Raw genomic sequence first — 144,179 nt, 5'->3', positions numbered from 1 at the left:
AGGAAGATTTCACACAGAAGACAATATGGGTGGGATATTGAAAAGACTCATTGGCTTTTAATCAGGAATACTTAAAGAGTCAAGGGATTTTAGCATCAAAATGTATTTATTAACTCAATCACCTCACAAATATTTATTGATGCCAACTATTTTGTGCTTGCTTGGCACTGTTCTAGCAATGGGAATATAATGGTGAAGAGAAAGACAAACTCTCTTTCTTGTGGATCTTAAAATTTAGTTGGAGGAGACAGACAGTTATTAAATATCTGAAATGTCAGACAAGGATAAATATTATGAAGAATTAAAAGAGGGGTGAAAGGATAAAAAGTGGTGGTGATGATGGTGGCAAATCATGCTATTTTACATGAGGAATTTGGAAAGCCCAACCAGGATGAGATGACGTTTGAACAGATAGCTGAAGGAGTACCACAGTGAGCCATGTGGGTATCTGTGGGAAGAACATTCCAGGTGAAAGCCAACAGCCAAATCTAGTTTATCAACATTAGCAAGAATTACAGAGGGTGTGTGTGTTTAGTAACTTCATGGAATACTTTAATATCCCCACTTTACAGAGAAAAATATTTTGCCAAATCCTACAAAGAGCACCCCCCAGAGCTTCAGGGAACTTGGATGACTTCTGAAGGTCCCCATAATTATTTGGGGCTTAACATAATATTTCCCCCCACAATTGCTACAATTTGGTGCTAGTTGCTACTAGATATCTAGGTATCTGCACTACAGTGAGATTTTCTCCTAAAGCAATGGTTGTGAAACCTGATTGATTATCACATTTGTTCCCACGTTTGAAATGACACATTTAAGAACTGTAGCTACCAAGAACCCATCTTAGACATTCTGATTCATTAGGCCTGAAAAAGGACCTAGGTGTCAGCTCTCCCAGGTAGAATCTCTCTCACCTCTCCCAGATTTGAAAACCATTGTTGTTTAATAGTGCTTTCCACACTTCTGTGTGCATACAACTCATCCAGAGCTCTTGTAAAATGGAGATTATGATTCAAGTAGGATTTAAGCTAGAGATGCTCCATTTCTAACAAGCCAAAGTGGCTGGTCCCTGAATGACATTGAGTAGCAGGGTTCTACGCAGCATTGTCAGTAATGGAACCACAGTAGCTCATTGGGTTAAGGAGAATGAGGAACAATCTAACCCCAGTAGGGAGAAGGGCAAATTCATCCCTACCTCTGCTGTCTATCAAGCATCCACAGATATTCCTCAAAGCCCAGGCCTCTGTCTGCCGGGGGCTGCAGGATGGAGGGTTGCAGGGCTTATAGTCTTTAGAAAAGTTGAGAAAGATACATTGACTGATAATACAAGGAAAGAATATATAAAAGACAAAGAAGAGGATCATTATGGAAGACAATATGGGTAGGGTACTGAAAAGACTCATTAGCTTTTAATCAACATGAACAGCAGTGTTGGGGAGAAGGGAACATGTGAAGGTCTGACTGGGTTGGGAAGGTTGGGGGCCATGACATAGGCATTCCTCAGTCACCTTCCTCCTTCCTCTCTACCCAACCAATGTATCTCTGTGTTTTGAATTGAGGAAAATCCTACCTGGTCCATGAGATCTTCCTGTCTGCTTCCTTCATTGAACCATTCACTCTCAGTGCCTCTCATCAGGATCACCTTCTCCTTAATTTTTATCTGTTTTAGGTGAGTCATTTTAGTCTCTCTAGTGAAATTATAAACTGTATAAGGCTGTAGAACCCACAGGAATCAGTCTTGACAGTAGATGAGAACTCAGGAAATTCAATTCCCCTCGTAGGCTGTGCTTCTTTCTGCAGTGCTCTGCAAAGATAACCATGCAGTCCTGCCTGAATACTGCCAATTGTGGAAAGCCCATGTCTTTGTGAATGGCGCAGTTAAAAAGAATTTCACAGAATTGAAATCTCACCTTTTCAGCCATCACTTGACAGATAAGATGAAAATAATGATAAATAACCAATATATTTAAGTATTTAATTGTGCTGGACCCTGTTTTAAATTTGCATGTAGTTTATATCATTCAATCTTTATGATGATCCTATGAGGCATATATTATCATTAAATTCCCCGAAGAGTCAAGTAAATTGTCTGAGATCATACAAGTAGACAGTGGAGGAGCCAGGATACTAAGTGATCTGATTGTAGAGAATATATCGTCTGAACATGGTATAGATTCAACCTGCAAAATCAATATGTTCTGTCCTTTGTTTACATGAACAAAGTAAAGGCCTCTTAGAAGAAAATTGTGCCCAGGAAAATCTCCTCTTTACTAAAAAAAAAAAAAAAAAAAAAAAAAAAAAAAAAAAAGCTCTGTTGCACTTAAGTTGTGCCTCATGTGTTGGATACCAGACACTCCCTGAACGTGGTGGTACAGCCCGAGATGGTTCTGCAATCCCTATGACACCTACACCAGTTCTGGTGCTTCTAGTGAAGAGCAGTAGGGGGTGGAAAAATCCTTCATTTGCTACTTTGGTCTCCAAAAAAATAAATCCATGTTGAATTGGTTCTACACATTAGGGATGAGCTTCCAGTTGGCTACCTTCCAGTTCAGAAGTATCTAGGGGGTGACAGGGGGCTTCCCATCAAACTTGGAATCAAATCTCAACTTCTTATCACAGCTTACTCAGTCCCATGTAATCCAGCCAGGGTCCCAGTTCATTGGCCTAGACTGTCCCCTAACATTTGTGGGTAAATATTAAAATATATGCCAAATATTAAAAACTATAAACCAAGCTAATAAACTGTTAAACAAAATATGTTCTGGTCTCCCGCTTTGGGAAACATACCTTTCTAATGACAAAAGCAAAAGCTATGGTTTATGGATTTATATGACTGGAAGTCTGTAAAATATCTGAATTATCATTGCACATATCCAGGTGTTTAATAAAAATAAAAGATGAAGATGAAGATATTGCCAATGTTTTCGAAGACTAGTTTTTTTTCTAAAATATCTAATTATTAAGATTAAAAGGCAAATAGAAATTACAATGACTATCACAATTTTAAACAAAATTAGCAAAGCTGAAATTTATTTAATTTTTGAACATTTAAATATTCTAAAGTATTTTTGTAATATAAAATATACACACTTCTAGGATTCAGTGTCTCAGTATCATGCGTCACACCTGTTACATCTGGACCTGCATATATACAAACTTAGGAGAAATACGTATTGTTTAATATTGTGAAATGTTCCTCAGTTTCCATGTGTAACTGGCAAATATCACCTAAATTTCTGGATACCTTAAGAACCAGGAAATAGAATGGGGAGAGAAGAAAATGGATGATTGGTACTACTGAGAAACAACCTTTATTATGCGAGAATCAATTGTATTCATGTTTACTGAGAAAAAGGATTTGACAAGTTAATTAACTTGTCTTTTTTGTAAGCCAAAGTGGTTCCATGTTTCAGGCCCTCACTCACTGCATTCTGAATTTGTGTGTCAGCTCAGCAGATCTCAAGCCTTTGTGGGAAGACAGTTGCCTTTTGTTTGAAGGATAGAGAGCAAGGGATATGGAGAAAACAGTACTCTGGAACCTGGACAGAGTGGGTCATGAAAGTCACTGTTTAAAATTACAGGTTGTGCACCAGAGCCAGAGTGGATCACCAGCTTCTGTGTGATGGAGACATCCATCTGTTGGTCGTGCGTGTGTGTGCGTGTGTGTGACAGAGAGAGAGGGAGGGAGGGAGAAGGGGGGAGAGAGAGAGAGAGAAAGAGAGAGAGAGAAAGGAAGGAAGGAAGGAAGGAAGGAAGGAAGGAAGGAAGGAAGGAAGGAAGGAAGGAAGAAGGGAGGGAAGAAGGGAGGGAAGAAGGGAGGAAGAAGGGAGGGAGTTGGGTCTTTGTGAAGCAGAAGTTGAGGGCCGGGCTTGTGTTGCCTGATGTAAGGAGATAGTGCACCGGCCTTGACAGTATTCAAACACACCCAGCAACATCCTGCCTCCAGGCCTTGGTACTTCCTCATGAAATCTCTGCCCCTAGAACTTAGTATTACTTGCTCCCCACTTCATTCAGGTCTCTGCTGAAATGCCATCCCTTCAAGATGGCTACTCTATCTAAGATAGCACTCCTACTCCATCATTATCACCTCTCCTGCATTGCATTTCTTTGTACTTCTTATTAATAACCGAAAATACATCATATCTTTGTCTTCCTCACCGGTGTGTAAGTTATCTGAAGACAGGAGCTCTGCCTTTCTTGTTCACGGATATGTCCCCAGTACCTAGAGTAGTGGTGTCACATCTTGGATGTTCAGTAATATTCTGTATGAGTGTAGAAATTTGGAAGGATTGTACTTTATGGTGATGGTTTTTGGTAAGCACTGTCCTTTCCCCTCTGGGGTTGCCTGGGTTCCTAGGCAACAACTGGGACTGGGAACACTTCTTTCCCCCTGCAGGCTTCCTGGAAGCTTTGACTTTCCCCTTTGGTCTAATGAAGAACAAAGCAGGTGTGACACTGAGCAAATTAGCAGTACTTGTCTCATCCCTACCTGTGAAGCTGTGGACCTGCCTTTCAATTATAACAGTGCTTTCTCTATGGCAAAAAAGAACAGGGACACAATATTAACGAAGGCCAAGATGATCTTACTTCAACCAATTAACACTTTCCAAATGACAGGACTAGCTGTGAAGCAATGGTTTTTACATTCTAAGGAATAGATATATGAGGGTTTCATTTTCTTTCTCTGGAAGACAAGAGTCAAACTGGATGCTACATGCAAGGCCTCTGTAGAGGGTCTTTGCTCAGGAATCCAAACCATTGGTCTCTGATCACTTCATTGAATGACACACAGAAAATGTTAGAGAAGGCTAGAACTCTGCCTTTAAGAAGAAGTGAAGAGTGAAATGCTATTGTAGAAATACTTATAAAAATGTAGCTAAAGTCTATGGACTTATTTCCATATTGCAGCAATTGTCCCCAAATTACCCTACTCTTTTCTAGACAACATTTTTTTACATTTTTGTGCCACTTGGGACCCTGGGGATATTGCCTGGAAGTTGAGCAGAGGCAGGTACCCTATCAAACCTATCTGCCTGAGTGGCTAGTTGATTGCCAGGTGTCTGTAGACAATTTGTGTTTCTTTCTCCTTTTATTGTTTTCATTGTGATTTTTCAGTCTGAGTATGGATGGAAGATATTGTGTAAAGCTCAGCTGGGTAAAGCTTTACTGAAAATTTTTTTCCAAATGATTGCTTCATTGCATGTTTTTTAATTAAAAAAAATGTTAAGTACAGTTGACACTCAATGTTAACATTAGGTTCAGGTTTACAACTTAGTGATTGGACAAGTTTATACATTATGCTGGTTCACTGCAAATGTAGCTACTGTCTGTCCCCATACATCATTATTACAATATCATTGACTACACTCCTTATGCTGTGCCTTTTATTCCTGTGACTTACTTCCTAACTGAATGCTCATATCTCTAACTCCCCTTCACCCATTTTGCTCAACTCCCACCCACCTCTCCTCTGCAGCTATTAGTTTGTTCTCTGCATTTATAGGTCTGACTCTGCTTTTTGTCTGTTTATTCATTTGTGGGGTTTTTTTTAGATTCTACTTATTAGTGAAATCATATGGTATTTTGTCTCTCCCTGTCTGACTTCTTTCACTTAGCATAAACACTCTGGGTCTATCCATGTTTCAAGTGGCACAGTCTCCTTTTTTATGAGTGGATGATATACACACACATACACACACACACCTCACATCTTCCCATAGATAATGTCCTTACCCATTTATCTATTGATGGACACTCAGTTTACTTCCATATCTTGGCTATTGTAAATAATGCTGCAGTAAACATATGGGGCATATATCTTTTTGAATTAGTGTTTTTATTTTTCTTGGGTAAAAAGCCAGTAGTGGAGTTATTGAATCATATAGTATTTCTATTTTTAATTTTTTGAGAAACCTTCATACTATTTTCCACAGTGGTTGTAGCAATTTACATTCCCACCAACAGTGCACAAAGGTTCCTTTTCCTCCACATCCTCTCTGACACTTGTTATTTGCTATCTTTGTGAATTTAGCTATTCTTACAGGTATAAGGTGATATCTCATTGTGGTTTTGATTTGCATTTCCCTGATGATTAGTGATGCCGAGCATCTTTTCATGCTTTTCATACAAAGTTTGGAAAAATGTCTATTCATGTCTTCTGCCCATTTTTAAAATAATACTTTATTTTTTTGGTGTTTTATGAGTTCTTTATATATTTTGGATATTAATCACTTACTGGATATATCATTTGCAGGTATCTTCTCTCATTCATTTTTATTTTGTTGTTGTCCCAATAATTTATTTTTGCTTTTGTTTTCCTTGCCCCAGAATACCCATCTAGAAAAGTGTTGTTACATCTGATGTAAGAGAAATTATTGCCTATATTATCTTCTAGGAGTTTTATGGTTTCACATCTCACATTAGGTCTTTAATTTATTTTTGTGTATGGTGTTAGAGAGTCATCCACTTTATTTGCATGTAGCTGTCCAGGTTTCTTAGCACCATTTATTGAGGAGACTGTCTTCTGCCCTGTTATGTTCTTGCCTTCTTAATTGACCATATAATTAATTGACCATATAATTGTTGGTTTATTTCCAGGTTGTCTATTTTGTTCCATTGATCTATGTGTCTGTTTTTGTGCCAATACCTCATTGTCTTGATTATTGTGGTTTTGGACTGTATCTTGAAATCTGAGATTGTGATGGCTCTAGCTTTTTCTTTTGGGAAAGAAAGCAATCTTTCCCAAGATGGCTTAGTCTATTCAAGTATTTTGTGGTTCCATACAAAATTTAGGATTGTTTGTTCTAATTCTGTGAAAAATGCTCTTGGTATTTTAATAGGGATTGCACTAAATCTGTACTTTGCTTTAGGTAGTATAGAAAATATTCATGTATCAAAAAGGAAAGCAGGAAAAAGAAAACAAAGAACAACAGAAGAAAACAAAAAATGAATGACGGACTTACATCCTAACATATCAATAATTATATTAGATGTAAGTGGTATAAATGAACCAATTAAAACACAAAGTTTGGCAGAATGTATTTAAAAACTACCTAAAAATACACTACTACAACAATCTCACTTCAACCATAGTGATATAGGTAGGTTGAAAGTAGGAAAAACGACATAACATATAAAATTAATAAAATGAAAGCAGGAGTAGCTACTTTAATATCAGATAAAACAGACTTCAGACATCAGAGAGAGATATTATATAATGATAAAAGGGTTAATACATCAATAAGACCTAGAATTCTAAATATGTATACACAAAAAATCCCTGCAAAATATGTGAAATAAAACAGATACAGACTGTAAGAATTAAATATTATAGTTGAGAGTTCAACACTGCTTTCCCATCAATTGATAGAACAACTAGACAGAAAATCAGTGATATGGAAGAAATCAATACCATTAAACAATGGGACCTAATCAATGTTTGAACACTCCATCCCCAAACAGAAGAATACACATTCTATTTAAGTGCTCAGAGAACATAGACCAAGAGAGACTATATAGTAGGCCATAAAACAAACTTTAAAATCATTTTTTAAATATTTATTTATTTGAGAGAGAGTGTGTGAGTGAGTACAGGAGAAGGGCAGAGAAAGGGGGAGAGAGAGAATCCTAAGCAGACTGTGTACTCTCAGCAGATAGCCTGATGCAGGGCTCTATCCACGAACTGCAGATCATGACCTGAGCCAAAATCAAGAGTCAAACCCTTAATTGACTGATCCACCCAGGAGCCCCCAAACTTGATCAATTATTAAAGAATTGTAATCATGCAGATTATGTTCTCTAACTACAGTGGTATCAAGTTAGAGATCAGTAACAGAATGATAATAAGAAAATCTCCAAATTCTTGGAAAATAAACAACATACCTCTACATAATCCATGGGTCAATAGAAAACCTAAAAGGAATAAAAATATATTGAATTAATGAAAATGAAAATACAACATAAAAAATTTGAGGGACACAGCTAAAGTAGTGCTGAAAGAGAACTATATAGCACTGAGTGCTTATATCAGAAAAGAAGGGAAGTCTCAAATCAATAATCTAAGCTTTTGCCTCAAAACACTAGAAAGAGAAGAACAAAATAAGTGGAAAATGAGGAAAAGAAGAAAATAATAAAGATATGAACAAAAATCAGTGAAATTGAAAACAGGAAAGCAATAGGAAAAAAACACAGTGAAACAAAAAAAAATTGGTTTTTGAAAAAGAATCAATCAAATTGAAAAACAACTAGCAAAACTGACACCAAAAGTAAAGGGAGAGAAGATACAAATTTCTGAAATCAAGAATGAGACAGGGGACATCTATAGTGAAGCCTGTGGACACCAAAACGATGACAAGGAGATACTACGAATAACTACACACAACCTAGATGAAATCAACCAACATCTTGAAAAACACAAATTATCAGAGTTCACTCAATATTAAAGAAATTGAATCCACAATTAAAAATTGCCAAAAAAGACCTCCAGGCCCAAATGTTTAGAAGAGAAATAACACAATTCTATACAATCTCTTCAAAAAAAAAAAAAAAAAAAAAAAAAAACAACAACAGAAAAGGAGAGAATACTTACCAATTCATTTTATGAAGCTAATATTTACCTCCATGAAAGAAACAGAGACACTACAAAAAACGGAAACTACAGACCGGTATCTCTCATGAATATAGACTTAAAATCTTGAACAAAAATAAGCAGAGTTCAACATTGTGTAAAATGAAGTATACATCATAACCAAGTAGAGTTTATTCCAGAGATACAAGGCTGGCTCAATATTTGAAAAATCAACCAATTTTCAACCAATGTTGAAAAAATTCAAGAAGCCAATTTACAGAAAACCCTACAGCTAACATTATACTTAGTGGTAAAATACTGAATGGTTTCCCTTTAAAACTGGGGAGAATGTCCACTCTTATTATTCTCATCCATAGTATTAGAAGTTCTAGCCATGACAGTAAAGCAAGATAAATAAAAGATACATAGCATAGAGTAATAAATAAAACCGTTTCTATCTGCAGATGATATAGTCATTTTCATAGAAAATTCTAAGGAATCTCCAAAAAAAAAAAAAAAAAACAAAAACAAAACAAAACCCTATAGGTAGGGGTACCTGGGTGGCTCAGTTGGTTAAGCATCCGACTCTTGGTTTCAGCTCAGGTAGTGATCTCAGGGTTCATGGGTTCCAGGCCCACCTCAGGGTTCACACTGACAGCATAGAGCCTGCCTGAGATTCTCTTTCTTCCTCTCTCTGTCCCTCCCCTGTGTGTGTGTGTGTGTGTGTGTGTGTGTGTGTGTGTGTGTGTGTGCGCGCGCGCGCGCACGTGCTTCAAAAATAAATACATATTTAAAAAATGAAAACCCTACAGAACCACAAAGTAAATTCAGCAAAGTTCAAGAAAGAAGTTAAAAATACACAAAGTCAACCATATTTCAGTATACTAGCAATGAACACATGGATACAAATTGAAAATCTATCATTTAGAGTTGCTCAGAAACTTTAAACACTTAGATATGAACCTAATAAAAAATGTACAGAACTTGTGTGATGAAGACTATGAAATACTGATGAAAGATATCAGAGAAGATCCAAATAGATAGAGATTTTCATGGATTGGAAAATCCAACACTGTAAAGATGTCAGTTCTCCCCCAAACTGATAAAAAAAAATTACTATTTTTCTAGAGATAAGCAGTACTATTCTAAAATATATGTGGGAAAGAAAAGAAATTAGAATAGGTAGAATAATTTTGAAAATAAAAAGTGGGAAGATCAATTTCCAGGATTTCAAGAACATTATATAACTATAGTTATCAAGACTGTGTGATATTGGCAGAGGGCTAGACACAGCGATCAATGGACATAGAGTAAAGGAACCAGAAATATCCTTACACTAATATGCCTAATTGATTTTTGACAGAAGTGCAAAAGCAATTCAATACAGGAAAATAGATTTTTTTCAACGGTGGTGCTGGAGCAATTGGATATCCACAGGCAAAAAAAAAAAAAAAAAAAAAAAAAAAAGAACCTGATTCTAAGTCTCACATTTTATACAAAAATTAACTCAAGGTGGATCACAGACTTAAATGTAAAATGCAAAAATAAAATTTTTAAGAAGAAAATAAAAGAAAAACTTCAGGATCTAAGGCTAGGCAGAGACTTGGTATATTTGATACCAAAAGCATCAATGAATTTTACTTATTCAAAATTTAAAAAAACTTCTGGGAGCAACCCTTTTAAGAGGATGAAAAAACAAGCTTCACACTGGGATAAAATATTTGCAAACCACATATCTGGCAAAGAAACAGTATCTTCAATATATAAAGACTTCTCAAAATTTAACAGTAAAAAACAAAAATCCAGTTAGAAAATGGGCAAAAGATATGCATAGAGATTTCATTAAAAAGGATGTACAGTTGGAAAATAAACATACGAAAAGATGGTAAATATCATTAGCCATTAGGGAAATGCAAATTAAAACCATAATGAGATAGCACCACACATGTATCCAAATGGTTATAATAACCAATAGTGACAACATCAAATGCGGGTTAGCAAAGGAGAAACAGGACCACTAAGGCATTGCTGGTGGGATGTCAAATGGTAGTCACTTTTGAAAACAGTTTGGCCATTTCTCATAAAGCTAAACATGTAAGTAGCATATAACCTCAACTTAGCAATTAAACTCTTAGTCATTTATTCTAGAAAAGTGAAAACTTATATTCACACAGAAACCTGGATGTGAACGTCCAAACCAACTTAATTTGTAACTGGAAGTGATACATGTTCTTCAGTGAGTGAATGGTTAAACAAATTGTGGTATGTTGCCATGGAATATTACTCAGCAACAAAAGGAAATGAACCACTGATGCAGGCAACAACTTGGATGAATCCCAAAGGAATTATGCCAAGTGGAAAAGTCAATCCCCAAAAGTTTTATACTGCCATGATTCCATTTATATAACATTCTTGAAATTACAAAATTATAGAAATGGCGAACAGATCAGTGGTTGCTAGATATGAAGGAGTAGGGGTGAACAGAAGTGGGTGTGGCTATAAAAGGGCAGCACATAACATGAACAACTCAGGCAACAACAGATGTTGGCACGGATACGGAGAAAGAGGCTCTCTTTTGCACTGCTGGTGGGAATGCAAACTGGTGCAGCTACTCTGGAAAATGGTATGGAGGTTCCTCAAAAAATTAAAAATAGGCCTACCCTACAACCCAGCAATTGCACTACTGGTATTTATCCAAGGGATACAGGAGTGCTGTTTCAAAGGGGCACATGCACCCCAATGTCTGTAGCAGCACTATCAACAATAGCCAAAGTATGGAAAGAGCCCAAATGTCCATCAATGGGTGAATGGATAAAGAAGATGTGTTATATATATGCAATGGAGTATTACTTAGCAATCAGAAAGAATGAAATCTTGTCTTTTGCAACTACGTGGATGGAACTAGAGGGTATTATTCTAAGCGAAATTGGAGAAAGACAAATATATGACTTCACTCATGAGGACTTTAAGATACAAAACAGATGAAGATAAGAGAAGGGAATCAAAAATAATATAAAAACAGAGAGGGACAAAAACATAAGAGACTCTTAAATATGGAGAAAAAACAGAGAGTTACTGGAGTGGTTGTAGGAGGGGGATGGGCTAAATGGGTAAGGGGCGTTAAGGAATCTACTCCTGAAATCATTATTGCACTATATGCTAACTAACTTGGATGTAAATTTAAAAAATAAATAAAAATTAAAAAGAGCAGCACAAAGGATCCTTGTGGCAGTGGAAATGTTCCATATCTTGACTCTATTGATGTCAGCACCATGATTGTGATATAGTATTATAATTTATCAGTATGCTGGTATTGGGAGAATCATAGGATTTCTCTATAAATTGCGTGTGAATCTATAATTACTTCAAAATACAAAGAGTAACTTTTTAAAAACCCATGAAAGATTAAATGTCTGAAGTAATCAACAAAATTATTAAAAATAAAAGCAGTGATGTTTTACTAGAGATGAAATCATGCTGTGGCGCCACTGTAATTAAAGCAATATGATATTGACTTAAAAGACCAATGGAATCGAACAGAGAATCGAAAAATAAATTCTAGTGACTATGGGAAGTTAACATGCCAAAGGTGATATTTTCAATTTCAGGTTAGAAAAATAATTGACTTAATAAACAATGTTGACATAACTTGCTTTCCATCTGGAAGAAAATTAAAATTATACTCATCTCTCATTACATGTAAAAATAAATCCCAAAGATATTACAAATTTAAATATAAAACAAAAGGCAGTAAAAATTTTAGAAGAAAAATTAGGAGAGGATGGGGTAAACAGTATCTTTTGAAGCAAGACAGAACACTAGAAGCCTTAAGGGAAAAACATATGACTATGTAAACTTGGATTTTTAAACTTGGCCCAAAATACTATAACAAGTCAAAAGATGTGAAAGAAGTTGAAAAAAATATTTCAAGCAAATAGAACAGAAAATGATTAGTGTCCCTAATGTTAAAAGAATGCCCTTTTCCCTTTTTGCCTGATGTAAATCATCAGTGTATTTTAGTATCAGTATTCTTTTTCTTTTCTTTTTTACCAATTCGATGAGTTGGATATGATCTTACGTTTCTTTAATTTGCATTTTTCTAATGATCAGTGAGGTACTATATTTATTAGCTATTTGGAATTACCCTTCAGTGAATTGTTACTCTGTCCATTTTTCTACTATGTTGTATTTTTCAGTTTTAATCAGAGTAGTGTTAATATTATACATTGAAATTGAAGCATTATAATCTTAGAGTCTTATAATGTGGCAGCATCTTTTATAACTTAAAAATACATGTATACTTTAGTATCACTTCACCTAGAGGAAATTTTTTCTTTAGAAATAAATATGCCAGTTTGAAAAAGAACATTATAATATCATGTGTAATGACTAAATCAGAGATACCCTGAAAGTTCATTAAGAGCAAATTGGTTGAATGAATTGTGGTGCATCCATATCATTATGCAGCTATTGAAAAAAATGAGTTATATCCAAACTAGGTAACTTAGAAGGGTTTTCTTATGAGATGCAAATAAGGAAATACTATAGAATCTAAGGTTGTTTTTTTTTTTTTTACTATAAATTACCCCAAAGTTCAATACATGTACTTAAATATTCACTCATGATTTATAAGCATGGAAAGAAGTATATAAGACTATACACCAAAATGTGAGCTTTGATTCTTGATCAAGAGTGAGATAAGATATAGGGGTCTGTTTCTGCTTTTTGTTTGTTTATTCATTTGTTTTGTTTTTAGACTCCACATATAAGTGAAATCATTTGGTATTTTTCTTTCTTGGACTTATGTCACTTAGCATAATACTCCTAGGTCCATCCATGCTGTTGAAAATGGCAAGATCTCATCTTTTTTATGGCTGAATAATATTCCATTGTGTATCTTTATCCACACAATGAGTCTATCTGTTCATCTTTTGATGAACGCTTAGGTTGCTTTCATACCTTGGTTATTAAAAATAACACTGCAGTAAACCTAAGGGAGCACATATCTTTTCAAATTAATGTTTTAATTTTCTTCAAGTATATACCTAGTAGTGGCATTATTGAATCATATGGTATTTCTATTTTTAATTTTTTTAGAAACCTCCATACTCTTTTCCCCAGTGGCTGTACCAGTTTACATCCCTACCAGCAGTGCATGAGGGTTCCTTTTTCTCCACATCGTGGTCAACACTTTTTATCTGTTGTCTTTTTTATTTTAGCCTTTCTGACAGGTGTGAGGTAATATCTCATTGTGGTTCTGATTTGCATTTCCCTGATGATTGATGACATTAAGCATCTTTTCATGTGTCTGTTGGCCTGTATGTCTTCTTTGGGAAAAATGTCTATTCAGATCCTTTGTCCATTTTAAATCAGATTATTTGGGCTGTTTTGGTTTAGAGTTGTGTAAGTTCTTTTATATGTTTTAGTCAATAGCCCCTTATCATATATATCATTGCAAATTTTCTTCCATTCAGTAAGTTGACTTTTAGTTTTATTGCTGGCTTGCTGTGCAGAAGCTTTTTATTTTGATGTAGTCTCAATAGTTTTTTTCTTTTTTCTTTTTTTGATTTTGTTTCCCTTACTGAAGGAGACATATCTTGAAAAATGTTACTAAGGCCAATGTCAGTGAAATTACTGCCTATATTTTCTTCTAGGAATTTTATGGCTTCATGTCCCATATTTAAGTCTTTAATCCATTTCAGTATATTTTTGTGTATAGTGTAAGAAAGTGGTCCAGTTTCATTCTTTTGCATGTAGCTGTCCAGTTTTCCAGCACCATTTATTAAGGAAACTGTTTTTTCCCCTACTGTATGTTCTTGCCTCCTTTGTCATAGATTTATTGACCCTATAAGAGTGGGTTTATTTCTGGGTTCCCTATTCTGTTCTTTTGAACTCTGTTTTGTGTCAGTACCTTACTGTTTTGATTACTGTAGCTTTGTAATGTATCTTTAAATATGGGATTGTGATACCTTCATCTTTGTTCTTCATTCTCAAGATTGTCTTGGTAGTCAGGGTCTTTTGTGGTTCCATACAAATTATAGGATTGTTTGTTCTAGTTCTGTAAAAAATGATGTTGGTATTTTGATTGACTCTATAGATTGATTTGGGTTGTAGGGACATTTTAACAATATTAATTCTTCTAATCTTTAAGCGTGAAGTACTTTCCATTTGTGTTGTCTTCAGTTTCTTTCATCAGTGTTTTATAGTTTTCAGAGTATGGGTCTCTCATCTCCTTGGTTAACTTTACAACTGGGTATTTTATTCTTTTTGTGCAACAGTAAATGGAATTGTTTTTTTTTAATTTATCTTTCTACTATTGTGTTATTAGTATGCAGATACGTAACTGATTTCTGTATATTACTTTGTATCCTGCACTTTTACTGAATTTATTTATTACTTCTAATTGTTTTTGATGGAATCTTTAGGGTTTTCTGTGTCACCTATCACATCATCTGCAAGTAGTGACAGTTGTACTTTCCTTACCAATTTGGATGCCTTTATTTATTTTTCTTGTCTGATAGCTCTGGCCAGAACCTACAGTACTGTGTTGAATAAAAGTGGTGAAAGTGGATATCCTTGTCTTGTTTCTGATGTTAGAGGAAAGGCTCTGTTTTTTACCATTGAGTTTAGTGTTAGCTGTGAGTTTTTGATATATATGGCCTTGAGGTATATTCCCTCTAAACCAACCTTCTTGAGTTTTTATCATAAATAGATGTTGCATTTCATCAAATGCTTTCTCTGCATTTATTTGAGTGATTGTATGTTTTATGCTTGATTTTGTTAATGTGTTATATCACTTTTATTGATTTGTAAACGTTGAACAATGCTTGCATCCCTGGAATAAATCCCACTTGATTGTGGTGTCTGATCCTTTTTTTTACGTATTGTTGAATGTGGTTTGCTGATACTTTGTTGATATTTGCAGCTGTGTTCATCAGGGATACTGGACAATGGTTTTCCTTTTTGTAGTGTTTTCTCTGGTTTGAGTATCAGGGTAATGCTGGCCTCATAGAATGTATTTGGAAGCTTCCCTTCATCTAAATAGAAGGAGTTTTAATACAGGTTTCATTATAGCCAAGCAAATTATTCTAATTGTACAGGATAACTGTATGAGTTAGTAGAAAAGAGGGAGGAACCAGGAGAAAGAGAGGGACTGAGGATATATGAGTGAGACAGAGTGTGGCAACTCTGGTTTAGGCACATATCTATCAAAGAGCAAAACTATTATCAATACAAGGGAGAGAAACTGACTTTTGCAAGAATGAGCCTTACCTCCATTGAGACTGGAGCGAGAGTGAGTAAATGTGTGTAAGGCAGTAAAGCCAAGAGGAAATGGGGTGGGGGACTCTGTTTTTTAATATCTTTTGTTTTGCTGCAAGTGAAATCACAGCTGCGAAGAAAAAGTGCTTTTATGTTCATGATTGGTTGGTTTCTCATACTAATTTCTGGGAGATTATAAATAACAAATGTTTTACTATCATGTGTTGAATCTGCCTAGAGTCACTATCCATATATCATGCAAATATGTTATCAGTGACTCCACACACAGGTATTAGTACAATTCTTATTCATTATGTCACAATAAATGTTGAAAATATACCCCAGTTGCTTGTAGATGTCATTTACAGTTCTTGTCTTATTTGTTAAGGTACATACAAATTTGTGGCCATTTTAAATATAGATGAACAGGGACTTTTGGTTTACCCTATATACTAATTTGGAAAAGTAATCTAGGAAAAGATTTTCAAGCTAAAATAGTGCCCTTTAATTTAGCTTCTACAATGGAACTGTTAGGATATATTATGTTAGTTAATTCAAAAGCAGTAGTATATGATAAAATTGATGTGCTAAATACACATGGCTTTGAATACGTTTTCACCCTTGAAGGAAGCTTAGAGATGGTCTGGACCAATTCACCTCATTTTACAGCTGAAACCACTGAGGACTTGAGAACTAAGTGATGTACCTAAAGTCCTACAACTAGCTAGTGGACTAGAACCTAGGACTCCTGACTCCACAGGCAAGGCTTTGTGCTCTGTACTGAACTGTCTCACTCTAAAGTCAAAACAATCATATTTTAAGCATTTGATTGTATACCAAGTTTGGCCTACCATGACAGAAGATTTTTTTTTAAGTGCTCCACAGAATAACTTTGAAATGAGAGTAAAGCCCAGAAGGAGTGTAATCATGATGCCCAGAACTCATGATTGGTCATGTGATGACTTTATGTTCTCGGCCCCTTGGCCATGTTAAGGCTCAGCACAATTGTCCTGGAGACACAGGGATAGCAGAACTTGCTCAGAATAGAGAGGCATCTGTCTTCTGGAATGCTTACCAGGAGTTCTACAAATTATGCTCTGAACATGCTCAGTAATGGTTGTTTTTGTTTTGTTACTAAGGATTTCTTTTTCTTGATGAGGGGGTTGAAGGTAGAGAGAATTTTCTTTATTATGAAGTTAGTTCTGGAGCCACTGTTTGTTGTTTATAGTTTTTTGTTGTTATTTTTTTGTTTTTTTAAAAGAAAGAGGCAAACTTTATCTCTTGGGGCCAGACAATGAATGCTCTAGAAGAATAGGGGGGAGTCCTCACTTGAGCAGTGTGTAGCTCACACATGTAAAATATTCCCTCCTGTGCATGACCTATTTGATAGGCAGTGGTGAACAAGTAATTTCTAGGAATTGTAGGTGAGCATAGCTGTGGCCTTTGGCTGTAACCAAATAACTCTGGTCACTGAGCTAAGAAGAGATCATTTATTCATTCAATAACTGAGTAAATATTTATTAGGCATTGGTATATAGCAGGGGCCCAGTCCCATTGGCCAGTGTGGGATAGGGACTAAAGGTCTGTATAGGAATCATGGTCAGATATGTGGCTCACTTACTGTATGGGAAAGGCCCAGAACGGATCAAAGACAGATACCAGAACAGGCTTTAAATAGCCAGTTCTCTTCCACATGACACTTCTTGTTACAAGATTGTACTTGCCAGGATCTCACTTTCAGGGAATTAGAAAATTATCAGAAAGGATTTATTTTACACAAATTCCTCATCTCCAAAACATACCTGGAGAGTTCTCTTTAATAACCATTTCCTTTCCTATTAACATTATACCAATATTCACTTTTAACAACTTTCTTCTGTAAGATTTTTGGGTGTTTTGATTAGTTAGAATGGTTCTGCATTAATGCTGAGAAAAAAAAGTTTTTCTTTTAACTTAAAAAATGTTTTTTAATGTTAGTTTTTTTTCAGAGAGGGAGAGAGAGACACAGAGCACGAGCAGAGGAAGGGCAGAGAGAGAGGGAGACACAGAACCCGAAGCAGGCTCCAGGCTCTGAGCTGTCAGCACAGAGCCAGATGCGGGGCTTGAACCCATGAACTGTGAAATCATGATCTGAGCCGAAGTTGGATGCTCAGCCTAGTGAGCCACCCACCTGCCCCCTTTTTAACTTTAGTAGACATTATTTACTACATGCCAGCACAAGGCCAGTTGCTTTATACATTTCATTGCAAAGTAGGTATGATTTTCCATTTTACAGAGGAAACAGAGAAATTAAGGAATTTGTGTGGAGTATAATGGGTTTTATGGAGGCAGACTCTGGACTTCTTGCTCCAAAGTGCACACTCTTTCTCCTGCCCCAAGCCACCCAGGGTCCTCGGAACTGTCCTCTGAGTGCATGCCCCTGGTGGGGCAGTGGGGGCAGTGAGGTCTAAGTGCTTGCAAATATCTGTTACCCAGTGATAAGCAATGAAATCAGGCTCAAGTTGGGGGCATTGTCTTTTTATCTTAAAACCTACTTATGTTGCTGACTTTTTACTAGGTACTATTTGAGGTCCCAATTCATAATAGGACAGGGATAATAATAATAATAACAATAGCAATAATAATAGCCTCCCTTTATTTATCTTATTATGTACCAGGAATGGTTCCAAGTAATTCATTTAATTCTCAAAATGTTCCTATGAGGTAAAACTTTTCATTGCCCTTATAAATAAGAAAAATGAAGGTACAGAGGTGAGGCAACTTGCCATAAGTCACATAGCTAGGAAGTGCTAGGAGCCAGGATTCAAACCTGGCACAATGACGTCCATGTTCTTCTTAACCATACCAAATAGACTTCTCACCAAGGGAATGATGAGGTAGAGGAGATATCCAAGTGAACAGACAAGTGCAATATAGCATGGTGAGGGCCATGATGAGGCATACACAAGGCCCTGCTGAGTTCAGAGAAAAGCTGGGCCTCAGGACAAGCACAGTGAACTGCCTGGTAAAGAAGGCAGAGAATGAATCATGAGGCCTGAGAGTGACTTGTGCAAAGGCCAGACACAAGAGTGCATGCTGTGTTGGGCATCCACCCATGGTTAGTTCCTTGTGGCTGGAGACGGGGAGGAGAAGGAGACCAGGGAGGTGGAGACTGCTATTAGAGGCATAGAGTAGTATGTCGAGGAAGGTATTTTTCCACAGGGAAGCGACACAGTGGTTTCTACTGAGGGGGCAAGATTGGAGGAGCCAAGATAGTTTAGAAGTCAACCGCATTCATCCAGGTAAGAAAAAAAAGGAAGTTTGAGTCAAAACATTGTCCCTGGAGGTGGAGACAAGGAGGCAGAGTCAGGAGGTTTTTAGGAATATAAAGTGAGCTAGGCTTGGGAGACTAATGATGGGTGAAGTGATGGATTGGGAAGAGCCAGGTTGACTTTTACTTCCTGAAGGCTTGGAAGATACCGATGCTGTTCACCAACCGAGATGGGGAGGAGGGAGTTAACAGTGACAGCAACAACACAAGCCAGTCGTTGCTGAACATGCTGTGCTGTTCCACATTCTAAACACTTGATCTCTAGTAACAGCCCTGTGTTGTAGGCACTGTTATTATCCACGTAGATGAAGAAACAGAGGCACGGAGGGGTTAAATCATTTGTGTATGTGCAGCTGCTAAATGGTAGAGCCAGGATTTGAACTCAGGAAGATTAGCACCAGATTCTATCCTCTTGGTCACTGTACTATGTTGGGAGCAAGATGAGGTGAATTTGGGGCATCTCAAATGCGAGAAGCCTGCAGAGCCATCAGATGACCATTTCTGGCAGGGAGTTGGGCCCAAGGGCCTGGAGTTCAGGGTGAAGATCAGAATTCCTCTGCCAGCTCAAAGTAGTTACAGGGCACAGGGATTGTCTACAACTAGACAGCCTGGGGCAGGGACTCCATGTATGGTCATCTTTTGGGCTTCTGTCCTCAATAACGCAAACACATTGGAATCATGAACATTATGAACTGATTTTTAACCATACGCTTAATGGTGAGGGTTTGGAATTTTAGTAAGCACTGCTTGTAACCAGTGGGCATCCAATTTAGGGAAGAGATTGTGCTTATAAAAAATGACTCATCACCTTAGATTCTTTGGGGACTAAGGTGGTGGGATGATTAAATAGATAAAATACAGACAGGACTCTCACTTGTCACATGATTCTGGATACAGCGAAGAGATCGGCCCCGATATGGAAACAGGCCGGCAGAATTAGTGGGAAAAAGCTAGGCTCAAGGCGTAGGAAATAACCAAATTAAATGGACTGCTTGCAGGCACAAGTCTACTGTGGGCTAATTTGTTTCCTGCAAAAAGAAAAAAATAAACCCTCAACTCATTTTTGTCTTCTTAAATTTTAAACAGGCACCGCGTAATTGCACTTTCCTTCTCTAAGATTGTTGCTTGGGAAAGGGGGAAGGGAAGAGAAAGAGAGAAAAGGAGGAGAGAGAGAAAGGGGGAGAGGAGAGGGGAAGTGCCTTGGGCTCCATCTCCTTGCTTATCAGGGATGCTAATAACCTCCCACCTGCCAGTACAACCACGAGATGGGTATGTTTCATCTAAGCGTCTTCTCTTTGAAATATTAGTGCTTGCTCTTTTTCTGAGGAGAATTTCAACTTCAGTTTTCTTTCATCTCTGACTCTGCATGAGAAGCTATAGTTTAACGGCACTTAGTGGACCAATTGATTAAACACTGACCTCATTTGCAGGCTCAACCTAGACAGGATACAGAGAAAGCATGAAGCCTGTTTTGCCAGGTAACATGCTCATATTTCCTCTCTTTCTGCAGGACATTTGTCCATCCATCAGATATTTTGTGGAACGCTTATTACGTGCCAGGCACTGTGTTAGATGCTGGGAAGAACCACAGAGAATAAGAGTTCGCAACCCACTGAGAAGGAAAGGTCCACAGGCTGTAGCAGTGCAGTGTGATAAGTACTGCCAGGAGAGTGAGCATAGAGTGCCACGGATAGACCTATCAGGAGCATGAAACCAAGACTTGGAGTATCAGGGAAAGCGTTCCATATGCTAGAAGGGATGGGTATGGAAACTAAGCAGAGACCTGTAGGCTAACGGGAATTAGGTTGAGGAGCAAGAAAAAAGTTATAGGGCTCTAGGCTGTGGGAACAGCATGTGCGAAAGTCCTGAGGCTATAGAAGAACAAGCATATGGAGGACAGAAAGAGTTTAGTGTGACTAGACAGCATGAGTATGGGAGGAGGAAGGAGGCAGGATTATAAGAGACGTAAGGCTGGAGACGTAAACAGAGGGTTTTGGACAGCCAGTCCTATTACAAGTTTGTACCACAATTATAATATGAACCATTAAAATGTTTTGAACAGGGATTGACATGATCAGATTTACAGTATATAAATCTTGTACTGGCTGAAGCATGGGTAATGCCTTAGACTATGTTGCTGTAGTAAAACAATGTGAGAAGACGTTGGCCTGAACTAATACAGTGGCTTGGTAATAGATTGGTTTGAGAGGAGTTAGAAAGAGGGAGAAGCAAAGGGTCAAGGATGGAGCGGTGACACAGCCAGGCTGTGAAGGGTTCACTCTTTCCGCGACTGTGAGGGTGTCTGTAGGCCACACTTGTTTTGTTTGCTACTTATGGAGCTACAACTCTTAGAAAAACAGACTATATAATCACTTCATGTTTCCCATGCCCTCTTTCCATGCAACCATTAATTCACTGAGCAAATTCATTATATTTCGTGTATCCCCTTGAGGAGTTTGCAGACAATTAAATAATTTAGAAAACCATATCAAGTTACATCACCACGTTAGGATAGGAGCATGGAAAATCTAAAGGGTTTGCATCCTCAAAACCCAATCTGGCTTCCTCTCTCAGAAAGGGGAAAAAACCCTCACTGCTAACTCAAATTCACATATGTATGACAAAATCACAACCAACACATTGCTGATCTCTCTCATGAGTTCTACACCTGCATTCCCAATTGCTTTCTTTTTTTTTTTTAAGGTTATTTATTTACTTTGAGAGATAAAAAGTGCACATATGCATGTGCTCATAGGGGGAGGGGCAGAGAGAGAGAGGAAGAAAGAGAGAATCCCAAGCAGGGTCAGCACTCTCAGCACAGAGCCCGATGCAGTGCTCAGTCGCACAAACCATGAGATCATGACCTGAGCCGAAGTCGGACGCTTAACCAGCTGAGCCACCCAGGCGCCCTCCAATCAACATAACATCCTTCAGAAACATCAAACTTAGCATTTCCAAAAACAGCTTAAGAATCTTCCTTCTGTATTCCCTGGCATGGTGAGTAGTATCACCATCTCCTGATCATTCAAGCTAAAAACTTCAAAGACAACTGTGACCTCTCCTACTTCCTCATTGCACATTTGCAATCCAGCTGGTTACGAAGACTTGTCAAACAAAATGTCCCCATATCCTTGTCGCACTAGTACATACTGGCATAACTTTTTCCTTGACTAATCCACAGTCTCATAATGGTTTCTTGGACACTACTCCATTTTTCACATTCTCATCAGAGTACTTCCTCTGTAAGCAAATCAGACTGTCATGATTTGACTGAAAAACTTCTGAAGACTCTCCATACCCAAAGGATAAAATCAAAACTCCTTAACAAGGTCCTTCCCAGTAAAGCCCCAAATTGTATTTTTAGCCTCTCTCCTGGACTAGACTATTAGCTCCACCATGGCAGAGACTAGGCCTTATTCATCTTTGTAGACTTAAGGTCTAGTGTAGCACATGACATCATATTTGTTCAATAAATGTTTGCCAAAAGATTAAGGATATAAATGTGACACCTTCCCACTGTATTCACCTACTTCCTTTCAAGTTAAAATAGCGCATGCTGTGTTTGGCTATAGGCAGCATGACTGTGGCAGAATGAACTATGGCTTTCCTGGCTTCTAGCATCATCATCATCATCATCATCATCATCATCATCATCCCCAGAATTGCAGTGAACATCCAGTCATTGAGCTCTTACTGCCAGTGATGGATGATGTATAGAACAGGGAAAAAACATAGCTCACTTCCAGAGAGAAGGTGATCCTGGGCAGTGATAAATAAGGCTTGAAAAACAGTAATGAGCTTATAAGAATGATCATTTTTAGTCCACAAAAACTGAAGGTTTTGGTGCTAACGATCTCTGATGGAGCTTTGTTAACTGGCAACTAGGTAAGAGAAGGAAAATTGACATGGCCTCAAAGGCAAGCGGTGGAACTCCCCTACATTTAGTGGTATCCTTCAGAGCCTTTTTGGAGAAGCACACTTCTAGACAGGATGCTGATGACAAAAAGTTTGAAGGTTAAAGAAAATTTGTGTTTGAGGAAGAACAGATTATATATTACTTGTGTGTATCTGTGTATGAGTGTAAATGGAGGAAGGGTCAGTGAGAGAATTACCAAATTTCAGCATCCTTTTTATCCAATTATAAGAGATAGGTCTTTATTTTAGATATCTTGAAAAATAAATTTAAAGAAGGAAATAGTAGTAATCCCAATGTCAGGAATAATAAGCATTGCTGTTTAACATCATTAATTTTGAGCGTTTTATATGTTTATTAAATAGTCTAACATTACTGTTGATGACCACAATCTCTGTCGTGAAGTAGAAATAGTTTCAAGTGGGGGCCCCTGGGTGGCTCAGTTGTTTAAGCCTCCCACTTCAGCTCAGGTCATGATTTCACAGTGGTGAGCTCGAGTCCCATGTCAGGCTCCATGCTGGGTGTGGTGCCTGCTTAAAATTCTCTCTCTCCCTCTGCCCCTCCCCCACCCCCATGCATGTGTTTGCTTGCTCTCCCTCTTTCTCTCAAAAAAAAAAAAAAAAAAAAAAAGGTTTCCAGTCTTACTACCTTCTTGACCTTGGAAAGTTAGTTCAACTGTTGAAGCCTCCATTTTCTTTTCTCCAAATAAGGATAATAACCTGTAGCCAAAAGTTCATTTTGAAGGTTAAATGAAATAACATACATAAAGTGCTTAGCATGGTATGTATCACACATAGCAAGTGCACCACAAATATCAGGGACTATTTTCTCTAACAAAAGGGGTGTCATGCTGTGTGTGTGTGTGTGTGTAGTTGGGTGTCATGCTTTTTCTTCCTAATACTTCCTTTTTAATTCTTTCAAAATATTCTATCGTATGACTGTAGGGCAATTTATTTTACTACTGTGTGGTTAGGAAGGTAGTTTTCAGCTTTTAACTATTTATGAATAGCATTGCAAACAACTTTCCTTAGCTTAATCTCTACTGTATTAATCATGTATACATGATTATTTCCTTAGGATGAATTGCTAGAAGAGGAATCACTAGGTTAAAGGGCATGAATATTTGGAGATTCTTCATACCTGCTGCCAAACTGTCCCCCAGAGAAGCTGTACCAGTTCTCCCTCTGGCCTATATGAGAGATCTCATTTCTCACCCTCACATATATATACGTATACATATACATTTAAATCTTTCCAGTTTAGGGGCGCCTGGATGGCTCAGTCAGTTAAGCGCCAACTTTGGCTCAGGTCATGATCTCACGGTTCATGGGTTTGAGCCCCACGTTGGGCTCTGTGCTGACAGCTTAGAGTCTGGAGCCTGCTTCAGCTTCTGTGTCTCCTTCTCTCTCTGTCCCTCCCCCCCTCATGCTCTGTCTCTATCTCTCAAAAATAAAAAAAAATTAAATCTTTCCAGTTTAGTATGTCACTACCATCCCCCTTTTAATACTTAAGTATTATAGTACCATTTGAAGCCCAATAGCTCTGGAACATTTAATATTAATGTTGGTGGTTACATGAATGAGAAATGCCCCTTGTATAGTATGCTGAAGAAACTGGAATATCCTCCAGAAGACGAGATCAAAGGGGAAACTCCATTACTCTCTTCAAGGATATACAAGGTCTTTGTGAAAGACTTCCTTCCCATGTTGTGTGTGGTTTAACTATACAAGAGGAGCCAGCCTTCAACAAAAATAAGAGATACTTCTCTTGAATACAAGGCCAGAAGAGCAACTTTGAAAAACCTGAAACGTTGGAGGGCTCCTGCGGGAGATCATGGATCCCTGAAGTTCTGACAGCCAAGCACAGTTTCCTTTCTGCTCAGGTGGCTAGAGAACCCGCACCCAGTCTGCGATTCTTTGGTTCTTTGGGTGGGGTGTTGATTTTGTGACATTTTTGGAACTAGAAGGAGATGGTTTTATTCCAGTGTGCACATCAGGTGACATTTTGAAACAGATGAATTGAGCTCCTTTCAGAGCCATCTCTCCCTTTCCGAGTTCACACACGTGCAATGCAGTCCTGCCATCAGCTGTCTGTTTTGTTTTTGTTTTTTTATATATATATTTTAGTGTCAAATTGGCTTCCATACAACACCCAGTGCTCATCCCAAGTCAGCTATCTGTTTTGAAGCAGGTTACTAACTTGCAGTAACGTCCACAGTCTTTTAAAAATAAAACTTTCTGTATTGTTCTTTTCACGCTTCGGCAGAGTTTTATAGAAAGGGGTATTTACTGTTAAAAAGTATGTTTAATGGCGGAGTACATAATGAAGAAATAAATAAGGGCAAAAATGCTGTTTTTTCATTCCTGACCAGTCTACCCCAGCTCTTCCCCCTGGATTCTTTCACACAAAGAACACATTGTTATTGGAGCCATTACAGAGCTCCTCTGCTTTGCCAGGCTCTGCGGGGCTCGAGGGAAATGGCTATAGATTGCAGCGGAAAAGTCCATCAGACAGATCACATGTGACCCTACTGTTTCTCAGAAAGAATGCACTAGAACACTTCAGCTGAATAGACAGATTTTCCAAATGTTTTAAATCAGTTTTGAGACAAAAAGAGGAAGATGCTAAGAAATGGATTTGGCCTATACACATTTGACCATGCGGTGCCCATTTCTCTGGAATGCAGACATTAGGGGCTTTCATGTGGATGGGGGGACCTTAAGGGGCAAAAAAAAAAAAAAAACCCTCCCAGCCCACCACAACAATTAAGCAGCAATTGAAGAAAAGGAGGCAAGAAAAGATGGCCCTGTGTTAGTACAATAGCTCAGGGGCTTTTCATTTTGGGGCATAAAGACAGAACAGAGAATGTTGTTTTCTTTTTAAAGCCCTTTTAAAAATGGTAACTGCATCCTGCTCTTGTAGATGTATTACTTATGACATCCCAGTTTTCATCCGTTCATGATTTTACATTAGAGTTAAATCTCTGCAGCTTGAATCTCACGGCTGAGTTAGCCAGAGCCCATAAAATATTGAAACCTTTAGAGCAGCAGCCAGCCAGGTTGAGAGAAGTTCATGTCCAAAGCTGAGCTTTAGATTCTGAGACATCCCAATTGGAGTGTAGTACAGAAAAAAGCACTGATAAAATTTTCATAAAAATGAGCTAAGGATATTGCTAGCATGCTTCCCAGCATCTGTATGAAAACTTAATCTGAGCTAATGGAAAGGATATGAAAGCCTTTCTCAATTCAAACACAGTCAATGCATGATTCATAAATTATTGTCAGAGAAGTGATTCAGCTCCCAGATTTATTCTCTTTTGGGTAGAAGCAACCAGAGGAAAACTGGGTCTTTTTGACCTTTAATGCCAACAAATTTTACAGTAGAGCTGTCAATATAACCAAGTAAACTGGTCATTTCTCCAAACAGCAACAAAATACCCTCATATACCCAGTGCGAGCTAATATTAACTTGGCCCACTAGGTTACTGACAGCACATTCAGAGCAGCAAATCCCAAACATCTGAGCTTATCTGGTTACGTAGGACGGAATGGAATCTGTGTGGCCACGCCCACGTGGTCAACCGTAGTTTGGGTGAAATGTGGTTCCTAGGTGTTTCCTCACCTCCGGACTTTTTGAGTGGTGACACTGGACTCACATTACCCTATAAAGAAGGCATTATTACCATTAGCAGCTCAAATTTATAGATGGAGAAAAGGAGCTCAGGTTTGTGCATTGGATCTTAATAGAAAGGTATTATATAAAAATTATGCACATTGTTCAGATTAGTGAAATATGAGTTTAAGTAGGACAGTAGATGGAAACTTAAATACTCCTGTGTGTTGGGAGTCCTGTTAAAATGTCCTTTTAGTCTTGTATTTCTTCATTCATCAGGTATGTTTGTACCCTACCAAATGCTGAGCATTGTGGAACATGTGAAAATGAAAACACAGACTGTCTTTAATGAATTAAAAACCTTATGCAATAGAGCAGTAGAATTTCAGACTCAAAAAAGTTCTTAGAGATTATTTTGTCCAGTCATTCTCCTCTTTAGAGCTTTAGTCTTTTCTACAACATCCCTATCGAGTGGTCAACCTACCTAGGCTGTAAGATGCTTGGTAAGAATCCTTGCCCTTGTTTAACAGCCAATTACTTAAGTTAGAAACCTATAATCAGTTTTGGTTCCTGTCATACTCCTGCACTTGGGACCTTGTATTGCAACTTCTGTCTACCAGTGTTTATAAGAACTCTCCAGCCCTTCTGCTGTGGTGCCACAGCCTCTGTTCAGGCTTAATTATCTCTCACTAGGACTGTTTGAGATTCTGCAAGTTTCCCTGCTTGTGATCTCCTCTTCATCCAATTTACCCTGCTTTCTGTCAGTGTAGTTTCTTTCTAAGATCTGATCATGTCACCCATGTGTTTTTAAAAGCCTTTTTAGGCTCTTCATTTATTACAGAATTAATTCCAAACTCATTAGCATGCTATTCAAGGCCCTCACATGGGACTCTGATGTACCTTTTCCAGGCTCATCTCCATGCAACCCTAGAATAGTAGTTCTCACTCCTGGTTGCACATCAGGCCTACCTGCAGGTGGAGCTTTTAGCAAATTCCAAAACGTAGATCCAATCTGAGATCAACTGAGTGAGAATTTGGGGAAGCAGGACACAAACAGGTATATTTTTTGAAAATTCTCCAAGTAAGTGTGATGCATAGCCAGGGTTGAACTTACTGCTTTAGGAGTACTGGGTCATTTCTTCTTCTTCTTTTCTTTTAAATTTCTTTTCTTTTCTTTTTTTTTTTAAAGAGAGCGTGCATGTGTGTGAGCAGGGAGAGGCAGTGAGAGAGAGGGAGAGAATCCCAAGCAGGCTCCACACTGTCATCACAGAGCCTGATGTGGGGCTTAATCCCATTAACCATGAGATCATGACCTGAGCCAAAATCCAGAGTCAGACACTTAATCAACTGAACCATCCAGGCACCCCAATCATTTCCTCTTCTTTTAACAACCATGAACTTTCATGTTTCTGTGGTTTTGTTCAAGCTGTTACCAGGAACTGAAATCACAGTCATCTCATCTCAGTCTAGGACAAAGGCAAACATTTGTATTTAGAGTAGTCAGTATGCTGAGAGGACATTAAAGAATGGAAGAGGTTTCCCAGAGGAGAGACATCAGGGAAAACTGAGCATCACACCATATTCTAGGGACTGTTCTATGGGCTAGGGATACAGTGAACATGTTTGGACTGTAGAATGTAAGCTTCGTGAGAGTAGGAATATTCTCTGTCTTGTTTCATGTTGTACCTCTAGCCCATCAGACAATCCCCACGATACAGTAGGTGCTCACTAAATGTTTGTTAAAAGAGTGAATGTTAATTTGAGGTGCCTCTGAGATGTTCAAGTAATATAAGATACACAAGTATTGATGGCTTCTATTTTTGGCTATGTCATTAGCTTAGTCCAGCACTTGAGTTCACGAAGGTATTTTCTGAACTCCAGATCTGTCATTTAAAGTATGAGAGTTCTCCCAGGTTTCTGTTATTTGCAAACATGTCTATTAACAACCAGAAGGTTGTGTTTGCTTTTATTTTTGTGAGTGTGATCTGTGGAGATGCCCACATTGCTCCCAGATTCATCAGTCATTTATGAAGTGTGTTCTGTGTGCCCAATAACATAAATTTATTAAACGTGAGAGTTTAAGAGCAGTGTAATAGGTAGTCCTCCCCTCAAAGATCTTAGAGTCTAGTTGGAAACTAAATTGCTGTAAAACAAAATAACAGAAGGCAATCTACTAAGCTAATAAATATGTTATATGAGGTACAACTGGACATTTAATAATAAAATAGACAGGTGGCCCTCCCTGATAGGTGAAATGAAACGTTATTTTCCACACTTCTCAAGTATGAGTGGTCAGCGGCAAGCGCAATGTAATTCCCAAGGCAGAAAGCTACACCCAGGTGTTATCAGGTGCCCAAAAGAGGCCTGATGATCATATATTCTGGGGTTTTTCAGAGATACTTGTACAATTGGAATCATGTTTAGAATAGGTGATATCTGTAACTTCAAATTTAAAATCTCTGAAGTAATATTCTCAGACAGGAAGAATTACTTCAAATAATTAGGTCAACTTGCAGTCATCCTTGCTGAATCCCCTGCAGCAGCTGATAGAGGATAGATGGTCTGACCACCTCCCTTCATGCCAGCCCCTTCCCTGAGCCCCATACAGTGGGCCTGGGGGGCCTCAAGGGTGGGAAGGGCTCTGGGGCTATTGCCAGCTTCAGGGCAGTAAAGCCAGGACATCATATAAGTCACCTCTGATTTTGAGAGCCGTTTCTCTCCTTAAGGGATTGTCTTACATGCCAAGATGCATAGGATACATACTGTAGAAGCCAAGGGATGTAGAATACAAACCAGTGCGTTATTTAAATCACGCCTAGGGGAAGCAAGAAGGTTCTTCTAATTAGCTTTTCCAAAATCACTGTGTTAACAGTATGGGGATCAGAAAAATGGACTGAGGTATCCTTGTATACCTGTGTGTGGAACATTTCAAAACACTTATTGTAATTGCACAACATCAGTAGAGCTGCTGTTTCAAGGGCTGCTAGAGATAAAATTCTACCGTGTGGTTAAAATGTTGGTCTTTGTGCTGGAAGATTAAAGAGAACGGTCTCGTTTATTTCTCTTTGCTGTATGGAGCACATAATTGCATTAGCAGCATTACCAAACTCCTTAAAAGATCCCTTACTCAGGTTGATTTAAAAAAAGAAAAAAACCTAAAATCAGCTTCTCACCTGAAAAAATAAATACCTATGTAAAAGCCAGGGAAGCAGGCATATTTCCTCGTTCATGGTTTCCTTCTACTGTAGCAGCATCTGAGGCTATTTGGTCTCAGGGTGTCCGTCACCTATAGACTCAGGTTTTATGAGTGCTGACCTCATTTGCTTCCTTTGTTTTTAATTGCCCAAGCAGCAGTGAAAAAGGAGGCGAAGAATACCATTACAGCTCACCAAGTTAACATACATAAATGGCCCTGTTATATGGGGAGGCTGTAATAAGTCATGTGACAGAAAGCAAAGGCAGCCCAGCGTGCAAAGGGAGCAATTTTCTGCCCCGCAAACAGCACTTCAGGTGCTGTCGTTCATCTTTCTGTGACTTGCTCTGTCAAAGTCCGCCCAGAGCAGAGGTGTTCAGGGACCCAACAGGCCATAAGTGTCCAGCTGAAAAACCTGGGAGATATCCCCAGGCCCTAGGAGTTCACTTTTTCGGTTGCACTGATTTACTTCAGAATGCTCCTTCAGGGAATTTCTGCCTTCCGTTGCTTTACTTTCCCATTTCCTTTCTTGTCATCTTTAAAAATCCATTAAAGATCACGCAGGCAGTTTCTGCAGGCTCAAATCTCTGAGAGTTTCTGTCGCTTTCATAAAATGCCCTACCCTTTCAGTAGGCTGTGGTCTCTTTTGTGTGATTAGGGCCTGGATGCTATTAAGACTTTTAATTAGAGGTGGTGATCATAGATCAAGAAAGCGGAAGATGGCCGGAATTCTCAAGGAAGGCAACGTTTTCCCATCCGGGGATCTAAAATGGCCACTGGGCTCACAGATCCAGTATAGAAACACTAACTATGGATTATCAAAACAGGAAGCAAAATTAAAATGTGCTCTGCATCCCCTATTTCCCCCTGATTATTTCTTTCAAAGGACTCCAATTGCCAAGGTTAAGTGTTTATTGTCAACACCCACTGAAGGCTGCTTTAGGAAAAGAAATTCAGCTTTTAATTTGTTTACAAATCCAATTTCCAAGTGTACTTCTTACCCAGCAAAGCACAGACGTCTTCTGAAATCTTGCCCATATTTTCTTTCCTCCCACTGAGTCTTCTGTCTACAGCTTTGCACACAATTCTTTCAGTGTGTAATATGCATGCAGCTTTCTCCACAATACAGGAAGATTATATTCAAATGCCACCTTGCCGATCATATCATATTAATTCAGGTTTGTCTATCATTTTGTGTGGTTGCTGCTTTGCCTTAGGTATTATAATAACAATACCTCACCTGTCATATCCCACTAGCACTGCCTCACCTAGAAAATTGCTCTAATATTGCCTCGGATCTTACAGACCTTTTTTATTTAAAAAAAATTTTTTTTTGCACAAGCTTACCTATTACAGCATAATAATTGAACTTTTATTGGAAGCCTCCACATATATTTTTACGAAGGGTTTTTTTTCTAGTCCAGCAATTGTTACATGTTGATTCTACAGCAGATTGAATCATTCAAAGCCAGTCTTTTTGCTCATCTGTAAAACATCTTGTTCCCTTTTCCAACCACTGCCAATCTCTATTTGGGTAGCTTTAGTAATATTTCCAAATAGATGAGCAGCTATTCAAAGCGTTATTTATTTGGGGATTTTAATATTAGGCAATATTATATGACTCTATAAGAAGATGCATGGAAGTCTTGGGTTGAAAATCTGAGCTTAATATTTCATTTCTAGTGACAAAAATTTAAATGTACACGTTTGAAAACAAAATAAAAATTCTTTGAAACACGTTTTTCAGATAAATCCAAAGTGTGGCAAATGCTAAATGGAGATTTCTTTTCACAATAATAGAGACAGATTTTGCATTAATGTATTATTTTAAATAGCAAAAGGTGCTTAAGTAATTTTCAAGTATCCACAGCCATAGGTAATTTGGTCTCAGGGCTTAGGAGAAATCTGGCTGCCTTAACATGGCATGTTGAATTAGAAGAAGTCTACCTTTAAGTGCTATATAATGAAAACAAATGGTACATTTAAAGGCTGCCACTGCCTTGTAATGTATGCTATGTTCCAGAGAGAAGAGTAAGTTACTGAGAACAAATACCATCTCATTGGCTAAAAAGCCGTCACCAGTGTCTTTTCACATAATTAAACTGGACATGTTTTAGAAAAATGAAATGACAAAGATACACTGTTAAGCTGCAAATAGTATTCAATGGCATTATCAAATGCAGAGACTCCAAGGTTTGCATATTAATGTAGGGAAGGTGCTAATTTGAGTGCTTTAAGCTCCATTCACAAGCCTGTTTACATGCTTTGTTCCACCTGGCCTGTTTGGAGGTTTGTCAGAAACCTAACAAGCAGAAAAATATTGCATTTGAAAATACACATGCATGTTTAATTAAGCCAGGGCCACTGAACATTCCTCAATATATTTAGCTGGTGAGGCTTAAGCTCCATCAGAGCATCAGGCATTATCACCTTTTGAAGTATTGCCGAATCTTTAATATTTAAAGCACAAAGCAGACTGTAATAAAAAATTCTAGCAGACCCTAGAAGATTAAAGACGCTTTATAAATGTGACAGTTTGTAAATGGAACACCAGTATTAAAGGATCCCCCCCGATATTTCACAGCATATTTTTCAGGTGTATGCTAAATTATGAATACAATTAAATAGCAGTAATTATTCTCCAGGAGTGGACAGCACATTTAAATGCCTATGAAATTTGCAGTTGGCTACAGAATAGGGATTTATAGCATAGTGACCTGAGCGGGCAAGGCAATTCTTCCTAGTAGGTATCAACAAAAGCTCTTTTAAGTCCAGTGAGAACTTCACTCACCCCATCTGACGTGCATCATTCAGGAGTCTGAAGCCAGTGACCATCCTGGATAAGTGCACAACTGCAAACAGATGTATTGGGAAAGAATTAACTAGGGCTCTTATACCCAGAGGCTTGTGTCTTAGGAGCCACATTTGCAAACACCACTAAACAAAAGAGCTCTGTGGCTTTTATGTCTTTGGTCCACCGATCTGATCAAACACAAGCAGTACCTGGCATAGAGTAAGCTCTAAGCAAATACTTGGGAAATAAGTGAATGAATGAGTCATAATAAATATGAAATGATGTGTCTATTGTCATACCTTCATATTGTCATGAAATGAGTTTTCCTGGAAACTAAATTTAGCTCGATTTAGTCTAATCCATGAAAAAGTAGGGAGGATAGTGGTAAGTTTTGCACTTGAGACAAGAGCACATACCACAGTGTTTTTTAGTTATCAAATACTTTTTAGGGAGGTGAGATAGTGTGTGCATTACAATAGGCATTGTTCTGTTATTAATCACCTATGGAAGCCTGGCCAAGTCCCTGAAAATCAACATCAGCTTCCACATCTATAAAGTGGTAAGAGTGGAAATAAATGAAAGAGACTAAAAGAACAGTAGATGAGTGAAACTAAAGAAGCTAGTTCTTTGAAAAGATAAGCAAATTGTGACAAACCTTTAGTTAGACTTACCAAGAAAAAAGAAGACTCAAAATCAGATATGAAAGATCTGTTACAACTGATACCACAGAAATACAAAGGCGCATAAGACACTGTGAACAATTATATGCCAACAAATTGGACAACTTAGAAGAACTGAATAAATTCCTAGAAACCTAAACCCACCAAGCTTGAATCACGATGTAACAGAAAACGTGAACTACTGATTACTAGCAAGGAGATTGAATCCATAATCAAAAACCTCCCAACAAACAAGGTCTGAGATCAAATGGCTTCACTGGTGATTTACACCAAACATCCAAAGAAGAACTAATACCATCTTTCTCAAACTCTTCCAAAAATAGAACAGGGGGAAATTCTTCCAGACACATTTTATGAAGCCAACATTACCCTGCTACCAAAACCAGACAAGGATGCCATGCAAAAGAAAATTATATGCCAATATCCTTGATGAACTTAGGTGTAAAAATCTTCAATAAATGCTACCAAACTGAATTCAACAATACAGTAAAAGGATCATACACCATGATCAAATGGGATTTATTCCAGAGATTCAAGGATGGCTTAACACCTGCAAATCAGTGTGATACACCACATTAACAAAATGAAGGCTTGAGAATCCTATCATCTCAGATGCAGAAAAGACACTTCACAAAATTCAGCAACCATTTATATAAAAACACTTGGGGCACCTGGGTGGCTTAATCCATTAAGCGTCTGACTCTTGATTTCAGCTCAGGTCATGATCTCACGGTTCATGAGTTTGAGCTCCACACAGGCTCTGCACTGTCAGTGCTTGAGATTCTCTCTCTCTCTCTCTCTCTCTCTCTCTCTCTCCCCCCCCTCCCTCCCTCTCTCCCTCTCTCTCTCTCTGCCCCTCCCCTGCTTTCTTCCTCCCACTCTCTTTCTCCCCCCCCCCCCCCCCGCTCTCAAAAATAAATAAACATTTAAAAAAAAACCTCTCAACAAAGTAGATACAGAGGGAACACACCTCGACATAATAAAGACCATGTATAACAAGCCACAGCTAACATCATGTTTAATGGTGAAAAGCTGAAAGCTTTCCCTCTGAGATCAGGGACAAGACAGGGATGTCCACTCCCCCCACTTTTATTCAATGTATTATTTGAAGTTCTAGTAAGATCAATTAAGCAAGAAAAAGAAAAGCCATCCAAATTGGAAAGGAAGCAATAAAACTGCCACTATTTGCAGATGACATAATGTTACATATAGAAAACCCTAAAGACTCCACACAAAAAAAATGTTAGAACTAATAAATGAATTCAGTAAAGTTTTAAGATACAAAATTGATACACACAAATCTGTTGCATTTCTTTACTAATAAGAGACCATCAAAAAGAGAAATTAAGAAAACAATCCCACTTACAATTGCATCAAAAAGAATAAAAATACCTAGGAATAAATTTAACCAGGGAGGTGACAGACCTGTCTGTTGAAAACTATAAGACATTAATGAAAGAAATTCAAGAAGACACAAATAAATGGAAATATATTCTGTGCTCATGGATTGGAAGAATTAGTATTGTTAAAATGTCCATACTACCCAAAGCAATCTACAGATACAATATAATCCCTATCAAAATTCCATTGGTATTTTTCACAGAAATAGAATGAATAATCAATCCTAAAATGTATATGGAACTACAAAATACCCAGAATAACCAAAGCAATCTTGAGAAAAGGGATAATTCCTTCTCATAAGAATTAAATGACACGATGAATGGCAGTTCCTTTGCTTGACACAGGCACACTGGTATCGCTTAATAAATAATAACCTTTCACTGAGAAAGGCAGCACAGGTTAGTAGTTAAAAGCAGAGATTCTGGCCCAGACTGCCTGCATTTGAGTCTTGGCGATGCTCCTCTACTTGCTGACATTGGGCGGGTTAGTTGATTTGCCTGTGCCTCGGTTTTCCTGGCTGTAAAATGGAGATAGTAATTGAACCTACTCCAAGGGTTATTATAACAATTAAATGAGTTAATATGTATAAAATGAAACTAGGCATGACACTTAGTAAGCAAATAAGGTTTTGTGAAATAAATGAAGCAGTAATCCTGTTGCCTGCCACAGGAGACCCTCGGGTATTGAAACCATTGCAACTCTTTGTGAGGCAAATGAAGTGCATTTCAGAGAAGACCCAGGAGAAGCCTCTGTCATTACTTTTGCAAAACCTCTTAGGTGTCTGTGATATAATGTAAAGAACTGCAGGGGCCGAATTTCTGGCTCAGAGCCTCAGAAAGTATTCTCCAAAATACTGAAAAATAATGCAGCTATTGGAAACTTTTCGCGGAGTTGAGAAAAATTGGAGCTTCTCAGCCATCTACCTCAGCAGGAGAAGCTGGTATCACCTCTCAACTGTTCTGCTGAGACCCCGGGGCCCATTCCCAGTCCCCACTAAGGAGACTGATGAGATTAGCCTTGTTTATTGAGAACCTACTGTTGCAAGGGCTCTACAAACTCATTATTCCTGGGAACCCCATGAGGAAGGTACTATTATTATCACCATTTTACAAATGAGGAAATTAAGGTGCAGAGCAGTTACTTAATTTGCACAAGGTCGTAGAGCTAGTAAGAGGTGGAGCCAAAACTCAACCCAGGCAGTCTGACTCTGGAGCCCATATTACTAACCACTAAGCTATATTGTCTTCTTGTGGGTGAATGTGTGTGAGCGCTCAGAAATTTTAAGCTGTATTTTACTTGGGTTCTATTGAGTCTTGGTGTTGAGGGATGGTGATAACCACTGCTTATGTTCATGTTTATATAATTAGAGTGTGTGTCTGTATATGTATGTAGGGGTTATATGTGTGTGTCTGTTTACTTCAAGGAATCCCATGAAGCAGAACTTAAAATTGCTTTTTGCTGGAAAAGCAGTAATGATGAGTGATGGTACAGTGGGTGAGAAAGTTTGCCAGAGGGCCAAATTTTCTTCCTCCTAGGAAGAAACACGTTCATGCCTCTATATATCAAAACCCGTGGATAGTCCACTCATACTGCCTCTGGGTTTCACTCTGTGGTTTGCTTTGGCCAATGATAAAATAACAAATTTCATATAAGCAAACTTGAAAACTGCTTGTGTACTGAGGCTTTACCTTTCTTGCTGCTCTTGGATCTTTGCTGCCATATGAAGAAATCTTGACTAGCCTGCTAGATAATGTGTGACATCCATTTCTTCTCTTTTCCCAGTTGACAGCTGACAATCCCTAAACTTGTGAATGTGAGGCTATTCTAGATCATCCAATCTCCAGCTCATCCCCTCTCCACCTCTCCCCACCCCCAACCACAGACTTTTGAGAAAGCATAGTATAAGCTGGCCCAGAAAAGCACTATCCAACTGACCAACAGAACATCCTTTCTCTTGCTACCCCCAGACCTTAAAAATTACTGCTGGAATCGCAATGAAATCTTTGCAGCATTCAAAGATTTATCCCTTCATTTATGTGTTTATTAACTCAACAAATATATATATACATATACATATATATATATATACATATATATGTATATATATATATGTATATATATATTTTTTTTCATTTCCTTTTATGCTCGATCCTGGTCATACAATAGTGGAAAGCCAGGAACAGTTTTTAGGAAACTTCCTTGGAGGAACATCCATATAGATGAAAGTAGTAGTAAACCAACTTGTTAGCTATTGTAAGTCACGTAACAACACTTGACAATAGCCAGTGAGTGGGGAGGGTTGGAGAGAGATAATGAGTCTCTGAGAATTAGGTATTATTGCCTTATTAATACCACAAGTGGGAAAGCAGTTCAGATCAGAAAAAGGGAGATAGAGGTTGATTATGTTCACTGAGTTGGAACCATACCCTCCTTTTTCTTCTTATTATATATTATTAATTATACTTTATTTATATTATATATTTTATTATATTTGTGGTTGATATTTCTATTTTATTCTGTATTTTACATTATAAATTATATCACATTTTTCTTATTTTCTTAGTTTTCTGGATTTATGCTCCTTTAAACATCATTGCAATGTCTATTACAAAATTTCCCTCCAAAAAAACTGTACCATTTTACACTTCCAACATTTTATAAGATTTTGGGGCCTACTTTCTTAAGCGGAATTCATTTAGTTACTTCATAAAAACATTGCCATGTTCTGTTGACCAAAGTTTACTCCCTACAATATGTATTGTCAATTGAGTCTCAAAACAATGCATATCAATGAACACCTAATGTGTACTTGCTATGAGCCAAGCATTGACCCCGTTAATATATCACAACTAAACAAGGGTTGAAAAGTACAGAAAGTGACAGAAGCAAACCCGATTGCCCAGAACATGAACTTCAGGCATACATCCTGAGGAAAGTGCTAACAGTATTGGGGAAAGTTTTTGAATTGAGAGTCAGGAGTCCTCTTAACTGGACTCTTGGTCCCACCACTGGCCAGCTGTAATTACCAATAATAACTAATATGTATTGGTGTTACTACAGTAAAGCAAATAATATATTAACTATTTAAAAACATACCATCTCCTTTAAATTTTACTGCTATCCTGAGTACCATTATTATTCCGGTTTTACAAATGAGAATGTTGATGCTACAAGAAGGATTGATATTATTTGCCCAAGGTCTCAGAGGTAATAAATTGCAGGGCTGTGTTTAAAATCCAGTTCTGTGTCACTCGTAGGGCTTTTATCTATTGTGCCACACTGCTAGATGACTGACTTTGGGCAAATCACTTACTCTTGTGAAGGGTCAGTTTATTCATACTTAAAAGAAGAAAGTCAAACTAAGATGACCTCTAAATTCCTTCCATTTCTAATATTTTATGATTCAAACATTCCTTGTTACCCATACTGTTTGCTTAGTAATCAGAGCTTGAAAAATCTTGACCAAACGTTGCGATAGGTTTGGACTCTTCCCTCAGAAAGGAACTTTCCAACTATAAATCCTAACACCGTTTAAGTGTAAAGTAATTGTGTTCTGACTTTGAAATCTTGGATCCAGTATTCTTCATCACCATATTTTCTCTCTTTCTGCCTCTGTGATTTTAAAAGAAGTAGTTGAGGGGGGGGAGGAAATATATTTTTGAGGAGACAAAAAGAAACTTGGAAATACACTACTTCTAATTCTACTGCAGCAGGGGTTGTAAACTTAAATATCTACTGGGAAATTTCTTTTCAAAATAAATGCATGAAATGGCCCAGATGTAAGAGAGCACTGTTTTACTAAGTTGCTTGCATTGCTACCATGGATAATGCCAACCTCTTTACATTGTTTTATAAAATACCACGTAGGGGACATCTAGAAACATGACAAATTAATAACACACACTTACCTCCTTTCTATCTCAAAACTCAATAAAATGACAACAAAAGCAGGTATAAACCATAAGGGCAAAGACAATGGAAAAGGATATATAAAAGGATGAGAGATTTCAACCCATTTTTATAATCATGCAAATTGACACAGAAGTGGTAACTGCCTTGGCATAGCAGAGGAAGCTACAGCTTAAGGCCTATGTAGGAGGAGAAAACTAGGAGAAATAAGCTGATTCACTTCACAGAACTCTGGAAAAACACAGGCTTGGAGATTCCTGGTATCATAACAGTGTGTGTGGTGTGGGAGGTGGGGGCAGGGTGTCTGACAAGTGGTGCTGACATCAGAGCAAATGGTTAAAATTCCTTAAACAGTCATATTGAACCCCTAGCTTCTACCCTATCAAGCCAGACAATGTACTTCTGTGCAGGAGATCAAAGGGATATTTTCTGGATAAATTGTACTATAGAAACTCTGAATTTTAAAACAAACAAACAAAAGAAAAGGTGAGGTATAGGTCTAAAAAGTCTAGGGATGAGTGTTTTTCTTCTGACTCTGGCTAATGACTTGTCTTACTGAGAACAGCTAGAAGAGCTGTATAAACATTTTTTAAGGATTTATTTGAAGATATAACAGAACTATCAGGGCATTCAAGATTTAAGGGACCAAGATCCCTGACAGAAGGAAAGTGGAAAGTGGTAAGAATAACACGCAGCCTTGCCTGTGTCTTCAATTTATAAAGGACAACCAAGAAACTACAGTTTTATGGGGATGGAGAGACAAAAGTTTAAGCTTGGAGTCAGCCAAGATAGTAGGTTTTGTATAATACTCCAGACCTCTAAAGATTTAGGTCCTACATGTAAGGGCAAACTTGAAATAGACCAGTCTCATAAAGACTGCACCCTAGCTTCAAATTATTGACCATATTAAGGAGATGTTATCCAAGCTAAATTATCTGCTAGAAGGAAATGTATTTTAATTCTGGAGGATAATTACACTATCAAGACCCTGAAATTTTCTCTGTTTTAAACGCTATGTCTGGGATTTAGTTTTTTTTTGTTAAGGCAAATGAGAAGACATAAACAAATGACTGAAAACAAAGGGGGGAAAACAGAAAATGTAAGTATTCAAGAGAAACCCAGATATTGAAATCATTAGAGATTCTGAAGTAACTATGATTGATATGTTGTACAAAGAAAAATATATAAAATCTCAGAAAATAAATTGACTCTATAAAAATAAATATTTTTTTTAAATTTAACTTAAAGTTAGTTAACATATAGTGTAGTATTGGTTTCAGGAGTAGAATTTAGTGATTCATCAACATATAACACCTAGGGCTCATCCCAACAACTGCCCTCCTTATGCCCATCACCCATTTAGCCCATCCCTCAACCAGCCTCCCCTCCCGCAACCCTCAGTTTGTTCTCTGTATTTAAGTGTCTCTTGTAGTTTGCCTCCCTCTCTGTTTTAATTTATTTTTCCTTCCCACCATACTGTTTTCCAAAGTGGCTGTACCAGTTTGCATTCCCACCAGCAGTACAAAAGGGTTCTCCTTTGTCCACATCCTCACCAACATCTGTGGTTTCCTGATTAATTTTAGCCATTCTGACCAGTGTGAGGTGGTATTTCATTGTAGTTTTGATATGTATTTCCCTGATGATGAATGATGGTGAGCATCTTTTCGTGTGTCTGTTAGTCATCTGGATGTCTTCTTTGGAAAAGTGTCTATTCATGTCCTGTGCCTATTTCTTCACTGGATTATTTGTTTTTTGGGGCATTGAATCGTTTAAGTTCTTTATGGATTTTGGATACTAATCCTTTGTCTTCTGTCATTAGCAAATATCTTCTCCCATTCCATCGGTTGCCTTTTAGTTTTGTTGATTGTTTCCTTCACTGTGCAGAAGGTTTTTATCTTGAGGAGGTCCAAAGAGTTCATTTTTGCTTTTGTTTCCCTTGTCTCCAGAGACATGTTTAGTAAGAAATTGCTGTGGCCAAGGTCAAACAGTTTGCTGCCTATTTTTTCCTTTAGGAATTTGATGGTTTCCTGTCTCACATTTAGGTCTTTCACCCGTCTTGAATTTATTTTTGTGTATGGTATAAGAAAGTAGTCCAGGTTCATTCTTCTGTATGTCGCTGTCTGGTTTTCCCAATACCATTTTGCTGGAGACCATATTTTTTTTCCACTGGATACTCTTTCCTGCTTTGTTGAAGATTAGTTGGTCATGCATTTGTGAGTCAATTTCTGGGTTCTCTATTCTGTTCTATTGATCTATGTGTCTGTTTCTGTGCCAGTACCATACTGTCTTGATGATTACAGCTCTGTTATACAGGTTGAAGTCCAGAATTGTGATGCCTCCAGCTTTGGTTTTCTTTTTCTTTTCTTTTTAATGTTTATTTATTATTGAGAGACAGAAACAGAGCATGGGCAGGGGAGGGGTAGAGAGAGGGGGAGACACAGAATCTGAAGCAGGCTCCAAGCTCTGAGCTGTCAGCACAGAGCCTGACATGGGGCTCGAACCCACAAACTGTGAGATCATGACCTGAGCCGAAGTCGGTTACCTAACCAACTGAGCCACCCAGGCACCCCGGTTTTCCTTTTCAACATTACTTTGGCTATTCAGGACTTTTCTGGTTCCATACATATTTTAGAATTGTTAGTTCTAGCTCTCTGAAGAATGATGGTGTTACTTTGATAGGGATTGTATTGAATGTGTAGGTTGCTTTGGGAAGTATAAAATTTAACAATATTTGTTCATCCAATCCATGAGCATGAAATGTTTTTCCATTTCTTTGTGTCTTCTTCAATTTCTTTCATAAGCTTTCTATAGTTTTCAGTGTAAATATCTTTTACCTCTTTGGTTAGGTTTATTCCTAAGTATTTTATGGTTCTTGGTGCAATTGTAAATGGGGTCAATTCCTTAATTTCTCTCTGTTGCTTCATTCTTGGTGTATAGAAATGCAACTAATTTCTGTATGTATATTTTATGTCCTGCAACTTTGCTTAATTCATGTATGAGTTCTAGCACTATTTTGGTGGAGTTTTCCAGGTTTTCCACATAGAGTATCATGTTGTCTGTGAAGAGTGACAGTTTCACTTCTTCCTTGCCATTTTGGATGCATTTTATTTCTTTTTGTTGTCTGATTGCTGAGGCTATGACTTCCAACACTACATTGAACAGCAGTGGTGAGAGTGGACAGCCCTGTTGTGTTCCTGACCTTAGGGGAAAAGCTTTCAGTTTTTCCCCACTGAGGATGATATTAACTGTGGGTTTTTCATATATGGCCTTTATAATCTTGAGGTATGTTCCTTCTACCCCTACTTTCTTGAGGGTTTTTATCAAGACACGATGCTATATTTTGTCAAATGCTTCCTCTGCATCTAATGAGAGGATCATATGGTTCTTGTCCTTTTATTAATATGATGTATCACGTTGATTTGTAGATATTGAACCAGCACTGTAGCTCACTTGATCATGGTGAATAATTCTTTTAGTGTATTGTTGGATTCTTGTTGAGAATTTTTGCATCCAGGTTCATCAGGGAGATTGGTCTATAAATCTCCTTTTTAGTGGGGTCTTTAGATGATCTGTCTATTGCTGCAAGTGGGGTGTTAAAGTCCCCTATGCTTATGGTATTATTATCAATTAGTTTCTTTATGTTTGTGATTAATTGACAACGTATATTTGAGCGCTTATATATTAGAGTGTTTCAAGTTGGGGGCATATATATTTACAATTATTATGGTATAGTGCCCTTCCTCATCTCCTCCTATAGTCTTTGCCTTAAAATCTAGTTTGTCTGATATAAGTATTGCTACTCTGGCTTTCTTTTGATATCCATCTACATTATAAATGGTTCTTCATCCCCCTCACTTTCAATCTGCAGGTGTCTTAAGTCTAAAATGAGTCTCTAGTAGGCAGCATATAGATGATCTTGTTTTTTTTTTTAATCCATTCTGATACCCTATGTCTTTTGATTGGAGCATTTAGTCCATTTACATTCAGAGTCATTATTGAAAGATATGAATATAGTGCCATTATGTTGCCTGTAGAGTTGATGTTTCTGATGATGTTTTCTGGTCCTTCCTAGTCATTGTTACTTTTGGTCTTTGTTTTGTTTTGTTTTGTTTTCTCCACTCAGAGAGTCCCCCTTAACATTTCATGCAGAGCTGGTTTACTGGCCACCAACTGCTTTAGTTTTTGTTTCTGTGGGGAATTCTTTATCTCTCCTATTCTGAATGACAGCATTGCTGAATAAAGAATTCTTGGCAATATTTTTCCCATTCAGCACACTGAATATATCCTGCCACTCCTTTCTGGCCTGCCAAGTTTCTGTGGACAGATATGCTGCGAACCTGATCTGTCTTCTCTTGTAGGTTAGGACATTTTCCCCTTACTGCTTTCATGATTCTTTCCTTTTCTTTGTATTTTGTGATTTTGACTAAGATATGCCTTGGCAATCGTCAGCTTTTGTTGAGTTTAATGGGAGTTCTCTGTGCTTCTTGAGCATATCTTTTTTATGTCTGTGTCCTTCCCCAGTTTGGGGAAGTTTTCGGCTATAATTTGCTGACATAAAACTTCAGCTCCTTTTTCTCTCTTTATCTTCAGGGACTCCCATGATACAAATGTTATTCCTCTTTAATAAGTCACTGAGCTCTCCAAGTCTTGTATTATGTTCTTTTGCCTTTGTTTCCCTCTTTTTTTCAGCTTCATTATTTTCCATAATTTTATCTTCTCTATCACTGATTCACTTCTCTGCTTTGTCCATTCTCACTGTCATGGCACCCATTCGAGATTGCATCTAAGTTATAGCATTTTTAATTTTGTCCTGACTAGATTTCAGTTATTTTATCTCTGCAGAAAGGGATTGTCTTCTATGCTTTTTTCAACCCCAGCTAGTATTCTTACAATTGTGGTTATAAATTCTAATTCAGGCATCTTACTTATGTCTGTGTTGATTAAATCCCTGGCCATCATTTCTTCCTGTTCTTTCTTTTGGCGTGAATTCCTCCATCTTATCATTTTGGAGGAAGAAAAAAATTAATAAAATATAAAAAGTAAAAAAAAAAAAAAACAACCAAAAATGAAGAAAGCTAGATCTAGGTGTGTTTCAGTCTGCTTGTTGAGAGAAGCTTGATAGAAAAGAGAAAAAAAGTTTTTAAAAAAATAGGAAAATAAAAATTTAGAAATTTTTAATAAAATAAAATAAAATAAAATAAAAAATTTGCTCTTTCTGTATCCAGGAAAGAAAAAGAAAAAGAAAAGAAAGAAAAAACAACATAAAAACAGAAGCAAAGAAAACAAGTGAACCAGCAAACAGATGAAACCTTAATGAAGCTAGATCCAGTTTCCCCTAGAACTGAAACCTTGCATTACACTGTGGCAGGGATTTGTGCTGGTCTTCTTGGGGATGTGTCTGGAGGGGGCAGGTTGGCAAGGCTTTGTGTAAGAGCTCTGTTCTCCACTTGGTGGTGCTGCTTAGCTCACTGGGGTCAATCATCGTGGGAGTGCTAGAGGTGAAAATGGCTTTACCCACTCTTTAGTCTCCAGCGTGGGGATTTTAGGCCCTCACAGATGCATGATCAATCACCTCTCCTTTGTCTCAGGTTTCCATCCACTCCCTGCATTTACCCTGTGTCCAAGCTGCCTGCCTGTCAGGTGGCATCTCCCTCCACAGTTTTATCTCAGATGGGGCTGTGTTTCAACACCCCACACTTCAGAGACCCCTGTGGCTTGGACCCATTCTGATTCTCTAGGGAGGGTCTCACTGTATAGTGGCTGGGTACCTATTTGTTGTAGAAAACATCTGTGCAATTACATAGTAGCAGAGGCTCAGACTTTATGGTAAATCACAAAACACAGCTGGTGCCAGGTTTTGCTGCACTCTGGGTCTTTGTTCCAATATCAGTAAATGTGGCAGCTCTCCAGGGTCTGCTAGAACTTTTGCCCATGGGGAGGCCGATCACCTCCATCAAATGCACTCCAAGCGGGGGAACTGCTTCTTCCTTTGGGGTTACACAGGCCCTTCAGACCATGCTGCCTGCTCCCAGGGACTCACCCTGCTTTCTCACTAGAGCACCACCAGGCACTAAACTCTGAAACTTCAGACTCTGTGCTCCACCCTTTATAGCAAACTGGCAGCATTGAAATCCTCTCCTTTTTTCTTGTCAGTGGTTTTAGGGAACAGATTTCTTATCCAGACTCCTGCGAGTGTTTTCATTCTTTCTCTTTCTCTCCAGCTACTTTCAGGAGGGGTGCTTTCCTCGTATGATCCTGCCTCACTGCACTCTCTCCCCCTTTCTCTTTGTCTCTCTCTGCAAAACCCAGCTCCTTCCACTCCATGTCCCCACAGCTTTTCTCCCCTCCAATTCACCTCTCTGTACTGTGTACCTGCCAAGATCTCTCACTCAAATTATGCCAAGTGTTGCATTAATTCTCAGATCAATTTCCTAGATGTTCAAAATGGTTTGATGCTGATCTAGCTGTGTTTCAGGGACGAGACAAGTTCAGGGTCCCCTTACTACTGCACCATTTAAAAACCCTCGAAATAAATAGATATTTTATATCTGAAAATACAAAAAGTGAAATTAAGATAGCAATCTATGGATTTAAGAGATGATTAAAGAGTGCTGAAGAAATGATTGGTGAACTGGAAGATAAGTCAATTAAAAAAACTAAACTCTGAAGAAAATAAGGTTGGCAAGTATAGGAAAAGACATAAAGGACTGATGGGACTCATGAAAAGATTTATCAGTTGTATAATGGAGTCCAGTAGAAGAAGAGAGATAATATAGAATAAATCAGTATTAAAAGAAATAACTACTGAGGCACCTAAGTGGCTCAGTCAGCTCAGCATCTGACTTTGACTGAGGTCATGATCTCATGGTTTGTGAGTCTGAGACCCACATTGAGTTCACTATTGTCAGCTTGTCAGGGTAGGGCCTGCTTCAGATCCTCTGTCCCCCTCTCTCTGCCCCTCCCCCATTTGTGTTGTCCCCAAAATAAGTATTTTTTAAAAATTAATAAAATAAATAACTACCAGAATTTTATAAAGCTGATAAAAGGTAATAAGTTATAGATTCATGAATCTATAAATCCCTAACATGCTATGTAGAGAAAAAACATATGTAAACACATCATCGTGAAACTGCTAACAACAACAAAATACACAAAGAGAAAATCCAAAGAGAAAGACTCATTACCTTCATGGAGTAATATTCAGGCTTACAAATGATATCTCTATAGGAAAAATTGAAGCCAGAATATAATAGGACATCTTTGATAAATTGAAAGAATATATCTACCTAGAATTCTGTACTTAGAAAAATATGTATTTCAAAAATGAAGGCAAAATAAATATATATTCAGACAAACAAAAACAGATAACTAGTTATCAGGAGATCTGTATTAAACACTAATAGAATTCTTTTGGCAAAAGGAAATGTTTAATACTAAACAGAAGCCACAAAATGCAGAAAGGAATGAAAAGCACTGGAAAATAAAAACAATGAGGAGGATAAGTGAGTATTTTCTGGATAAAAATATGAAATAATGACTTGTGAGGTTTAAAATGTTTGCTATTTAAGGGGCAGCCAGGTGGCTCAGTTGGTTGAGCGTCCCAACTCTTGATTTCAGCTCAGGTCATGATCTCACAGTTCATGGGATCAAGCTCTGCATTGGGCTCTACACTGACAGTGCCAAGCCTGCCTGGGATTCTCTCACTCACTCTCTCTCTGCCCCTCCCCTGCTTGTGCATGCACACACTCTCAAAATAAATAAACATTTAAAAATAAAATGTTTGCTATTTAAAATATTGAAATATGTGGTGATAAGAAAATAAAAAGCAGGAAGAAATAAAGCTAAGTGAAAAATTTCTTGTAATTTGTAGGGTAACCATTAAATTAATAATGAAAGAATATTTATTATAGTGAGCACTAAGTAATGTAGAGAATTCTTGAATCAATATGTTGTATACTTGAAACTAATATAATGTATGTCAATCATACGTCAATAAAATAAGTAAAAGAATATATAGCTGGTAAGATAATAAAAGGGTATAATGAGTAATGAAAATACGTCTTTAATCCAAAATAATGTCAGAAAAGAGAAATAAGGAACATAGAGCAGAGGAGGTCAAATAGAGGACAAAGAATAAGATGATCAATTTAAAAATGACTGCATCAGTAATTTCATTAAGTGTAAAAGATAAAACACTCAAAGAACAATGATTGTTTACATAAAAATAGTTATGGACAACTTAAAGAGACATATTAAATCTAAGAATAAAGAAAGATTGAAAGCAAAAGTATAAGAAAAGGATATACTATGCAGACACTGACAAAAAGTGCTGTGTTTACACTAACATTAAATAAAATATATTTTAAGGCAAGATTCATTGCTAGAGATAAAGTAGAACATTTTGTAGATGATACATTGGGTTTATCTACTAGAAATATGTAATTATTATGAATATAATACCACATCAAAATATACAAAGTAAAATTGAACTAAAATGGAGAAATAGACATACCTACAATCATAGTGGATGAGTTTAACACACCTATTTTAATAGAATAGGTTTAATGGAATAGGTCTATTCCAGTAGAATAGACAAAAGATTAGTAAAGGCATAAAAGATTTGAACTGAACAACTTCTATTGACATATTTAGAAAATTGTATCCAGAACTGAGAAATACATATTCTTTTCAAGTGAAATGTAACATTACCATAATTTGCCATTTTCTAGGTCACAATGTAACTTTTATGAACTTCAAAGGATTAATATTCAAAGTATATGCTCTTACCATAGTACAGTTAACTAGAAATTGGTAGCATAAAGGATAGCTAATAAATCCCCCAATTTGGAAATTAAGATACATTTTAATGACCCAAGAATCCAACCCAAGAAGAAATCACAATTAGCAAATAATATTAAATGAATTATAAAAATATATTAAACTGTGTTGGATACAGGTAAAGCAGTGAAAATATATAATTTATGTATCCATTTCAAGAAATTAGAGAAGAACAGAAAATTAAGCCCATAGAAAATAGGAATGAAAAATAAAAGGTAATAATTAAATAGAAAAGAAATATTCAATAAAGAGTATTCAAAAAAACTGAAAGTTGATTCTTTAAACGACTAAAATTATAAGCACCTGGAAAAGCTGTTCAAGAAACTGAGAGAAGGCACAGGTTACCACCATTAGGGATTAAAAAAAAAAAAAAAAAAAAGAGATACACTACCAATTCTACAGATATGAGATAATGAAAGGATATCTGGAAAACTTTAAGGCAATACATTTGAAAATGTAAATGAAAAAAGCTTTTAAAAAACACAATTTACCAAGACACCCACAAGAAGAAAGAAAATCTGAATGTTCATATCTATATATCTATCTATATGAAATTGAATTTATTTAAATTAAACCACCACACAAAGAAAATTCCAGGCCCAGATGGCTTCATTTGTGATTTTTCCCAAATATTTAAGGGCTAAACATATACTAATATTACACAAACTCTCTGAGAGCACAGAAAAGGAAAGAACACTTCTCAACTCATTTTATGAGCCTAACATTTTCTGAAAATAAAATCTGACAATGACCCTAGAAGAAAGCAAAATTATAAGACAATATCTCTTATGAACATAGAAGCAAAAATTCCAAACTAAATGCTAGCAAATAAAATCCAGCTATATATAAAAATGTGACACATCATGACCAAGTGGTATCTATTCCAAGAATGAAAGACTGAATTCACATTAGCAAATTTAATATAGTCACTATATTAACTACATAAAGAAAACCCATATGATTATTTCAACAGATGCAGGAAAATAGTTGATAAAGTCAACACCTCTTTTGATGAAAATGCTCATGAGACAAAGTCTATATACAAAAATCAATTGTGTTTCTATGTGTAAGTAAAAAAAAAATTAGAAAATGAAAAATTTTAAATACGTGTATAACAGTATTACTAATAAAACACCAAGAAAAAGAATAACAAAAGATATGCAGAATGTAAAGAAAAATATGTTGGTAAGTGAAATAAAAAATCTTTAACAAGATGGGTGTACCATATCCATGGACTGGGATAGTCAATAAAGCAACATGTAATATCTCCCCTAAATTGACCTGTAAATTCAGTGCAATCCTAAACAATATCTTTAGTTCTTTTTTCTACTTTTTACTTAAAAAAGTAATTGTAAAATTTATATGGGAATGGGAAGGATCAAGTGTCATCAAGACCAGATATCAGATGTAAATATCCTAAGCTTTATGGGCCAGAATGTTACAACTTCCCAATCCTGCCATTGTAGCCAAGGGAGCAGTTATAAATAATATGAGAATGAGAAGAAATGGCCGTTTTCCAAAAAGACTTTATTTGCAAAATTAGTCATTAGTCCCACTGTTGTTTTGCCAACTTCCACTGAGGATAGTCTTGGAAAGGAAGAAAGTTGGAAAACTTTATCTGCAGGGTATCAAGATATTAAAGTACAGTATGGAGATGTGGGGTATTAATGCAAAATAGACCAATGGAATAAAAGTCCATAAACAAATCCACACTTACATGGATACCTGCTTTATGACAAAGGTAGTGTTACAGAGCCCATAGACAGCCTTTTCCCCTTAATTAAAACAATCCAAATGGGTGAAATGATTTAAAATGTTGCTTCCAAGTCCAGTTGGCCTATTATAATGCATGAAGAATGAAAAGCCTATAATATATGAAGAATGAAAGGCTATATGACTGAAGGTGTGGTTTCTGTGTTAGCCTAGAGAAAATAAAGCCTGAAAATGATTAGCCATAATCCCCCAAAAGAAGAATCTTCTGAATAGCAAAATTATGGTTTCAGTTAAATAACAACATTTTGTGGTGAGTAATATTTTACATGTGCATGTGAAATGAAAGATTTGCCTTCCTTCTATGTACATGTTTGAATGTTAAAGACTCTGTCCAGGTCATTTGTGTGTTGCCTGGCATACAGATGATGTATCAGTTAGGATATTGGCTTAGCCACTTTAGCAGTCTAAATTAAAAATGACCTAAATAAAACATTTCCTGTATGTAAGGGTCTGAGCTGGGATATGCCCCAAGGATTGGGTAGCTCTGTGAGGGCTTCCAGTTACCCAGGTCCCTCCTGTCTGGTTGCTCTGTAGTTCTCCAGAGCATGTGTCTCAAATGTTAATGTGCATCTGGGAATCCTATTCAAATGTGGATTCAGATTTGGTAGATCTGGGAATGGGGCTTGAGCTGCTACCTTGCTAATGAACTCTCCAGTGATGCCAGTGTGCTGCTTTAGAGACCACACTTAAAAATATCAAGGCCCACACATCAAAACTACACATCTGAATTCCTTCCACCTGGACATTATGTCAGATTTTACTATGGCTGCTGCAACAAATAACCACAAACTTTGTGCCTTAAAAGCAACAGAAATTTATTCTCTCATAGTGCTGGAAGCCAAAAGTCTTAAATCAGTATCAGTGGGCCAGAACTGAGGAATCAGCAGGGCCACAGTGCCTCCCTCCAGAGTTTCTAAGGGAGAATCCATTCCCTTGTCTCTTCCAGCATTTTCTGGCTCCATGTGTCCTGTGGCACCGAAGGAACCTGCCCTGTGGACACCTTGATTTAAGATCCATAAAACTTAGTTTGGACTTTGACCTCCAGAACTGTAAGAGAATAAATCTGTGCTGCTTTAAGTCATGGAGTTTGTGATAACTTGTTACAGTGGCAATAGGAAACTAATAGAGTAGTAGACACCACCTACAGGATTGGGATTTATGGAGAGATTGACCTGGCCAGTTGCTGACACAGCACCTCAGGACAGAGCCAATATAGAAACCTATGTCCATGAGTAGGGCACGTGCAAGCAGCATATGCCAGGGAGGGTCATCAGTCCTGTGGTGGCCCCGACCTGTGGCTCACATCTGTTCAGCTGCAGTAGGCTTAGTCTAAGAGCAATGTGGAGTACATCGTCAGCAGTGGGGAAGTGGTGGTGTACATAGAAGAAGGTCTGGAGGAAATAAATCAGGTCCGATGGCCATCACGGAGCAGCAGAGTCTGAGGGAGTCAGACTGTTGTCAGACTGAAGTGGGGAGAGACTGGGAACTGTGGAAGCAGCTCTTGTGTTGAGTTGGTCTGGCACTCTGGATAGGTCTGGGCCCACAGCTGAGCATATCAACAGACCTAAGAAAGGCAGCCTCTAGGCGAGCAAGGCACTGCCTGGCTGTTGTAAGAGTTCAGGTAGGTTATTGCAGTCACTTTTAAAAAGTTAGAGATGCTGTTGACCCCAAATCTTGGGGTTAGGATTTATGTGTTCCGTGAAGATCATTTTCCTTAACCTGAGGAAACTGTGTTTTGTCCTTGATCCTGAATCTGAAACTTGAAAACTACATCACGCCTAAAAGCTCTTGAGAAAATATAGTAAAAATGTATTAATATGTCGACTCTGCATGATAATACAGTTGTAAACTCCTGAGAGGAAAGGCCTGCATTTCCTTTACATTCTCCTCAAGCTTGTGTGCTTAGTGTACAATAGCTCTGTCACCACAACCGGGTATTGAATGTTGATCATGCACAAGTATTGTACTAAATTTTTTAAATATTTAATCTTCATAAAAGCCGTAAGAGAAGGTATTATTGTACATGGAGAGTGAGATTTAGAGAAATTAGTGGCTTATTCAAGTTTCACAGCTACTAAATGGGTCTCAGTGATTCCAAAAGCCAACCTTCTTAACTATGGGGAAATACTGCCTTAATTTTTAAAAGGTCATCACAACCATTTTTAAGTGTTTACTTCAGTAGTGTTAAGTACATCATACTGTTGTGCAGCCAGTCTCCAGAACTCTTTGCATCTTGCAGAACTAAAACTCTGTATGCATTAAAAAGCAAACTCCCCATTCTTCCTATCCTTAAGCCCCTCACAACCACCCTTCTACTTTCTATGAATTGGACTACTCTAAGGTAACTTACATAAGTGGAATCTTACAGTATTTTGTCTTTTCATGAATGGCTTATCTTAGCATAATGCCCTTAAGGTTCATCAGTGTTGGAGCGCCTGGGTGGCTCAGTGAGTTAAGTGTCTGACTCTTGGTTTTGGCTCAGGTCACGATCTCCTGGTTTGTGGGATCAAGCCGTGCATTGGGCTCTGTGCTGACAGTGCAGAGCCCTCCCTCTCTCTCTTCTGCCCCTTGCACACTCTCTCTCTCTCTCTCAAAATAAATATTTTTAAAAAAGGTTCACTGATGTTGTTGCATGTGTCAGCATTTCCTTCCTTTCTAAGGCATAATAATATTCCAATGTATGTATATATACCACATTTTGTTTATCCCTTCATCCATCAGTGGACATGTGAGTTGCTTCTACCTTTTGGTTGTTGTGAATAATGCTGTAAACTAGGTATACAGATGTCTCTTTGAAACTCTGCTTTTGATTCTTTTGGGTATGTATGCAGATGTGGAATTGCTGGATCATATGTAATTCTATTTTTAATTTTAATTTCATATTTTAGTTTAAATTTTATATTTAATTTTAATTAAATCACATTGTTTTCCATAGTGGTTGCACCATTTTTACAGTCCCACCAACAGTGCACAAGAGTTCTTTTTTTTTTTTAAATGTTTATTTTTGACAAAGGGAGAGAGAGAGAGAGAGACAGAGCATGAGCGGGGGAGGGGCAGATAGAGAGGGAGACACAGAATCCGAAACAGGCTCCAGGCTCTGAGTGGTCAGCACAGAGACTGATGTGGGGCTTAATCTCACGAACCTCGAGATCATGACCTGAGCCGAAGTCAGATGCTTAACCGACTGAGCCACCCAGGCACCCCACGAGAGTTCTAATCTCTCCATTTCTTTGCCAACAATTGTTATTTTCTATTTTTTCTTTTGTTTTTTGATAGCAGTTGTTCTAATGGGTGTGTGTCGGTTTATTATGGTTTTGATTTGATTTGCATTTTCCTAATAATTAGTGATGTTGAGCATCTTTTCATAGGCTTGGTGGTCATTTGTATATATTTGGAGAAATGTCTGTTCAAGTCCTTTGCCTATTATTAAAAATTAACATTTTTTAGTGCAGTTTTAGGTTCATAGAAAAACTGAGGGGAGGATATAGGAGTTCCTATATACCTCCTGCCCCCTCACATGCACAGCCTACCCAATTATCAACATGCCTCACCAGAGTGGTACATTTGTTACAACTGATGAACCTACGCTGGCCCATCATTTTCATTCAAAGTCCATAATTTACGTTAGAGTTCACTCTTGGCATTGCATACTCTCTGGGTTTTGACAAATGTGTTCTGTATTATGACATGTATCCAGCATTATACTATCATACAGAGTAGTTTCATCACTCAAAAATTCCTCTGTTCCATTCCCATTTATCTTTCCCTCTCCCCAGCCCTTGGCAAACACTAATCTTGTTACTGTTTCCATAGTTTTGCCTTTTCTGGAATGCACTGCAGTTGGAATCATACTATATGTAGCCTTTTCATATTGGCTTCTTTTAGTAATATGCATTTAAGTTGCTTTAATGTCTTTTCATATCTAGCTAGTTTATTTCTTTTTAATGTTGAATAACATTCCATTATTTTGATGTACCACAGTTTATTCAACTACCGAAGGACATCTTGGTTGCATCCAAGTTTTGGCAATTATAAATAGAGTTGCTGTAAATATACATGTGCTGGTTTTTGTGTGGACATAATTTTCAATTCATTTGGGTAAATACCCAAGGAGTGGGATTGTTGAATCATATGATAAGAGTATGTTTGGGTTTGTAAGAACCTGCCACACTGTCTTCTAAAGTGCCTAGAACATTTTGCACTCCCACCAGCAATAACAAAAGCTGCACATCTTCTCCGGAATTTGGTATTGTTGATGTTCTGGGTTGTGGCCATTCTAATAGGTATGTACTGCTATCTCATTATTGTTTTAATTTGCATTTCCCCAATGGCTTATGTTGAACATGTTTTCATATACTCACTTGCTAATTATATATGTTCTTGGTGAGATATCTGTTTAGGTCTTTTGTCTACTTTTTTGATTGGGTTGTTCACTTTCTTATGATTGAGTTTTAGGAGTTTTTGTATGTATAGGATATCAGTCCTTTAACGGATATGTCTCCTGCAAATATTTTCTCCCAGTCTGTGGCTTGTCTTCTAAGTCTTCACACTGTCTTTTGTGGAGTGAAACCTTTTAATTTTAATGAAGTCCAACTTATCAATTCTTTCTTTCATAGATTGGATTTTTAGTGTTGTATCTAAAACAGATACCCAAGATCATCTGGGTTTACTCTTGTAATGTCTTCTAGAAGTTTTGTAGTTTTGCATTTTATGTTCAGATCTATCATCTATTTTGCGTTATTTTTTTCTGAAAGGTGTAAGGTCTGTGTCTAGCTTCTATCTAGCTGCTGTTTTTATTGATTGATTGATTGATTGATTGATTGCATGTAGATGTCCAGTTGTTACAGCACGATTTGTTGAAAAGACTATCCTTGCTGTATTGTACTGCTTTTTGCTCCCTTATCAAAGATCATTTGATTACATACATGTGGGTCTATTTTGGGGCTCTCTGTTGTATTCCATGAATCTATTTGTCTATTTTTTCTCCAAGACCACAGGATCCTAATTAATGTAGTTTTAGGGTGAGTCATGAAGTTCACTTCTCTGACTTTGTTCTTGCCCTTAAATATTAATTGGCTATTCTTTAGAATCAATTTGTTGATATCCACAAAATAAGCTGCCGGGATTTTGATTGGGATTGCACTGAATCTATAGATAAAATTGAGAAGAACAAACAACTGACAATATTGAGTCTTCCTATCCATGAACATGTGTATTTATCCATTTACTTAGTTCTTTGATACCTCTGATCAGGGTTTTGTAGTTTTCCTCATAGAGGTCTTTTTCATATTTTGTTAGATTATACCTCTCACTTTTTATGTGCTGATATAAATGGAATTGTGTTTTTAATTTGAAATTCCACTTGTTCATTTCTTGAGTTTAGAAAAGTCATTGGCTTTTGTATATTGACCTTGCATCTGGCAACCTTGTTATAATCGCTTACTAGTTCCAGGAGCATTTTTCTTGACACTTTTGGATTTTCTACATATACTACTTATGTAATCTGTGAAGAGAAGTTTATTTCTTCCATCTCAATTTCTCTAGCTTTTATTGCCAGTTATCATCTTATTACATTAGCCAAGACTTCCATTACAATTTTGAAAAGCAGTGGCAAGAGGGGAGATCTATGCCTTGTTCCTTATCCTAGCTTCATGTTTCTCATCATTAAGTATGATGTTAGCTGTAGCTCTAAGACTTCTGTAGATGTTCTTTATCAAGTTGAGGAAGTTCTTCTTTATTCCTGATTTTCTGAGAGTATCATCAATGGGCACTAGATTTTTTTCAGGATTTTTTTTAATCTATTGCTGTGACCATGGAATTTTTATTCATTAGCCTATTAATGTGACAGAGTGTATTAATTGATTTTGGAATGTAGAATCAGCTCTGAATAACTGAGATAAATCCCACTTGGTTGTGGTATATAATTATTTTTATACATTGTTGCATCTGATTTACTAACGTTTTATTATTTTTGCATCTATGTTTGTATTATATACTGATCTGATGTTTTCCTTTTTTGTAATGTTTTTGTCTAGTTTTGGCATTAGGATAATGCTGGCTTCACAGAATGAGTTAGGATGTATTCTCATGCCTCTATTTTCTGAAAGAGATTATAGAGAATTGGTATAGTATCTTCCTTAAAAGTTGGGTAGAATTCATCAGTGAAGCCATCTAGACTTGGCACTTTCTGTATTGAAAGGTTATTATTTAAAAAATTTTTTTAACGTTTATTTATTTTTAAGAAAAGAGAGAGCATGAGCAGGAGAGGAGAGAGAAAGATGGAGACACAGAATCTGAAACAGGCTCCAGGCTCTGAGCTGTCAGCACAGAGTCTGACGCAAGGCTCGAACTCATGGACTGTGATATCCATGACCTGAGCCGAAGTCGGATGCTTAACCAACTGAGCCACCCAGGTGCCCCGAAAGGTTATTAATTATTGATTAAATTTCCTTAACAGATATAGGTCTATGCCGATTGTGTATCTCTTCTTACGTGAGTTTTGGCAGGTTGTGCCTTTCATGGGATTGGTTCATTTCATCTAGTTTATCAAATTCATGGGCATTGAGTTCATAATATTCCTTTATTATCCATTTAATTTCCATGGGATCTGCAAGGATATCCATTCTTTCATTCCTGATATTAATAATTTATGTCTTTTCTTTTGTTTTTCTTAGTTAACCTGGCAATTATACCAATATATTCAAAGAACCAAACTTTAGTTTTGTTGATTTTCTCTTTTGATCTCCTGTTTTCAATTTCATTGATTTCTGAGCTAATTTTCATTATTTCTTCCACTTAATTTGCATTTAATTTTATCTTCTTTTTCTATCTTCCTAAGGTGGAAGCTTAGATTATTGATTGTAGATCTTTCTTCTTTTCTAGTGTTAGATATTCAGTGCTATAAATTTCCCTCTATGCACTGCCTTGAGTGCATCCCACAAATTTTGGTAAATTCTATTCTCATTTTCATTTAGTTCAAAATATTTTTAAAAGTTCCTGCAAAGGAAATAATCAACAAAACTAAAAGGCAGCTGACAGAACGGGAGAAGATATTTGCAAGTAACATACAAATAAAGGGTTAGTATCCAAAATCTATAAAGAACTTATCAAACTCAACACCCAAAAAAACCTGATAATCCAGTGAAGAAATGGGCAAAAGACATGTAAAGTCCCTTTTCCAAAGAAGACGTCCAGATGACTAACAGACACATGAAAAGATGCTCAACATTCCATTATCAGGGAAATCAAAACCACAATGACATACCACCTCACAACTGCCAGAATGGCTTAGTTCAGGAAACAACAGGTGCTGGTGAGGAAGTGGAGAAAGGGGAACCCTTTTGTACTGTTGGTGGGAATGCAAACTGGTGCAGCCACTCTGGAAAACAGTATGGAGGTTCCTCAAAAAATAAAAAATAGAACTACCCTATGACCCAGCAATTGCACTAATAGGTATTTATCCAAAGGATATAAAAATGCTGATTCAAGGGGCACATGCATCCCAATGTTTATAGCAGCATTACCAACAATAGCCAAATTATGGAAAGAGCCCAAATGTCCATTGACTGACAAATGGATAAAGAAGATATGGTATATATATACAATGCAATACTCCTTGACAATCAAAAAGAATGAAATCTTGCCATTTGCAACAACGGGGATGGAACTAGAGTGTAGTATGCTAAGCATAAGGCAGTCAGGGAAAGATAAATATATGATTTCACTCATGTGGAACTTAAGAAACAAAACAGATGAGCATAGGGAAAGGGAAGAAAAAATAAGAGAGAGAGAGGCAAACCATAAAAGACTCTTAAATACAGAGAACAAACTAAGGTTTGCTAGAGGGGTGTTGGTTGGAGGGATGGGTTAAATGGGTGATGGGCATTATGGAGGGCAGTTTTGAGATGAGCACTGGGTAATGTATGTAAGTGATGAATCACTAAATTCTATTCCTGAAATTATTATTACACTATATGTTACCTAGCTTGGATTTAAATAAAATTAAATTTTTTTAATGTTTTTAAACTTGAGATTCCTTTCTTGACCTGTGTATTATTTAATATCCAAATATTTGAGGATTTTCTAGCTATCTTTTTGTTGTTGGTTTCTAGTTCCATTGTGTTCTTAGAACGATTTCTGTTCTTTTAAATCTGTTAAGGTGTGTTTTATGGAACAGTATGTGGTCTATCTTGGTGAATTTTCCATGAGAGCTTGAAAAGACTGTGTAACAGGGGTGCCTGGGTGGCTCAGTGAGTTAAGGATCAGACTTCAGCTCAGGTCATGATCTCTCAGTCCGTGAGTTTGTGCCCTGCATCAGGCTCTGTGCTGACAGCTCGGAGCCTGCTTCTGAATCTGTCTCTCCCACGCTCTGTCCCCCTCCCACTCATGCTCTTTCTCACTGTTAAAAATGAATAAATGTTAAAAAAAAAAAAGAAAAGACTGTAATTGGCTATTGTTGAATTAAGTAGCCTATAGATGTCAATTACATCCAGCTGATTGACTGTGTCCTTACTAATTTTCTGCTGGCTGAATCTATCTGTTTGTAATGGAGAGATGTCAAGTCACCAAGTATAATAGTGGTTTCATTTATTTCTCCTTGCAGTTCTATCAGTTCTTGCCTCATGTATTTTGACATTCTGTTGTTTGGTTCATACACATTAAAGATTGTTATGAGTATGTAGCCTTTTATCATTATGTAATCGCTTTCTTTATCCCTGATAACTTTCTTTGCTCTAAAATCTTTCCTACTGAAATTAATATAACTAGTTCCATTTTGTTTTGATTAATGTTAGCATAGTATATTTTTCCCCATCCCCTTACTTTTAATCTATGTGTCTTTATATTTAAAGTGGTTTTCTTGTAGACAACATATATTTGGGTCTTGTTTTTTATTTACTCTGACAATCTCTGTATTTTAATTGATATATTTACACCACTGACATTAAAGATGATTATTAATATATGTAGATTGGGGCACCTGGGTGGCTCAGTCGGTTAAGCGGCCGACTTCGGCTCAGGTCATGATCTCGCGGTCCGTGAGTTCGAGCCCCGCGTCGGGCTCTGTGCTGACAGCTCAGAGCCTGGAGCCTGTTTCAGATTCTGTGTCTCCCTCTCTCTGACCCTCCCCCGTTCATGCTCTGTCTCTCTCTGTCTCAAAAATAAATAAACATTAAAAAAAATTTAAAAAAATATATGTAGATTAATATCTACCATATTTTTTACTGTTTTCTACTGTTGCCCTTGTTCTTTGTTCCTCTGTCTTCCACACTTTTTCTGCCTTTCGTGGTTCTAATTTAGCATTTTATATGATTCCATTTTCTTCCCCTTCTTAGCATATTGATTATATATTTTTTTAAAAATGTATCGTAGTGATTGCCCTAGAGCAAAGCCATTTGGTAACCAACTGCATTCTACTCTCCCTATTGTGACATTAAGTGAAACAAAGGCAGGGCAGTCTTTCCGAACAGAGACATAGACTTTGCCTTCCCTCCAACAGAGGAAATTGAGGGAAAAAAAAAAGTGCTACAAACCAAAACTAGTAGAATCTAGACTCACCATCATCTAGGTGAAAGTTCCATGCAATGAAAATGGCTGTCAACATGGAATGACCTTATTTAAAATATTGACTGTGTGGTATATGCTTGAAGTTCTCTTTGAGAATCCAGAACAGGGGAACTGAGGTATAAGTCAAGTCAGGAATATGTCCTAATCCTAAAGCACATATCATACAAATTGAGATGTCATGGTCAGAGAGCAATCACAGTACCCAAATCAAAGTAAAAGGGAAGATATTTTGAGTAGAAGGGTTATTAAATGGCTTTAAATAGAGATAGATCTTGATCCTGAGAATGCCATGCATGTGACCCAGGAAACTGGCATTTATAAGGCCCACGCCATGCATTTATGAGCATAAAGAGTTAGGCCTAGAGGTATTTTAATTATAAATTCATGCAACTTTAATCTACCCAGTAGGGATCAACTTTAGAAGTCTGAAATTAACTTATATATTCATATAAAGTTGTTGGCAAGAACTCTTTATGCCATGCAAAAAAGCTCTTGGAAGAGTTTTTATTGCAGACCAGGGTTTCTCCTGTATTAAGGGAAAATTATGGTACTTAAATCTTTGGTTAGTTTGTTGTTGATTACGGCCAAACCAATTCCATTCTGGTATTGTCTTTTGAGCTCTTTATTGTTAAGCAGACAAATAGTGCAATTAAAGAAAATAATGTTGAGTTTTCTGTATACCTGAACACAGATAAAGTATTTGGGCAAAAATTAAACAAGTTTTATTAAATTAGAAATGATTAAACATTTTTATTTGGGTATATTTGACACAGAATGTTACATTAGTTTCAGGTATACAACATGGTGGTTCAAGTTCTGTGCTCACCACAGGTGTAACTACCATTGTCACCATACAGTGCTGTTACACCATCATTGACTTTATTCCCTGTGCTGTATACAAAGGGTTTTTTTTTTAACCCATTGTATGCTACAGCAATTATTATTATTACTTTTATTATATAATGATGATACTTGTCATTACTTTTGTACTATTCTATTGTGGAGAGTGGTTTGTGAATAATTAAAAAACTTTGTCTTCAATATTTATTTAAAATAGAAGATGAACAAGCTACCTATTTGTTAAGATTCTTCATACCTTTTATTAATGGGGTATTAATTTCCTCACACACCTTAAAAAGTATAAAGGAAGGGAGTTGTGTTACTGATGGACTGATTTTTATCCAAATGTATCTAAAATATTTTTATAAGTAATAATTAGGATAATCTGGATATGACTTTTAAAGGTTTTAAAAGTTTGGAGGTTGTATCCAAAGCAGAAATTCATAAGGAAGGCTGAATTTGGTGCTAGGATGTTAAAATAAAACTATCTTGACATTTGAAACTACAGTTCACATGTGACTTCTCCAGAATTGGGTCTTCTGTACTTAATGGTAACTGACCAGTCTATCCAAGTATTTCTCCACATGTGATCTACTGATCACTAGTTATTTTAACTACTCGTTGAAAAACAGATATATGGGCAAACATTTAAGAAACGCCGTGCACTAGTTTCTCCTCTTTATAAGTTTCACTGTGTAAAATATTTAAGGGCTCTGAGAAGTCTTGTATTAGGGAAACATGTTTAACTGTGTGCAATTAGGAATTTCCAAAATTAATTGTCCAAAACAAGTAATTTCATATCCCACAGAAGCAATATTCTACAGAGTAGATGTGTGTATGTGAGAATTTACTATGTTTTATTGATTCACAAAAGCAAAGCTTTTTGCTTTATGGAAACAGATTATCTGACAGTAATGATGGTCATTATGTGGCTTGCTTCTTCTCCCACTCCCAGGTTTATTAAGGTAAAATTGACATACAGTAAGCTGCACTTATTTCAAGTGTACATTTTGTAAGTTTTGACATATTCATATACACCTATGAACCCATACTGTCACCAAAATCCAGATAATTAACATTTCTATCACCCCTAAAAATTTTCCTTGTGTTCCTTTTGCCATCTGTGCTTCCCACATAATGTCAAATACAAATGTCTTGTTCCTGACTTTAGGGGGAAGGCATTTATTCTTTCACTATGAATTACGCTGTTAGCTATAGGTTTTTTTTTTTTTTCTTGTAGGTGTCCCAATCAGATTGAGGAAGTTCCTTTCTGTTCGCAGTGTACAAAGTTTTTGTCAGAATAAATGTTTTTTTGTCAAATGTTTTTTCTTCATATATTGAGTTGATCTGTTAATATGGGAAAGTCCACAGAAGAATTTTCTAATGTTAAACCAGTCTTGCATTTCTGGAGTGAACTGCCACTTGATCATGATGCTCTATCATTTATCTCTGTATTACTGAATTCAATTTGCCAGTATTTTGTTAAGAATGTTTGCATCTGTGTTCTTGTGGGTACTATCTTTCGTTTATCAAAATATCAGAGTAATGCTGACCTCTTAGAATGAGTTGGATTGCATACCTTCCTTTTCAATTTTCTGGAAGAATTTGCCTATAATTGGTATTATTTCCATCTTAGTTCTCTGGTAGAATAGTGAAGTATCTGAGCTTGGTGTTTTCTTTGTGGGGTAGTTTTTCACTACTAATAGATAGGATATTCAGGTTTTGTAGTTCTTGGTACTTTGCACCTATTCAGTAGTATATATCTCCAGAGAGTTAGCCCACCCCCTTTTTTAAGGAGTAGAATATATTGGGAAAGTGTTTATAATATGACTATTTTCCTACCTGTAGAATCTGCAGAGGTGTCATCTCTCTTGTTCTGCATATTGGCGATCTGTGTCTTTTCTTTTTTTCCCTGATTAGGCCAAATAGAAATTTATTAATTTTATTGATCTTCTCAGAGAACAGACTACTGCTTTTATTGTTATTTATTTCACTTATTTATGCTCTTATATTTATTTTTTACTTCTGCTTACTTTGGGAATTAATTTAACTGATATTTTTAAGTTAAAGGTGTTAAGGTGGAAGCTGAGATGATTTATTTGATACCTTTCTTATGTTTTACTGTAGACGTTTTAGTGTTACACATTTCACTTTAGATACTGCTTTAGCTGCATCCCCCAAATTGTAATATTTTGTCTTTTCATTCTCACTTAAATCAGAATACTTGCTAATTTCCCTTTTGATTTCTTCCTTGGCTTATGAGTAATGTAGAACTGTGTTGTTTGACTTCTAAATATTTGGAAGATTTTCCAGGAAGTTTTCAGTTATTGATTATTAATTTCATTTCAGTCAGAGAACATACTCTGTATTGCTTGAATTCTTTTGAATTTATCAAGACATTTTACAGCTCAGAATCTGGTTTGTCTTGGTAAGTGTTACATATGCATTTGAAAAGAATATGTATTTATTTGTTCAGTGAAATGCACTGTAAATGTCAGCTGAAATTAGTTGATAGCATTAAGTCTTTTATATCATTGCTGATTTTATGTCTGCTTATTCTAATTGTTGAAAGAAGGGTGTTGAAACAGACCACTTGAATTGTGGATTTATCTATTTCTCCTTTTTGTTTTACCAATTTTTCCTTCCTTTTATTAGGTGCATAAACATTTAATACTTTATGAACTTTTCATGAATTGGCCTTCTTTTTATTATTAAAAAAAATCTCTTCATCCCTGAAAATATATATATATATATTTTTCCTCTCAGAAATCTACTTTGATATTAATCTAGACACTCCAGCTTTTTTTTAAAATTTATTTCTTTCTCTTTTCTTTTACTTTTAACCTATTTATGTCTTTATATTTAAAGTGGGTTTGGGGCGCCTGGGTGGCTCAGTCGGTTGAGCGTCCGACATGGGCTCAGGTCATGATCTCACCACTTGTGGGGTTTGAGCCCCGTGTCAGGCTGTGTGCTGACAGCTCAGAGCCTGGAGCCTGCTTCTGATTATGTGTTTCCCTCTCTCTGTGCACCTCCCCCACTCACACTTTGTCTGTCTCTTTCTCTCCAAAGTAAACATTAAAAAAAATAAAAATAAATAAAGTGGGTTCTTGTAGATAGTATATAGTTGGGTCTTGCTTCTTTTATTCTGTCTGACAATCTCTGACATTGAAAGGTATTTTGATCATTTACATTTAATATGAATTACTAATATGGTCAGGTTAAAACCACCGTTTTTCTATCTGTTTTCTATTTAGTCATCCATGCTTGTGATGCTTTTTCACACTTTTTCTCTTTTCTTTTGGATTGAATTTTTTTATTATTCCATTTTACTTCCTTTCTTTGGAAAATTAGCTATAACCCTTTGGTTATCTTACAGGATAGTTTTGCATTTAGAGTATACATCTCTAACATTTCACAATTTATTTTCAAGTGATAATATACCACTTCCCATATAATTAAGAATTGTATGACACTGTACTTGCATTTCCCCCTCCAGACCTTTCAGCTATTGCTGTTACACATTTCACTTTAATATATGTTATAAACCATACAGGAGATTGTATTTACCTACATAGTCCCTTTTCTTGATGCCCATCATTCCTTTCTTGAGATAGAAATTTACATCTTGTGTCATTTTTCTGCTTGAAGGACTTCCTTTAACAATTCTTGTAGTACATATCTACTGGTGATGAATTCTTTCAGCTTTTGCATGTCGTAAAAAGTTTTTTTTCACATTTTTTCTATACCAAACTTTGTTTATTCATTATTCATCTCTGTACAAAATTTCCAGAAACACTAAAAACTTTCACATTCATTTTTGAAAGATATTTTCAGCGGGTAAAGACTTGTAGGTTGAGGATTTTTTCTTTCATCACTTTAAAAAATCTACCTGCACTGTCTTCTATTTTGATTTGTTTCTGATGCAAAATGTTCTGTCATCATTATCTTTGTTCCTCCACACACAATGTCTTTTTTATTTGGTTGTTTTTAAGGTTTACTCTTTATAATTTGTTTTAAGCTATTTGATTATGATGTGCACTTATGTTTCTTGTGCTTGGATTCTCTGAGATTCTTGGAACTGTGGATTTAAAGTTTTCATCAAGTTTGGAAGATTTTTTGACCATATTGCCTTTAATTTCTTCAGTTTCTGTCTTCCTTTTACTTGTCCCGCTGAGATAATAAAAATGGGGCTATATCACAGTTCACTGATATTCTGCTTATTTTAGTCTTTTTTCACCTTTCAAAATGAAATGTGTTTCATTTTGGACAGTTTCTAATGCTGTGCATTCTAGTTCCTTAATCCTATGCAATGTCTAATCCATTGTTAATTCCATCTAGTGTATTTTTCATGTCAGACATGGTGTATTTTTAATTCTAGAAGTTTGATATGAAACTTTTCTGTAGCTTCCCCATCTGAACTTATTATGTTCAATCATTCCTCTAGCTTCTTGAACATATGAAACTGAGATATAGTAATCATTTTAATTTCTTGTATACTGATATTGTCATTTGTGTCATTTCTGGGTCAGTTTTGATTCATTGCTTTTTCTTGTTATGTCTTATTTTCCTGCTTTTTTCATGCCTGGTAATTTTTGATTGGATGTCAGACATTGTGAATTTTGTCTTATTAGGTGCTGTATATTTTGTATTCCCGTAAATCTTCTTGAGCATTTTTAAGGATTGGTTAAGTCACTTGCAGACAGTTTGATCCTTTCTTATCTTGCTTTTAAGCCCTAGGTAGAACAAGTCTAGAGTTAATTTTTTCTTTCCCACTACAAAAGTACTACTCCCCTTCTAATTCTTCAATTCAACATTATCTGGTTGCTGGTAACAGGCACTATCCCTGCTTCTGTATGAACTAAGATATTATTCCTTCTAATATTTCATTACCTAGCTGAATACTCAAGAAAAAACCTCAAAGATGTCCTGGACTTGCTTTCTACACAGCTCTCCCTCTGCTACTCTGCCCTGCAAGCAATAGTTGCCTTTGTATCCCTAGACTCCCAGCTTTGTATCAGGAAGTCCATCAGGTGATATCTTGGATACCCTTCCTCCCTGTACTTTAGCCAAGAAACCCTTCCAAATTCTAATCTGGGCCCTCATAGGGTTCACCTCTCCTTCACTGCTTAATATCTAGTGTCTTATTGTCTTTTTTGTTTTTCTTGTTTTTGTTCATTTGTTTCAGTTGTTTCAGGCAGCAGTGTAAACCCAGACCCTATTACTCCTCTGGCTGTTGAGGAATATATTACTGGTATGTCTGAGTCTCTTTATATGCAAGACACATGGTCACACACTGGGCACAGACTATCAATTAGGTAAAAAAAATCCTTTAACCTATAGGTTTTGTTTTCTTCATTTTATAGGAAAGTCGTATAAGATGAATAATGCCTAGCCTTTCCTTTTATCCTATGAACATTCAAGCCCACCCTGGTTTGATGCTGACTTATTTGCTTCTGACACATCAAAGTAAATTTTAGCCCTGAAACCTGGGCAAAACCGACTTTCCTGAGCTGGGTAATGTTTTGCCTCTGCATTTCCCTGTATTTTCTAGGTCCTATTTTCCTGCTACACAGAACAGATCTCTGTAGGTGAGCATAGAGTAAGGATTCTGAGTCTTTTGTTGTGCTAAGACATAGAAGCGGACACAAAGGAAATATAATGGATTGGAGCAGATGCCTATGAGAAATGTAAAATAGCTTGGTTTCCTCCTACAAAGCCATATAAAGCTACAAGTTAAAAAGCAATTTAAATTTGGGAGAACTACAATGTTTGGACAGTTTTAGGTTTGGCCATATGTAACTTTTGGTGATGCTATTGGTTTCAAAATTTTTCTTTTTAATTTAAATGAATATGTCCTAAAGATATGTCCAAACCATTCTGGGTTTTCTTTTCTCCCTCTCTTCAGTCTCCACCCACCTCTGATTTGTTTCCTGGGTGAGCATATGCTTAGATCCCTCAAGCATAGTGATAATTTCTCCTGACCAGCAGAGCCAGTCATTATTTATTATACTTTGCTCTCACTCCTTCTCACTTTCCTAGTGGGAACATTGCAGTGGCTGCTGGCTAGAAAATTAGCCCAGGGAGCTCCTTCTGTTGGTCTCTTTCCTCATTATGCTAGTAAAAAATTTAACTGTGATATTCTTGTGTGTGTGTGTGTGTGTGTGTGTGTGTGTGTGTGTGTGTGTGCGTGCATGTGTGTGTGCAGACACACACACACACATATCTGCATAGGTTGGAAGCACACTATAGGGGCTAATAGTGAGTAATTTAACTGTGGCTTTCTCACACATTTTACTCTCTCTCTTTCTCTAGAGTGGCTGCAGAAGTACAGTGCACTCATGTCTTGTTGCTTCACATTATAAGCCGAGCTTGTGGGTTTATGTGTCATCTCACTGTTTCTGCTGGGTTGTTTTCTGGCTGGATGTGATATCGTTTCAACCATTGTCAGGGGGCTGCCCCAGATACCTGGGATGCTCAAGAGATGCGACACTTACTTGCCATGTGATAGCAAAGACTTCTGTTTATATCTGTGGCTGCTCCTCCTGCAACCCTCTGCGGGATCCATGGATATCCAAGCTGATTGGGAAGCTGAAAACCACACAACCTCACTGAGGCTTGAAGGGTTTTTGCTTATGGGTATTTTTAAGTAAGCACCAGGAAACCATGAACTACAATTTGCAGTAACTTCTTCTTTCTTTTTTTAAGCATCCTTATTATTTTAAGTCTCTTCTGACTCACAGTTCTACAGTTCCATGAGCTTTTAACTAATAGTCTTGTTAGTACTGTACAGCTTAGCTCTGGAAAGGTGACTAATCGTCACTCAAATACACTGAAAGCAGAGGCCACGTGTCATACCTCCTGTGTATCCTCAGCAGCATCTAGCTACCAAGCTAGATGGGCACTCTGAAAGTACTTGTTGACTTTGTGATTCATTTAGGACAAAATAGTCTATTTTCTTAGGATAGAGATTTTAATCCAGACTAAAGACATGAGCCTTTGTCTTTTGTAACAATTGACCTGCTTATGGAGTTAAGAGATTTGGGTGGGGTGGGGGGAGGATGAAAAAATGTTAATCCAAAAGGGTCTGTTGATTTCTGCAAATGATCCAATCTCACTATTACCTTCAATTTATAAGAACTCTGTCTATCTGATGTTGGGGGAGAAAAAAGAGAATGATGGAAGAAATGTAGAAACTAATATTTTAATTTTTGTGTGTGGCTTATCTTACAGAAAACTATTCTCTATATACCTTTGGTTCTAAAGAGGCACAAGCTGGTTTTTGGAAGTGCTGTTATCAGTAGTGACTGAATCATAGGAATGTGGGATCCATTCAACTTTGGGGAGAAACACATTACATTTTCCATATGCCTTAAAGCAATCCATTTAATTGACTATCTGACTATTGAACTTTCTAGGGTTTTCATGTTGTTTTAACAAGCCTTTCTATAATTAGGTACAAGTGGTATGAGACAGTAAGAAGCTACAGTTATTTTATATTTGTATCTCATTAATGAACCTTTAGATTAACATCACCAATTCATTTGCAGGGAGATGTCACTGTGGCCCATAAAATCCTTGTTTTCCAGCTCCTCTAGCAAAGCATGTATAACCCTTAACCTAAAGCAGTGTCTTCCTTTGGAGGCATGTGTGAACACTGGTCCCATCTTTGGCTGGCCTTGTGCCTGTGAGTGGGAAGTAAACCTTTTTATGACCAGTTCCAGGGCATGTGATGGTAAATCTCCAGAAGTGGGGAAAATGTAGCTGATCAAATGAGCATTTCTGATTGTATCTCCCACATTCCAGCTACTCTGGGGGAAGTCCTGTCACCCCATGATGTGTGATGCTGCTTCAAACTATTTGCAAGAAATAATCTAAATGTCAAATTGTGGGTATCATGGGGCACTACACATGTTGAGACAAACCAGTGTGTCAGGAAACTTAGAGTGAAGCTGGTTTTGAAGGTTGTGCAAAAAGAAACCCTAGTCATCAGGCACCAGGGAAATGAAAAGAGCCAGAAGAATCTTTGTTTCAAGTATTTCACAATCCAATCCATAAAGAACAAAGTCATTACCCTAAGTCTTTATATATTTCTATAAAACAATTCAGTACATTCATTCAACAAGCATTTGCTGAGTGTTTCTTATATTCCATGCCCTGTTCTAGACATTAGGGATATGGTGGTGAACAAAACAAAGTTCCTACCTTAATGGAGCCCATCTTCTCAAGGGCAAAGAGGATTCTATCTCCTCTCAGGTGGTGATAGGTGCTGTGAATAAAAATAAAGCAGGGGAGGGGATCAAGAGTGCAAGAGACAGTGTGCTCTTCTATATAGGTGGTTAGGGAAGGTTTCTAAAAAGGTGACATTGAAGAATATGAGCTCCTTTGGGTCACGATTCCCATTCCTTCCTGACCAGGGAGGCTTTTCCTGAATTATCACACTTGTTTTGCCTGTGTAATCATAGTTGTGACAATTTGGACACTTCTGTCAAGTTCATAATTGACCACATGACCAAGGATCAGTTGAGACAAAATTCTCATGAATAAAATTGAAGTTTACGTGGTGTTATCTCCTCTTCTCTTTGCTCTCTAGGCAATAAAGCACAGGGTATAGTTGACTCAAATGATCCAGGAACCAAGAAAGAAAAAGAATTCTGATGTCTTAGAGGGACATTACAGGAAGTAAGTTTTAGTGAAAGAAGACCTGTGGGAGAAACACAGGAGCCAGCCTTGGATTTTTAATCTTGGCTCCTCTACTTACCGGCTGGATGATTTTTTTTTAATACCCAGATTCTTTTTTAAGTTTATTTATTTATTTTGAGAGAGAGCACAAGCAGGGGAGGAACAGAAAGAGGGGGGGAGAGAGAGAAAATCCCAAGCAGGCTCCACGCTGTCAACACAGAGCCTGAGGCAGGGCTTGAACTCATGAACTGTGAGACTGTGACCTGAGCTGAAATCAAGAGCCAGACACCATTTTTATTTTATAAAAATGTATGTATGCATAGGTGTGTGTGTACATATGTGTGTGTGTATATGTATATATATATGTGTGTGTATATATATGTATATATGTGTGTGTGTGTGTGTGTGTATAATATATATATATCAATCAGAGAGAGAGGTAAGGGCAGAGAGAATCTTAGGCAGGCTTCACGTCCTGTGTGGAAATTGTGACATCAGGACCTGAGCCAAAAACGAGTCAAATACTCAACCACCTGAGCCACCCAGGCACCCCTTGAACAAACTTTTTAACTTCCCTGTGCTTCAGTTTCCTCAGCTGCAGAGGATAATAGTGCTTACCTCAGTGGGGTCTGCTAAGAATTAAATGAAATCTTTCTGTAAAGTTCTTAGCATGAATCCTAGGATATGATATGCACTCAGTGTTTAAAATGATTATTGGGCTTAGCACTATCATTTATTCGCACAGCTATCTTCCTATGTAGCCACATGCTCTATGAGTATGTGTAAAGAATTTCTGGCCAGCATTATTCTTTACCCTATTTCATTAATTCATTGAACCATTCATTCAAGAAATATCTTTTCTACGATTGGCATGTTGCTGAGCTCCCTGTGAGATTCTGTGGGGAGTAAAGGATATACGTGCTTTTTGGCTTGTAGAGAGGAGTGAAGCATCAAAGAGGACTTGTTCCAGATGACCTTAAAGTCCCTTGCAATTTGGATTTCCTGTGATTGTAAGGCACTTAGCATCCAGTAGACAGAGAAGTGGAACTCTGGTAGTGCTGAGGTCTGTATAGGGCCCTAAGAACCTCCAGCACAAGCCAGGCAATGCTTTCTGGGGGGCTCAGCCAATAGCAGAAGTAGTAACTAGTTTATGGCAGCCTCCATTCCCTTCCAGTTCCTCACTTTTTAAAAACATACTAAGAATCCCTTACATTTGCACACTGAGTTTTAGAGTTTGTCAAGCACTTTCATACATATCATCTCAAATGATCCTTTTACTACAACTGGATAGGACAAGTGTTCTTATCCTTACCTTATGATGAAGACACTGAGGCTCAGAGACTAAGTGAATCACCTAAGATCCCATAGGCAGAACCAGAATTCCTACAAAGAGCTAAGAGCTAGGTTAGGAGTTCCAGGATCCTAGGGGATAAAGTGCTCCTGAATGTCAGAGTGTTCCTCCTCGTTTGGAGAGTTGTCTTAAACCAGTCTGCCTTGTTGATGTGGCACTTGGTGGCGAGAGTAGGAAAGAGGCATTTACCTACCCACAAACCAACCCTGTGGTCCCGTATAAAGAGAAAACCCAACCTTCTATATCAGGTTCCATCCTGTCTGCCCTACATACCACGCTGACCACAGGAAAGTGCAATCTTCTTTTCCGGCCATCAGGGGCAGATGCCCCAGAGACCGTGCCACCCTCTCCCATCTTCCTGGCCAGCTCATGGCCCTGAGCCTGTGTGAGTGGCTGGCATGCAGGCTGTAACTGTACGTGATCATCTGGCTAACGATGCGCACCTATCTACCCAGATGTCAGATACCGCTGTTGCCCCAAGGGAAGAAGAGTAAACAAAGCCCTTGCCCTCCTCCATTTGGGGATGCCTCACTGTTTGAATTGCAATGGCAGCGCTCTGAGCTAGGAAAGGAGACGGCTGGCTCCAGCAGCATAGAGGTGCTCCCCCACCTTTCTGACGACCACTGGGATAATTCAAAGAGAAAGAGTAAAAACTTACCCCCAGGTATGGAAAGTGAAGGTATTTCATACTGCAAGAGGTCTGTGCTTATATTCTACAGTATGACAAGCTTCCTGTCTCCATTCCTTCACCAGTTTGTCTTCCCTGGTTCACGTGACCCCAGCAGGACCAGGCCCTCCTTCCTGAAGGGACTTTGCCTGGGAGCTCACACTGAAGCCTCTTCTTTTATCATGTCACAAGATGGCACGCCACAGTTTGTCCCACTGTATCTTGCAAGAAGCTGATATTCCAATGATGTTATTAAAAAGTGGCACCTTTCGCCACATTGTGAGAAAATCTTTCTGGTGGGGGCAAGGGGATGGCGATACATTTTCCCCAAGGAGCTCACTTCAACCGCAGCATTTGATGTATGGTGACATATCTCCCACACGCTGCCACACACACACACACACACACACACACACACACACACACCTCACAAACACATTTCCTAGCTGAGATGGATAAGGAAGTTAAGGGACTTGTACAGGGTCACACAGAGGGACAAGGAGGTCAAGGCATTTACATGAGGGTGTAAAGCATTCAACCCACTGATTTTTGGCTCTTAGTCCTTCTCCCTGACCTCTGATTATCCCCCACCTCACCTCCTTTTCAGCTGAATAAATGTGTAATGCACACTAGAAATTCCACTGCAGTTCAGTATATCACTTATCAACAGTGGCTTTTAGCTAACAAGAATGCTGATAACTCTTACTCCCTATGGGTATTTCTCAATTCTGGGTTGTATGTTTTTATTTTTGCTTTCTTAGAACTCAAATCCGTGCTCAGCTCAGCATAAGATCCAGGTCTGGCATGCTGAGGAAAGCCTTGGATGAGGAAGTAGGAAATGGTTCTCATTCCAATCTCATCTCCTCCTCCCTACTGGCCTCAGGCCTTCAGGTCCTTGTTCAGCATCACCAAGGCCCAGCTTCCTGGGAAGTACGATGGAAATTGTAATACCATACCTGCCAACCTCAGAAGGATATTGTGAAAAACAAAGGAAATCATAAGCCTGCAAAGTTGTGAAATGACCAGAAGGAAAGGGGACTTTTTCTCTGTGAAGGGACCATAAAATACAAGCTAGTGGGCAAGGAGTCAGGCAGCACTAGGTTCAAATCCCATTTCAGTTGTGTGCTCTTGGGAAAGTTATTTGCCTTCTAAGTGTGTGTGCAATGGAGAGATAATAAAACCCACTTGGCAGTATTGTGGGGGAGGATTAAATGAGAGTCGGTTTAAAGCTTGTAGCAGGGCACCTGGCCCAAGGATGTTTATTTCTTCCTCCTTTGTGCCCCATGGTCCATACTCACAGCACACAGACTCTAAGACTTACAAGGCATTTCATGTCTGACTCATCCTTGAATAGCCAGTGTCTGTAAGTGGGGCTGCCATGTTATGGGAACTCAATAAATATATTGGTGGCTGTGAGTGAATCTACAGATTAGGGATGGAAAATTAATTTCGAAGATTATTTGTAATGTTTGATACTGTCAGCATGGATTTGTCTTCCTAATTGGCAACATGGGAGTGGATTTGTCAGTTTTATTCAGACTGGAACAATTAGGTGGTAATTTGTGCATTTAGCTCATAGATTGGCTTAGGATGATCCGAATCTTGCCGCAGTTTTCTTCATGGAAAACAAATCTGACTTATTATCTGGCCCAACTCAACAGTGCAACTAGTTTCACAGCAGGAATCACATAGACAAGTAAACACTGGGGGAAAACTCCCCTGTGAAGTAACCACATGCCTAGGCAGGGCTGTCTCCTAATTTAAGAGCCAATTTTTAAAATAACTGTCAAATTAAGCTGGCTAATTGCTCTGGTCTCCATCTCGTTGGCCACAGGTAGAGAGGAGGGGACTGATTTCAAAGGTATAAGGAAGATCTGCATAAAAGAGATCCAACAGTGCCCTCAATGAAATTATATTTGGCAACATGGATGACAATATGTTTTTATGGAGTCCATTTTTCTATCACTTTTCCTGGTATTTTTGGAAAGTGATTATGGATGGATTTGTTTTTATTTGATTATACATGCATCATCATTTTTTTAATGTTTATTTATTTTTGAGACAGAGAGAGACAGAGCATGAACAGGGGAGGGTCAGAGAGAGAGGGAGACACAGAATCTGAAGCAGGCTCCAGGCTCTGAGCTGTCAGCACAGAGCCCGACGCGGGGCTCGAACTCACGGACCGTGAGATCATGACCTGAGCCGAAGTCGGATGCTCAACCGACTGAGCCACCCAGGCGCCCCGCATGCATCATCATTTTTAATATTACTCATAAAGTTGTCAAACATAATTTTTTCTATTAGATTTACCCCTAAGTTAGCTTCAAATAATCTTGACTTAAAAAAAAAAATTAAAATATTGTACTAGGCAAGACTGAAGCCAAAGGGTTGGATACAGAATGTAGAAAAAAGCAAAGGGAGGAATATATCCTAAAGCTTTGAGAAGTTAGGCTTGAATATCTTTTTTCTCCTGCTCCCTGAGAAATTAATGAACAGACAACCCTGAAACTTCAAAGCTGTAACACCCTGCTTTGGGAATTACAACCTCCATCTTGGTTGTTTAAAAATGAGCACACATGGAAATGATGTATCAGCATATCTTTTCAAGTTTGTTTTTTTTTTTTCTGTTGAAAATTAATCAACAACCCTCCAGTTATTTATGGCTTAGTACATATATAAAATTAGGGGAAAAAATTAGATCTTAAAAAAAAACCCAAACATGTTTAATCACAGTAGTAAAACATGGCCATGGCTAAAATTATAACTGTACAGATTAAGATGAAAAGCCCACCCACCTCACACTGCTTTGCAAAGGTAAGAGTTTGTTTTTCCTTTCTGAAAATGTCCATGTCTATATATAAAATTATATAACATATTTTTTATATATGTAAAAAGTTATGTGTGTATCTTTCCTATCTCCTTGCATTTAAGGGGTATATTCAGATGTGAGTGCTCAGGTCCGAGTTGCCCCTCTTCATCATTTTGTATATCAGACAGGATATGTGTGTGACGGTAACATTAGATTTTGAAGCCAGATTGCCCAAGCTTATAAACTGTATGACCCTAGGTAAATCACCTTAGTTATTCACCTAGAAAGCAGAGTGCTCAGATGGGAGCATTAAGTGACTGAATATAGCAGTGTCCAAACAGCTCCTCGTTCAGAATAATTTCTTAGGAATGGTAGCTATGACCATAGCCAGACCTTCTCACTCTAAAGCTCCAAAATATTGCCTTTATTCTCATCACATATATCCTCAGCTTTATACTTCCTCCAACTTAACATACATATATATTTTAATGTGGCATAAGACGTAGAGTTCTGCATTTCTTCCCTAGCTGCTCTTTCCTCCAAAGCACTGGTACTTCAAAGCCTATAACCGCTCTCCTCGAAAGCTTTCAGAACTTGGAGTGAACTCAATCACTTTCTCATTTGTTATTAGTCATGTGCTCCATTTGGGTATGGCCTATTTCCAACTGATGAGCTTATAGCTGAGCGGCCCTGCATTTTAGGAATCTTCCAGCACAAAAAAGAAAGACTTGGCTTCAGAAGGGATCGTGACTGGCCAGTTGATCTGTTAAATAATATGCCAAATACTGTGGAAATAACAAGAAGGAGAAAATTACATTCACACTTCTTTATTGGTGCCATTAACAGTGTTTTGTCATCCAGCTGATGCAGCGGCGCCATCTCCCCGGAAGCACTGCAGTGCAAGACTCTCTGGAGCCCTGTCCAACCCCTCACCCCCCGTGTCCCAGCAGCACCCATGGCTCCCGGGGTGGGGAAGGCTGTTTGAGGATGCACTAGTTCAGAGGAAGCCAGAGGACCAGGCCACTTGCAATAAGACTGGAAGTGTTAAAGCATCTCCATAGAGGTGTCATTGGAGCAGTGGTGAGCCCCCTTCTCCCCTCACCATTCTGGAGGTCAGGGGACCCCCTTTGAGCCAGGCTGCAGCTCGCCCCATCAGTCTCCTGCCTCTCACTGTGCCTGCTGCTCGGCTGCTGAGGCCTTAACAAGAATAGCCCTCGGCCTCCCTTTTGTCCTCTTCCCATGCTTGTTAAAATAAATGCCTTCTTTCTCATATCAGGCAGACTGCGCAGAGGGACAGCTCTCTTCTCCCATCTCTCATCCCTCTCTCAATTCTTTCCTGGTCTGAAGCTCATTTCTCTCTCCACCCCACCCCTGCCTCCCTTTGTCCATCAGGGTCTCACTAGGATTTCATTATGTTCCAACAACAGATAGTTGTTTAGGTGGAGAATATCTCCCCAGAATATGATAGGAAAATATAAAGTATACACTGAACTAAGTCACTCCCTAGTTTAAAGTACCTTCTAGGACTAAGATTCAAATCTTTCCAAGATGTACAGGTCCCCACAGATGTGGGTACCCTCCAGCCTCATTTCTTTTACTTTTTGGTCATCACACTGCAGCCACCAGGGTTTTCTTTCCATTAGTAATAATGACTGTCATGAGCCAAGCACACCCAGTACTTACACATGAGGAAAATGAGACACAGATAGGTCAGTTAGACATGGCTAGTAAGGGATAGACCTAGGATTGAAATCCAGGATGCCTCCACTCTTGGCCAATACATGGTACTGCCTCTTGCCAACATTTCAAGCATGCCAAACTCTTCTCTGCCTCAGGACTTTTACACATGCTGTTCCTCTCTTACTCTTCTCTCAACCCTTGTATTGCATAACTTCTCTTTATCTCTTGGGTTTGAGCTGAGATGTTACTTGTTCAGAAAAGCCTTTCCAGAGCTGCCAACACCACCACCGTCAGTCTAAATCATTCTCCATTGTTACTCTCCATTGCAGCCCTCTCTTCTTGTCCCCAGAGCTTTTATCGTTAACATTTTTACTTGTAATTTTTGGTACACTTACATTACTTGCTCAAAAACATTTGCTGTCCTTTCTACCAGCCCCTCTCTATTTGGGGGATTAAACTTCCCCACCTGATTGCCATCAAGTTAGACCATGTGACTTGCTTTGGGCAAAAGAGTGTGCTCTGGGGGAAAAATGCTAGAGCCATTGTGTGGTTTCGGCCATCACTCTTTTCCTCTGTCACAAGAGGGCATGTCTCAGGGGCTGCTCCTTCAGTCTTGGTCCAAAATGAAGAGGGCAGGATGCAGAGCTACAATGGACCTAATGTGAACAAAAAGTAAACCAAAAGGTCACTAGGATGTGGAGGTTACTTGTTACTGCAGCATAACTTAACCTAGGTTGACCAATACATATGCTTATGTAACATTTTCTCTCCACTGTACCATCCATTTCATGAAACCAGGGATTGTGCTTTGTTTTGCGGTCTTTATTCAGCATCTAGCAAAAGGCCTGGCACATTTAAGGACTTGACAAATATTTGTTGAATGAATAAGGAAGCAATGTATTAACACACAAGCCAGCCTATGAAGGCTACCTTTTGGTGCGTGTTATCATTCTAAGCAAGTAGTTTTTTGTAAAACTAATCAACTGTCACTTTCCACTCCATTGTTCACCCCTCTACACCTTCCACACCTCCTCCCTTACTCTCTCAGCATTTAATTTTGACACGCTTGAAATACATATGCAGTTGCTCTGTAAGGTTCAAAAATTCCTAGGAAAAAAGTCCCTTTATAAGTATTTAGTTTCCCCAGAAAAAAACAAAGAATACTCTTAAAATGTCTTCTTTCCAATAAAGAATAGCTTGTCTTCAAATGGCCAAGGGACTTAAAAGGACCTATCATAACTTTGAGTCTATTTTCTCTTCATTCAGGCAAGCTGAAATAAAATCTATGTATATATATTGCAGGAAGGTAGTACTGAATATATTCTGAAAATATAAGAAAATGTACTGGCTTTCTCTGAGCCAGAAGATATTTTTCTGCATTTCAACTATCCCTAACTTCTATAGGTGGATTCATAAGCACTTCCCCCCCCTTACAAGGGACTCTGCTAAACATCATGAGTAGTAGAGGAAATATGGACAGAGAAACAGTGTTCTCCTCTGAAAATAGTCTAGGAAATCTGTCCTTTTGCCACATCCCATGGAAGCCAGTTGTGCTAGAAGCTTCCCACCTGACCCTTGTCTTTGTAGATGAGAGTAGGACTACATCTTAAGTTTGCTCCCTAGCACCTAGCCTAGGGCGTGGCACATGGCAGAGCACATAACAGAGGCCCAGTAAATGGTCAGAGTATGAATGGTTTTGTTGAAAAAGATGAGAACTGGAAGTGCTGGGTAGATGTGGGCCCCTGCTCATTTACATCTTCCAGAGAATTTGGAATCCGGTGGACAGGGTGGGTGATGCACTGACATGCAACCCACCCTTGCTTCTCAAAACTCTCCCGGTGTAGGGCCTGGATTCCAACCTCCACTTGATACCACTGTTTCTACTTATTTGGGTCCTGTCAGTCAAACAGTGTGGGTATCAGCCAGCCAGTAGTGGGCTGAGAGACAGGAGGGAACTACATTCTAGCACTGCTCTGCCACCAACCTTCTGTGTGCCTGGGCCTCATTTGCAAAATGAGCCTGTAACTCAAATGATCTCTACAGTTTCTTCCAACCCTGACATTCTGTGCTATTTCTATGAAACACCCCAGACTCGGAAGGACTCTGTCTCTCACCATTGTTTCTTCCACCCGGTCTTCAGAGTTATACGTGCACTAGACCAATTAGCTGGGTAATTGTTCCCGAGTACAAGCTTATTCCTAATTAGACAGTGTCTGGGTTCACACTACAGCAATTAACCCCCAAATGGAATAATAACTCTAGAATGAGCACAGCATAATTGTTTTGAAGCTCACCCCTCCCCCTTACTGATTCCCCTTGGGCTACAGCAGAAGAGGAACTGTTTGCTGTGGGTTGGCCGCTTTCTCCTTGACCTCTGCATGGTCCTTGCCATGTAGTACTCCATTTATGTTCATGACTGGCTTCTAGCTGCCTGGGTGTTCCTGTGGCTTGCTGGCAGGCCACTCCCTGACCTATGACATTGCAGCTCCTGTGGATTCAGTGAGAATCTCCTCTCTGTACCTACAAGCCTCCCATAGGTCACTCAGGGCCAAAACTCATGAATAAAAATGTCACCCAGAAACATGTAGAAAATCAGATTAGGAAATGATGAGATTTATTTCCAGTCTTCACAAGATAACAGCACGTGGGTGGCACAAACATAACTGCTTTGGCCTTTTTTGCAGAACTTATGAATACACACGTAAGAGAGAAAGTGCTGCTAATATAACCCACAGTTACTCAACCACATGCTTCTCAAACAAACTGCACTTGCTACAGCACAAACAGAGCAAGCAGTGAGAATTTTCTGTTACTAAATTTGTTAAAGTGATTTGTAGGTATTTAAACTTGAGTATGTTTTTACAGTTTGAGGTAATTGGCCTATTTTAAATAACTGGCAACACACATACACTGTACTTTTTTCCCCCTTCCTTTCGCCCTGCTAAATGTTTCCTGGCATGCTGACAGCTCCAGGCACACTCTGCATCAGGGTAGCATACGATGGGCCAGGGGTAGCATGGCTAGAGATTTGGTCCAGCAGCAGGAAAGGGGACCCAAGTCTGTTTGTGTGACTTGGCACCCAGTTCAGGGATGGGTGAAAGGTTTATCAGCCAGCAAAGGAAGGCATGGAGAGGAGAGCAGAGTGGCTTACAGTTACAGGTCAGAGGTAGGATCATTACATGGAAACTCCTGCTCAGCCAGTACTTAGCAGCTGTGTGCCTCGTTCTGTTAGGTCTCAGTTTCTTTAGGTGTAAAATGGGGATTTACTTATCTGACATTCTGTGAAACGATAAAATATATAAAGGATCTCACATAGTCCCTGGCACACAATAAGCTACAATAAATGTTGGCAACTATAAATAGTCATATTCAAAGCTGTTATTTTTACTATGTTCAGTTCTATTTGAAAAATGTACTCCTTAAAACAGTTGACTTCTGCGCGCGCGCACACACACACACACACACACACACACACAATCATGGTAAACACACAAGTCTGCAACAGTCTACTTAATGGTGCCCCCTAGAGTTGGATAATACACATGTGTAAAATCCACCTACCTAGAAGCAGCAACCTTGAATACTTTTAGCAATGTTTTTGGCCTTATGGTTTTATTATGTTATCCTGAACCATCTTCTGCAGAAATGTTTAGCAGGAATTGCTGCCTGCTATAGACTGAATTATTTCCCTTCCAAGTTCCTATGATAAAGCCCTAACCCTCAGTGTGATGGTATTTGGAGATGGGGCCTTTGGGAGGTAATTGGGGTTAGATGAGACCATGAGGTTGGGGCCCTCATGATGGGATGACTGCCCTTGAGAGACACCATGTTCTCCACCACATGAAAACACAGCAAGAAGATAGCTGTCTGTAAACTAGAGAGGCCTCACCAGGAACCAAATCAGCCAGCATTTTCACCTTGGACTTCCCAACCTCCAGAACTCCAAGAAAATGAATTTCTGTTGTTTAAGCCACCTAGTCTATTGTATTTGTTATGGCAGTTGGAACCGACTAAGACACTGCCCCTTCTGAGAGCTTACACAGTAATTCTGCTCTAACGTGGCAATAATTCCATTGAGTTAGAATCTTGTGCTTATTAATGTTCTGTAGTGGACTGTGGACCAGTTAAGGGGCAAGGACTACATATTTTCACTCTGTACACTTCCATATTTGTCTAATAAGTGACTTTTTCATAGACATTTGTTTTGCCCCTTCCAACCTAACTAAACGCTACTGGGTCAAGGGTCAAGAGTGCATTGCACAACCAGACTGAGACATCTCTGCTCCTTGAGTTCTCAAGGACAGTGGCTGCTATTTGGTGGCCTTGAAAACACGAGGTCATTGAAATCACCTGTATATCCTACTAGGTGAGGCACAAGAAAGTGAATGAGTGGGAAAGGAAGAATTTGGCATTTAACAGAGTCTGTGTGACTCATAAGAGAATTGCTCTGTAGTTGATGTGAGTGTCAGAGTAATTCCCAGTTTTCTATTATAAACGAGAATTCTCTGTGGGCAAGTGGAGCAATACGAATACTATTTGGGGCCAATATTGTGGTCTGAAAAAATATATTCAGGAGAAAATATTATGTTGATACATTTGAGTTTCTGTCATCTATATAGTCCCAATTAGTAATAAGTTAGAATAAGATTTTACAGCGGCACCTGGGTGGCTCAGTCGGTTAAGCATCTGAGTCTTGATTTTGGCTCAGGTCATGATCTCACTATTGGTAAGATTGAGCCCTGAAATAGGCTCTGCACTGATAGTGTGGAGCCTGCTTGGGATTCTCTCCCTCCCTCTCTCTCTTCCCCTCCCCAGTTCTCGTGTGTGCTCTTTCTCTCTTCTCTCTCTCAAAATAAAAATAAACAATAATAAGATTTTACGTTGCAGTATTTTCCAAGTATTTCACATGCATCATTTCAATAAACCTCAGAATTAGATAGGTAAGTATAGGTGTGGGAGACACCAATTGTATTGTCTGCCCAGTACACCTTGCCTTTTGGGGGGAACATTTCTCTGAGTTTTATAGAACCATTACTTGCACCAAGTCTTAAGGTTTTAGGGTGGTTTCTAATCTTAGAACCCTATCCCCCTGGCCACAGAAGGGCACATGACCCAAGATTGGTCAATCAGAGCTCTTCTCCAGTATTATTCCCCTGGGAACTAAGGAAACAGAACAACTTTCTAACTGGTGGTAGAGTTGGAATAAATTAAATAGATAGGAGTTGCCTGTGACTGTAGGTCTCATCTCATAGGGAACTCTACTTGGAGGGAATGAAGCCAACATATTGAGGGAAGCAAAAGCATGTAGGTCTCTTTTAGTTGTGACAGAAACTCAACTTGAAACAGCTTAGAAAAATAAGGCAATTGATTTTATTGAAGTTTAACATACAGTGTTATATTCGACTTTACAACAGAATGAAGCAGCAATTCTATACTTAGTGCTCAGCAAGATAAGTGTAGTTGCCCTCTGCCACCAAACAATGATATTACAATATCATTAACTATATTCCCTATGCTTTGCTTTTCATCTTCATGACTTATTTTATAACTAGAAGTTTGTATCTCTTAATGTCCTTTATCTATTTCACTTATCCCCCATGTACATCCCCTCTGACAAGGGTTTTTTGTTTTTTTTTTTTGTCACAGTTTCCTTGTTTGTTCAATTGTTGTGACTTAGATCTGCATATGCATGAAATCATATGGTATTTGTCTTTCTCTGACTTATTTCACTTATGTTGTAGCAAATGGCAAGATCTCATCCTTTTTATGGGTAATATTCCATTGTATATAATAATTCCACTTATTTTAATTCTAGTATAGTTAACATAATGTTATATTAATTTAAGGTGTACAATACAGTGATTCAACAATTCCATACATCACCCAGTGTTCATCACTAAGTCTAAAGTTCTCTCTTGTCTGGGAAGAGAGAGGGAAGCAGGATTAAAAGCAAGAGATGGCTGATGTCTGGGTCCTTGCCACATTTTTATTAGGATCAGAAGGTTTACAAACATGGTGATGGATGTGCACAAAGCGACAATGAATCTGTGAACATTAATTCATGGACGTGAGGGAAAGAGGGACTTGAAGATATTTGGAGTTAGGGGTTTGGGTTAATACAAAACCAAATCCTAGAGCTGGGCAGCCAGGTGGGAGGTTGTTTACAGCAGACATGAGGCAGCACCTCTAGTTATCTTAGCTAGCCTGGGGGATGACACATAGGACAGGTGACCTCAGGGTTAACAAGGCACCTTCTTTTTGTTAATCATCTCTGGTCTGGGCTGCTTCACCTGCAGTGGTGGTCTATAGCCCTATTTATGTGTTTACCTAAGTTGGTACTTCCTTCCGGTGAAAGCAGCTTTCTGCTATAGTACTAAATTGGGGGCCACTTCCACCCTGAATACCTAATCTTGTTTATTTCATATATTCTATACTGGGGCTTCTGCCCTGCCTTCTCTATATTTATTTACCTAATCTTGTTTACCCAGACTTGGGTGTGAGCATCCTATGGCTTTGTACTTCTTTATGCTTTGTTAACCCATTGGTGTAAACCCAGGAAATTTCTAAGTTTATTCCCCACACATCACAACAAGTGCAGTCTTTAATCCCCATCATCTGTTTCACCCATCCCCTCCATCTACCTCCCTTCTGGTAACCATCAGTTCTCTATAGTTAAGAGTCTGTTTCTTGGTTTCTCTCTCTCTCTTTTGCCTTTGCTGCTTTGTTCTTCTTAAATTGCACATATGAGTGAAATCATATGGTATTTGTTTTTCTCTGACTCATTTATTTCACTTAGCATAATATTCTCTAGCTCCATCTATGTCATTGCAAATAACAAGATTTCATTCCTTTTTATGGCTGAAAATTATTCCATTGTGTATATATTCCACATCTTTATCCATTCATCTAGTGATGGACACTCGGGCTGCTTCCATAAGTTGGCTATTGTAAATAATGCTGCTATAAAATGTAGGGGTGCATGTATCCCTCTGAATTAGTGTTTTGCATTTTTCGGGTAAATACCCAGTAGTGCGATTATTGGGTTGTAAAAGGTGGTTTTAACTTTTTGAGGAACCTCTATACTCTTTTCCACAGTGGCTGTAGCAGTAGCAGTTTGCATTCCCACCAGCAGTCCACAAGGGTTCCTTTTGCTCCACATCCTCATCAACATCTGTTGTTTCTTGTGTTTTTCATTTTAGCCATACTGACAGGTGTGAGGTCATATTTCATTGTAGTTGTGATTTGCGTTTCCCTGATGATGAGTTATGTTGAGCATCTTTTCATGTGTTTGTTAGCCATCTGGATGGCTTCTTTGGAGAAATGTCTGTTCATATCTTCTACCCATTTTTTAATTGGATTGTTTTTTGGGTGTTGAATCATATAAGTTCTTTGTATATTTGGGATACTAATCCTTTATCAGATATGCAGATATGTCATTTGCATACATCTTCTTTCATTCCATTTGGTAGGTTGCCTTTTAGTTTTGTTGATTATTTCCTTCCCTGTGAAGAAACTTTCTATTTTGATTTTGCTTTTATTTCCCTTGCCTCAGGAGACATATCTAGAAAACTGTTGCTATGGCTGATGTCAGAGACATTATTGACTGTACTCACCTCTAGGATTTTTATGGTTTTAGGTCTCCTATTTAGACCTTTAATCCACTTTGACTTTATTTTTTGGATGGGGTCAGAAAGGGGTCCAGTTTGATTCTTTTGCATGTAGCTGACAAGTTTTCCTAACACTATTTGTTGAAGAGACTTTTTCCCATTGTATATTCTTTGCCGCTTTATCAACCTTATAATCATACTTTTATTTCTGGGTTTTCTATTCTGTTCTGATCTATATGTATGTTTTGTATCATACTGTTTTGATTCCTACAGCTTTTGGTATAACTTGAAGTCTGGAATTGAGATACTGATAGCTTTGTTTTTCTTTTTCAAAATTGCTCTGGTTATTTGGGTCCTCTGTGGTTCCAGATAAATTTTAGGACTTTTATTCTAGTTCTTTGATATTTTTGTTATAGTTCTGTTGGTATTTTGATAGGGATGGCATTAAAAGTGTAGATTTATTTGGGTAGTATAGAAATTTTAACAGTATTTGTTCTTCCAATCTGTGAGCATGGAATGTCTTTCCATTTCTTTGTGTTGTCTTTAGTTTCTTTCATCAATGTTTACTGTTTTCAGAGTATAGGTCTTTCATCTCTTTGGTTCATTTATTCCTGGATTTCTTATTGTTTTTGGTGCACTTGTAAATGGGATTTTTTCCCTAATTTTTCTGCCTCATTATTAGTGTACAGAAATGCAAGAGATTTCTGTACATTGATTTTATATCCTGGAACTTTACTAAATTCAATTATCAGTTTTAGTAGTATTCTGGTGAAGTCTTTAGGGTTTTCTAAATAAAGTATCATGTCATCTGCAAATAGTATAAGTTTTACTTCTTTGTTTTCTGACTGCTGTGGCTAGGACTTCCAATACTGTGTTGAATAAAAGTGGTGAGAGTCATCATCATGGTCTTGTTTCTGACCTTTGGGGAAAAGCTCTCAGTTTTTCACCATTGAGTATGATGTTAGCTGTGAGTTTTTCATATATAGCCTTTATTATGTTGAGCTATGTTCCCTCTAAACCTATGTTAGATTTTTTATTATGAATGGATGTTGTATTGTGTCAAATGCTTTTTCTGCATCTATTGAGGTGATTATTTATCTTTTCTCTTGTTGATGTGATGTATCATGCCGATTGATTGACAAATATTGAACCACACTTGTATTCCTGGAATAAATACTTTGGTTATGGTGAATGATTTTTTTTAATGTATTGTTAAATTTGGTTTGGTAATACATTGTTGAGGATTTTTGCATATATGTTTATCAGACATATTGGCCTATAGTTTTCTTTTTATGTAGTGTCTTTGTCAGGTTTTGGTATTAGGATAATGCTGGTCTTATAGAATGGATTTGAAAGTTTTCCTCCTCTTCTATTTTCTGCAATAATTGGAGAAAAATAGGCATTAACTTGTGTTTAAATGTTTGGTAGAATTCACCTGTGAAGCCATCTGGCCCTGGGCTTTTGTTTGTTGGGAGATTTGTGGGTTTTTTTTTTAATACTAATTGCATTTTATTGCTAGTAATTGGTCTGTTCAAATTTTCTCTTTCTTCCTGATTCAGTTCCTGAGGTTATATGTTTCTAGGAATTTATACATTTCTGCTAGGTTGTCTGATTTGTTGGCATATAATTTTCATAATATTCTGTTATAATCCTTTGTATTTCTGTGGGGGCCATTATTACTTCTCTTCCTTAATTTTTGATTTTATTTTTTTTCAGTCCTTTCTTTTTTTCTTCATGAATTTGGCTAAAAGCTTATCAATTTTGTGCATCCTTTCAAAGAACGAGATCCTGGTTTTATTTATCTTTTGTATTAAGTTTTTTAGTTTTTATATCATTTGTTTATGCTCTAATCTTTAATGTATCCCTCTTTCTACTGGCTTTGGGGTTTGTTCTTTTTGTAGCTCCTTTAGGTTTAAGATTAGGTTATTGAATTGAGATTTTTCTTGTTTCTTGAGGCTAGGCCTGTATTACTGTAAACTTTCCTCTTATAACTGCTTTTCCTATAGCCCAAAGATTTTGGACTGCTGTGTTTTCATTTTCATTTGTTTCCATGTATTTTTTCTGTGGTTTTGGTCGTGACTTCTTCTCATTCATGATTTTATTTACTTGGGTCCTTTCTCTTTTCTTTATGATAAGTCTGTCTAGGGACTTATCAATTTATTAATTTTTTCAAAGCACCAGCTCTTGGTTTCATTGATCTTTTCTACTGGTTTTTTTTTTTGTCTCTTTCTGTATCATTTATTCCTGCTCTAATTTTTATTATTTCCCTTCTGCTGACCTTAGACTTCATTTGTTCTTTATTTGAGATTTTTTTGCTTCTTAAAGTAGGCCTGTATTGCCGTAGGCTTTCCTCTTATGACTGCTTTGGTTGCATCCCAAAGGTTTTGGACTGTCATGTTTTCTTTTTCATATTTCTTCTTTAATTTCCTGGTTGACCCATTCATTCTTTAGTAGGATGTTCTTTAACCTGCATGAATTTGTGGTCTTTCTCAATTTTTTCTTGTGGTTGAGTTCAAGTTTCATAGTGTTATGGCTGGAAAATATGCATGGTGTGATCTCAATATTTTTGTACTTGTTGAGGACTGATTTGTGACCTAGTAGGTGATCTATTCTGAAGAATGTCCCATATGCATTTGAAAAGAATGTGTATTCTGCTTTAGAATGAAATGTTATGAATATATCTGTTAAGTCTGTCTGATCAGTGTGTCAAAGCCATTGTTTCCTTGCTGATTTTCTGCTTTGATGATTTGTCCATTGATGTAAGTGGGGTGTTAAAATCCCCTACTGTTATTGTATTGTTATCAATGAGTTTATGCTTGTTACACTTTTACATATTTAGGTTCCTCAAAGTTGGGGGCATAAATATTTACAATGGTTAGATCTTGTTGGATAGCCCTCTTTATTGTGATATAGTGCCCTTCTTCATGTCTTGTTACCATTTATGTTTTAAAATCAAGTTTGTCTGATTATAAGTATTGCTACTCTGGCTTTCTTTTGATGTCCATTTGCATGGTAAATGTTTCTCCATCCTCTCACTTTCAATCTGCAGGTGTCTTTAGGTCTAAAATGAGTCTTGTAAGGAGCATATAGATGGGTCTCTCTCTTTTTTTTTTTATCTGACACTCTGTGTCTTTTGATTGGAGCATTTAGTTCATTTACATTGAGAGTAATTACTGATAGATATGAATTTAGTGCCTTTTTATTACTTGTTTTGTCATTGTTTCTGGAGATTTTATCCGTTCCTTTCTAGTCTTTGTCACTTTTGGTCTTTCTTTCCTACTTGAAGAGGCCCCTTTAATATTTCTTGCATGGCTGATTTAGTGGTCACAAATTTCTTTAGTTTTTGTTTGGGAAACTATCTCCCCTTCTATTCTGAATGATAGCCTTGCTGGTTAGAATATTCTTGGCTGTAGATCTTTCCCATTCAGCACGTTGAATATATTATGCCACTCCCCTCTGGCCTTCCAAGTTTCTGTGGAAAGATCTGTTGCTAACCTTGTAAATTAGGGTCTTCTGTCTTGCTGTTTTTAGGATTTTTTTCTTTATATTTTAGAATTTAACTACAACATGTCTTGATGTTGGCCTGCTTTTGATTATGATGGGAGTTCTCTCCGCCTCCTGGATTTGGAAGTCCATTTTCTTTTTTTTTTTTTTTTAACGTTTATTATTGAAAGTCAGAATCAGATCATGAGCAGGGGAGGGGCAGAAGCAGGCTCCAGGCTCTGAGCTGTCAGCACAGAGCCCGATGCGGGGCTCAAACTCACAAACCGCAAGATCATGACCTGAGCTGAAGTCGGACGCCTGAGTGAGCCACCTAGGCGCCCCTGGAAGTCCATTTTTTCCCTCAGATTAGGGATGTTTTAAGCTATACTTTCTTCCAATAAACCTTGTGAGCCCTTTTCTCCTTCTTCTGGGACTCCTATGATATGAATGTATTATGTTTCATTGAGTCACTGAGTCCACTAGGTCTATTTTTGTGATCCAAGATTTTTCTTTCCCTCTTTTGATCAGCTTCATAATTTTCCATAATTCTATCTTCTTCATCACTTATTCTTTCCTCTACTTCTCCCATCCTTGTGGTCATTACATCCAGTCGGATTTGAATCTCAGTTATTGCATTTTTCATTTCAGCCTGACTAGTTTTTAGCTCTTTTATCTCTGTGGTAAGTATATCCCTAATGTCTTCCATGCTTTTCTCAAGCCCAGCTAGTATTCTTATGATTGTTGCTTTACATTCTGGATCAGGCATATTGCTTATATCTGTTTCGATTAGATCCCTGGCCATGACCTTTTCTTGTTCTTGCTTTTGGGATGAATTCCTCTGTCTTGGCATTTTGTCTAGGCCTGTTTTCTTCTGTGTGTCAGGAAAGCCTGTTATATTTCATGCTCCTGAAACTATATGACCTCTTCTTCATAAAGCCATTAATGTCCCGGGCCTGACACTTAAGGAAATATCTCTGGTGTGTGCTGCATGCACTGTGCTGCTGTGTTATGGGTGCTCTGTCCCTCAGGTCAGTCCTCTGCAGAGTTTCTCCTTGCCTGCAGTAGAGAGTGTTTGGACCTTGGGCAGAGTGTGGAGAGTGTTAACTAGGTGTGTTCTTGTCTGCTTGTTAAAAGAGACCTGATGTTATTTCCACTAGAGCTGAAGCTTTGCAGAACTCTATGGTCAATACATATGGTAATACCTATGGTGCATGTGGGGGTTTGTGCTGGTCTTCTGGGGGATGGGCCTGTTGCACTGGGTCTCATGCACCTTGCCCAAGAAAAGCAGTACAAGCAGAGCACAGGGTGTTGCGGGGAGCTTGGTGTGGACAGATTAGGCAGCCAGTGTTGGGGCTGTACTGTTTAATGAAGTTAGTTTATGCTGAGGGGCAGGGAAGGGAAATGGCACCAGCCAGCTCCTTTTTCCCTGGAGAGGGGAACCTGCTTACAGCTGTCAGGGAAACCCTCCCAGAAGAATGAATAATTTTTCCTAGTGCATCCTAGGTGTTTTTCAGATCACTGTTTTCAAACTGTCTGTGTCTGGGATGCTTGCCTTCCTGGAGCAGTGCAGTATCCTTTTGGCTCTATCCAGCCGTGTTGGCTGATTTTTAAAACTCTAAACTTCAGGGACTTGATGTGGTGGGGACCTGTCCTGGTCTTCTGGGAAAGGGTCTCACTGTGCTAGGATTGATGCAAGTTTGACCAGAAGGACAGTTGCACCAGAGCACAGGAGCATGAGTTTTGGAGCAGGCACACTAAAGGGCCAGTGTCCAGGTTAGCCACCCTCAGCAGGTGTCTCTGCACCATGCTGGGAACCTGGGAAAGGAAATGGTGCCCATTGGCTTTGTCCCTGGAGAGGCAATGCCCCTCTCTCAGATGCACTCCAAGAAGGGGGAACTGTCCCCCCACCCCTCCCAGTGCATCTCAGGTGACCCTCAGATCATGACATCTGCCCCCGGGTTACTTGCTGCCTTCTCTCTAGGAGCACTACAGTGCTCTTAGGGCTCTATACCAGCCATGCTAGGGACCTCTACATCTTTGGGCCCTGCTGGTTATAAGATCTCATGAAAATAAATGCCTCTTGTTTCCTAGTCAGTGACTATGGGGAAATGTTTTCCTTGTGCAGTGCCCTGTCTGCTCCTCTCCCTCTCAACTCTCTCCACCACCAGAGCTCCTTCCCCTCCACAGCACCCATGATCTGTTTCTCCCCCCAAGCCATATCTCCACACCTCTTGCCATCCACAATGTGGTTTCTTCTCTCCCTCTTCTTGTGCAGTTTGTTCTGTCAGCCCTCAGATCGATTTCTTGGGTATTCAGAATGACTTGATATTTATCTAGCTGTGTTCAAAGGTAAGCCTAGGGTCCTCCTACTACTCCAACATTTTAGGTCTTCCTCTTATCTCCATGTATTTTTTAAAAATTTCTCTTTGATATCTTGGTTGACTCATTCATTGTTTAGTAGCAAGTTGTATTATTACACGTTCTCCATGTATTTGTGTTCTTTCTAGGTTTGTTCTTATAATTGATTTCCAGTTTCATACCATTGTGGTTGAGAAGGATGCAAAATATAAAGTCTTCCTGAGTAAGACTGCCTTTTGTCGATGGAATATTCTGTATATATCTGTTAGGTCCATCTGATCTAATGTGTCATTCAACGATACATTTCCTTATTGATTCTCTGTATGGATGATCAATCCAGTGATGCAAGTGGGGTGATAAAGTACCTACTATTATTGTGTTACTTTCAGTTCTTCCCTTTATATCTATTAATTAATATCTGTTATAGGTATTTAGATGCTTCCATGTTGGGTGCATAGATATTTATAATTGGTATATCCTTTTGTTGGACTGTTCCCTTTTTTCTTATGTAATGCCCTTCTTTTTCTCTTGGTATAGTCTTTGTTTTAAAGTCTATTTTGTCTAATTTAATTATTGCTAACCAGCTTTTTTTTTTAACTGCACTTGCATGGTAAATGGTTTTCCATCCTTCAATTTCAATCTGCATTTGTCTTTAGGTTTGAAGTGAGTCTTTGGTAGACAGCAAATAGATGGGTCTTGCTTTTTTATTCATTCAGTCATCCTAGATCTTTTGATTAGGGCATTTAGTCCATTTACATTCAAAGTAATTATTGATAGGCATGTACTTATTGCCATTTTCTTACTTACTTGTGGTTGTTTTTGTAGTTCTTCTCTTGCTCTCTTCCCTTCAGGTTTGATGGATTTCTTTAGCATTATGCTTGGATTTCTTTTTTCTTTTTTTGTGAACATACCTATTATAGATTTCTGACTGTCACTGACTTATTACCAAACTGTGAAAAGAATTTTGGTATAGTTTAGTCTCAGAAATCATCCAAACTGCTGAGATTCAGATATAAGTACTGAGGCCCATAGAAATTGGATACATCAGGCAAATTAGAAAAGAGGAAATAAAAATTAAATTAATAATTATTATATGCCAGGCAATGCTTTACATACTTTCCTGTAAGAAATATCATTTCCACCATTTCACAGTTGAAAATGGAGGACACACAGCTAATATTTGGAATCTGGGATTTGAACCCAAGCCTGCATGGCACCAAAGCCCATGATCTATGTCTATACTTAAAAGCCAGATATCCCAAATATTGAGCAAGTCCTCTTTCCAGAGCATGATGCTACCTGTTCCCAAGTCTTTGAGACAAAAATTATATTATCTAGCCCTCATCATTTTTTTCTAGCACAAAAATATACTTTTGTAATCAGCCTATTTACTGATTAACATGACTACATTTCATACTCCTGGATAAGGGGTTTGATTCTGAAATGAAAACCTGGGGTATTCCCAGGTCCTGCCCAAATATGATAAAAAATATCACAAAAATCTACATTTGATACTTTGGTCAAGCCTTCATCTGAGTTGCTAAGAGACCACATGTTCCCTTTCAGGGCAAACAAATCAGCTAACATGGAAAGAGGGGGAAGGAAAGAGAACCCCCAGGCTAAAGACAGGAAAACACCGAGAGTAGAAATAACACTATGAAGAGGAAAGGCAAAAAGAGGCTGTGATCCAAACAAAATAGCAGCAAGTGAAACGAACAGAGATGAGTGTGAAGAGCAGGCATCCTGAAACAGAGGAAGGGCTGAACAAAACTCTAAAGAAGCAAACGACTGAGCAGACAAAAGGCCCCCAAAATAGTGAAATATGGAACTTTTAAGAAGAAAATCCTAAAGATAAGACAGTGCCCAAAGAATCTGCATACTGCTTTGAAATGCACTTTTACTTTGGAGAAGAGATTCTGGGAAAGCTAAGAGATGCTCCAAATGTACTTAATTGCCCTGTTGCATTTCCCCACACATTCCACCAGGTGGAGGTGGGAAGTGGGTCTTGTTTCAAAGAATTCCTTTGACAAAGAATCTGCAAAGACTTACCACTTGGATTATTTAAAGATGGTCTACAAAGTTGTAGACTGAGTAAGTAAAGTTGGAACCATGAGAGAAAAGTGGTAGGAAATAATGAATATGAAGAATCATCTATCACTTATTTATTTAGAGTGAGTGATTGGGAGACAGGGGCAGTGGGAGAGAAAGAGAGAATCTTAAGCAGGCTCCACACTCAGCATGGAGCCCAATGTGGGGATTGATCCCATGACGCTGGGATCATAACCTGAGCCCAAATCAAGAGTTGGATGCTCAATTGACTGGGCCACCCAGGCTCCCAAAGGTGAATTTTTAAAGCTGAAAACTGAAATCAAAACCTATTTGTAATGTGGAGAAAAGAAGGGACCATGGACTGGATCTGTGCCCAGAAAGTAGATAGAGGCAGACCACACAGGACCACAAAGCAATTATTAAGGATGTTAAAGTATATCCTAAGATAGGCAGGAGGAGGCTACTGATCTTAGGGGAATGAGAGGAAGTAATGTATTAATTAGGACTCTATAGATTGCAAATGATACCAGTTCTAAACTCAAACTGGCTTTGACAAAAAAAGCAAAAGTATCTGCTGCTTTAAATGAGATGCCACTTTATTCTGGGCCTGAAATGATGTTATCAGACTTGACCTTCTTCCTATTCTTGGTTCTGCTTCCCTCCATGCAGCCTTCATTTTCAAAACCCCCATGTGGTGGTAAAGGGACAGTCAGTAGTTCCATATCAACAAGTCCAAGAGAAAAAGGTTCTCTCCACAGAAAATACCACACAGCCTTGAATCCATTCTCAATACATCAACATGAAAAAATGATAGATGGGGTATGAAGGTTTTTCTCCACAGGAAATTCAGGGTACCACTATCAAAGCAAGGGGAAAACAGGTGCTGGTGGCCAAACAATGGTGCTTTTCATCACACATTTCCAGTAATGTCACATCAGTATAGACAGAGGATTCTCTATTTGAAATCACAAATTTATTTATAAACATGCACACATTCAGTTGAACAAAAGCTGGTATAGTTTATAGCCATTTACCTCACACAGTATGAGGCTACTTAAGGTCTTCAAAATTTTCTGACATTGTGAAATACCTTATGGATTTCATCATTTGCTCAGAACCAAATTGTAATTTTGTGATCTTCATTACTCAAGCAAAGTAAAATCTTCGAAATGATTTTGAGGCATTATTTTACACTTGAAGAGGAACAGTTATGTGAATAAAACAAATGTAATGTATGTTTGATACCTAAAATGTTTGATAGTTATAGTGTGTATCTGTGCAGACAAAGAAGCTGAAAACAAGTAAGTGTGTGGTAAATCAGGAGACCTGGCTCAGATCACAATCGTGTTGTTGATTACTTAAGCTATTGATTACTTACAGATTGTTGATTAGGTTCAGCACACGCCTCCACTGCGCAGTGGTAGCAGGGCATACTTCCTGGGCTCACATCTTGCCTCTGCCATTTACTACCTGTGTGACCTGAAGCAAGTTATTCAACCTCTTCCATATCTGTAAAGCGAGAATAACAATAGTATTGCTTTACATGGTTACTACAAGGATTAAATGAGTTAAAATTTGTTAACATGCTAAAACAGTGCCTGATGCATAATTTTTTTTTAGTGCTACACATGTACTCGCTCAATGTACTTGACTTTTTTATTTTAGCTTTATTTCAGTTTACTTATCTCAAAAATAAACACAATATATCTACAGTTTCCCAGTATATTAAATGACATAATAGTATGTAGAACTCCTAGCACAGAGCTTTGCATAGAGCAGAAATTCAGTAAATATGGTTCTTCTTTCTCCCTTCAAAGACTGAAAGACTATTCTGGTTTACAAATACTGGAATGGAACCAAATTCAATTCCTGTCCAGTAATTTTCTATTTCTGCATTTTTCAATATTTCTCTTTAACCCTCACTTTCACACTCTCTTACCACAGCACACCTAGCAGCATGCACACCCATATACCCACCAATTGGCATACAGGAGATGCTCAGTAAATAGTTGCTAAACAAATAAATGATTATTCAACCCTTCACTTCAATGTACTTTGTCCACCCAGTGGTACCTTTAGATATTTTAAGACAGATTTAGCAAAGTGGACAACTCATGATCCAGACAATTTTTCTCTTTCCGTGTAAAAATTCCATTTATATAAAAATAACGGAGCAGGACTGCAACCAGCTGTCACATCACGTCGACATGTGCAAGCACACGGCCCTGTGTGATGAGCATAGTTCTTGAGTTGTGCCATGTTACACTCTGTCAAATGGAATATGCTAGGAAAAGAAGTGTTAGCCCACAACTTTAAAGTTACAAGTAGGTATTTTGCAGATAGAAAAATAAGGGATGTGAAAGATATGTCCTTTAAAAAAAAATCTTTGCTTTCAAAGTTTTAACCTAAGATAGGACTGATCTTGGTCTAAACCATTATAACAGAAGAAACTTTAGGATGTTTCTCGTCTTCTCGATCCTCTTCCATTGTTTCTATTGTCTTGGGCAATAAATTTCAGTATTTGATCAAATAATGGCAGATTCCATGCTATCCCATTCAGGTATCCCCAGTTTATCTATAATGATTTTCCTCTTGTCAGCTCATTTCTTAAACCTTTGCTGCATCTGGTTTCAGTGGTACTATAAACAATCATCATTGCATTGTAAAACTGGAAACTCTCCACTAAAATAGTGTTTTGATCCAGGTTGCCATAGTAATAAGTGTATGCTCCCCTCTTTGGAGGCCTTGTTATATGAAGTATCTGTGATTTGCTCAGAATGGCCCCAGTTCATCTGTCAAAATGGGTTTTTCCTTTTTTAAAATAATGATCTAGAAAATCCCACGGCGGCCACAAATATTTTACAACCATAACGAGGAGCATTGGAGTAGTCAAGCTTTATAAATCTATGCCATTATTACATTAGAATAAATCATGTTTCTTAGGTATATTACATAGGCCTGTGTAAGCCTAATTTGAGGTTTACTATTCAACAAGGGTGCGGTTGTTTATAATGAAAAGAGAATTATTAAGTGTGACTTCAAAAATGCATCATATGTCAGTTCATGTAGAGAGACCCTGGAGCAAAAAAATGGAAATTACTTCTTATTTCTATCAAAATACTGCAAATAGCTATTCAGGTTCAAACTTAGTTACAATTAGAATGTGATGAGCAATGATTTTTTATAACAGCATGAAATTGTACATTCCAATCACGTTTGGGTTCAAATTATTCATTGGTAGGAGGGAGAAAAAAAATGAGAAATCCGGCAAATTTATCAATGTCACCATGAAAAAAAAATATGATGGTACATTATTTGAAATAAAAATGTTCCAGTCAGTTACAGTAATTTGATACAAGAACTATGGTACTTTTTTCCTGCAGGAACGAGAGTAAACAAACACTATATCAACAAACCAGCAATAGAATCCACAAAAAGGTGTAAGATCATTTTTCATCTAAGACAAATGGTTAAGTTGGTTACTTTCTGTAAGTCACTACCAGCTACAGGATTATTTTATGTAATTCACTGCTGGCTACTGCCTCATAATATCTGATGTGGGAATATTAAAAACATCAGTGGGCGAAAGAACAGGAAGAATCCATCTGTATTCAATGAATTCTAATTAAAAAGTAATTACAGCACAATAAGGTAGCTGCCAACTTTATTCCCTCTTCCTGACCACAAACCACACACACGGAGTATTAGTCTTCTGCTATTTGTATCCTGCTAAACAAGCAGAAAGCCAGCCAGGAACCAGACACACATTTCCTTGCATTTTTCAGGTGACTTAGTTTTAAACAACTGCAGCCCCAGAAGACGTTCAGGGGCAGAGGTGGTGCACATCTTCTGTTATAATTGACCTGGGCTTTGAGATTTCTCTGTCATGATGTATCCCAGAATGTTGCATGATGGGAAGACCCTTGTTATTCCTCCACCAGCCGAGCCAAACGGACAAGATCAAGTAGGCCTGGGACTTGGGAAAAAAGGGAAGAAATATTGACAGATAAGTAACCACTCCAGGAAATGACAGGCAGCTGGAGCAGTGGCGGGACTCTCAGGATTCAGATGTAATCCTTTAACCTCATGCTCAAACTCTGTAATCTTTCAATGAGATGGAAGAGAGGAAGGAAAAAAGCAAATTGCTTAATCAAAGCCCTTAATATGTGACCAGGATTAGTAACTAAGTCGGAATGACAACCTGCAGTTATAAAAAGGCTTCGTAAAATAGACTCAGTACTAATGAAGTTGTGTCTGCAGAGCTGAGAATAAGGAAAAGGTAACCTGGCATTTCAGTTGGCACAGATGTCTTTCTCTGTGAGAAGCAGGCATTCACAACTGTTTTCCTGACTACCACAATTTTTCTTTGGCTGACAAAAGAAAGGCCTATAGCCTGCATTTCTTCTGCTTGGCAAATCTCCCATTTCACCCACATTCTATAAGATCTTCTTTATCTAATAGACAATACAGCAGGTGTCAGTAGGGTTTCTATCTAAAGAAGAAGAATAGGCTTTGGCGTAAGTCATTTGCTGCTGGGGGCACTAAAAGATGTCGGGGTTCTTCTTCAGAAAAGAAGTGCTAACAGGCTAAAGTGGCCCTTGTCAATTCACATTAAAAATGGAAAAAACTAGCACGCTGGATTTATACAGCATCCTTAGAGGCAACCATCCATGTTATGAGTTTTGTGTTAACCTTCAGAAATGGTGGGAAGTGTGCATCAGTTACCCCATTATATGACAGGGCATTCTTGTTATCACCATGATCATAGTTAAGTAGCAAGAGCATTTTTATTGAAAGCAATGTATTTCAGCCATTTTGCCTTCTTTTTCCCTAATACATTAGCAATGTTCCTTGAAGTAAGCAACTAAAAATACTTTATATCACTTGAACAGGCTGGTCCTGGCCAACCCTTAGAAGAGTAGGTATATGGGGTCTATAATTGGCCCCCCTAATCTATCACTGTATTATGTATTTTCCCAAAATATAGAAGCCTAAAACAATAAATATTTATTATCTTACAGTTCTGAGTGTCAGGAATCCGAGACTGGCTTAGCCAGGATGGTTCTGAAACAGGCCTCTCATGATGCTGCGGTAAAGCTGTCAGCCAGTGCTACATCCCTGGAAGGTTTGATTGGCCTGGAAGATCTGTTTCCAAGAAGACTCACTCACATGGCTGTTGGCTAAAGTCCTTAGTTCCTCATCAATAAGACCTCTTTCCAAGGCTCAAGACATGGCCGTTAGTTTTTCCTAGAGCAGGTGATCTAAGAGAAAGAGTTTCCTTTATAACCTAACTTTGGCAAGGCGTATGATCATATCTTCTGTGTGCTTTCTCACACAGACTGACCCTGGCATAATATGGGTGATGACTGCATGAGGAAGTGAACACTAGGAGACAAGACCCATCAGAAGCCAGCTGGAGGCTGGAACAAAAACCTATACTATGAAATAGGCACAAGGCCTGTGGTTATCGTGGCATAAGCTAAGAGGAATGATGCTGGTGAACTGGTTTTGGGGAAAGAACAATATGTGTGTGTGGATGTTTGGCTGGATTCAGAAGGAGCACTGCAATGTCTACACTAAAATCAGGCCAAAAAATTAAGTCTGATTTTTTATAGAGAGTCTGTAGAACAAAGCTGAGGGCCGTTTTCAAGCTACACTTTGGACATGAACAGTGTTGATTCTGCACCCATATAATCAAGTGTTATTCAAAGTGGGAAAGACTTTTACCCCACTTGGAAGAGTGGAGGACCATGGAGCAGCAACACATGGCTGCAGTGCCCGCTGTGTCCACCAGGGAGTCAGAGAGGAGGTTCCCGCAAAGGGTTGGGGCAGCCATGGTGAAGAGATGCTCCTTCAAAAGGTCTACAGAGTGGAGAGAGGTAGAAGACCATGGGCAGTGGGACTCCCCTTAGAGAATAAAAATATTTGGAAGGTCAAAGTCCTGCCGTTATGTAGATGGACATTAATAAATCAGTGAAGTTCATCAACCGTTATGTGTTCTTATTTGAATTTTCAGATAAGTGAGGTTAAATATAATTACAGATTATATTACCATATAATTACAGATATGCAGTACACACTATGGATAGGCTAAGGTAACTTAAATGTTACAGACCTTGTCCCATCAAAGACTCCCAGGCCACACATGCAGCAACAATTGAGCATACACTCTGGGTTCACTGAATCCTTTTCTGTTCACCTCTTATTTTGTCTTGGGCTCCCCCCTTTCTAATCCCTAGAGCAGACTTAGTATATTCCCCATCCAGGTAGAGCATCTTCTCAGACATCCTGGAGCATTTTCTTTGAATTGACTATTTGTGAGCTGCATGAATAGGTCACTAATGGAGGAACCATATTCCATTATTTTTTGTATCTCCAATACCTAGTAAGCATCTGGCATATAGGAGGCCCTTACTAAATGTTTAAATCTAATTGAATTATGGCTCTACTCCTAACTTGTCACATATCTCCTTCAATGCCAAAGCATAGTCTTAACTTTGAGGATATTCTTACAGATGTCCTAACTATGGACTGACAAAGATGTCATTAATTTCTCCATTTTTCAGTTTGAATACCCAGTATAAGCCAGATATAGACTAGGTGCTGGTTCTGCAGTGATGGGTTCTGGTCCCTTGAACCCAGAGTCTAGTTTATCAAATAAGTATTTAGTAAATTTTAGTAGATGATATAATGGACATAAAGGAGGAACAGCTGTTATACCTAATTCATAGAAACAAATACAGAAAGTCAAGCAAAGATGAGTATACTCCAAAAGAAAGAACAAGAAAAAACCTCAGAAAAAGAACTAAATGAAATGGAGATAAGCTGTATACCTGATAAAAAAGTTTAAAGTAATGATCATAAATGTGCCTGCCAGGTTGGGGAGAAGAGTGGAAGAACTCTGTGAGACCTTCAACAAAGACAAAGCATTTTTTTTAAAAAATCATAGTTGAATAATATAATAACTAAAATGAAAAATACAATAGAGAGAATCAACAGATTAGAAGATGCAGAAGAACAGATCAGTGATCTGGAAGACAGGATAATGGATAGCACTGAAGCTGAATAGCAAAAAAAGAAAAAAAAAAGTGAGGGTAGGCTAAAAAATGTCTTGGACAACATCAAGCACAAACATTCTCTTTATATGGGTCCAAGAAGGAGAACAGAGCAATGGCCAGAAAACCTCCCTAACATAGGGAAGGAAATAGACATCCAGGTTCAGGAAGCACAGAGTTCCAAACAAGATAAACCCAAGGAGAACCACACCATGACACATAATAATTAAAATGTCAAAGATAAAGACAAATAATTTTAACAGCTAGCAACAGAAAATAAAGTAGTTAATACAAAGGAAATTCCCTAAGGCTATTAGCTGATTTTTCAGCAGAAAATTTTCAAGCTAGAAGCAGGATATATTTGAAGTGCTGAAAGGAAAAAAACCTGTAACAGACAATACCTAGCAAGGTTATCATTCAGAATTTAAGAAGAGAGAGTTGGGGCGCCTGGGTGGCGCAGTCGGTTAAGCGTCCGACTTCAGCCAGGTCACGATCTCGCGGTCCGGGAGTTCGAGCCCCGCGTCGGGCTCTGGGCTGATGGCTCAGAGCCTGGAGCCTGTTTCCGATTCTGTGTCTCCCTCTCTCTCTGCCCCTCCCCCGTTCATGCTCTGTCTCTCTCTGTCCCAAAAATAAATAAAAAAACGTTGAAAAAAAAAATTAAAAAAAAAAAAAAGAAGAGAGAGTTTCCCAAACAGAAGTTAATCACCACTAAACCAGCCTTACAAGAAACATTAAAAGGACTTATTTTAGTACAAAAAAAGAAAGCCATAATTAGATGTAAGAAAATTAATTATGAATAAAAAGATGTAAAATATGACAACATATACAAACAACATGGAGGAAGGAGTAGTCTTTGTTTTAGAATATGTTGGATCTTAAGTAATCATCAACTTAATAGAGATTGCTATATACTTAGGATGTTGTATATGAACTTTATGGTAACCACAAACCCAAAACCTATAATAGATACAGAATAAAGAAAGCCAAAGTTAACACTAGAGAAAGTCATCAATCATGAAGGAACGGAGAACTACAAAAACAACTAGAAAACAGTTAACAAAATGGGAAGAAGTATATACCTATCAACAATTACTTTAAATGTAAATGATCTAAATGCTCCAATCAAAAGACACAGGTAGGGGAATGTATAAAAAAACATGACCCATCTATATTTTGCCAGCAAGAGATTCACTTCTACCTATATACATATGTAGAATAAAAGTCAAGGAATGGAAAAAGATACTCCATGCAAATCAATGTGGAAAAAAAATCCAGGGGCGCAATGCTTATAACAAAGACTATATATAGCAAGAAACCAAGAAGGGCATTACATAAATATAATTGTAAATGTCTATACACCCAACATGAGAGCACCTAAATCCATAAAGCAAATATTAACAGACATAAAGGGAGAAATTGACAGTAATAAAATAAGAGTAGGAAACTTTAATACCCCACTTACACCAATGGATAGATCTTCCAAACATAAAATTAATAAGGAAACAGTGGCTTGGAAAAACACATTAAACCAGATGGACTTAACACATATATACAGAATATTCCATCCAATAACATTCTTTTCAAATGCATATGGAATGTTCTCCAGGATAGGTCATGTTAGGCCACAAACCAAGTATCAATAAATTAATTAAGAAGACTAAAATCCTATCATGCATCTTTTCAGACCACAACAGTATGAAACTAGAAATCAGTTCCAAGAAAAAAACTGGAAAAAAACACACAAATGTGTTTTGTAGAATGTAAATAACATGATACTAAACAACTGAAGGATCAACCAAGAAATGAAAGGAGAAATAAAAAAAAAAAAATACATGGAGACAAATCAAAATGGAAACACAACAGTCCAAAATCTTTGCAACACAGTGAAAGCAGTTATAACAGGGAAATACATAATGATATAGGCCTACCTCAGGAAACAAGCAAGAATTCAGATAAACAATATAATTTCACACATAAAGGAACTAGAAAAAGAAGAAAGAATGAAGCCCAAAAGGAGTAAAAGGAAGGAAATAATAAGATCAGAGCCAATATAAAAGGCATACAGTCTTAATAAAACCAGGAGCCGGTTCTTTGAAAATATAAATAAAAATTGCCAAACTTTTAGCCAGATTCATCAAGAAGAGAGAGAACCCAAATAAATCAGAAATAACAGAAGAGAAGTAACAACTGACACCACAGAAATACAAAGGAATGTAAGAGAATACTATGAAAAATCACATGCCACCAGATTGGACAACCTAGAAGAAATGGATAAATTCCTTGAAGTATATAACCTTGCAAAACAGAATAAGGAAGAAATAGCAAATCTAAACAGAGAAGTTATTAGTAATTAAATGAATTGGTAATCAAAAAAAATCTACCAAAATAAATAAATAAAAGTCCAGGTGAATTCTACCAAATACATGAAAAAGAGTTAATACCTATTTTCATCAAACTATTCCAAAGTATAAAAGGTAGAAAAGCCTCCAAATACATTCTATGAAGCCAACATTATTCTGATACCAAAACCAAAGACACCACACACACAAAAAAGAAAATTATATGCCAATAACCTTGATCAACATAGATGCAAAGTCCTCAACAAATCATTATCGGGCTGATTAGACAACATATTAAAAGGATCATTCACCACAATCAAGTGAGATTTATTCTGAGGATACAAGGATAGTTCAATATTCCCAAATCAATCAATAGGATACACAACATTAATGAAATAAAAGATAAAAATCGTATCTAAGTAGATGCAGAAAAAGCATGTGACACAACTTAGCATCCATTCATGATAAACAAAGTAGGTTTAGAGGAAACATACCTCTCAACATATTAAAGGCCATATATGAAAAATCCACAGCTAACATCGTACTCAATGGTAAAAAACTGAGAGCTTTTCCCCTAAGGTCAGGTACAAAACAAGGATGTCCAGTATCACCACTTTCATTCAACAGAATACTGGAAGTCTTAGCCATAGCAATCAGATAAGAAAAAGAAATAAAAGGCATCCAGATTGGCAGTGAAGAAGCAAAACTTTCACTGTTTGCACATGACATACTATATATAGAAAACCCTAAGGACTCCACCAAAAAGCTATTAAAAGTAATAAATAAAGTCAGTAACATTGCAAGATACAAAGTTAATACCCAGAAATTGGTTGTATTTGTATACACAAATAAAGTAGTAGAAAGAGAAATTTTAAAAAAATTCACCTATATCAAAACTAACAAAATACCTAGGAATAAACTTAACCAAGGAGGTAAAAGACCTGCGCTCTGAAAACTCTAATACATTGATAATATATATTTCATGCTCATAGATTGGGAGAATATTAAAATGTCCACACTACCCAAAGCAATCTACATATTTAATGTAATCCCTATCAAAATAACATTTTCCACAGAATTAAACGAATACTACTAAAATGTGTATGGAACCACAAAAGACCCCAAATAGCCAAAGCAATCTTGAAAAAGAACAAAGTTGGAGGCATCACAATCCCAGATTTCAAGGTATACTACAAAGCTGCAGTAATCAAAACAGTATGGTTCTGGCACATAAACAGACACATAAATCAACAGAACAAAGAACCCGAAATATAAACCTATGCTTTTACGGTCAATTAATCCATGACAAAGGAGGCAAGAATATACAATGAGGAAAAGACAGTCTCCTCAATAAATGGTGTTGGGAAAACTGGAAAGCTACATGCAAAAGAATGAAACTGGACCACTTTCTTATACCATACACAAAAATGAACCCAAAATAGATTAAAGACCGAAATGTGAGACCTGAAACTAAAACTCCTACAAGAAAGCACAGTAATTTCTACAGCGAATGTCAAACATGTCTCTAGAAATGTCTTGTAAGACAAGTGAAACAAAAACAAACTATTGGGACTACACCAGCATAAAAAGCTTTTGCACAGTGAAGGAAGCTGTCAGCAAAACAAAAAAGGCAACCTAGTGAATGGGAGAAGATATTTGCAAATGATATATCTGATAAGGGGTTAATATCCAAAATATATAAAGAGTAATCATAATCATAATTTGATCAAAATAATGGGCAGAGGACCTGAATATTTTTTCAAAGAATACATACAGATGACCAACAGACATGTGAAAAGCTCAATATCTCTAATCATCAGGGAAATGAAAATCAAAACCACAATGAGGTATATCGTCGTATACCTGTCAGAAATAACAAGGGTTGGCAAGGATGTAGAGAAAATGGAACCATCATGCATTGTTAGTGGGAATGTAAATTGGTACTGCCACTATGGAAAACAGTATGGAGGTTTCTCCAAAAATGAGAAATACCTTATGATTCCACTACTGTGTATTTATCTGAAGAAAATGAAAACACTAATCCTGAAGATACATGCACCCCTATGTTTATTGTAGCATTATTTACAATAGACAAGATATGGAACCAACCCAAGTGTTATGAATGGATAAGGAAGGTGTGTGTGTGTGTGTGTATACACACACACACATACACATATATACATAAAATAGACCGTTAGTCATAAAAAAGAATGAGATCTTGCCATTTGCAGCAACACAGATGGATCTAGAGAGTGTTATGCTTAGTGAAATACACCAGAAAAATAAAAATATATGATTTAACTTATATGTGGCATCTAAAAAACAGAACAAATGATTAAAGAAAAAGCAGAATGAGACTGTTATAGAGAACTGATGGTTATGGGGGATGGGCGAAAGGATTGAAGGGGAGTGGGAGACACAGACTTCAAGTTATGGGATGAATAGGTCATGGGAATAAAAGGTAAAGCATAGGGAATATAGCCAGTGTTGTTGTAATACTGTTGTATGGTGATAGATGGTAGCTACACTTATGATGAGCACAGCATAACATGGAGTCAATCACATTGTTGTGTACCTGAAACTAATGGAACATTGTGCATCAACTATACTCAAAAGAAAAGGAGCCAAAAAAATGTATTTTAAAATATTGAAAAACACAAAGTAGAACATCTAAAATCCTACCACTTGAAGATTAATCAAAGAAAGAAAAAGGCCTCAGCCCTTCTAATTCTGCCCTCCATTGTTCATAGCTTGGCTAAATTCATCAAAAGGTAAAGGCAACTGAAAATATTAATGAGTTAATAATGAAAAGGAATAGGTGACATGGCGTCGGTTGACATATTTGTGTGTATGTGTATTTCTTCTGTCATAAATACACACACAGAGAGGTACAATTTTAAAGTTGACGGATTTAAATCATGACTTAAACTGCATGTGACCCAACATTAAAAATGGAAACTGGCTTTCAAAATAAAACTTCATTTTCTGATTTTGTTCTTCCGTTTCTTCTTTCACCTAAAGGCTAAATACAGCTGAGGGTTTTCGAATTTGGGGAGTGTCTTCCATGCATTTTTGGCTTCAAGGTAAAACAAGATAGGGTATGCCTGGAAGTGAGTGCATACTTGTGGAGAGGTGGCAATAGAAAATTCACCCCCAGGATTCATGAATAATCTCCAAGAGTGCTCTCAGAGCAATTACTTGCTATTTCTTCCCATAAACCCCTTCCTCCTCCTGTCTTCCTCATTTCAGGAAATGGCACCTTCCATGCAGGTGCACAGGCCAAGAACATAGGAGTCATCCTTGATTTCTCTCTTTTCCCCCACACTCTCCACATCCAGCCCATTAGCAAGTCCTTAGGTTGCTGCCTCCACTACCACTATCCTTATATACTGCCAGAGATACTGTAATAGTCCCCCTGCTTCCTCTTATTAGCTATAATTCTTTTACACATAGCACCTAGAGTGGCTTATTTATTAAATATTAATCCAATATTGTCATTCCTCTGCTTAAAACCCTCCAATGGCTTCCCATCACATTAAGCAAATACTCCAACCTCCTTACTCTGGCTACAAAACCCTCGCTGACCAACCCTGACTACCTCTTCTATACCCTCCTCTTGCCCTCTCCCAGCCACTCTGGACTTTGGTCTGGTCCTCACCAGACCCACCTGCTAGTGCCCACCTGGGAGCTTCTGCATGAATGGCACCCTCTGCCTCAGTTTCCTTCACACTCACTGCATGTCTGTGTCCTCCTTTTGATTCACAGCTTAGCTTATGTATCACTTCACAGAGAACTTCCCTTGACAGCCTCATCTAAAGTCTTTACTCTGCATCCCCTCACCTTATTTTGATTCCCTATGTAGCTCTTATATACTGATTTCTTTCATTTCCTCTGTCTCTTCATTTCTTGTCTGTAACCCCCACCAGAATGCAAGATTCCCTTGTCAACCCCTGAATCTTCAGCTTCTAGAAAAAAAAGCTGTACACAGTCAATGTCCAATACATATTTGTTGAAGAAATGAGAGTGTGAATGATTAGTATACCAGATAGGGCACATCTACTACATTGACTTTTGCTTGTACCCAAACCCTCCTGGTCCTGACTGGATAATGTTAGGCTTTGCATGTCATGGTAATGAGCCCAGCTCTGAGGTCTTGGAGCCACTGAATAAAAAGCCCAACTCTCGGGGCAGATTTGTGAACATGTGTGAAATCAAGCATGAAAAAGAAACCAAGACTTTCTTACATGGGTCTAATTTGTAAAGATAACTGCTAAGAAACTAGAATAGGTTGGAAGGAAACATCAGGATCAGACAATTCCCCATTTGCTCTCAACACCATTAGCTCTCTGTCTGTTAAAATGCCATCACTGATAGAGGCAGCCAGAGCCAGAAAATTCGGGCTCAACTTTTATAAATTAACACTGTGAGTGCCCTGTGTTCTTGTGGTGGTTATGAACTGTGCTGGTATTGGCCAAATTTGGTAACAAATTTGATGACAGGTGAGAGGGATGAATGAACCCTTCCTTTGTTACTGAAGTCACTGTCCTGAACAAAACTCCAATATGATTCCTATTGAGTCAAATATTTTAGTCAGCAGGTTATTAAGTACCTACCATGTTGCAACCGTTTTCCTAGGCCTTTGGACAAAAATATCATTTGATTCTCACCCTATCTCCATAAGCTTACCCATTCTACAGATGCACTGACTTCATCCCAGAGTGGTCAAGTCACTTCTCAAGGTCACGTGGAAGTTGGGACCCTGGAGGTGGATGGGGTTGGAACCTGGACTTAGATATTAAGCTCTCACTTCCCGTGCTTGCCCCAACCTTCTGGTCATAATTTGACATGTTGTTTAGACCTGCCAGTAGGATTATAATTCTTGATGTAAACTACTCGTTTTGCATTCTGATGCGGACAGCAACTTCTAGAGCATCCAGTCATTGGAGAGCAGCCTCGAGAGACCAATTACCTCTAGGGACAATGATGCTTGAGAATTTTTGGATACACAAAACTGAAGACCGTATTTCATGAACACCCTGCAAGGGAGCCCCAGGTGCTCGGCTCTAGTGGCTTCCCACCCTCCTGAAGTGACATTATTTTTGTACCTGCACTATAGGTTTCATTGCAGGGGGAAGGCAGTGGTATGGGCGGATTAGCAGTCAGTGAATGTGTGCTCATGTGGAGTAACCTTCACTCATATTTCCCATGTAAATCAGTCTCACAGTTAAAAACAAACAAACAAAAAAGATGAGGGAGTTTAGTGAATATTTTAAAAAATAATGCTTTCAGGGTTGCCTGGGTGGCTCAGTTGGTTAAGCATCCAACTTCGGCTCACGTCATGAGCTCATGGTTAGTGGGTTTGTGCCCCACATCAGGCTCTGTGCTGACAGCTCAGAGGCTGGAGCCTGCTTCAGATTCTGTGTCCCTCTCTCTCGCCCCCTCCTCCACTCATGCTGCTCTCAAAAATAAACAAACATTTAAAAAGCTTTTTAAATAAAGCTTTCAAAATGTTATTTTCAGCATCTCTCTTGTGAGACTGAAGTAGTGCCATTTCACATGGGTGACGGCAGTGGTGGGGAAGGTGCAGAGAGAGCCCTGTGACTCAGGCAGCTGGCACTGTGATAGGAACAATGGACAAGAGACTAAGATGATCAAGCATTGATCAGGCTCCACCTTTCCCTGGGCCCCCCCCACACCCACAGACTCTCCCAGAGAGTTACCTAAGAAAAAGATTTGAGCATTAAGTCTTTTTAAAGCTATTAATTTTACACTGTATCAACTCCTGTTCTACCTGGCCCTCTGGCAGCTGGCTGAAACTGCATTTTAAAAAGTACACATTCCCCACAACTGCAGAGGAAACCATTTGAAAACAAAGACCCGTCAGCTTACAAACTATAGAGACAACAATCTTCTCTTCACAGTTGCAGAAATACTAATTATCTCACAGGCAGTTTTACGGTTCAAACACTGATAATAAATCATACTTTTAAATAATAGTAACCATGTAGAGAGGATTTTAATGGTAGAAAATATCATTGAGAGAATTTTATTTGAGCACTGCAAAAATGATTAAGACTTTTTTACACGAGTCACCAAGCACTGTATTCACTAAACTATTTTAATAGCAAAAAGACCTATCTTTTACTTTTTTGCTAAAATTTTCATCATTCATTCACCTAAAATGGCCAAGTTCTATATAGAATTGTTTTAAAAGGTGATTCAGTTCAACAAAAGTATATTAAAGTTACTGTGAGGTACTTAGATACAGTATTTGATAATAATAGCATTTTTTTTTTACTCTGGAATTTCATTAGCTCCATCTTCTATTTTTAAAAATACTTTTAGAGTAAGTAGGAATCAAGCCATGGATTCTGGTGGCCTCAGAAAGGGGGCCAATTTGACTGTCAGTAGACAGAGTGCAGATACGTGACCCTGAGCTCACCAACATTTCCCTCCAAAAACAAAATGTTCACAGGAACTATATTTGTAAACAGAATCACTTTGAGTTGCTCACAGACTACCACAAAATCTATTTGCTGACCCCTAGCATTTCCCAGAGCATGCAGGAAACACCAAGACAGGACACAGGAAAAATGACCCATGAAATTACTAAAGACCTTGCTCCTTGTTGGGAGTCCAAGGCCTGGCTCCTTTTGGTCTTCCCCAAGCCAGTTACAGAAATCAAAGAATTATTTTAAACAGAGCCATGCAGAAAGAAATAATAAGCAAGTTACTGATTGAGTGGAGTGGAAATTAACAATGCAAAATGGTTTTTAAAACTAGTGTGGGGAATAAACCTTAAACAGGGTGTTTCTGTTGCAGACAAACTTGCTTAAGTGTTAGCATTTAAATGCTCACACCTCAGCTTTGAACTTAACACTCCATTAAGGGGCTGAGGGAGCTCACACCTCTGTCTGTGGGGCCTTTCACTCTTGTTACAGCCCAAGGAAGAGAACCAGAGGAGAGAAGGAGGAAGGGGCGGAGCAGCCACAAAGGGAGCAATGGCAAGGTTGTCTATGGAAAATGTGAGGATCCTGGTTAATGCCTGCTGTCCTGGTGCAGTTATTAACAGCATCTGCTTTCACTCCCCAGAGTGTCCTCCTGATTTGGATAATAAATTGTATGGTCACCCAAATAGGGTATAGAATGTCCAAAACAATAATGGCAAGGCAAAAGTCTTTTATATATGTAAGAAAAATGGAAATTGCAACATTTGTTCCTTGGATGGTGTGCTGTGGTTCAGGCATTTCTATGTCATTTTCACATGCTAAGGCTAAGTGTTCCTGACTGCATAGTAGCATCAAAGAGTTAAAGAATCCCACAGGGGGATCCTAGAAGCTATGTGGTTGTCATTTCGCAAATGAGAAACTGAGGCTTAAAAAGACTGACTTGCCTAAGGCCACACTGCTAGTTAATGGAGAAGCTGGGAATAGGATTTCAGTCTTCTAACTGTAAATTATACATTTTCAGTATATTAAATATTTTTAGGAATGTAAATAGTGTTCTCAAATGAAGGAATACAGTTATGATAAATTATACAGACTCCCTTTTCAAGGTCCCAGGGCTCAGAGATCATCAGTAGGAGGGGTTGGGGGATAAGGAGGACCAGCACTGGCTCGGGAGTAGGGGTAGGTTCTGTTGTTCACTAATGATCTCAGCTGAGGAGCAGACCAAGCATTCTCTTGGAAGGAGCAAAAGCCAGGCATCAAATTGGCTTCTGGTTTAGCACTTTAATAGCTGATTGATCCTAGTCAAAGTTACTGAATGTCTTTAAAACTTCCATCTCCTTGGGGCATCTAGGTGGCTCAGTCGGTTAAGTGTCCGACTTCGGCTCAGGTCATGATCTTCAGGTTTATGGGTTTGAGCCCCATGTCAGGCTCTGTGCTGACAGCTCAGAGCCTGCAGCCTGCTTCAGATTTTCTCTCTCTCAAAAGTAAATAAATTTAAAAATTTGTGAAGGTAAAATAAGACCGTATATGAAAGCGTGAGGCCAATGCCTGGCCCACAGTTACACATTTAGAAATGTTCACTATCGTCTTTCTCCATCCTCTCCATCATCATCATCATGATCAGCGACAGCAACGCTTTCCCTTCTCCACTCCTAGCCTGGTATGCTTTGAACAGTCAGCTGATTGCAGAATTCAGCTCACCTCTTTTCTCTTTTGGAAAGCTCTTCCTTAACTTCATCTAGTTCCACAGAGACAGAAATTGTTGCTTTTTAACAGATCAGGACACAGGCTAATATTAAATCATTTGTTCATGATCACACAACCAGTAAGGGGTGGGAACAGAATTCAAACCTAAGTTCTCTTATCTTTTCCACTTGTCAGTCTTTGGTAAGAAATTGTAGGGTGGAGTGCTGAGATCAAACAGTGAGGAGGGGGGAGAGGCAGCTGCGAGCTGGCCCTGCCTAAAGGGTATGTGTGTCAGGAAGGTGACATGAGGCCAACCACTCTCCTGTACCATTCTACAAGTGTTACCCTCATACAATCAAGATTTTTTTTCTCGGCATAATCAAAGGATATGAGCTTAAAATCTGGAGAAACAGAAGAGATGCTATTTGTCTCCCCAACAGAAAACCTCTGAATAAGACCCAGAAAAGAAAGTCAAGATGAGACAGAAGCACCAGGGCCCCTGAGATGAGTCTGTACACTGAGACATGACCCAACCAAGCAAGAAGACACAGGCACTAAGGAGATGCTGGGTACTCTGTGCATTTCAGACCCTTCAGTCACATGGAAACCAGCGCAGGAACTCAATTTCTCTGTGGTTCATGCTTCCTTGTCCCTTCTTGGGATATTCGGCACTAATTTGGTCACCATTAGGACCCTTCCTGTGAAATGATCCTTTGTATCATCACAATTAGTAGATTTGGAGTGATTTCCAATCACACAATTAGGACTTCCAGTAAGGAGCAGAGAAATTCTACTTATAAAAGCTAATTAGTAAGACACAAGCCAAACAGAGGCCAAACAGAGATCCTTCTCTATTCACACACCTCAGAACACTCACAATGAATAGACCAAGGGTCCTCACATTTCCTGGGACTTCCCAGGGGTTCTCTGGTTATGTCTCCGTGTGGCTAGACAGTAACTTCCAACAGTTTGGCAACTGAAGTACATGTTTTGGAGCCAAACAAACCTGAGGTTGAATTTTGTCCCTACCCCTTCCACCTTGGGATGACAGGTCGCTAAGCCATCATTTTCGTACATGTAGAGTGGTGGTGATAATTCTAAGCTTGTAATGTATGCAATATACTTAGCTCTGTCTTGGCACATAATCAATGCCCAGTAAATGGCTGCCATCCTCTTCTGCTTACATTCTTGCTGAGAAGTCTTCCAGCTTTGGTAGAAGGACACACCTCCCCATGACTCTCCTACCCCCTTCAGTCACTTCCCTCTTTGGGGTGTATCTGGCCCACCTGTGGCTTTAGGATTAGGTGAACACATAAGGTAACATTCTCTTCCTACTTGTTTGAGGGTCCTTTCCTTGACTATACCCTGATTATTAATTGTATCAGGTAACTCATGAAAACTGTTCATCAAATCTTCAAATTACACCAAGCCAGGTTAAATGGAAAACACATTTAAGTAAAGACTTTGAGCCAAAAACTCCATAGGTTTTCAAAATTAATGTAATCTAAAATAGTAGAACATGATCCAGACAAGTATAAGGTCCTTCATTTGAGTCCAAACAAATCCCAGATGCATGAAGATCAGCTGAGGAAAACAAACAAAACAATCTTAGACTTTTTAAAATTTATTTATTTTGAGAGAGATAGGAAGGGAGGGGCAGAGAGAGAGGGATAGAGAGAGATCCCAAGCAGGCTCTACACTGTCAGTGCAGAGCCCGATGCGGGGCTTGAACTCACAAACTGTTAGATCATGACCTGTGTTGAAATCAAGAGTTGACACTTAACCGACTGAGCCACCGAGATGCCCCTACAACCTTAGACTTCTTATTTGAAATTAAACTTAATTTAGTTCATACTGTAATGTTGCTACCAAAAGAATAGATGTAAATTTGCCTAACATATATGGCTTGTAGCCTAGAATGAGGCCATGGTCCATTCAGTGTTGCTTCATTGGCAAGACCACCAGATCTGGTACAAGGTGACAGATTTCAGCATTTTATCCTTATTTCATGAATAAAAAGATGTAGTAAATTCTGTAACACTAGGGTTGTTCAGGTCTCAGCTAAATGAAGACTTGATTGGGGCATTCACTGCTAAGGAAACTTAAGTATCAGATGGATATTTAGATCAGATGCCTTTAAGGTCCCTTTCAACCAGAAGGCATCATTCTGGTAATTTGCTGTCTCTTAAGGCCAAGAACCTTCTTATCAGAACACACATTTGATCCCTTTATAATTTCTCCAGGAAGTGAGCAAATAGATAAAAAGAGTCCAAGGTCACAGATTTAGGTTTCTTTGTTAGAGTAACAAGCTTCCCTGGGTCTGACTAGTCTCATTACCCCCAAGTTCAGTTCTTTCTCAAAGAAAATTGTTTTCCAAAAGGAGGTGCTTTCTAGACCCTGCAGACATCTTAGTCATTTCCTCCTCTGGGCCTGTGTTCAGCTGCCCCTGCCCTTCTGAACACTCCAGCACCCTCTCAGTACCAGTCCATCATCTCTTTCAAAACCTGGCTTCATGCTGGCCTCCTCTAAGAGAACTTCCTGGTTTCCTATATTCTTCTAAGCTTCTCAAGGACTCTCTCTGTAGTACACCCACACTTGCTTACATATCGCCTATGAATCATTCTCCAGTTGTTTTTTGTTTCTGTGACTCTCCAACTGAACTCTAAACTCCTAAAGGGCAGTGAACTTCTGTCAATGGAGATAAAAAGGAGAAGAGCTCTGGATTTTCCTAATGATCACAAAACATTGGGCACAAAGCAACCACTGGGGGCCTAAGACCCATCAAACAGCAGTGAAATTCCACTAGGATTAAGGTTAGATGGGGCAATCCAAGTTTCAGAAGATCAGAGACATTCACATTCTGTTCTGAGTAGTTCAACAGTCCTTCCAAATCACCAGGACTGCAGACATAAAAGTTTCATCTAGCCACTAGCTCTAGCTGAACATATCACAGGTTACTTAAAGTGCAATTTATTTTTAATAGAAAAATTGATTCTGGAATGAAACATGAAGTAGTCCTTTTTTTTTTTTTTTTGTAGTAGACTAACCTTTTAAAGAATAGCATTCTTGCCCTAGAGAGGGGCATAAAAGTTTAAAAGGTTATTTTCCACATTACACATAACCCGCATGCTCACCTTTCCTATCTCTTTGCTGGATCTGTGCTCGGGGTGCCTGTGGTGCTAACTCCCTGAAAATATCGGCTCCATTAATACATGATTTACTTCTCTTTACTTGGTGAAGTACAGAGCCTATCTTTCAAAGGAATTTCAAGCTTTTGTAATTCATTACCTACTCCATGAAACATGATGACATGGAATTTTCCCTTCAAAACTAGAATGAGCACAGTAAGTGCACTGCTGAAGAGAGGTCTCTCCTGACCTACCCAGAGGAGTTGGTTGCTCCCTGATGAGAGTTCCTATGGCATTTTTAACTTCTTACTCTCCTTAAAATTATCATGGCTGATCATAAGTATTTTTTTTACATGTCTGTCTCATCTACTGCAACTGCCAGTTCCAAGAGAACAAAAATTCTGTCCTAGCCATCTATTTGTAACCTCATATTGTGGGTGCTGTGGTGTGCCATCCAGTTTCCTCTCACAACAAGGCTCCCATTTCTCTAGCTTTTGGGATTGCTGTCTGCTGTCAGCTCACAGCTGAGTCTCTTTTCTGGAAATGCACACAGCTGAACAAAGCTGCCCTGCTTAAGCATTCTCCTTTATCCAATAACTGGTCAATGTGAACACACAAAGGCCCAGCCTCACTGCCTCAGTTTAGGATAACTCTGAAGGTTTTCCCTGCCCCTGGTCTCTGTGCTATCAGCTAAGTCCTCATTTGCAACTGCATCACAGCTCAAATTCTCTCCAGCAATCCTGCCTGCCTACCTCTGCTTTCCTTATTCCCTTATAGATATTCCTGGAAGCCCTCCCCCCAAATTTCTTGCACACAAATCTCCACCTCAGAGTCTGTTTCCCAGAGAACCACATTTAAAGACACCCAAACCCCAGCAGTGTTTATTGCACAGTAGATATTCCCTTAATAGTTGGTCAGAGAATGAGTGAATGAAGTACACAGGGAATTAACAATAACATTACAATATACGTTATGTAATATACTTTACAACATTTCATTCCCACTGCTCTCTCTGCCCCATCCTGTGTAAGGTCTGATCCTTAACAGTTAATGTAGACAATATTCACTGAGCTTCTGTGTGCTAAGTGCTAGTGAGTCAGAGACAATTCAGTCTCTCCTTGACTATCAGCACCCATGGCTGGAAGGATATTGCCTCACATGCAGCACAGCCAGGTTTTATGTTCCTTGCAGATGCAAATACTGTGGTAGTGATTCCATTTACATCTGGAATATAGAATTGCATCCCTAAGCATTTTATATTTACTACTAGCTTTTCCTGGGGAGCATCACATGGATACTTTGAGAATTTGAGAATGGAATGACTATGATTCCTTTACCTTTGAAATGGATAACTGGTTCCTAGTTTTCTTTTTAGAAAATGATAGGAAGGGGAGAGGCCAACAGAATATCCTAAGAATGAAGACTGTATTTAGCACATGGAAGGGCAGAGTAAGCTATTCAGCAACTTCCAGGGAAAACATGGTCTGATTAAAGTTGGGAGCTAGAAAAATCCAAAAATCCAAATGTTATAGTCAAGAATTCCTATATGCAGATAAAAGAACATTTTTGAGTCAAAGCAGGCAATTCAGTTTCCAAAACTTTAACGAAGGCATAATTAAGCATGAAAGAAAGTCATAGCCTCATCAGTGTTGTTAACATATGTGAAACAAAAATATGAGATAGAAGGGGGAAAAGTCTGTGTTGAAGCCAGAAAAAGGGGAGCCACCAAAGAGCTATCAATGAAGGAAGGCCTAGTGAAAATCCAGAATTCTCACACCCACCCAGCAGTATTAAGAAGACCATCTTCTGCCACAGGTGTATATAGAGGTCAAATATGGAGCCTGTACTTCTACCCCTACCTGGTAATAATGAGTGTCCATTGTTCCCTGAAGTTTTAAATTTGAATTACTTTTGGCACATGATTTGTGTACATTAGACTTCAGACTTCTTTTACTCTGCCAGAATGGTGTCATAAGGAGACTAAAACAGTTTTAAGTAAGATCCACAGCCTCATAACAATAATAAAAATGTCTAAGTTTCTATTAAAAATCTCATACCAAGACCCATAAAGACATGAAGCTGAATGAGAAAGACAATCAATGGATGCCAACACCAGGATGAAAGAGATGTTAGAATTACCTGACAAAGATTTTAAAGCACACATAATAAAAATCTTCAGTGAACAATTATGAACACATGTGAAACAAACGAAAGTCTCAGAAAAAAAATGGAATGCCTCATTAAAGAAACAGAATATACATGAAGAACTAGTACAAAAACTGAAACTTAGAACTCAATAAATGGGGTTAACAGCAGGATGGAGAGGAGAGAGAAAAGAATCAGTGCACTGGAAGACAGAACCAATAGAAATTACCCAGTCTCTACAACAGAGAGAAAATAGATGGAAAACAAATTAATAGAGTCTTAGGGACATGTGAAACAATAACAAAAGATCTAATATTTGGGTCATCAGTGTTGCAAAAGTAGAAGAGACAGCAGGGCTGAATAAGTATTCAATAATGATTGAAAACTTCCCAAATTTGTCAAAAGACATAAACCTACAGATTTAAGAAGCAAAATAATTCCCAAACAAGATAAATCCAAGGGAATCTATAAGACACATCATAATCAACTTTCTTTTTTTTTTTTTTTAATTTTTTTTTTTAACGTTTATTTATCTTTGAGACAGAGAGAGACAGAGCATGAACAGGGGAGGGGCAGAGAGAGAGGGAGACACAGAATCTGAAACAGGCTCCAGGCTCCGAGCTATCAGCACAGAGCCCAACGCGGGGCTTGAACTCACGGACCGTGAGATCATGACCTGAGCCGAAGTCCGACGCTTAACCGACCAAGCCACCCAGGCGCCCCATAATCAACTTTCTAAAAACTAAAGACAAAGCAAACTCTTGAAAGTGTTTAGCAATATGTGAGGGAATAGCAATGTGAATGATAGCAGATTCTTATGTGAAAGCATGGAGGCGAGAAGAAAGTGGTGTGACATTTTTCAAGTGTTTAAAGAAAAGAAACCAGGTGATCAAGATGGCAGAGCAGCATGGAGACCCTCAGCTTGTCTCATCCCTGAAACACAGCTAGATCAACACCAAACCATTATGCACACACAAAGTGATCTGAGGATTAACACAATAATCTGCCTAAATTGAGCCACAGAACTTGGAAGGTACATGGTGTGGAGAGGTGAAGTGGGGGAGAGAAAAGCCACAGAGGGTAGGGAGCTGTTTTTGCAGAGAAAGGACAGAGAAATGGGAGAGTACAGCACATCAGGAGAGTACAGGAAAAACAGCCCTCCAAAAGTAGCTGGAGAGAAAGAAAGAGAAAGAGTGAAAACACTTACAAGGGACTGGACAAGAAATCTGTTCCCCAAAACCACTGACAAGAAGAAAGGAGAGGGTTTAAATACCATCAGGATTCTATCAACAGTGGAGCACAGAGTCTGAAGTTCTGGAGTTCAGTACCTGGCAGTGCTCTGGTGAGGAAGCAGGGTGAATCCCCAGGAGCAGGCAAAAGGGTCTGAGGGGTCTGTATGCCACACAAGGAGAAGTGGTTCCCCTGCTTGAAGAGTATATGGTAGAGGCCTTATGGCCTCCCCATAGGCAAAGGTCTCAGCAGACTCTGGAGAGCAGCCACATTTGCTGGTATTGGGACAAAGACATCAGAGTGTGGTAAAACCCGTCCCCAGCTGTGTGTTGTGATTTGTCATAATCTCTGAACCTCTGCCATTATGTGACCACACAGACGTTTTCTGGGGCAAGCTGGCACCTGGCCATTGCTTAGTGAGACCCTCCCACAGAGTTGGTGTGGGTCCAAGCCACAGGGGTCTCTGAAACATGGGGTTTTGAAACACAATCCCATCTGAGATAAAACTCTGGAGGGAGGTACCACCTGGCAGGCAGACAGCTTGGACACAGACAGGGTATAGGTGGGGAGTGGATGGAGGCCTGAGCCAAAGGAGGGGTGCTTGATCCCAGGTCGGTGAGAGCATGAAGTTCCTGTGCCACAGACTAAGGAACCAGGTAAAGCCATTGCTACCTCTCCTATGCACGTGCATGCATGCCATGCTAATCAACCCCAGTAAGCTAAGCAGTGCCACCTACGGGAAAACAGAGCCATGACACCAAGCCCCACCCAACTGCACTTTCCAAGCACATCCCCTAGAAGGCCAGCACAAGTCCCTCTACCTGCTTAGTGTACAGACTATAGAATGCTTTGTGCTTTCAGTTCTAGGGGAAACTGGATATAACTTCATTCGCATTTCATTCTGTTTGCTGGTTCATTTATTCAGGGGTTTTTGGTTTTGGTTTTTTTTGCTTCTATTTTTGTTTGAATTTTTTTTCTCCTTTTTCCCCTTTATTTTTCTTGGATACAGAAAGAGGAAATTTTGTTTTCCTTTCCTTTTTTTATTTTTTAATTATTTTTTACTTTATATTTTATTCTTTTTAAGGTTTTTAAAATTCTATTTAATTTTCTTTATTTAATTTTCTTCCATTATATAATTTTTTAATTTTTTAATTTCTCTTACTTTTTAAATTTTCTTTTCTTCCCCCGTTTTCTCTATTCTATCAAGCCTTTTCAATAAGCAGACCAAAACATAGGATTTAGCTTCCTTCATTTGATTTTTTGTTTTGTCTTTAATTTCTTAATTTTAATTTTTAATTTTTTAAATTTTTTTCTTCCTCCAAAATGACAAAACAAAGGAATTCACCCCAAAAGATAGAACAGGAAGAAATGACAGCCAGGGGCTTAATCAACCCAGTTATAAGCAAAATGTCTGAACTAGAATTTAGAACCACGATCATAAGAATATTAGCTAGGGTTGGGAAAAAAAGCATAGAATCCCTTTCTGTGGAGATAAAAGAAGTAAAGTCTTGTCAGGACAAAATTTAAAAATGGTATAACCGAGATGCAGTCTCAGATACCATGATGGCAAGGATGGACAAAGCAGAGCAGTGAACCAACAATACAAAAGACAAAATTATGGAGAATAAAGCAGAAAAAAAAAGAGGGAAACAAAGGAAAAATAGCACAGTAAAAGACTTAGAGAACTCAGTATCATATTAAAAAGGAATAACATCTGAATCATAGGAATCCCAGAAGATAAAGAGAAAGAAAAAGGAGCAGAAGGTATATGTGAGCAAATTATAGTGGAAAATATTTCCAAATCTGGGGAAGAACACAGACATCAAGATCCAAGAAGCACAGAGAACTCCCATTAGATTCAACAAAAACCCACCATCACCAAGGCATACCATAGTCAATTTCACAAAAATACATAGTCAAGGAAAGAATTATCAAAGCAGCAAGGGAAAAAAGTCCTTATAACCTATAAGGGAAGACAGATAAGGTTCAAAGCAGACCTGTGCACAGGAACCTGGCAGGCCAGAAAGGAGTGGCAGGATATATTCAACATGCTGAATCAGAAAAATATGCAGCCAAGAATTCTTTATCCAGCAAGGCTGTCATTCAAAATAGAAGGAGAGATAAAGAGTTTCCCAAACACAAAGTAAAGGAGTTTGTGACCATCAAACCAGCCCTACAAGAAATTATAAAGGGGACTGTTTGAGTGGAGAAAAGATGAAACAAAACAAAAAAGACCAAAAGCAACAAAGACTAGAAAGGACCAGAGAACAATACCAACTCTACAGGCAACATAATGGCACTAAATTCATATCTTTCAGTACTCACTATAAATGTCAATGGACTAAACTCTCCAATCAAAAGACATAGGATATAAAAATGGTTAAGAAAACAAGACCCATCTATATGCTTACAAGAGACCTATTTTAGAGATAAAGACACCTGCAGATTGAAAGTAAGGGGATAGACAACCATCTGTCATGGTAAAGGTCGCCAAAAGAAAGCTGGATTAGCCATACTTCTATCAGACAAACTAGATTTTAAAATAAAGACTGTAACAAGAGATGAAGAAGGACATTATATCATAATTAAGGGGTCTATCCACCAAGAAGAACTAACAATTGTAAATATTTATGTCCCCAACGTGAACACCCAAATATATAAATCAATCACAAACATAAAGAAACTCATTGATAATAATACCATAATAGTAAGGTACTTCAACACCCCACTTATAGTAATGGACAGATCATCTAAGCAGAAAATCAACAAGGAAATAATGACTTTGAATGACACACCGGACTGGATGGATTTAACAGATATATTCAGAACATTTCATCCTAAAGCAATAGAATACACATTCTTCTCAAGTGAACATGGAACATTCTCCAAAATATATCACATACTGGGACACAAATCAGCAGCTGTCAACAAGTACAAAAATATTGAGGACATATCTTCCATATTTTCAGACCACAGTGCTATGAAACTCAAAATCAACCACAAGAAAAAATTTGGGAAGAAAATATTTGGAGATTAAAGAACATCCCACTAAAGAATGAATGGGTTGGCCAAGAAATTAAAGAGGAAATTAAAAAGTACATGGAAGCCAATGAAAATGAAAACACAACAGCTCCAAACCTCTGAGATGCAGCAAAGGCGGTCATAAGAGGGAAGTATATAGCAATTCAAGACTTCCTAATGAAGGAATAAAGATCTCAAATACAAATTCTAACCTTACACCTATAAGAGATGGAAAAACAACAGCAAATGAAGCCCAAAGACAGCAGAAGGGGAATAATAAGGATTAGAGCAGACATCAATGATTTCGAAATAAAATAAAAACAGTAGAACAGATCAATGAAATGAGGAACTGGTCCTTTGAAAGAATTAACAAAGTTGATAAACCTCTAGCTATACTGATCAAAAAGAAAAAGGGAAGAACCCAAATAAATAAAATCATGAATGAAAGAGGAGATATCACAACCAACACCGTAGAAATACAAACAATAAGAAAATATAATGAAGAGAAGCGGCAAGATGGCGGCTTAGGAGGACGCTGGGCTCACCGGGCGTCCTGCTGATCACTTAGATTCCACCTACACCTGCCTAAATAACCCAGAAAACCGCCAGAGGATTAGCAGAACGGAGTCGCCGGAGCCAAACGCAGACGAGAGGCCCACGGAAGAGGGTAGGAAGGGCGGCGTGGCGGTGCGCGCTCCACGGACTGGCGGGAGGGAGCCGGGGCGGAGGGGCGGCTCGCCGGCCAAGCAGAGCCCCCGAGTCTGGCTGGCAAAAGCGGAGGGGCCTGACGGACTGTGTTCCCACAACAAGCGCGACTTAGCGTCTGGGAGGTCATAAGTTAACAGCTCTGCTTGGAAAGCGGGAAGGCTGGAGGACAAAGGGAGGGAGAGCTGCTGAGCCCCCTGACGACAGAGCTCAGCTTGGTGGGGAACAAAGGCGCTCGCCAGCGCCATCTCCCCCGCCCATCCCCCAGCCAAAATCCCAAAGAGAACCAGTTCCTGCCAGGGAACTTGCTCGCTCCGCGCAAACACCCAACTCTGTGCTTCTGCGGAGCCAAACCTCCGGCAGCGGATCTGACTCCCTCCCGCTGCCACAGGGCCCCTCCTGAAGAGGATCACCTAAGGAGAAGCGATCTAAGCCTGCCCCTCCTACCCCCGTGCACCTTGCCTACCCACCCCAGCTAATACGCCAGATCCCCAGCATCACAAGCCTGGCAGTGTGCAAGTAGCCCAGACGGGCCACACCACCCCACAGTGAATCCCGCCCCTAGGAGAGGGGAAGAGAAGGCACACACCAGTCTGACTGTGGCCCCAGCGGTGGGCTGGGGGCAGACATCAGGTCTGACTGCGGCCCCGCCCACCAACTCCAGTTATACACCACAACACAGGGGAAGTGCCCTGCAGGTCCTCACCACGCCAGGGACTATCCAAAATGACCAAGCGGAAGAATTCCCCTCAGAAGAATCTCCAGGAAATAACAACAGCTAATGAACTGATCAAAAAGGATTTAAATAATTTAACAGAAAGTGAATTTAGAATAATAGTCATAAAATTAATCGCTGGGCTTGAAAACAGTATACAGGACAGCAGAGAATCTCTTGCTACAGAGATCAAGGGACTAAGGAACAGTCACGAGGAGCTGAAAAACGCTTTAAACGAAATGCATAACATAACAAAATGGAAACCACCACAGCTCGGCTTGAAGAGGCAGAGGAGAGAATAGGTGAACTAGAGGATAAAGTTATGGAAAAAGAGGAAGCTGAGAAAAAGAGAGATAAAAAAATCCAGGAGTATGAGGGGAAAATTAGAGAACTAAGTGATACACTAAAAAGAAATAATATACGCATAATTGGTATCCCAGAGGAGGAAGAGAGAGGGAAAGGTGCTGAAGGGGTACTTGAAGAAATAATAGCTGAGAACTTCCCTGAACTGGGGAAGGAAAAAGGCATTGAAATCCAAGAGGCACAGAGAACTCCCTTCAGACGTAACTTGAATCGATCTTCTGCACGACATATCATAGTGAAACTGGCAAAATACAAGGATAAAGAGAAAATTCTGAAAGCAGCAAGGGGTAAACGTGCCCTCACATATAAAGGGAGACCTATAAGACTCGTGACTGATCTCTCTTTTGAAACTTGGCAGACCAGAAAGAATTGGCACGAGATTTTCAGGGTGCTAGACAGAAAAAATATGCAGCCGAGAATCCTTTACCCAGCAAGTCTGTCATTTAGAATAGAAGGAGAGATAAAGGTTTTCCCAAACAAACAAAAACTGAAGGAATTTGTCACCACTAAACCAGCCCTACAAGAGATCCTAAGGGGGACCCTGTGAGACAAAGTCCCAGAGACATCACTACAAGCATAAATCATACAGACATCACAATGACTCTCAACCCGTATCTTTCTATAATAACACTGAATGTAAATGGATTAAATGCACCAACCAAAAGACATAGGGTATCAGAATGGATAAAAAAACAAGACCCATCTATTTGCTGTCTACAAGAGACTCATTTTAGACCTGAGGACACCTTTAGATTGAGAGTGAGGGGATGGAGAACTATTTATCATGCGACTGGAAGCCAAAAGAAAGCTGGAGTAGCCATACTTATATCAGACAAACTAGACTTTAAATTAAAGGCTGTAACAAGAGATGAAGAAGGACATTATATAATAGTTACAGGGTCTATCCATCAGGAAGAGCTAACAATTATAAATGTCTATGCGCCGAATACCGGAGCCCCCAAATATATAAAACAATTACTCATAAACATAAGCAATCTTATTGATAAGAATGTGGTAATTGCAGGGGACTTTAACACCCCACTTACAGAAATGGACAGATCATCTAGACACACGATCAATAAAGAAACAAGGGCCCTGAATGAGACATTGGATCAGATGGACTTGACAGATATATTTAGAACGCTGCATCCCAAAGCAACAGAATATACTTTCTTCTCGAGTGCACATGGAACATTCTCCAAGATAGATCACATACTGGGTCACAAAACAGCCCTTCATAAGTTTACAAGAATTGAAATTATACCATGCATACTTTCAGACCACAATGCTATGAAGCTTGAAATCAACCACAGGAAAAAGTCTGGAAAACCTCCAAAGGCATGGAGGTTAAAGAACACCCTACTAACGAATGAGTGGGTCAACCAGGCAATTAGAGAAGAAATTAAAAAATATATGGAAACAAACGAAAATGAAAATACAACAATCCAAACGCTTTGGGACGCAGCGAAGGCAGTCCTGAGAGGAAAATACATTGCAATCCAGGCCTATCTCAAGAAACAAGAAAAATCCCAAATACAAAATCTAACAGCACACCTAAAGGAACTAGAAGCAGAACAGCAAAGGCAGCCTAAACCCAGCAGAAGAAGAGAAATAATAAAGATCAGAGCAGAAATAAACAATATAGAATCTAAAAAAACTGTAGAGCAGATCAACGAAACCAAGAGTTGGTTTTTTGAAAAAATAAACAAAATTGACAAACCTCTAGCCAGGCTTCTCAAAAAGAAAAGGGAGATGACCCAAATAGATAAAATCATGAATGAAAATGGAATTATTACAACCAATCCCTCAGAGATACAAACAATTATCAGGGAATACTATGAAAAATTATATGCCAACAAACTGGACAACCTGGAAGAAATGGACAAATTCCTGAACACCCACACTCTTCCAAAACTCAATCAGGAGGAAATAGAAAGCTTGAACAGACCCATAACCAGTGAAGAAATTGAATCGGTTATCAAAAATCTCCCAACAAATAAGAGTCCAGGACCAGATGGCTTCCCAGGGGAGTTCTACCAGACGTTTAAAGCAGAGATAATACCTATCCTTCTCAAGCTATTCCAAGAAATAGAAAGGGAAGGAAAACTTCCAGACTCATTCTATGAAGCCAGTATTACTTTGATTCCTAAACCTGACAGAGACCCAGTAAAAAAAGAGAACTACAGGCCAATATCCCTGATGAATATGGATGCAAAAATTCTCAATAAGATACTAGCAAATCGAATTCAACGGCATATAAAAAGAATTATTCACCATGATCAAGTGGGATTCATTCCTGGGATGCAGGGCTGGTTCAACATTCGCAAATCAATCAACGTGATACATCACATTAACAAAAAAAAAGAGAAGAACCATATGATCCTGTCAATCGATGCAGAAAAGGCCTTTGACAAAATCCAGCACCCTTTCTTAATAAAAACCCTTGAGAAAGTCGGGATAGAAGGAACATACTTAAAGATCATAAAAGCCATCTATGAAAAGCCCACAGCTAACATCATCCTCAACGGGGAAAAACTGAGAGCTTTTTCCCTGAGATCAGGAACACGACAAGGATGCCCACTCTCACCGCTGCTGTTTAACATAGTGCTGGAAGTTCTAGCATCAGCAATCAGACAACAAAAGGAAATCAAAGGCATCAAAATTGGCAAAGACGAAGTCAAGCTTTCGCTTTTTGCAGATGACATGATATTATACATGGAAAATCCGATAGACTCCACCAAAAGTCTACTAGAACTGATACAGGAATTCAGCAAAGTTGCAGGATACAAAATCAATGTACAGAAATCAGTTGCATTCTTATACACTAACAATGAAGCAACAGAAAGACAAATAAAGAAACTGATCCCATTCACAATTGCACCAAGAAGCATAAAATACCTAGGAATAAATCTAACCAAAGATGTAAAGGATCTGTATGCTGAAAACTATAGAAAGCTTATGAAGGAAATTGAAGAAGATTTAAAGAAATGGAAAGACATTCCCTGCTCATGGATTGGAAAAATAAATATTGTCAAAATGTCAATACTACCCAAAGCTATCTACACATTCAATGCAATCCCAATCAAAATTGCACCAGCATTCTTCTCGAAACTAGAACAAGCAATCCTAAAATTCATATGGAACCACAAAAGGCCCCGAATAGCCAAAGGAATTTTGAAGAAGAAGACCAAAGCAGGAGGCATCACAATCCCAGACTTTAGCCTCTACTACAAAGCTGTCATCATCAAGACAGCATGGTATTGGCACAGAAACAGACACATAGACCAATGGAATAGAATAGAAACCCCAGAACTAGACCCACAAACGTATGGCCAACTCATCTTTGACAAAGCAGGAAAGAACATCCAATGGAAAAAAGACAGCCTCTTTAACAAATGGTGCTGGGAGAACTGGACAGCATCATGCAGAAGGTTGAAACTAGACCACTTTCTCACACCATTCACAAAAATAAACTCAAAATGGATAAAGGACCTAAATGTGAGACAGGAAACCATCAAAACCTTAGAGGAGAAAGCAGGAAAAGACCTCTCTGACCTCAGCCGTAGCAATCTCTTACTCGACACATCCCCAAAGGCAAGGGAATTAAAAGCAAAAGTGAATTACTGGGACCTTATGAAGATAAAAAGCTTCTGCACAGCAAAGGAAACAACCAACAAAACTAAAAGGCAACCAACGGAATGGGAAAAGATATTCGCAAATGACATATCGGACAAAGGGCTAGTATCCAAAATCTATAAAGAGCTCACCAAACTCCACACCCGAAAAACAAATAACCCAGTGAAGAAATGGGCAGAAAACATGAATAGACACTTCTCTAAAGAAGACATCCGGATGGCCAACAGGCACATGAAAAGATGTTCAGCGTCGCTCCTTATCAGGGAAATACAAATCAAAACCACACTCAGGTATCACCTCACGCCAGTCAGAGTGGCCAAAATGAACAAATCAGGAGACTCTAGATGCTGGAGAGGATGTGGAGAAACGGGAACCCTCTTGCACTGTTGGTGGGAATGCAAATTGGTGCAGCCGCTCTGGAAAGCAGTGTGGAGGTTCCTCAGAAAATTAAAAATAGACCTACCCTATGACCCAGCAATAGCACTGCTAGGAATTTATCCAAGGGATACAGGAGTACTGATGCATAGGGCCACTTGTACCCCAATGTTCATAGCAGCACTCTCAACAATAGCCAAATTATGGAAAGAGCCTAAATGTCCATCAACTGATGAATGGATAAAGAAATTGTGGTTTATATACACAATGGAATATTACGTGGCAATGAGAAAAAATGAAATATGGCCTTTTGTAGCAACGTGGATGGAACTGGAGAGTGTGATGCTAAGTGAAATAAGCCATACAGAGAAAGACAGATACCATATGGTTTCACTCTTATGTGGACCCTGAGAATTTAACAGGAACCCATGGGGGAGGGGAAGGAAAAAAAAAAACAGGTTAGAGTGGGAGAGAGCCAAAGTATAAGAGACTCTTAAAAACTGAGAACAAACTGAGGGTTGATGGGGGGTGGGAGGGAGGAGAGGGTGGGTGATGGGTATTGAGGAGGGCACCTTTTGGGATGAGCACTTGGTGTTGTATGGAAACTAATTTGTCAATAAATTTCATATTAAAAAAAAAAAAAAAAAAAAAGAAAATATAATGAATAATTATATGCCAACAAATTGCACAATATGGAAGAAATGGACACATTCCTAGAAATGTATAAGCTACCAAAACTGAAACAGTAAGAAATAGAAAATTTGAGCACACCCATAGCCAGTAAAGAAATTGAATCAGTAATCAAAAATCTCCCAACAAACAAGAGTTCAGGGCCAGGTGGCTTTCCACAGGAATCCTACCAAACATTTAAAGAAGTTAACACCTGTTCTTTTGAAGCTGGTCCAAAAAATAGAAATGGAAGGAAAACTTCCAAACTCATTCTATGAGGCCAGCATTACCTTGATTTCAAAACAAGACAACGATCCTGGTACAAAGGAGAACTACAAACCAATTTCTCTGATGCATATGGATGCAAAAATTCTCAAGAAGATACTAGCAAACCATATCCAACAATACAATAAAAGAATTATTCACCACATGAAGTGGGATTTATCCCTGGGATGCAAGGCTGGTTCAATATCCATAAATCAATCAATGTGATACATCACATTAATAAAAGAAAGGATGAGAATGACATGATCCTTTCAATAAATGCAGAGAAAGCATTTGAACAAAATACAGCATCCTTTTGGATAAAAACCCTCAAGAAAGTAGGGGTATTTTGTGTCTTTTCAGACCACAACACTATGAAACTCTAAATCAATCATACCTCAAGCTCATAAAAGCCATATACAAAAGACCCACTGTTAATATCATCCTCAATGGGGAAAAACTGAGAGCTTTCCCCCTAAGGTCAGGAACACAGCAAAGATGTCCACTCTAACCACTATTCTTCAACATAGTGTTAGATGTCCTAGCCTCAGGAATCAGGCAACACAAAGAAATAAAAGGCATCCACATCAGCAAGGAGGAAGTCAAACATTCACTCTTCGAAAATGACATGATACTCTATGTAGTAAACCCCAAATACTCCACAAAAAAACTGCTAGAACTGATCCATGAATTCAGCAAAGTTATAGGATATAAAATCAATGTACAGCAGTCAGTTGCATTTCTATACACCACTAATGAAGCAGCAGAAAGAGAAATCAAGGAATCAATCCCAGTTATAATTGCACCAAGAACCATAAAATACTTAGGAATAAACCTAACCAAAGAGGTGGAAAATCTATACACTGAAAACTACAGAAAGCTTGTGAAAGAAACTGAAGAAGGCAGAAAGAAATGGAAAAACATTCTATGCTCATGGATTGGAAGAACAAATATTGTTAAAATGTCAATACTACCCAAAGCAATCTACGTATTCAGTGCAATCCCTGTCAAAATAACACCAGCATTCTTTACAGAGCTAGAACAAACAATCCTAAAATTTGTATGGAACCAGAAAAGACCCCTAATAACCAAAGCAGTCTTGAGAAGGAAAACCAAAGCTTCAAGCATCACAACTTCAGACTTCAAGCTGTATTACAAAGCTGTAATCATCAAGACAGTACGGTACTGACACAAAAACAGACACATAGATCAATGGAACAGAATAGAGAACCTAGAAATGGACCCACAAATGTATTCTGAACTAATCTTTCACAAAGCAGGAAAGGATATCCAATGGAAAAAAAAGACAGTCTCCTCAACAAATGGTGTTGGGAAAACTGGACAGCAACATGCAGAAGAATGAGCCTGGACCACTTTGTTACACCACAAAAATAAACTCAAAATGGATGAAATACCTAAACATAAGACAAGAAGCCATCAAAATCCTAGAGGATAAAAAAAAGCAACAACCTCTTTGACCACAGCAACTTCTTACTTGACAGGTTTCTGGCGCCAAGGGAAACAAAAGCAAAAATAAATTATTAGGACCTCATCAAGATGAAAAGCTTCTGCACAGTGAAGGAAACAATCAGCAAAACTAAAAGGCAACCAACAGAATGGGAGAAGATATTTGCAAATGACATAACAAATAAAGGGCTAGTATCTAAAATCTACAAAGAACTTATCAAATCAACACCCAAAAAACAAATATTCCAGTGAAGAAATGGGCAAAAGACATGAATAGACACTTTTCCAGAGAAGACATCCAGATGACTAACAGACACATGAAAAAAGGCTCAACATCAGTCATCATCAGGTAAATACAAATCAAAACCACCATGAGATATACCATCTCATACCTGTCAGAACAGCTAAAATTAACAACTCAGGCAACAACAGATGTTGGCAAGGATGCAGAGAAAGAAGAACCCTTTTGCACTGTTGGTGCGAATGCAAACTGGTTCAGCCACTCCAGAAAAATTATGGAGTGGAGGTTCCTCAAAAATTAAAAATAGAACTACTCTATGGCCCAGCAATTGCACTAGTAGGTATTTATCCAAAAGATACAGGAGTGCTGTTTCAAAGGGGCACATGCACCCCAATGTTTACAGCATCACTATTGACAATTGGCAAAGTATGGAAAGAGCCCATATATCCATTGACAGATAAATGGATAAAGAAGATGTGGTGTGTACACACACACACACACACACACACACACACACACACACAGTGGAATATTACTCATCAATCAAGAAGAAGAAATCTTGCCATTTGTAACAACGTGGATGGAACTAGATGGTATTATGCTAAGCAAAGTAAGTCAGAGAAAGACCAATATCATATGATTTCACTCATGTGGAATTTAAGATACAAAACAGATGAACATAAGGGAAGGGAAGAAAAAATATAAAAACAGAGAGGGGACAAACCATAAGAGACTCTTAAATATAGAGAACAAACAGGGTTGCTGGAGGGGTGTTGGATGGGGGGGGGATAGGCTACATGAGGAAGGATAATTAAGGAGAACACTTGTTGGGATGAGGACTGGGTATGATAAGTGATGAATTACTAAATTCTATTTCTGAAATCATTATTACACTATATGTTAACTAATTTCGATTTAAATTTTAAAAAATCAACAAGAAAGAAAGAAAAAGAAAGAAAGAAAGAAAGAAAGAAAGAAAGAAAGAAAGAAAGAAAGAAAGAAAGAAAGAGGGATGGAGGGAGAAAAAAAGGAAAAGGAAAGAAAGAATCATATACCCAGTAAAATATCCTTCAGGAATTAAAGGGAAATCAAGACATTCTCACATGAAGGAAAATTAAGAGACACTGTCTCAAGCAGATATATCTTAAAAGAATGGCTGAAAAAAGTTCTCTAAATAGAAAGGAAATGATAAAAGAAGGAATCTTGGACATCAGGAAGGAAGGAAGGCCATAATAAGCAAAAATAGGGGTAAATACATTAGCCTTTCCTTTTCCTCTTGAGTTTTCCAAATTAGGCTACTGACTGAAGCAAAAATTCTAATACTGTCTAGTGCAGTTCTAAATGAACATAGAGGAAATATTTTAGACAATGGTGTTATAAATGGGCACACAGTGGTACTTAAACTGGTTTGACATTTTATATTTGCACATGACATGATTTTCTTCATAGAAATCTCAAGGAATCTACAACTGCAAGAACTAATCGGTTCATCAATTTCAGAATACAAAATAAGGCTAAAATAATTCTGATTCTGTGTACTAGCAAAGAACATGTGGACAAAATCTGTCCATTTACAATTTACAGTTAGTCAAAAAACGACATACTTAGGGGTACATCAAACATTTATAGGATTTATATGCTGAAAACTACAGAATTCTGGTGAAAAAATCAAAGATCTAAATCAAAAATCTAAAAGGGATATACAGTTTAAATAAGTTGAAAGACTCAACATAGTAAAGATGTCACTTCTTGAAAGATCTTTTAACTCAATCAAAATCCCAGCAAGATTATTTTATAGTCATAGATAAGATTATTCTACAATGTATTTAGAAAGACTAAGAAACTAGAATATCTAAAACAGTTTTGAAAAAGAACAAAGTATGAGGAATTGGTCTACTGAATTATAAGACTTATTATATAGCTATAGTAATCAACTTTATAGTTTTGCTATCTAAAGAGAAACACAGATCAAGCGGACAGAAGAGAGAGCCTAAAACAGACCTACCCATAAAAATATGTCCATTGACATGTGGCAAAGGTGAAAAAGCAATCCACTGGAGGAAATACACTCTTTAAAAAATTGTACTGGAGAAAACAACAGCAACAACAACAAAAACACTTCAACCTGGATCTCACACCTTATACTAAAATTAACTCAAAACGTACCACAGATTTAATGTAAAATTTTAAGCTATAATACTTTTAGAAAAAAAGAGGAAAAATATTTAGGATCTGTGGTTAGGCAAAGAGTTTTTAGGTTTCACACTAAGAGTCACCACATCTCCAAAGGCAAGGTGAATTAAAAGCAACACTGAACTATTGAGACCTCATGAAAATAAAAAGCTTCTGCACTGCAAAGGAAACAATCAACAAAACTAAAAGGCAATGGATGGAATGGGAAAAGATATTTGCAAATGACATATCGGATAAAGGGCTACAACTCACCAACCTCCACACCTGAAAAACAAATAATCCACTAAAGAAATCGGCAGAAGACATGAATAGACACTTTTCCAAAAAAGACATCCAAGGCATACAGGATTGCTGATGCATAGGGGCTCATGTACCCCAATGTTTATAGCAGCACTTTCAACAGTAGCCAAATTATGGAAAGAGCCTAAATGTCCATCAACTGATAAATGGATAAAGAAGATGTGGTTTATATACACGATGGAATACTTCTTGGCAATGAGAATGAAATCTGGCCATTTGCAGCAATGTAGATGGAACTGGAGGGTATTATGCTAAGTGAAATAAGTCAGTCAGAGAAAGAGAGATACCATATGTTTTTACTCATATGTGGATCTTGAGAAACTTAACAGAAGACCATGGTGGAGGGGAAGAGGAAAACAAAAGTTACAGAGAGGGAGAGAGGCAAACTATAAGAGACTCTTGGATACTGAGAACAAACTGAGGGTTGATGGAGGGGGTGGGGGACAGGGGAAAGTGGGTGATGGGCATTGAGGAGGGCACTTGTTGGGATAAGCACTGAGTATTGTATGGAAACCAATTTGACAATAAATTACAGTTAATTTTTTAAAAATTTGACTTCATCAAAATTAAAAACGTTTGCTCTGTGAAAGTCCCTATTAAGAGAATGAAGAGACAAACTATACACAAAGAGGAAACATTTGCAAACCACATATCCAACAAAAGACTAAAATCTAGCATATATGAAATATAGATGGCCAACAGAAACATGAAAAGATGTTACCATCACTGATCATCAGGGAAATGCAAATCAAAACCACGAGATGTATCATCTTATACATGTCAGAATGACTAGAGTAAAAAAAGAAATAACAAGGATGTTAAGGATTTGGAGAAAAAGAAACCCTCATGCACTATTGGTGGGAATGTAAATAGACATAGCCACTGTGGAAAACAGCAAAGGGCAACTGGAGACATCTTTGTGATGATGAAAATATTCTGTATTTTTAGTGTACCAATGTCAATATCCTGGTTGTGTGTTGTTCCATAGTTTTGTAAGATGTTATCACTGGGGAGAAACATTAGATTTCTCTCCACTATTTCTTAAACTACATATTAACCTACAATTATCTCAGAATAAAATATTCAATTAATAAAGGGGGACAACATTGGATTTGCCAATGATTTCTTGGATATGACACCAAAGGCAAAGGCAACAAAAGAATAGACAAATTAGACTTAATGAAAATTTTAAAATCCTGTGCATTAAGAGACACTGTCAAAAGAGTAAAAAGGCAACCCAGAAAATGGGAGAAAAAAATACAAATCATGTATCTGATAAGGGGAGATTAATACCTAGAATATATAGAGAACAACTAAAGCTTAAGAAAAATACAGTAATCCAATTCAAAAATGGGCAAAAGGCTTGAACAGACATTTCTCCAGAGAAGATATACAAATGGCCAATAAGCATATGAAAAGCTGTTCAACATCACTAATAATTATAGAAATACAAATCAAAACTACAGTGGGATTCTACCTCACATCCATTAGGATGAGTACTATCAAAAACAACAACAGAAAATAACAAGTGTTGGTAAAGATACGGAGTAACCAGAACCTTTTGCATTGTTGGTGGGAAATACACAATAATATAGCTGCTATGAAAAACAGTATGGTGGTTCTTCAAAAAATTTAAAGTAAAATTATGATCCAGCAATTCCACTTCTGGGTATGTACCCAAAAGAATTGAAAACAATGTCTCAAAGAGATATTTGTACACCCACGTTCATTGCAGCATTATTCAGAATAGCCAAAGGTAGAAGCAACCCAAGTGACCATTAATATGTGAATGGATGAACAAAATGTGGTATATAATACAATGGAATATTATTCAACTGTAAAGAAAAAAAAAGGAAATTCTGATATATGCTGCAAAACATGGATAACCTGAGGACACTATGCTAAGTGAAATAAACCAATAACAAAAAGACAAAGGAGGATCTAGAATAGTCAAATTCAGAGAGACAGAAAATAGAATCACAATTTCCAGGGATTGAGAGTGGGGAGGAGAATGGTGTGTTATTGTTTAATAAGAAAATTCAAGTTGTACAAAGAGTTCTAAAAATGGATGGTGGTGATGGTTGCACAACAAAATTAATGTACATAATATTACTGAACTGTACGCTTAAAATGGGTATGATGGTAAATTTTGTGTGTATTTTACCACAATAAAAAATTTAAAAATAAAAGGGGTAAGTCACAGACCTTATTAATGTTTATTTATAGCCGTCCAGACATGGAGGAAAAGGTGTACTTGAATGCACTTGGCTAAAACTGGGATACATTATTAGGCTTTTCCAGAGCAATGATATTCTGCCCCTCTAAACCAACTCTCTCCCTTTGCTCTCAATCTATGCTCACCACACAGTATTCTTTTTTTTTATCTCTGTATGTTCCTCCTTTATCTTTTTAAATAAAAATTGCATACACTTCAGGTGTACAACATGATTTTATATACATATACATATAGTGAGATGATTACTATAGTCAAGCTAATCAACATATCATATCCTCACATAGTTGCCATTTTTATGTGTGTGATGAGAGCACCTTAAATCCATGCTCATAGCAAACATCCAGTATTCAGTATAGTATTATCAACTGTACTTATGTTCATTAGATCTCTAGACTTGTTCATCCTATGTAACTGCAACTTTGTACACTTTGACCAACGTCTCATTTCTCCACTTCCCCACCCCTAATAACTACACTTGTATTCTCTGTTCTATGTATTTGACTTCTTTAGATTCCACATATGAGATCAGTATTTTTATGTGTCTGGCTTACTTCATTTAGCATAATGTCCTCCAGCTTCATCCATGTTGTCACAAATGGCAGGATCTCCCTGTTTTCTAAGTCTGAATAATATTCTACTATATATTTCTATAGATATATATCACAATTTCTTTGTCCATTCATCCATCAGTGGGCACTTGGGTTGTTTCCATACCTTGGGTATTGTGAATAATGCTGCAGTAAACATGAGAGTGCACATATCTCTTTGAGATCCTGATTCCATGTCCTTTGATTATACACCCAGAAGAGGGATCGTTGGATCATATGGCAGTTCATTTTATTTTAGTTTTTTTTTTAGAAAACACTATAGAGGTTTTTGCTATTAAGTTGTGAGCTCCTTCTACATTTTGAATACTAACCCCTTTACAGATATATGGTTTGCAAATATCTTCTCCCAATCTGCAGGTTGCCTTTTCATTTTGTTGATAGTCTCCTTTGCCGTGGGGGAGCTTTTCAGTCACTGTAGTCCCATCTGTTTGCTTCCATGCAGCTTTCTGATTTGAGTGGCTCCTCAGGTGAGCTTGCCACAGGGAGCCTGCAGACCTACTTGGCCCAGGCCCTGTGGTAGTTAAGAGTCTCACTGTAAACGAACATACTGGCACATTCTGTATGTATGTAGCAGCCTCATGGGAGTAGATCTTGAACTCCCACCATGCTCACCCATACTCCCCTCTGGGTGCCCTGAAGAGCCAGAGTCTGGAGCTGCTGGGTGAAAGCCACCACTTGGGCTGCAGTGCTGCTGCCCCTGGATTCTCCCTGTGGAGCCAGCCACCCTTGGCCCCTACCTTCCTGTCCTGGGTGTTGGCTTTAACTGATACAGTAATGTTCAATGTTAGCTCTGAGGGAGCACTGCAGCCTACATCTTTTATCCTAAAAACAGAGAAATCCGCCTTTGAGATAGTAACTCACAGCCTATGGCTTGCTTATTCACAACTGATTTGTGAATTCTTTGCCATAGTTATAATTCCTTTCTATTCTGGATTGCCTGGCAGCCAACGTTATGTCTCACACAGATTCATGCATATATCATATATTAAAATATATTTCCTTATTTCTGTATCTTTCCTTTTTTTCCTTATATCCTGATGCAGAGACTCAGAATCTAATAATGCTCACCACTTGCCAATTAAGAGTCTTACCATATAATTCTTATCTTCCCAGGTCTATATATATTACATTAAGTTCAAACCTGGCAAGTCTCCTCCTTGACACCTACTGCTGGGTAAGTGACTCACACAGGAACCAGAGAAAGAAAGGTGGCACAGGCATTTAAACCTACCCTGCCCGGTAGCATGTGCTAAGCAGGCACTCCAGTGTCTGGGGACTGACTCACAGAGTGAGGCCTTCTGGGGCTTTAGGTTTTTCTTACCCAGAAAATAGGATCAACACCACTGCCATCATGAATTATTCAACACGTGCCTGGGCTACTCCTTGGTGAACAACAAAATAATGGAAACTGACAAAATTGATTTGTGGTGAATTTTTAGTGAAGCCAAGTTCATGGCAAGTGAGCAAGGGCAAGCAGGGCTCAGAGGAACCTGACCACAAAAACGGTCAGCCCACAATTCCCCTGGAACATCACTACCTGGCCAACAGCACAGCCAGGCCAGAGGACTGTACCAGGCTTCTTTTCCTCTGATGGCTTGGGGGAGGTGAACACTCTCTCCCATGGAAAAAGCATAGGCACTTGGACTCACCAAACCAGTTCCCCAGCCAGAGGATGGGCAAGACTCTTAAAGCATTTCATGAAGCATTTGAGTTACTAGATAATTAGAAACTCAATTACCAAATCTCTAAACATAATTTCAGCTGCTTAGCAGAGTGCTAAGAAAGAAAGGCTTCAATTCAGCACATTTTGAATTTTACATTAGGGCTTCACTAATTAGAAGGAAAAAACATATTGGCACCATGTCTATCCTTCCATTAATCTTCCTCAACATATATTCTGCTGCCTGTTATTATATAATCATTAAATGTAAAATATTAAACTGGACATTTGACTTTATTGATCACTTTATGGGCTAAGGATACAGCAAGTAATTATCTGCCAAGACAGATTCATCGATTGGGCTGTCATTGGAAGAGCTGAAATTGACACATAGTTGATTATTATTCTAGTGTACTGTTTTCATCAATTATTTTGTCTCATTCTCTTTCTCATCAAGAGTTGTGTATTTACAGTTTGTTTCTATTTAAAAATTCAAAAAGCAGACTTTTTGCCCTGAAACCAGATGGGTGGTTTTCTGTGTAAATCAGAAACTCTGCAGTTTAAGTATACAGACTTACTTTTATAGACTTGCACATTTTATCTAATCTAATACCAGGAAACTTTAGACTAGTATTTTATCTCTCTACACCTCAGTTTTTCTACTTGAAAAATAATCTTATGTCATCTGGATTTTTTTCCTTCCTTACTCTGCTTGTTCCTTCAGTATTTAAATTCAGTACAGTTTGATAAAGAGATATGGGGCCCTTCCAATGTTCTAGGCACTTCGCAAGATGCTGAGGATGCCAAGCTTCCTTGAGGACAGGGATGCTTACAGCCTAGTAAAGGAGACTGATCTGGGCCTAAATAAAGGGCATGAAAGAGTCTAAGAAGGTGGAGGCTGAGTGTGAGCAATAACTGGAACTCAGCAGCCTTCTGGTTCATTCTGATGCAGGGAAAGATGTTTTTAAATACTGTGCTAGCAACAGGATCAAAGTCACCTACCATATTCAGGGCATGGAGAATGGGAAAAAAGTAAGGATTATTTTTAAATGCCTTCCTGGGACATGGAAGAAGGCAGATCTTGGAGCTCACCTATTTCAGAACTTAGCAGCTGACTTCATGGATGATCTCTAACACAGACTAGAGCTTCATGGAATTCCTTTCTTGGAACAGATTTGTAGAGAAGTCCTAATGTAGTGTTTTGCCTAATTCCCATTTGTTTAGGTCATGGACATAGAATTTAGCAATATAGCTTGTGACATACAGTTCTTTCCATCTTTAATTTTATACCCCATATGGACAGGGACCATCACTTCAGTTTTTTCTTACCTGTTTATTCCCACTTCTTTGTATTTCTGCTTTCAGTAGGTATTCAATAAAAGATAATAAAAGCTTCTTGTGAGGTAGAGAGTAGTGACCCACTTGAATAACCCAGCTTCCATGAAGGTGAGTTCTAAATTTCAATTAGAATAGTTTGGGCACATGGTAGATGTACATTAACTTCTCTCAGTTTACCTGGGACAAAGCAGTTCAGGTCACTTTCAATAATGGGGGCTTGATGGCTGATAACATGAATATATGAAACTGAAATTGATTTCACTTAAGCATCTTTCCAATGTTGACATGGGACACAGCATAGTGTCATGGAAACATCATTGTATACTGGTTAAGAAACCTGGGTTTTGGTCTCAGTGACCCTAGAAGGTGATCCAACCCTTGTCAACGAAGTAGGACCAGATACTCAGGAAAGGCACTTCTCACTCTGAAATTCTACAATTCTATTTTGCCTTGAGTTAGGTAGACCAGTAGTTAGCATTCACAACGGCAATTAAAAGATAACGCAGTGTATTCAAATTGCATTTTCCAAGGATTGCAATTCTAGGAATTCACAGACTACACCAGAGTTTAAATCTCTTTGCTCCTACCCAACCCAACTCCACTGACTTTGTGCATTCTCACTGCGTGTATGTGGCTAAAGGAAAGAAAATGATTTGCTATTAAGTTGTGATGACTTAGGCTTTGGAAAGTATTTGTGAGTGGGCAACAATTATTTTTTGAATTTTCAAGTAAATCTGTAGTATGTTTTTCTGTATCATTACAGAACTGTGGAAAGATTGTTTTTGTTCTGTTTTACTAAAACTCCAGCATTTTTAGAGTAGAAGGTCTCAATCTTTCTTTACCTTTTTCCTTTTTTCTTTTTTTAATGTCTACTTGAAACTGTGAACTATTTCCTAGAACAATGATGAAGCTCATAAATAAAATAGTTTGCCTACAATTTCAGGTTAGTGGGAAGGGCATAGGGAGCTGTTTCCAGGTTAGGAATCCCCCCACCCCAGGCCTATTGTAGGGCCAGGTTTAGCTCTAATATGAATATTTTTATCTTTAACCCTCTTAGTTCTGCTACCTACTAGCTATGCAACCACAAACAAGTTGCTTAACCTTTCTGACGCCCCTTTGGAAACAGAGGAATTATATTTACTTGCAATTGGTTGGGAGCACTAGCATTATTAACCAATGTAAGTAAAGCACCTAGTACTGTGAATGTTTACTCACTATATGTGTTCTTCCCCTTTCTCATTTCTTTTCTTAATCTCAAACTCACATAACGATATGCTTTCCTTCAGCATTTTGGAGTCCCAACTCTTTTTGTATTTTCTACATTCTTCGTTAATACCACCCCCACCTCTAACTTACTCTTTGTATTGTTCAGTCTTATATAATACACTGGATTTCTTCCTTTTTGTTTTAAAATTTTCTACTATTTAGGAACAGCACCATTGTTCTTCTTTTGCCAAAATGGGGTTCATTTTTAATTCTCCAGCTTTGCTACTTCTAAGGTAAAGCCTTAGTCACATTAGCATGGCCTGGAATTTCCCATTTTAAATCTTTCCTGGGGCTGAAAATTAATCTTTCCTTAGGCAGTACCTAAAGGGTATGCGTATTGAGTGATCTAACGATCAATTAAACACTTGCTGAGCTGCGGCAAAGAAACTATTTCTTTACACAAAAAGAGGCAATGGTAATGCAGGTAGAATCCAGGAACATTGTGTTAAACTTGCCTAGGCTCTGAAAGGAACACTGGGATCCAAACCTAGTGGGTGACATTGGGCCTCAAGAGTACAGGAGACAGGGGCGCCTGGGTGGCGCAGTTGGTTAAGCGTCCAACTTCAGCCAGGTCACAATCTCGCGGTCCGTGAGTTCCAGCCCCGCGTCAGGTTCTGGGCTGATGGCTCAGAGCCTGGAGCCTGCTTCCCATTCTGTGTCTCCCTCTCTCTCTGCCCCTCCCCCGTTCATGCTCTGTCTCTCTCTGTTCCAAAAATAAATAAACGTTAAAAAAAAAAATTTTTTTTAAAAAGAGTACAGGAGACAGAGTGGAAAACTAATTCTTATTGAGCAACAATTATGTGCCTGGTAGAAGTCAAAGGTTGCAGTATGGAGGCCTACAGCCCACAAGTGTGGGGTTTTCTGTTTGTTTTTAAAAAATCATAGATCTAGGGGCACCTGGGTGGCTCAGTCGGTTGAGCGACCACTCTGCTCAGGTCATGATCTCACGGTTTGTGAGTCTGAGCCCTGAGTCGGGCTCTGTGCTGCCAGCTCAGAGCCTGGAGCCTGCTTCTGATTCTGTGTCTCCCTCTCTCTCTGACCCTCCCCCACTCATGCTCTGTCTCTCTCTGCCTCAGAAATAAACATTAAAAAAATTTTTTAAATAAAAAAAATCATAGATCTACATTTCAAAGAAGAAACATTAGGGGCGCCTGGGTGGCGCAGTCCGTTGGGTGTCCGACTTCAGTCAGGTCACGATCTCGCGGTCCGTGAGTTCGAGCCCCGCGTCAGGCTCTGGGCTGATGGCTCGGAGCCTGGAGCCTGTTTCCGATTCTGTGTCTCCCTCTCTCTCTGCCCCTCCCCCGTTCATGCTCTGTCTCGCTCTGTCCCAAAAATAAATAAAAAACGTTGGAAAAAAAAAAAAAAAGAAGAAACATTATATGTATATACATCATATATACACACAAGGATCTTATGACTTCTGAAAAATCAGTATATTTTGCAACACTACACTCAAATTCTTACATGGCAACAAGTTAGAGGAAACCAGAGACACTATCATTATGGAGGTACAAGCTCTGAAGGTTACTTGTGTGTACATTTTGTACCTGGTCCTTTTGCCTCCCATTTACTTCCTTTTTGGTAAACCATTGAAAATCTGACTCTTCTCTTTTTTCTCTTTCCCTATATATATATTTGTATGTATATGTGTGTGTATATACAATATGATATGTATGTATATGTGTGTGTGTGTGTATGTGTGTGTGTGTGTGTGTGTGTAATAAATAAGACACTATATATATATGTTTAATTTCTTTGATGCAGATGATGTTGGCTCTGTTACAAATGAGAAAATGTGAAGATCCTCAAGTGACTTAGAGCACAATTGCGAGGAGACAATGAAGACATGTCACCTGAACTTGCCTACCTAATGTAGCCCAACAGGAGTGGTTCTGAACCATGGACACTTTTGGTTCCCAGAGGACATTTGCCAATTTGTGGAGACATTTTTGGTTGTCGCACATAAGCCATCTAGTGGATGGAGGCCAAAGATGCTGCACATCCTGCAATGTATAGAAGAACCCACTCACTATAACCAAGAATTATTTGGTCCAAAATATGAAATCATCAGTAGTGCCAAAGTGGAGAAACCCTGCTCTAGAGGGCTGTGGCCATGCTTATAAAAACATCTCTCTCTAGAGGACCTTGTTACTGTCTTGGTAACAACAAGGGGTTCCTGTCACTATCTATAGCAACCATGGAGAAGTTTTGAGCTGTCAAAATTTCACACGATTGAGATCCTCTCTCCCATCCCAGAGAATCCAATTAATGTTTTAGGAGGTGGGAGATAAACCAGAACTGAAATAATGTACTATCAGCAGATCCTCACTGTAGAAATTCTCAAAGACTCATGGAAGTATTTTGGGAAGAAGGAAATGATTGCAAAAAAAAAAAAAAAAACCAACTGGAATGCAAGAAGAAAATGGTAGGAGCATTAAAAAGGTTAATGATATATACAACAATAACAATGATGTCCAATTTAGGGAGTTAAGGAAATAAGTTGGAACAAAGTGTCTAGACAACAGTAGCATGTAAATGGCACATGGAAATGGAGTGTGAAAGTTCTAAATTCCTTAAAGATAAAGCTACTCATTGAAATTATAATTTGTTAAGATATATAAGCATATTAAAATTTTAGGATAATGACTAAAAGAATAAAGATAAAATATATAATTTCCAAGTTAATGAAGGGAAAAATTCAATGGGGGTGGATCTCAATCCAAAAGAATGAGGGAAAAAGGAAAATTTAAAACAATTGGAGCAATATGAAACAAATCACAAAAGAAGGTGGTAAAATAAATCCAAATATATGAGTAATCATGATATATGTAAATAGACTAGAATTTATAAGTTTAAATTATCAGACTAGATAAAACATACAAATCCAGAATGTATGTTCTATATACAAGGAAAACATTACAAATTAAAGAAGCAATTAAAAGGTTTTTTTAGGGGCGCCTGGGTGGCTCAGTTGGTTAAGCACCGGACTTCAGTTCAGGTCATGATCTCACAGTTCGTGGGTTTGAGCCCTGCATCGGGCTCTGTGCTGACAGCTCGGAGCCTGGAGCCTGCTTCTGATTCTGTCTCCCTCTCTTCTCTGCTCCTCCCCTGTTCATGCTCTGTCTCTCCCTCTCTCTCAAAAATAAATAAACATTTAAAAAATTTTTTTAAGTTTTTTTAAATGAATAAAGATATAATACGCAGAAGAAAGTTGATGTAGCTATATTAATATAGGCAAAATAGAGTTTAAGGTAACAAGCATACTATAGATAAAGATGATCACTATATATTGTTAAAAGTTTAGATTTACCAGGAAGATACAACAATTCTAATTTCCGTGTATCTAACAAGATAGCTACAAAATATTTAAAGTAAAAATTGATAGAATAAGGAGAAATTGATAAATCTATCATCTTGGTGCGCAATGTTTTCACTTTTGGTAGATAAGAAACCAGTAATGATATAGAGTATTTGAACAACATAAGCAACAAGTTTAATCATGCACATACAACACTGCTTCTGACAGCTGGAGAATACATATTCTTTTTGAGCTCAAAAGGAATATTTATAAAAAGTGGCCAGACCTAATGTGAATCTCAACAAGTTTGAATAAAAACTGATATCAACTGGTATCATACAGCCCACCATACAACTAGATCAGTATTGTTATAGCAATAATTCTGAAAATTAAAAAGTATGCTTCTGTTTACCTCATGAGTAAGAGAAGAAACTAAAATGGAAATCACATGAAACTTACCAGTTTTAAAAATGCTACCTTTCAAAATTAGTGAGAGACAACTAACATGATACTTGAAGGAAACTTGTAATCTTTTTTTATCTTTAGAGAGAGCAAGTGAGAGTGTGAGTGGGAAAGAGGGGTGGAGGGAGAGAGAGAGAACGAATCTTAAGCATGCTGAGTGTGGAGCCTGATGTGGGGCTCGATCCAAAGACCCTGGAATCATGATCTGAGCCAAAATCAAGAGTCGGACGCTCAACTGACTGAGCTACCCAGGCTCTCCAGGAAATTTATTATCTTGAATGCTTACATTATGGTTTCAAAAATGTTTGAAAAAATTATTAAGCCATGAACAAAAATGTTTATTAAAAAAAACACAACAGAATAAGCCAAAGTAAAATATTTAAAAGGTAATAATAAAGGTAAAAGCAGAGATTAATGGAATGTAAGACAAAGCAATAATTGAGAATATAAATTAAGTTGACAGTAGTTTCTTTAATGGGAATAATACATAAACTATCAGGAAGACTGAAGAAAAAAAGCAAAGAAAAAAGGCACAAAATAATATTAGGAATAGAAATGCAACATAAATACAGAGGGAGCAGAGATTTAAAAGGTAAAAAAGAATATTATGAACAAATTTAATAACACATTTGAAAGCTTGGGTAATGTGCAAATTCCTGGAAAAATACAAATTACTGTAACTGTCAAAAATGAAAGAGGAATTTCAAATGTTCTTATAAAAAAATTGAATCAGTAACCAAACATTTTTCCTACCAAAAAAACTCTAAGCTCAAGAGGATTCCAAGGTGAGTTCTAACAAATGTTCGAGGAACAGATGATTCCAATCTTACACGAATTATTCAGCAAATTGAAAAAGAAACCATTCCCAGCTCATTTTATTAAGTGAATATGTGGGTGTGTGTGGGTGTGGGTGTGTATGTTTGTGTTTATATGTTTTCTTCTAAAAGTTTTAAGGTTATAGGTTTCATTATCTCCTTATTTTACCTGAAACTAAAAATTTATGTGTGTGTGGATATGTATATGTATATACATGAATATAAATTGTTTAGCACCAATTTTTGAACGTGTGCACACATGTATATGTTCGTATGCATGTGTGTGTGCACATGTGTATTTTCCAGAGATGAAGAGTAATAAGTCCTTTCACTGAGGCATACTGAGACTAGGAGGAATGCAAACAATAACACTAATACAACAGAAAAGGACCCATAATCTGCCTGAGAAGGCTAGAGAAAGTAGCCTTCAACAAAGAGAAGATACTTCCTTAAGGATGAAAAGGAGTTTGTCAAATCAAGAAATGAGAGAAGGAATAAAAAGTAGAGGAAGACCTATTTTAAAAGCACATATTTATAGAGGTTTTATCTAGTACCTAAGGGGAAAGATGTATCTCAAGAAGACAATGTTGCTGGGGAAAAAGTGATAGAGACATTCATTGGGATTTAAGTTCTGTCTCTTTTTTTCTTGGTCTTGGAAATGACTCATTGGCTCAGCATTGAGAGTAAGGACAAGAGTACTTTTTATAGTCAATGGAGAGTCTCTTCCACAGACATATGGAAATATTCCAGAGGTATGTCTATCCTGCTTTGGCTTGGATCATGTTTAATCACTGTTTCTTAGCCCACTACACACTGTCATTGATGTGTGTGCTTGTGTCTGAATGTGGGAGATGGCTATCAGTTTTAAAGTTCTTAATGTCACCATCTAGGGACACCTGGGTGGCTCAGTGGCTGAACATACAACTCCTTTCAGTTCAGGTCACGATCCCAGAGTGGTGGGATTGAACTCTGCATTGGGCTCCATGCTGAGCATGGAGACAACTTAGATTCTATATCTCCCTCTGTCCCTCTCCCCTGTTTGCGCTATCTGTAAAATAATAAAAACATTTCACCATCGAAACAATCATATTTCTGAATGAAAGTTCTGTTTAAGCATCTCAATGGTAAAAAAAAATAAGCATTTGCGGGTGTGCCAGGGTGGCTCACTTGACTGAGTGTCCAATTCTTGGTTTCAGCTCAGGTCATAATCTCACAGTTCATAAATTTGAGCCCCAAGTCGGGCTGTGTTCTGACAGTGCAGAGCCTGCTTGGGATTCTCTCCCTCTTTCTCTCTGCCCTTCCCCCACTCTCTTACTCTCTTTCTCAAAATAAGTAATTTTTTTAAAAAAATAAGCATTTGTGAATTTAAAATCCTTTGCTTTTATTTACAGTATTGAGCTAATTTATAAGTCTTTTATGAGACTCATTTATAAAATGCAAACCCTTTCTCTCATTTACTGACAGTCTCAAACTATCAGAAGAGAGAATGTTTTCTTGGTAAAATAGATTTGATAATGAAAGAATTTTTTAAAGTACTAAATTAATTATTAATTTATTGACTATCCTAAGCTCTGGAAAGAAGGAAAATCTATCTGTAACCAAGAAGTGTTTCTCTACTGGGATTTTATTTGCCATGATACATCAAGTGGTCAATATAAACTGAGCATCTTAAACATATTTATATTCTGTCACTTGTGTATTATTTGTTACACATCAAAAATAAATGCTTGAGGAAATAAGACATATTGTAAAGAGTAACTGTTTACAACTGACCATAGGTGTTAAATTTTTCTTTAACTGGTGATTTTTTTTTCTTGTTAAAACATTCATAAACCCAAGGAAGCTTCAATATTTCCTACATTTCTAACCCCAAGTTCATGAGTATATTGCTAGCATTGGACTAGAATTTGCATTTATACTATTTTGAAAAGGATTTGCTAAGTTGTTTTAGAGTGTAAATATATTATTGAGCTGAAAGTTAATATGTTTTTAGAAAATACAAATTATATGGCACTAATAATTAGATCAATAATTAATATGGTTATTATACATAAATCTCATCAATTTATGAACACAGAAGCAGAATTTAAATCCATTAATTCATTAATCCAGGCATTCATTTTTCATTCATTTATGTAGCAGAAGTGAGTTAAAAACATGACCAGGTACCAATAAACAATTATGCCAAATCTTCACTGTTATCATAGACTGTAACAACTATTTTTCTCGTAAGTATTTTCATAGCACCTGACCAAATGTTAGGTAAGATCAGTGTTTCCACAATGGCTGTGAACCTCCTGCAACAGAATTATTTAAGGTCTATGTTAAACTACAGATTCCTGGTCCATCTCCTCCCTCTATTAGTGGTAGAGGTCCACTAGAAATTTAGTTTAATGGGTTCTCCAGATGATTCCTAAAGATCTCAAGTTTGAGACAAATTCTGGGGAAGATGGCAGAGTAGGAGGATCCTGGGCTCACCTTGTCCCACATCAGTGTAAATGACCCAGTGAAAGTGACCTGAAAACTGGCAGAACAGATCCTCCAGAGCTAAATGTAAAGAGGCCACATCAAAGAGGGTAGGAAGGGCAGAAATGTAGTTGGGAGCCAACCTGACCCATAGAACTATCTATGGGAGAGAGGGATGCAATGGGCACAGAGACAGGAGAGGAGCAGACTCCACACCAGGCAACCAGGTACAGAGGACCTGCACTGGGAAAAAGAATCCCTGTAACATTTGGCTTTGAAAACCAGAGGGGCTTAACTTCTGAACTTCTTACAATCAGTGGGGCTTGACACTTGGAACTTTAAAAACCAGTGGGCTCAATTCTGGGAGATCCAGAGTGAGACAAAACTGAGTCCAGGCCTTCGAAGACACAGCACAGAAAACAGCCCCACTGAGATACAGCATAGAAGCAGCAGTTTGAAAAATGCCCGAAGTATATGGGAAGGACATTTATTTACTAATCTCAGCATGTGCTGGAGGGGCAGGAGTCTTTGGGAAACTTCTCCAAGAACAAAAATGCTGGAGGGCACCACTTCCCTCCCCCACAACCTAGCCTAGATACATGGACACCTGCAGGAACCAGTGTAGCAAGAGCACTTTCCACCTAGTTTGCTAACACCTTCTGCACCTGTGTTCCCCTGTGAACTATCCCCTCCAGCCTGGCCCTGGCAGCTTTCCAAAGAAGCTCCAGGTCCCCTCCCATAGCAGACCAGTGCAAACCTTGGTAATATCATGTGTCCCACACCCATGTTCTCCTATGGACCTGCCCCCTCCAACATTCCCTTAGTAGTAGTGCACCCAAGGCATTGCCACAATCATGGCAGTGTGCAAGCAACCCCAACAGGGGTCAGCACTACCTTAAAATGACTCCTACCCCATGGGGAGAGGAAGAAGACCACACATAGCAGTATGACTATGGCTCTAGCAATGGGCTGGGGGCAGACCTCTGGTCTGACTGCAGTGCGCCAGCCATCAATGAAAGCTTCTTGGGGTATGACATGGGGAAAGCACCCTGTAGTTCAATACTACCACAGCTCTGAGAAACAGCTGATCTAACCCAACTCAAGCCCAAGGTGGCCTAGACTAGCCCACAACAACACAGGGACCAAACCCTGCCCACAACAGGCAAAGAGAGCTCTTGCAGATGACTGGACTGAGGCAAATGTCACTCAGCCACAGCAGTAGGGCACACACAACACACATAGGAGACACCCCTCAAGTGTCAGGTTCTGGTAAACAAGGGACATTGCACTACAGGGCACTATAGACCTCTCCTACATAAGGCCATGCCTTTCAAAAGCAGGAAATGTAGTTGACCTTTCTAACATATAACACAGAGAGAGTTAGACAAAATGAAGAGATGGAGAAATATGTCCAAATGAAAGAACAGAATAAAATCATAGCAAGAGAGATAAACAAAATAAATGTAAGTAATATACCGGATAGATAATTTAAAGTAATTGTCATAAAGATAATCACTGGACTTGAGAAAGAGTGGAGGACCTCAGTGAGACTCACAACAAAGAGACAGAAAACATAAAAAGAATGAAAGACGAATAACTCAATAACTGATATTAAAAATACACTAGAGGGAAGAAACAGAGGTAGCAGAAAAATGGGCCAGCGATCTGGAGGACAGAATACTGGAAAGCAATCAAGCTGAGCAGGAGAGA

The 144,179-nt window shown here is 38.2% G+C and overlaps 3 long non-coding RNA genes across 3 annotated transcripts; 1 reads left to right on the top strand and 2 right to left on the bottom strand.

Annotated features, from left to right (window-relative positions):
* Positions 1 to 73,006: 73,006 nt before the first annotated feature.
* On the bottom strand, positions 73,007 to 114,650 carry LOC123379687. Its single transcript, XR_006584528.1, has 3 exons — positions 114,470 to 114,650; positions 91,718 to 91,848; positions 73,007 to 75,498 (listed from the first exon to the last, which is right to left on the bottom strand). It is a non-coding gene; the product is annotated as an uncharacterized LOC123379687 (long non-coding RNA).
* LOC123379689 lies at positions 93,210 to 97,711 on the bottom strand. The gene is made up of 2 exons (XR_006584530.1): positions 95,359 to 97,711; positions 93,210 to 94,315 (listed from the first exon to the last, which is right to left on the bottom strand). It is a non-coding gene; the product is annotated as an uncharacterized LOC123379689 (long non-coding RNA).
* Positions 114,651 to 114,871: 221 nt separating the features above from the next.
* On the top strand, positions 114,872 to 138,385 carry LOC123379690. Its single transcript, XR_006584531.1, has 3 exons — positions 114,872 to 115,027; positions 132,278 to 132,338; positions 137,193 to 138,385. It is a non-coding gene; the product is annotated as an uncharacterized LOC123379690 (long non-coding RNA).
* The last annotated feature ends 5,794 nt before the right edge of the window (positions 138,386 to 144,179 follow it).

The sequence above is a fragment of the Felis catus genome, chromosome C1, assembly GCF_018350175.1.
Source record: "Felis catus isolate Fca126 chromosome C1, F.catus_Fca126_mat1.0, whole genome shotgun sequence".
Taxonomy (NCBI): Eukaryota; Metazoa; Chordata; class Mammalia; order Carnivora; family Felidae; genus Felis; species Felis catus.
This window is presented reverse-complemented; position numbering and strand designations above follow the sequence as displayed.